The following is a 144,179-nucleotide window of genomic DNA, read 5'->3' on the forward strand; positions in this document are numbered from 1 at the left end:
TTTAAAGGCTTAACACGTAAGTTTTGAGCTGATTTCAGGTTTACAAGTGGGGACCTAAACAGTCTTTCAACCTTATATCTGGGGACATTTGTGTATAAATTATTAGATTTTGAATTACAATATTTGTAGAATCTCGAATAAAAAGAAAATGTTTGAATGACATGGGTTTCTAATAATTTTACGTAGGTTTAATATAATTAATATTTTAAGCCCACTTTAAAACCTTATCTTTTCACCATTTAAACAACTGCCTTATCTGGAAGTTCATATCTACATATAAATAACTATCTTGTTATAGATTTAAATGGTTTTCGAAACCCCACCAATTACGTCAATAGATCTAACACATTCTAACTAGATATATATATAAATTAGACATATTTAATTTGCTTAAAGCAGATGGACTGGCTTGATCTATTGAATTAAAGTGTTATAAAATTAGGGGATAAAATATATTTTAAGATTAAATTTAACATTGATTTAAAAAGGATATTTTCTCTGTGGAATTTAAAACAAAATAAAATACGCTAAAAGTACAATAAAATACACTAAAAGTACAATAAAACACTCTAAAACTACACTATACCACAATAAAATACACTTAAAGTACAATAAAACACTCTAAAACTACACTATACCACAATAAAATACACTTAAAGTACAATAAAATACACTAAGGTACAATAAAATACACTAAGGTACAATAAAACTACAATAAAACACAGTAAAACACAATAAAATACACTAAAAGGACAATAAAACCCTCTAAAACTACACTAAGGTACAATAAAACTACAATAAAACACAGTAAAACACTCTAAAACTTCACTATACCACAATATAATACACTAAGGTACAATAAAACTACAGTAAAACACAATAAAATACACTAAAAGGACAATAAAACACTCTAAAACTACACTAAAAGGACAATAAAACACTCTAAAACTACACTATACCACAATAAAACACACTGAAATACAATAAAACTACAATAAAACACTCTAAAAGTACAATAAAACACTCTAAACCTTCACTATACCACAATAAAATACACTAAAAGTACAATAAAACACTCTTAAACTACACTATACCACAATAAAATACACTAAGGTACAATAAAAAGATATGATGAAAAACTTAAAATACAACAAAATACACTGAAACTACAATAAAACACTCTAAAACTACACTAAGGTACAATAAAACTACAATAAAGCACAGTAAAACACAATAAAATACACTAAAAGTACAATAAAACACAGTAAAACACAATAAAATACACTAAAAGTACAATAACACAGTAAAACACAATAAAATACACTAAAAGTACAATAAAACACAGTAAAACACAATAAAATACGTTAAAAGTACAATAAAACACACTAAAAGTACAATAAAACACTCTAAAACTACACTATACCACAATAAAATACACTAAGGTACAATAAAAACTACAATAAAACACAGTAAAACACAATAAAATACACTAAAAGTACAATAAAACACACTAAAAGTACAATAAAACACACTAAAAGGACAATAAAACACACTAAAAGGACAAGAAAACACACTAAAAGGACAATAAAACACTCTAAAACTACACTAAGGTACAATAAAACTACAATAGAACACAGTAAAACACAATAAAACACTCTAAAACTACACTATACCACGATAAAATACACTAAAAGGACAATAAAACACTCTAAAATTACACTATACCATAATAAAGTACACTAAGGTGCAATAAAAAGTTATGATGAAAAACTTAAATTACAACAAAATACAATAAAATTACAGTAAAACACACTGAAATACAATAAAAATACAATAAAACACTCTAAAAGTACAATAAAACACTCTAAACCTTCACTATACCACAATAAAATACACTAAAAGTACAATAAAACACTCTAAAACTACACTATACCACAATAAAATACACTAAGGTACAATAAAACGCACCAAAGCACACTAAAACTGCAATAAAACAGTCTAAAATTTAATTAAATTACAACAAAACACACTAAACTACAGTAAAACATGTTAACAAATAGATCGCCATACACTACGCCCTTATTCACTATTTTTACGGAAACCATTTGTAAAGAAACATTTAAAAATATTTACCACGCCGTTATGCGTCCCCTAATATTCGATGAAACAGACGTTGAATTCAAAATCTTAAAATACCCTCGCTTGTAATATTACTTTTAATGTATAAATTTAAACTTAAACCCCCCCCCCCCCCCAAATTTCCCGTGTAATTTAAAAATTCTTTTTTGTAAATATTCCCTATATCACGTAATACGTAGTGTACATGTGTATTTTCACAAAGTTTCTGTAAGACTCAATATCATATCGAACATAATAATACGTGGAACAAAGTATTTAGTTTATTTAGTTTATTATTATTATTAGTTTATTTAGTTTATTATTATTAGTTAATTTATATATTGTGTATTTATAACATTAAAGTGAAACGAAATACATTTTCCTTACCTACATTCCCAATATCACTCCAATATTATTATGATATTTTCGTTTGAATCAACTTACCATTTCAACGAACATCTGTCACGACAAAACGGAAACAGTAGGTGTATGAATTAATCATTTTTGAACATTTTTCTCCCAATGTTAGTTCAATATAAACCAACTAGTTTTTTCTACCTTTGTCTGTATAGTGATAATTTATCTTTGCGTATGAATTTACGTTTGTATTTCTGTTGTTTGTACATTTTTTATTTAAATGAGCAATTATACAGATCATAAACAAATAACATTGAGATTACTTGAATATCAAGTATAGATTAACTTAGTTTTGAAGAAGTCAATTTTCGTTTATACTACAATTAAAAAGAAATGGCTCGTCAATTGGCTGGTTAGAACCAAAATCATTTCTATAATTTTCCAAAACTTTTTCATAATCAATTTTTTTCAAGGCTTTAATGAGGTTTTTTTGCACTCTTTCATTCCAATCACTTTCTTCTAATTCACATTGTACGTCGTGAGCAATCTGGTTTTGACAGGCCTCGTTTTGACAATATTTGGTTATTTCCAATAATATTTCAGTCAGATTCTTAAGAACAGCTTCTCTCATGGATTCCACGGCTCTCGTTTTCTCTACCAACTCATTGTCAAGCAGTCCTCTTATTTTTTTAAGTGTTCCCAACAAGCATTATTAAGGGAAATTCCCTCGCCAGTAGCGTACATGACGTTATATTTTTCACATTTTCCTCTAGTGTATTTTCTTATGTCCAATATACGTTTCTTTCCACGGGTAAAACATTCCAATTTCAAATTTGAAGTAGTAGGATATAACCAGACGGAAAAACGCGGCGAATTACCCTCGAAGAAGGTATCAATCTCGTTGGCATACTCAAAGATATTACACCATAGTTCCTTTTGTAAGCATAACTCTACACCCGTATCAGTCCTTTTCCAGTAAACCTCCAGGGATAAGACGTTACCGATCCAAAGCTCTACTTTATCCGCTACGCTATGAACTTGACACATCTTCATTTAACAATGATAAAACTTTACCGCCACCCCTTAATATACGTTACGCAATACAACAATTCTTTGAATGACGTCACAATTGTAGAAGATTTAGCCCTTGTCAATGTACGTTTAAAGCTATCCAATCATCTCTTATCAATGACGTCACAGATACAGTTGTAGAAGAGAGGAGTTTCTCAATAGACGGCGCACGGTGTTTTCCCGCCAATGACGTCACAGATACAGTTGTAGAAGAGACAGGACTGCCAGATTCACGCGCAGTGTTTTCCCACCAGGGGGCGCGCAAGTTTTCCCACCAGGGGACGCGCAAGTTTTCCCGCGAGGGGGCGTAGCCGCCAGGGGGCGCGCGGGTTTCCCCGCGAGGGGGCGCGCGGGTTTCCCCGCGAGGGGGCGCGCGGGAGGCGGCGTGGCATAAAAAAAAGTTCAGCTAGCTAATTGGACCAAGTCATCTTGCGACTTATTGCCACTTATCTAACGCCTTTACAATGCATAGAGGGGTGGTGGCTAGCCCCTATGCCACAGCTAACCGACAGCGCCCTATACTAACTATTACCGTTAACCTCTGCAAGTTTTGATGGAAAGGAGAAACCGGGTTAGACCGCGGAGGAAAACTCCTTTAACAAGCGGGGAGAGAACTTGCAAACTCTACGCAGAAGGATTTCTTCCCAGATTTTTCACCCGGTGCCACAGTCCGGGATCGAACCCGGGATCCTCTTGCTGCGAGGCGAAAGCGCTAACCGCTACGCCACCCCACCGTTATAGGTCATTGACACAGTGACCTTGACATTCTACACCTACATTCTACACCTACGGAGGTACGAAGTGTGGGTCTATACTACTTAAAATCAATAAAATGGTTATTGGACGCCAATTAGTCGCACTCGTTAAATCACCGTCCTTGGGTATTATCACAGTTCGACAGACTTTAAGACACGCCGTAAGGTCTTTGATATAAAAAATATGTTAAATAAAAACGCTATATATTATAGAACTATTGAATATATGAATGCTCTCAGGCTTCCGAACTTCCCCTCCGACTTCATATTATACCTAGTATTGAGCGACGATAAGTCAAGGTCAGGATTTAGGAGTAGCAAGCAGGGTGTCATTTTCAAGGAATGGTTTGGGCAGATAGTAAATAGGATAGCCTAGACTAAACGCGGACCATTGAGGGGAGGTATTTGGTGGTTGAAGGTAGAGAAATGTCACTTTAATCAAAAAAAAGCGACGCCAGCGAACCTATTAACGAAACTCCACCACTCATAATTAATATTATGATCATTTTCTTTACAAAAAAAAATAAAAACCTCCCGTAGTTTGTGGACATACTAAAAAAAAAGATTTAAAAACTTTATAATCTATAAATAAGGATACCGTAGTTAAGGAACTTGTGTATAAAAAAAATAAGAAAACGGTTGTTTGGAAACCCCCACACGAGGTTAAAAACCCTCCAGTCAAGGGATGAGTCTCAATAAATCGAAGTATGGTGGCTGCTCTATTAAGTACAACACCCCGATCGGTGCCTAGGTCGTCTACGGACGATTTGGTGCCACTACGTTTCTCCGAAGGTGAGAATCTAAAAGCCAAAGCTGCGAACTCTGCAAGCTTTGTAGCGCTTTCGTTAAGGAAGCTTTTTCTCCGAGACCGACGCGTAAAGCGCGTCTCGACTAGCGTAGTCAACAAACGCAAAAGGCACGAACGATATCGTTACAGCGACTAGACGGTATTATGACTTAGAGGCGTTCAGTCATAATCCCACGGATGGTAGCTTCGCACCGCTCGCCGCTCGACCAAGCACATGTAATGGCCCGGACCATCGCGAGACGAACTCGCCGAGAAAATGTTTTTACGCATTACTCGGAATCCGCTCTGGTTTTATGGTTTTAAAGGCATAGCACGAATCGAACGTGCAACAACGCCACGGCGAGTCGACGAACGAGACTAAACACGAGATTTAAACCGATCTCGATTCCCGAAAGGTAAACTTTCGCGAACCAAGAAACACGGTCACCTTAGAACCGACTAATCGTCTTCGAATGATCGAGTACGAAAAGCGGTCGCAGTGGTCCATAATCTGACCCTCTGACAGGCGAAACCTTGGGAAAGATCCGAGGTTGCAATGTGCGTTCGAAAGATAAGTGCTCAATGTGTCCTACAATTCACACCAAGTCTCGAAGCTGGCTGCGTTCTTCATCGACCCACGAAGCGAGTGATCCACCGCTCAGAGTCGTATATTTTTTTTAATTTTCAAAAATACAAACCCTTGATATAAAGCGCTTTCTGTTAAGAAAGTCGGACGCTTGGTAACGCCCTATGATAGAGGTTATACGGTTAGGGAAGCGGTTTCCGCAGGCCCTATTTCTAATGAAAAGCGTCTTCAATTAGAATCCCTATTACTAAAATTCCCTGAATTGTTTTCGGATAAATAGGAAGAACAGAACGAGACTCATACGGGTTCTAGCCCATAAAATCTCAACCTTATCGGGTTAACGATAAGAAGAAAAACAAGTTGGGAAAACCAAAATATTACCTCTCCGTGTCAAGAAGATTATATAAACTTAAAGTATCCAATGAAAACGTTATTATGTTTCTGAGTTGGGGTTTCCCATTTTTGTTGTTGTTTTGAAAAATATATCGCAATGCACGGGCCTTGATAGATATAGGAGGCAATGAATGAAATATATCACAATGCACGGGCCTTGATAGATATAAGAGGCAATGAAGGAAATATATCGCATGCACGGGCCTTGGTAGATATAGGAGGCAATGATAATCTCTCTCTTTGCACCAGAGGTTTATCTTTAATATTTAAATAAATATAATTATTTTTAATTATTTTAATCTTCAATAATTAACATTAATAATAGTTAAATCGTTTAAAATAAAGTTATACCTATTATCTTCTCAAACTTTGCTAATATTGACGTTTAAAGTTAAGGGTACCCCTCTTGCCCGCTTTTTTCAAATTTGGGGTATATATACGATTCGTTTCCATTATAATAGTAAGGAAAAAGCGCAATTGCGAAAACCTTTGGTGGCGATCCCACCTTAGGGAGGCTAGACGTTTCTCGTAACCCTAGCTGATCGCCGCGTATATCCTAAAACCAAACGATGATAATGGAGTAGAAGCCAATGATACAGATTGGTGTCTATGTGGAATAGACGGAAGACCAGTGGATGGTGGTGTTAGAAGCCAGTGTAAGTGCAGACTGGTGTCAATGTGGGATTGACAAAGAGCAGAAGATGGTGGTGATTAGAAGCCAGTAAGAACAGACTGGTGTCCGTGTGGGATGGACAAAGACCAGAAGATGGTGGTGTGAGAACTCAAGTAGAGGAGCCATTTCCGTGACTGTGAAAGCAGTTCGGAAATGGCGAACACGTTTGCTCCGATACGCAAACTGCGAACGCGGTCACGTGGGTGTAACAACGGACAGACAGACAGACACACAGACAGACACACACACAGACAGACACACACACAGACACGGCCGTTACAGAACCTCTCCTGGACTACGTCACACGGAGAGGTAAAAAATAACTGAACAACATGTTAGGGAAATGCTAAATGACGGGATCATTAGACCTTCCTTAGATCCTTGGGTCTCGCCCGTAGTTTTAGTTGATCAAACAAAACGGGGAAAACCCTATAGGTTTTGTATTGATTACAGAAAACTAAATAGTTTTACCATTAAGAACCCTTATCCCTTGACCAACATAGAGGATATGCAAGCTAGAGTGGAAAGACCTAAATATTTCACAACTCTTCACCTGATATCAGGGTATTGGCAGGTCGAAAAGCACCCAAAACGTAGACCTAAAACTGCTTTTGCGACTCAAGTGGGAAAGTACGAGTTTAACCTACTCCCCTAGCTCTTTCCAGGGGTTAATAGGCGAGATCTTTAGAGACACAGACTATTTCTACTTAATTGACTATTTAGACGATTTAATCTCCCTTGGTGAAGATTGGGATCAGCACTTACCGTGTTTGGAATATGTCCTAAATAGATTTATAAAAACTGTCTTTGTAGGCAAAGACGGGAAAGTGTAAAGGCTCGTTTACATGTGCGCGAGAAATGGAAAAAGTCGAAGCGTAAAGCTGAGAGATGAGGCGTATTGGGGTTTGCGTTCCCTAGGCATACCGTTTACAAACAAGCGAAAGCTTTTTAAGTCGCGCTTGTTGCTCATAGATGAAGCGGGTGTTCGGAATAAGCTCCGATCTGCCGCAGTAGAATCTTCAGCTCGTGTGATTTTCCAAGCCAATTTTCAAGGACCGAATATCGTTTGATATTTTGGCGTTTGTTTATCTCGCGAAATAGGCCTAGGCACCACCATTGAGAATGTCTTTAAAAGAACAAGATAAAATTTTTTAAATACGTGTAATCACATTGCCTCATCCTTTCAAGCTCGACAATTAAATCAAAATTTTTCTCAAGCTCAAGTAGAGAAAATATACGCATCTTGACAAATTATATCAAGTAACCTTCCAAAAGGCGAAAATAGCCTTCTTTGTTTCTATTTCTCCATATAGGATGTGCCCACCAACGACGTTCAGTTCTAATTTTCTGTTGTTTTTTGTTATAAATGTCGAATGTTTTTCAAAAGCAATAGTTTCCTTTTAAGCAGAAGTAAACTAACGACAGTCGACGCCATTTTAGTTGTTTACTTCCGACTGAAAGACAAGTCTGCAATCTAGGCTCATGCTACTGCCCAGCTCGTATGTAAACGAAGGAGCAGGTGGAGCAGCGGGAAAAAAAGCTTTTTTCAGACGCGATTTTTTTAGGCGCGAGAAAAAGATTCGACTTTCAACTTCTACTCTCCGCTTTAAGCTTAATTCTCGCTCACATGTAAACGAGCCTTAAAAGATAAGTGTAGAAAATTAACTGACTGAAGTAAAAGATTTTCAAATTTTCACTTTTGAAGAAATGATTAAAAAAACATCAATTATTTTTGATGATTACTTATGTTTTTTTAGGGAGGATTATCCCCCCACGAGTAAAAATACCGACTTCGGTAGATTAAAAAACTATTTCTTCGGGTTTATAACTAAGCTGCTATACCTAGTTTATTCAGTTCTCTCGTTTCCTACCTTCGAAATGAATTTTTCAAGTAGTACCGATGGCGACGAACTCCATCTGCACCTTAGTACTTCCGAAGAAGACGATGAGCCAACAAACGCGGTAAGTTAAAAGGAGGTTTAATGACATATTGCAATTTGGGACGTTAAGCATGACACAGAAAGGGTAGTCAAGGTATACAATTAATGCAACGCATTCTTGTTATAACTTTGAAACTATGTTCCATTTTACTACTACCCACTGTATAAAACTAATCATTCTAATATTTTCGAAGATGCAAAAGTATAATCTGAGATGCCGGGAAAATTTGAAAAACACTGTGTGATATGAAAAACTCTTGCGGGCGGTGAGCGGCGGCGGAACCGAGAACGGCACCGAGTAGTAGGCGGCAGAACCGAAAAGGGCGGTGGCTCGCCTAGGAAGGACAGGTTCACCGCTGAAAAAATATGCCGCGTCTGTTGTAATTAATGAATTCAAATACACAATCTTGAACCCGGAGATAAAAGAATGGTTCAAGCCCTTCGTGCCGGTAAGTGAATACTTAGTTAATAAAACTCTCCAGAATCTCTCTGGGCGTGGTTGCCGTAGATATAATTACCAATTCTCCAATTCTCATTTATATTTTTTCGTTCTTTAAACAGGTACTTAAAATTTAGAGAAGAAGGGACGTACCCTTATGCTGGGTGTTTTTGCGTCGAGAGAAAAATCGATGGCTGTCGTTGATGACTTAAACAAATGAAGGAATTGCAGGCCACAGGAGGAAGACGACCTTGTTTTCCCTTCTGTGAAACCTTTATTGAATTTTACCGGTTTTTCGTTTTATTTTAGTTAGTTTTTGAGTTTTTTTTTGTATTCCGGTTTTAATTTTCAATAAGATCTGTGCGATTAACTGTTTTTATTAATTTTACCGTTTTAATTTTGAAATAGTTTTTGATAATTTTACCGTTTTAAATTTCGATAAAATCTGTGAGATTAAAAGCTTTAAATAAATTGAGATTTTTGTTTAACTTATCAAAGATTCTAATTTATTTTTTAAAACACACAAATATTAAAAACAATTTCGACCAATTAAATGTGTTGTGTGATTACCAAATCTTAACCCTTATTGGACTTTTGACCTCAATAGGAACATTGGCCAAGAACAGAACATCCACGAAACCCGTAATTTAATAATTATTTTTACGATAATGTTATTAAGTTTTCGTTTTAAAAAGTCTTATTTATGAATTTCGATAGGTTGCAATGGAATGTCCATTCTTTGTTACTTCAAATGATGTTTAAGAACTTAAAATAACAGTTCAAATAAAGCGATTACTCAAAACAGAAAACACCTATTCCTATTTCAGAAAGGATTTCGAATTGATAAATCTACTTGTATCAAAGTTAATCCTTTACCATATTACATACATATTAGCTCCTAACTTTAAACCCTGGTTAAAACTGCGCATAAAAATTTAACTAATCTCGAATAGAGTTTAGTCACCCGAAATACAAATATCGATCGCTTTATTAAATCCATTGTCACGTGCCATTCAGTGTAAGATTTCGCGTATAAGGCTGGTCTTTGGCTCTCTCCCTCGCATTTTGTACGTCTTTTTCCAATGAACCTAATCCCTTATACATTTCTAAAAAAATTATCGAATTTAAGGTTGAAACTGAACATATTTTTTAAAGAAAACAAAAAGGCTTAGAGTTACACATCTACAATATTACTGTAGTAAAAGGTATGTAAAGTGTTTGGTCTGGGGGCCCACAGCATAGATTATACCCTCAAACTACTTATTAGTTTCTTTTTACAAAATTCCAATTGAGCGCAGCTCCCTTAAATAAGGCCTGATGACGGCTCTAATGTATAAGGAAGGTTTTTGGATTGGTTGTAACTTTTTTCGTACTAAGTCTATTGTTTTGAAATTTTTCAACTGAACCACAATCCTGGCCCTTAATATGTGGTAAAAATTTCAAGATGATCCATACAATACTTTATTTTATAAAGCATAAAGTTGCTAAGGGTGGTTTTCATTTCCATAAAATTAATCACAGATTTTGGCCCTAAACTAGAGAATCTCCATAGAAATAACATGGGTAATTTTCCAAACTTACCCATTTTGTAACTACCCTTACAAAAATAACTATCTGTTTGATAGATTTGAAAACGGTCTTAAATGAAAGCCCCATTTTTAAAGTAGGCGTCAATTTTTGTTTCATTAAGAAAAAGATAGTAAAAGTATTGTTTTTAATAGTTTTAAGTACCTGCTCTGAATTACGTGGTTTACCTTTAAACTGTGGAACTTAAGACTTTTTGTTTGGGTTAAGTAATAAAGAAAGTCATTCTAGGACTTACGTCGTTTTACTGCGGATATAGTGACTTAAGATAATCAAATTGGTAGGGCAATTAGGTAGCTTAATTGTCATTATAACTTTTGCGCGTCCAACTAATTTAGTTGCGAAGTACAGATTAAACCTTATTAAACAAATTAATCAATTAAAGATAATTAAACAAAATAAGCCATTAAAGATAATTACCAAATATAGGTAATTAAACTGGATTATTAATTATATGTAATTAATTTAGATTACCAATTAAAGGTAATTAAATTAGATTACCAATTAAAGATAATTATAATTGAATTGAGTTGAATTTTATTTCGTGCATGATAACATACATCAGTACTTTTCAGAATCATACACGAGTTTAATTAGGTCTTTAAACCTTAAATAAATAACAATTAATAATATATTTCAAATATAACGGTTCTATAAAAGTTTCAATATAATAAAGAAAAGAAAAAATAAATTAATAAATAAAACATGTTACTATTTTTACTTTCCCATTAGGGAAATCTTCAAATTTGAGTAAAATCGACCTTTTCTGTCTTCGAATAGGTCAGGACTGTTTTCTAATTCATCATATGTTTTTGTATTCTTAGTATTGGGTTCGTTTGATAATGTTTTAATATGTAAAAAGTTCTTTGCCCTTGTCACACCGTTTTGTAATTTGAAGTTTAATATACTTAAAAGACAAGGACAGTCTATATGTTTGTTTATAAGATTGTATAGATAACTAATTTCAGAAATTTTAGACAATTTCTAATTGTTAACAATTTTAGACATTTTAAGGTGTTGTCATAATGATATTTAGTTTTAAAAGGGTTTCGGAAACTCTTATAAAGTAGTTACACAAAGTTTCTCTGAATTCTTACAAATTTAGTTATGATATGTGCACTACAGCCCCCGAAAACTAATGACCCATATTCCAGTCGGACGCGAACCTGTTCAAATTATTAGTTAAGTTACCAATAGTGCATACACGAACGACAAACTGCTATTTTGTTAATTTAATAGAATGGAGTAAAATATATTTAGGTTCATAATACAAGGTTGAAAAAACTGGTTAAATATAATAGTCAATTAAATAATTAAGGGTTACACTTTTTCCTTGAAGCATCTTTACACCACGAGATCAAAATTAAGACTAATCAATTTTATCAAAACTATTAGCAGACAACAACGGGGCTTTCATTGTCACGTGATACATATCAAAGGAAAAATATATCCCCTTATGTTTGGCCTATTTATTTATCTTATCTTATATCCAACATGCTCCCCAATTTTTGTTTTGATATTTATCCAATGTTTTCTTTCTTTAGTGTCTTAAATAACAATACTAATGGTTATTACAATTCGTTAACTTTAAGTAACTTATATATCAATATTAATGGTTATTACAATTCGTTAACTTTCAGTAACTTATATATCAATATTAATGGTTATTAAAATTCGTTAACTTTTAGTAACTTATATTACGATATTAATGGTTATTAATAAAACAGTTTCATCATTTTACCAAAAACTCATTAAATTTTCTTGAGGCTATCGCCTTTGTAAACAAATCAGCAATTTTGTTTTTAGTACTTACAAATGCTACACTAATGAGTCCCTTTTCCACTCATTCTCTCACATAATGGTATTTAATATCGATATGTTTTGTGCGTCTATTTTCTTTGTTGTTTCGTGAAAACGATGTTGACGCTTGATTTTCACAAAATATATCAGGTGTGTTAACATTGCTTTCAAACTGAAGAGTTATTATCATTTCATTAGTAATCCTATGGAGCCAGACTACTTCTTTCGCGGTTTCTGCTATGGCTATATATTCCGCTTCTGTGCTAGACTGAGCTACGCAGTCTTGTTTTGCTGATCTCCGCATAACCGGATTATCACCGATCTTAATTACCGTCGTAGATTTTCCATCGTCGAGGTCCATGCCGTGAGAAGCATCGGTATAGGCTTCTATGGTAATGTAACTTAAGACATGATAGTTCAGTCCATAATCACTAGTATCAAACACGTATTTTAGAATTCGCATTAAATTACCACAGTGTATTTTAGCAGGGTTTAATGAATTTCTGTACAACTTGGTAACCGCTTACATAATATCAGGTCGAGTGCGTTGTGCTAAGTACATTAGTATACCGATTAGGTTCCGATAATAAAAATCTACTGGGTAATCATCTGGTGGGCATTGGTTTTTGCTGAATGTGATTCCCACTGGAATTGGTATTTTATTTACAGTCTGCGTGCCGATTGTCCATTCTCGTTTCAACTTATCTATATAACCACATTGACGGATATATGCACTCCCTTTTTTCGACAGATCAAATTCGATCCCCAAGAAATATTTTTAACGTATCGTTTATGTCAAATTTGGATCTTATTCGGGTCATTACGGTATCCATTATCCCATTATTTCTAGCTATAACTATGATGTCATCGACATAAACTAATATCACAGCATTCGTTTCATAAAGATATATGCAATTACATCCTTTTAGTTTTGTAAAGTTAAGTTCCTGGAGGACTTTGTCTAATTCTCGGTACCATCGCCTGCCACTCTGTTTCAATCCATATAGAGCCTTCTGTATTTGCCAGACATGATCTTCCTTGCCTAGTTCGACAAACCCTTTTGGTTGCTTGACATAGATGGTTTCATCCAAATTACCGTATAGGTAAGCCTTCTTTACGTCCAATTGTTTATGCGCCCATCCAAGACATACAATGAACAGTAAAACGCAAACTCTGACTAACGAGAAATTTAGCACGCACTGAGAGAAATTTGTTCTGTAAGAACTACATAAAATTTATGGCAGCACTGATGCCAGAACATATCAGTAAAAAATACAGTCAATACGGCCTTTCCGCTTCTCAGAACCATCCTGTAATATTAACAACTTTTTTGTATTTTTCAATAACAAATTTTTATGTAAACATTACAGTTCCAAACTGTGCCTAAATTCAGTGTTTTTTACAGATACAACTGTAAATTATACTGTTTTGATCTGTTTTGAAAAACTGTATTCTTTTCCGTAATGTCTGTAATTTATACTATCTGAATCCTTACCATGTACTGTCTGTATTTTTTACAGATCTGTCCGTAAATTATGCTGTTTTCATCGGTGTTTGAAATCTGAATTCTTTACGGATCTGTCCGTAAATTATGCTGTTTTTATCGGTGTTTGAAATCTGTATTCTTTACAGAACTGTCCGTAAATTATGCAGTTTTCATGTGTGTTCGGAATCTGTATTCTTTACAGATCTGTCCGTAAATTAGGCTGTTTGTATCTGTGTTTGAAAACGGTATTCTATACAGAACAATTTGTAAACTATACTGGTCATGCCTGAGATAAAAGTCTGTACTCTTTACAGAACCCTCTGTACATTATAATGATTATCTGTGATTTGAAAGTCTGTATTCTTTACAGACCTCCAATAAATTTCACAGAATTATTCCTATTTGGTATCCAAACCTATCATTATTATGCTTTTCAGATGTGTTGAAAAACCTCTATGTATTTTAACATTGTAGTGTGTTGAGTTGCATATTATACAATAACATTCCTACACCATTAACATGCTTATAATTGATTACTGCATGTAGAATATAAAATAGCGAGTTTTTAAGAGCGTGAATTTTGCTAATCTTTAAGCGGATGCTATTATACTCTGTTTCAGTTCGATTTTAGTGACAATACTTTCTTTCGTAAGAGATTTCCCCGTTCCCTATGACTGAAACCGAGTATATTTAGAGAATTTCTACACTTTAGTTTCCGAGGAAAATTATGCCTTTACAGCTATTTAGGATGATAATAACTGATACGTTTTCTATTGAAATTCTTTTATTTAATTAATTACAAACCGTCAAACTGGAAATTTTGTTAGTCAATAGTAATATTTTTACGTTAACTTCATCCTCTTCAGTTTCGGGATTTATCCTGGCTATGCATCTGAAAAAAAAAACATCATAATTATAAATTCATGAGGTATTTAATACCTCTGAAATATTTTGATTTAAAACGAAATGAAAAACTATTAAGAATCAGATGTAAATACCGTTGAATAAATTCCATAAAAACCGGAGTATTTTCGGGATATTCCAGGTTTAAAATATAAAAAGGCCAAAAAACATTAAGAATCCGGTTGTCAATTCAGATGGATGAATGTGGTCATTGACAATTTTTTTATCTACAGATAACAAATATTTGGAAGCTTTACCCAAGCTTTCACCTGTGCAACAATTAAGTGAATTGCAAATTAGTTTTAAGAAATAAACCGTGAAATACAATCTAATTAATACCTATTACTACAAGACATGGATGTGGAGGCAACCTTTTTTCAATGTCACTTAGATTTGTTCCATTCTAAATAGAAAAATGGCGTTTGAGTAAAGAGACGCTTGATAATTACTAAATTTAAGGAGTAATTCCTTACCTCAAAAATTGGAAAAATGTGTTTTGGATCCTCTCTGAAATGATCCATGAAAAGTGTGATTACTGCGGCTACAACAGCTTGGTTTTTGTCCTCGTGATGGTCTTCTTTAAGGGCTGCTAGGATAGCCTGCACGCTGGATTTTTTACTTCTCGAGAAATAAGTCAAAATCTGTCCACTCTTTTCAGTAAAAAATCGACTAAACATCGATAGCATATCTTTGCCTAAGAGCTGTTGTAAGTGCGTGACTATGCCAAAACTCTCAAAGAGGAATGGCCAATTCGATTTTAACTGATCTACGGCCATACATTCATTGACATTTGACCTTTGGAGATTATAGCTTTCGCTAAGCTTTTCTTGAACTGCTTTCGTATCGGGATCAATTGTCAAAAATATCAGTTTCATTTCTTCCATAAGGTTTTTACATTTCACCTCATTTGAACTACTTAGCTCAGGTGTGAAGGCATGATTTGACGGGAGTATTGCACGTGGTTTTTTTCTACTTGATGGCTTTTCTGTAGCTTTCATTTTTACAGGTGGCATGAGGTTTTTTTCACGCCTTGACATGTTGTCAAGTTTATTAAAGATTTGTTTTAAGAAGCTTCCAAATCCGGTTCCAGCTCTCTCTTCAAATATGCGGTCATCAATGGCTTCAGGATATTTTTTAACGAACATCTCTGTCACTTTCCTCTTGTTGCTTCGGCTTGGACGCGCGCATTTTTTCAAAATATCAATGAACAACGATTGAATTACTTGACGCTTAATGGCTTCGCTGAGTTTTTTCCCAGATTCCAAACTTTTTTGAACGTGTTTAGGGAAAATATTACCCGAGATACAATACGTTTCTAGCCATTTGTCAGACCTGACTGGACTAAAAATTTCAGCATCCTGCAAAAAATATTTATGATTAATTATGGTTGTCATATTCTAATAAAACAATTTACTATAATCTAGGTTTCATTAGCATATCACTTTCTATACTTTATAAAGCTAACATACATTAATGGCATTGATTACGTATTATTACCTGAGCCTTATAATTCTCATTTTGCTTCCTTGTATCTGCCTCTTCTGAACAGTGGCTATTTTCAACATGTACTAGTACTGGGCTTTGATTGATAACCCCCTTCTGGATATTGTCAGGGAAAATTATTATTAGTTTATTATTTAATTATTAACGCCAGCATTGCTATTTAAGCTGCGATGATAAAACTTAAGTTTGCAAATAAAATTCTCACTTGCCCTTTTTTAAAGAATTCCCAAACTGAAGCACTTTTCTAACGTGGATAGGCTTTAACAAATCAATGGACTTCAAATCATCTTCATTCAAAAATTGAATGTCCTCTACAGAATCCACGCCAAGGTCCTTTATTTTTAAAACAATGTTTTCCACTTTATCATTAGACAATGATTTAAAAAGATCAAAAATGCATTTTGTTGAAGCGGTGTTAGTGTCATTTCCATTAAGGGTTTCCCCATTAATTTACCGTATGACATTTGGATCGTCAGGGTCTTTTTCCTAGAATACATTAATTGTATAAATATTAAATATTATTATGAAAACAAAAAAACAGCTAGATGAATTTTAATTCATTTTACTTGGAATTTTTAACTATAACTGCACACGTAGAAAACAAAAATTATTTAGCTAATTTACTTTATTTAAAATCATAAGGACTTAATTCTTTATTATTAAATAGAAATAACTATTTTAAATGGGTTTATACCAACAAGCAACGAGACTGATTTCATCAGATTGACAAAGCATATAAATAAATTAACCTTTGTAAGTGAGACTAATATCTGATATTTTTGAGTTAACACCAAGAATTAATTTTTAACATTACACATGGTTCTGTATGTATCAAAACGTTAATGAAGGTAGCACAAAGGTCTTGCAATCATACTAAATTTCGCACTAACGGTAATAAACATCGTGCTCAAGTGTTATAATAGTTTTTCCAGAAATTTGATAACAAGAAAGTGGATAATAATCAACCACATCAGAGTTGAATACTATTTTACTTCGATTTAAATCAAATAGTTCGAAAGCATGTAATGTGGCCAAATATTTAGTTTAGAAAAGAGCAATTTAATGGTAAACTTCAGTGTCATCTTTCACAAAGTTAGTTACTATTTTCCCTAAAAGCATGTAATCATCGAACGATCGATAAATTAAAAATTTTCCCTTATCATAGGCTGTGCCTTTAAATTGTACCTTTGAAGTACATTTAGTGTTAACGCTACTAAACTTGAGATCTTGAGCTTCATTCTTTACACTTTCAAAATTGTCCAATTCAAAGCTGCTAGAGTTATTATATTCTACACAAGTAGGAAATGGCAAGCCGGCAGAGTAGTAAGCCTGCTGAAACTGATGTTTCTCTGCCAATTTCTCTGTAATATTTACGAAGTTTTTTTGTGTTATTTGCCATTTTCTTGTAAACCGTATGTTTGCTTTCAAATCGCAAGGTCCACAATCTTATTAGGGGCCCAAATTGCAACATTAACTCTGGATAGTGATTAATTAGATAGTGATGCTTGGCTTTCAAGTTATATCCTATAAATTCCTTTAAAAGCCCTCTTTTATATTTAGCTAGCATAAATATTAGAGCCTCGACACCATTTTTTGAGATTTTAGGAGATGTAACAATTTCCACAATGCCCTTTAGCAAGAGATACAGTTCCCACACCGGATCACTAAAATTTTGAACTTATCTTTAATAATTAGAGATAAAAACCGAAGAAGACACCAGATTTGTGAGGCATCGCCTGTGATTTTTTTATTTGATTGGCTTTGTTTCCAACATCTGAACCTTGAAATGTAAATTCCGAAGCAAGCCAATTAAAGTTATTCCACGACAGCCATTTTTTTAATCAATGAGAACTGGTAAATGTCATAGGCAACTACACCTTCAAACAAATCATGGGCGAGGCATGGTGCACGGAGAACAAAAGTGAAAGTTCAACAACTCATATAATGAGGCATTTGCTTGGATACCGTTAAAAGATTTCAAGTTGGGATTATCTCTAAGCATTATTATTGCATCGTTGTAATTTTCTACAGTCCTTCTCTCGAATATATCAGTTTCATTTAAATTTTCCTGTTTATCTAAACAAAATTTACAAATGTAGCCCTTAGAGAAATTTCGTTGGAAACCCCCAATCTCGTGGTTGTCAAGATTATCGCCAAGTAAGCTAATCAAATGAACCTTCACGTTTGTACCATTACTATGAGTAATCCCTTCTGTTTCAAGTCTCTTTAATTCGTCAATTATCATTTATAAACAGTTTTCAAGTCCATGATTTTTGAGGTGTTTGTTTTTGCATAATGATATAAGCTGAATGTGATTAATTGTTGATCGGTACTCGGCGAGTATGTTTACAAGTGGAAAATATATTCTCGATATTTTATGGGTGGATCCGAGTGGATCTTCAATTTCAAAAGCATCTTGAAATATCAGTAGTTGTAGGGATTTGTTTCCACCTTTAAGGTACTCTTGAAAAAATATTTTTCCATCTGATATGTCGCAAAGAACTTGATTGTCACCAAATCTATACGATGGTTTGAGATAAGTTAAGATCTTTTCCACTTCTTTGCTTGAGAGAGGGATCGGGGAATACGCGACGCTCTTGCTTGGTGTTGGAACATTCAATTTTCCCGCATTATAATATTTACTGAGATGGTAGAGCCATCTATGAAACCGAGCAGTAAAACATATATAAATACTTGTGTATGTATTATTATTCTTTTCTGAGTCTTTGTTAATAAACACAGTTTTTCTCTTCTCTGAACCTAATGGTTGTGATCTCCTATTGTTTCATGTTTTAATTACTATTAGCTTTGCAGCTTAAAACCCAATAGGTTATGGGCCCAGTTATGATTCCACTGCGTAATTAATAGTTATCTTAGATAGTTAATAAAATTAGTTAGGTTTGCTTCACGCCATCCGTAAAAAGTTAAACGTATACACCAAAGCAAAGGCCTAAGTGGAACAATGGCTGGAATGAGTTCGGGAGGTATGAATTTTGAGAAATTAGAAGGGAAATCCAACTACAATGAATGGAAATTCGCTATGGAACTATACCTCACTGAAAAGGATCTATGGGATTTTGTTGATGGAACAAAAACGGAAGCAGATGATGCGGTGAAGGCAAAGAAAGCGTACTCGACTATTGGTCTTGGCGTTCAGCCTCATATTTACACAGAAATTCGAGACCTAGCAACAAAGAATGGCAAGGCGGCATGGGATATACTAAAGAAACGCTTCGAAGACAAGGGATTTGCACGCAAGGCAACCCTCATCGCAGAATTAATCAACGTTCGATTTGAAGATTGCAAGGGTATGGCTGATTACCTAACTAAAAAGAAAACCCTCGCATTACAACTAAAGGCGATTTCTACTAATATCGAAGACGAGATTTTAGCGGGTATTATCCTAGCCAGCTTACCAGAAATGTATAATCCATTAGTTATAGCACTAGCAAATTGTGGACAAACTGTCACAACTGATTTAGTGGTAACGAAATTGTTGCAAGAAGCAGATAAATCAGCGCCAAAGCCGATTCAGTCAGCGCATATTTCCACGGGTAACGTTAACTCTAACTCGAAGAAGAAACGTTTCAAAGGGAAATGCAACAAATGCCAGAAAATAGGCCATAAAGCTGTGGATTGTTGGTCCAAGGATAAGGATTTAACAAAAGAAAAGGGTGACCACAAGAAGAAGGAAATGTCGGAAAGGGCGTACATCTATTATGAAGATGGTACAGCAAAAGGGAAAGGCAACTGGCTGATCGACTCAGGCGCTACATCACATATGACAGCGCAGGCAGTATGGGTTGAGGATTATCAACATGACACCTCAAAGAGAATCCATACCGGAGGAGGAACGTTACAATCCAGCGGGATTGGAAACGTCACGCTACCAGTAAAAGTCAGGGGTCAAGTGACCACTCTGCGCCTGAGCAAGGTTTTGGTCGTTCCGAACTTACGTGAGAATTTAATATCAGTCTCTAAGCTTCGGGAAGATGGTCTAGTCGTCGAATTTGATGAAAAGATTAGAATCAAATGTAAACAAACTGGACAAGTCCTTGCCTATGCCGTAGAAGATAATGGTCTTTATAGACTAGACGTTGCCTGGGAGAAGATCTACCACACGTCCGATACGTTAACGTTCACAATTTGGCATCAACGCCTAGGACACTTAAGCATTGGAGGAATGCGTCGCCTAAGAGGGATGGTAGATGGCATGGATTGCCCATTAATTCCTGATCAAACGATTTGCGTATCATGCATCATGGGGAAACAGCATAGGACTGCATTTCCAAAGAAGAAAGTGCAGCGGGCCCAAAATATACTAGAGCTACTACACTCAGATTTATGTGGACCCATGACGGAAAATTCGATTGGTGGGGCCAGATACATGTTCTGCATCATTGATGACGTATCACGAATGACTTTCGTCTATTTTCTGAAAGCGAAAAGCGAGGTACTTGAGGTTTTCAAAGCATTCAAGGTACAAGTTGAAAAAGAGACGGGGAAAGATGTCAAACGTTTAAGAACGGACAACGGAACCGAGTATGTGAATACGAAGATGAACCATTTCCTTCAAGAACATGGTATTACACATCAAACTACGGTACCATATTGTCCCGAGCAGAACGGAGTAGCCGAACGAAAGAATCGTACGTTGGTTGAAAGAGCGCGAGCAATGCTGGCTGACGCCAATCTGCCAAAACGATTTTGGGCCGAGGCAGTCAGTACGGCGTGTTACCTGAAGAACAGGTCACCGACCGTAGCCGTCAAGGACAAAACGCCATTAGAAGTATGGAGTGGCGAAAGGCCAAACTTGAAGAATCTAAAGGTTTTTGGTTGCAAGGCGTTTGCACACATTCCAAAAGAAAAGCGTACGAAATGGGATCAGAAAGCAATAGAACTAATGTTCATTGGATACAGTTCCACCCAAAAAGGATACCGCTTAATGAATCCAAAAACCTACGAGCTAACTGTTTCCAGAGATGTCACATTTATTGAAGGTCAAATGGCAAGATCAAATGACGCTAAAGAAGACACCGAACCGTTTGTCGTTGACGTTACACCGTTTCCAACTGCCTCAACAGAAGTCATTGCAGCGGCCCTTCCCGAGCCGCAACCGGCAGTTGAAAGACAGGTCGTGTACGACCCTGAAGCGGGTGCACTGGAAGAAGTCATCAATCGACCAGAAGAAGAAATTGATCGCGACCAAGTGAACATCCTTGAAGATCAAGAGCCAAGATATCCTGTACGCAACCGGCACCCCCCGGTTCGCTATGGACAAGACGAACTTTTCTTACCTTTAAATGGGCGAAACATGGACTCGACGCAATGCCGAAGACACCGAGCCAATTGATATGGAGTTTGAAAATAGGAGATGGAGTGGTTTTGACAGGGAAATAGAATAGTTTTTAAGGAGGCGGTTAGGGATGTCGTCGGAGCTGGACGCACTCTTTAGGTCAAGGTCTTTAATTAGCTCACCTAGGGTGGGAAGTAGTCAGGCCTTGGCGGATAGGCAGGGGGAGGTAAGTCTATGGTGGATTAGGGAGTCCCATTAAAATTAAGCACTAAGGTTTGGTTAACACAATAAGCCATGTCAAGGTCAGAGGGCGTACTAGTACCGTTTGCCAACGTAATGGTAAGACGAGAGGGAACAGTCCGTGCTTGAGATCAAAAAATCGATAGAAGGCCTTGGGGGGGGGGTTTTTTGAGGTTCTTAAAATTTCTTTCATGCATTATGGTTTTAGACTGGGCAATTAAGGATTTGACTAGATGAATTTGGTGCTTGTTGAGAGGTTGTAGGCGATGTACTCATGTGTGTTGGCACGTTGCGTGGCAAGGCGAAGTTAGTACCTTAGTTTCTCCTTTTTATGGACGGCCCTTTTGGTGGAGACAGAGATACAAGGACACGTAAGCTTTGGTGAAGCGTCATCGTATTGCGGTGCAAAATCATCAATACAGCAAAAGAGGACTGAATTAAAGTAGGTCCAGGCATCATCAATTGGCATATGAGAAATTGGCGTCCAGTCCGCATTTGATAGAGCAGCATTGAATACTTTTAATGCGCGCGGGAATAGTCATAGTTCTCCGAAAGGTAAATTGGATAGTTTGGTTAAGCAAGGTGGGAAGGGGTACAAGACAGAGAGTGCTAGATGGTCACTGTCCCCCAACGGTGGGAGGTCATCTAACGTTGGAAGTACCGTGGCCGAGGTTAAAATGAGGTCAAGACTACTGATGTTGCTGGTCTGATTGTAGTGGGTGGGAAAAGAGACGTGTTGGGGAAGGGGTGACGATCGTAGGTCTAGTAAAAAGCCATGCTCAATGGAGGCACCGGGTTTCAGCGTTAACGTCGCCCAGTCATTGAGAGAGAGATTTAGGTCACCGATAATAAATGGGAGAGAAGAACATTGTGACACACGCCGAATATTGTCATTTAGGTATAATGTTAGATCCTAGGGGGTGTTGGGGGCACGGTAGACACACCCGAGTGTGAGCCAGGTGGTAGAAAGTTCGGGTTTCATTTCAATCCAGACTGACTGGGCTAATTGATCAGGGAGAGAAAGTCCGTGAAATAGGAAATCTGACTATAGGAAATCTGACTTAAGCAGATTATGACACCACCTCCAGGGCGATGTGGAAGGTCAACGCGGATAAAAGTAAACCCTGGGAGATTGTAGTCGGTATCATTTTGGTGATGGCTTTGCCCAGGTTTCAGTGATACAGATACAATCTGCACCCCATGTTTAAGATTGAGTTTGGAGATCTTTGCGTTTACCGTAGAGAGTTTGAGCACAAAAATACAAGACTTTCAGAGTTTAAGCTAGTTGAGTAATTGCGGCTGGTGGGGGGAGGTTGAGACTGAGGTAGGGGGAAAAATTCGTGGCTGGCGAATGGGACATTCCGAGGGAGAGGGAAAAGTATTTAGTAGGTTTTTGGAATGGCGGTAGAGCTAGGGTCTATTAAATTAGTTGGATGGGTTATGTTCCTCTCAGGGGCAAAATTTTGCCAAGCCTAATAACTTGGTTAAATTCTCCATTGTCTCGCCGCCTCCGAAGATCTTCAACAAGTAAATTGTGGGAGCGGCTGTGCTCGGCAGAGCGATCAGGCGATATAGGGATACTCAAAAGAGTTCTGGTGCCGCCAGTCCTGGATAGCATGTGCGAAGTATCGGCCATAATAACTGAGGTTAATTAAAGCCGCAGTGGGCTGGGATGCCGCTGGCAGTAGTTGCCCACACGATCTATACGGAATTTCTAGCAATGAAAATAGGAGGTCTAAATCATGGAGAATCCGGTAAGCGAACTGGGAGTCATCACTAAAATTGTTAAAGTCCGGAACATGAAATAGTCGAGCATTATATTTCCTGGTATGAATATCAGTGGGGTCGACATTAAAGAACCTCGTAGGACCTCACCCCGTTTGGGGATGGGCGAGAGACACTAGTAGGCTAGGAGCATCACGCCAGGAGGAATGAGCCACAGGGGTAACAAATGAAGACACGGCGGTTTTGTGGCTGAAAGGCGGAAAATTATTCGTTTTGTCATCGTTGGGATTAAGAAGAGATACTGAAGGCGGCGGGAGCACAGAAAAGGCAGATAATTGTCTTTGTGGGAGGCGATAAGCTCGCCATTTTCCCAAGTTTGCGTTGTGAGAGAGGTGGTGGTAGTGTGTAAGGCAGCCGTTTCTGAGAGTAACAGTTGCAGCTGAGCAACTAACTGCTTAAGAAATACAAAACACCGTTTTTACACCAAAAATTCCCGGCGAAATTCAAATTTTCAATTTAGGGGCGTGGCTTAAAACTATTTCTGGCGCGTAAAAAAGCAAATGTTTCGCCCTCTCGAGAGCGCGAGCGCTCGCGATCGGCAGGCCGGGTCTTACCGTCTTACCGTCTTCGTCTTCGGTAGTATAGAGGTTTTAGGCGCGCCATAACCGTATGCACGGAGATTTATTTTATAAATTTCGCGGTTGTTACCGTTTCTTTTACAAACTAGCACTTTTCTTATCAAATCCGAACTGCAATGCCTAATACTAAGAATTGTGTTGTTGTGGGCTGTAATAGCATCAGTGAGAACAAAGATGGTACTTTCGGTTTTCACGCGTTTCCAGAGGATGAAGCCTTGCGCCAACAATGGATTTTAGCAACAAATAAGTCAGCTGGTTGGACACCTGGCAAAAATTCCCTAATTTGCTCAAAACATTTTCAAAGTAATGACTTTAGCAAGAAGGCAGAAAAACGATTCCGTTTGAATAAAAATGTGATTCCATGTAATGTTGGCGCCACTTCATCTTCAGATAGTGCAATCTCAGGGGAGCCTTTAGGGCTTGTAAAAAGGCCAAGAGTTGAGGTGAGAATTCTTACGTGGAAATTGTACATACAGTACAGTGTATGTATCACCTAATTAATGATAGCATGTCATAGGAGGCAACATGCGAAATTTCCCAAGTAGAATCATCACTCAATGATACTGTGCATGATAACGTTAGCAATGTTACCGAGGAACCACATATTGAAGGTAATATTAGCCAAGGTGTTCAGACTGAATTTGCCGTAAAAAATAAAGGTTGCCAAGTAAATTTAAAGCGAAAAGGCTGTCATGTAACAACACAAACATTAAAATATGGAGGATTGATGTTGAAAAGTAAAGGTGAGTAGTTTTACGCAAATGTGTAAGTTGGGACTCATTACGTCTACACCTATTATAGCATGTCAAACATTTATAATAAAAACTACAAGGGGACCGTCCATAAACTACGTCACGCAAAAAATGGCATTTTCTGACCCCCCGTCCCCCCTGATCACACTTGGTCACGTTTTCTAAGACCCCTCCCCTGAAAACCACGTCACATTTCTTTAACCCCCCCCCCTCAACGGACTATTATTTGTCTTTATTTCCCAATTTAATTTGATTTATTTAAAAGGAGATTCTTTCTTCTTTTCCACTCAGAAATGTTTTGCTCGACTTTAAAGTTCATTTCCGTTTTTAGCTTTTACGAATATGGTTTGCCTCTTATTTCGCTTTAATGTCTGGATGTGCTTTTTTATAACCATCCAAAATATTTCCGAAAAGCTTAGTTAAAGGGCACACTTAATAGATTTCGACATTGTCACTTGAAAACTTTAGGCTAATCGAGCTCGGGAATCAGATTTTAAAAATGTGCGAAAGAAACGAAACCATTTAAATCGGATGGAGGATCCGATTCATCCTTGCTAATGCTAGTAGTGACATTTGAGAGTTTAAGCTGACACTACATTTAGCAGTCCGTATGCGTACGTGTAGCTAGTTCTGCAGAGAACGGGTCTCTTTATTTTAAACACGCTGTTTAAATTGGCTACACGTACGAGCAGGAGTTCATAATAACCCCCCTTCGGGGGGAAGTACGAAACTTGCCATAGAGCTAATGGTAAAAATCGCGAACAACAAGATTTTGTCGTTGCGCATATAAAGGACTAGTCTGTTGATGGACATACAACTTTACAGTAGATTGTAGCAGTATCTATACTCCTTGGTTTTCGTTCCAAAACTTGGCTGGGAGCCTGGGATCTCCGTCGTTAAGAAAAATGGCGAGTTTGTGGACGTAGAAACACGATGGAATTCTTATATTAAAGATACTGGGTATCAATTTGTCCATACCATTTTAAAGGGATACTTTCTTTTAATTTCATTGCAATTAGAGGGCTGCAAAAAGAAAAAAGTCATTCCCAAAGCCTGCCAACTCCAATGGTAAAATTTTCACAAACGCCACTGCCACCCTAACGCCATTGTTATATTTTCAACTCTTCCCTAACGCCACACTAAAGTTGATTGCATTTTTGAATCCCTGCCAAAGCCAATTGTGAAGTTTCACACGAATTCCAATCCCTGCCAAAGCCGATTGACAGATTTAAAAATCTTTCCAATCCCCACCAAAGCCAATTGACAAATTCAATAATCTTTCCAATCCCTGCCGAAGCCAATGTGAAATTTGACAATTTTTCCAATCCCTGCCAAAGCCGATGAGAAATCCGACAAGTTTTCCCATCTCTGCCAAAGCCTATGAGAGCTCCAACAAACGTTCTTACTCCAAACACAAAAGCATTTAACCTAACCAATTTTCATTTATATTTACCCCAACGTTTCCCAGCCGGCCGTGTGGTATATTATGAACTTATATATTATGAAGGTTTTCCAACGTTTTCAATTATTTTTATTATAAACTCGAACATTGTTTATAATTGTAGTTTTCCTTTTTACGTTTAATCTAAGGCGACGGAAAAATTTATGACTCTCTAACTTAAAAAGAACAAATAGTTTTAGTTTCATTTTCTCTCGCACAGCAATGAATTTGATTTTTTTTTTTGCGGAGGGACGGCTGTACCAGCCGCGACCGTCATGTGCCGTCTGTGTGGGGTTGAACTTCATGCATCCCGCTTGCGCCAAAACAACCGCGTGGGAAATTCAAAGAGGAAAAATTGACTAATATCACTAATGCCACCCAACTCCGGTTGAATAAAATAAGGCTGGCTCTCAATGCCACCAACTCCATTTGGATACTAAAAATGCCAACGCCAGCCAAAGCCACCTGAATCCAACAATAATCCAGTCCCGACCGACTCCCGTATAAGTTTACGAAATATTTCCACTCCCTTCCGACTCCGTTCCATTTCAGATATAATATTCCCAAAGCCACCCAAAGCCAAATTATTTATTTTACCCAACTCCAACTCCGACCAAAAATGAGGGAGTCCCTTGGCTTTCTATGGAGTTGGAGTTTTCCCAAAGCCTTTGCAGTCCTCTAATTGCAATAAATCCCTATAAGGTTAATTTATTTCGATAGATAGACAAATAAGGATTCTGAAAATATATATGTTTTTTGTATTTTAGTTTAATTAATGATTTTTAAATTACGATTAAAAGATCCAAAATGCTATTGTTTTGCGATCATGAGGACACCTGGTGATACAGAGTCGAACCACCGAAAAACGTTACTAGTTTGTCTCTACCAATTTCGACTTCATAAGTATCTTAGGTTCCGTAGTGTTTTTCCTACTGGTAGGGGGATTCATTCTGTGAGCGCAGTATGATACAGATTGACGGGAGTGACAGAGGCTCGAAATGGTATGACTGCGCACCAAATCCTTCTACTTCAGAAGAACTACCCTCAGATTCGTTTATTATAAATTGTTCCGAATTTTCTGAATCCAAAGAATCAGAGTTCGAACTTTCATCCTCAGATTCAGGACCGGAATGATCAGAAATACTTTCTCGTCTGACATTCTTAAGCATATAAGCAGACGACGATTCACCAGGCAAGCTGACCTAGATTCTCGTTCCTACTACTTTTTACTCCTAAAACGACAGTTTTCATTCCAACTACTAGCAACCAATCAGAGGCCGAACTTTACCTACGTAGGTAATGGGTTGAAAATGGTGGCCGATTTTAAATCTGGCGTTCAAAATTTTAATTTTTATTCACGTTTATTTTAATTAATAAATGTTTCTCGCGATTTCTACTGACTCCCATGTTTTAATTTATAGAAAACCAATGTTAGTTTGACCAACTCAGATAAATCCGATTCTGTCCCTTTAATTTAACCACGGAATTCTCACACATATCACAAGAAAACATTAATGACTATCGTTTAAATGTTTTGTAGAAAACTACAAACCATCGCAAAGCCAACTTCTTAGCCAAGGCTTAATGTACACCGCGGCTGACCGCGCCGACAGACGCGACTCGCGAGCCATTTTCGCTCCCAAAGTCACAAGATAAAAATAGTGCTGGCCCGGAATATGGGAAATTAATGCGCGTGGGCGCTAAACATTGGGGTAACTATTTCTTTGGGAGTTAAGCGGTGTATAAATCCGCTGAGCTTTACGGCGAAACTTTGTTGTTACGGGCTTTTTAACTAGTTTCGTACTTCCCCCCCCGAAGGGGGGTTATTATGAACTCCTGGTACGAGTAAGAAGGTGATCATTGCTTACAGTTTCTACTATTTAGGCGATGATGGAATAAAAATTTTGTTTAATTATTGTAGAAGTCGTTCTCACGGTGGACTTTGAAACGTTGTTTTTTCTTCTATAACAAAAGGGTCAATCGACCTCTTACTGACTTCGTAATAAAATTAATTTCAAATGTGACGTCACACATCAAAGGACCCCTCCCTCCCCCCTCGTCACGGACCGTCACAAACTTACAAACCCCCTCCCCCCATAAGAGTGTGACGTAGTTTATGGACGGTCCCTAAGTGATGTGGCAACTCAAACAAATTTCGCACCCACTCACCAATCTACTCCATTTGAAAGTAAAGTAGATTCTGCTGAATCCCAACCAAATCCCAATTTCGATGCAGATTACATACCTTCTGAGATGAATCAAGACTCATTGAATGAGTATGTAATAATCATTAGGGTTTCAACCGTAGAATTAAGCGGGCGAAGTCATAAATAGTTATGCATATATGTTGGTCTTTACCCTTATTTTTTACTAATTCATTATGCTATATTTTTAGTGTTGAATTTAGTACGGAGTATCATCCAGCTAACGAAAGGAAATTCATAGTATTTGAATCTTGTCTGCTACAGTTGTTCAAGCTATGTTTTATATGCCTATCACCATGCTCGTTATTTGTTAGAGTGAAAGGTATCTAGTAAGGGTTACCGCTACTTGTATACGTTCTGACTGTGGGCATGTTTTTAAATGGACAAATGAAGATAGCTCAAACAAAATAATACTCGGAAATATATTATTATCAGCAGCCATACTCTTCACGGGATCTTGCAGTAGGAAAATTTTGAGGCTTTTATCGTTTGTTGGTATCACCTGGCACGTGGCTTAAGGTACAATATGATGAATTAACCAGTTCATATAAAAATCCTGTTCAAAATTTTCAGGTTTTGGAAATCAATTAAAAGAGCTTGGAAAAAGAAAAAAAATACGCTATTCTTAGAGAATGGATTGCTAGTATAAAAAACCATATATACTGGTGAAACAGAGCAAAGGGGATTTGAAATTAATGGAATTAACGAGGATCCCTTCAATGCTTGTTTGCATGGAGATCTAAGTGAAAAAAGACCAAGGAAATGGTTAGTTCAAGACAGACCGGCTTACGTAGAGTTGGAAAAAAAAGCTCGAAAACTTCTACCAGACATTCGCCAGTTATCACCTTACGAGCAGACTTCTTCCATAGAAGTATACCACAATAATGTGAATCATTTTGCTCCAAAATCAACACATTTCTCTCATCGAGGTATGAATAGCAGGTTGGTTTTGGCTGTTATGCACTACAACGAAAACAGTCAAAAACCACAAGCTGTGACAAAATCTGGAAATCTCCGATGGCAGGTTGTTTATCCAAAAGCAAAAGGTGGAGACCACTAAATTGAAAGCCATTAAAGTTGCTAGTACTTTTGAATTTGTAGAAACTCTCATGAAAGCAGTGTTTTCTGAAATGGAAACTGTATCTAGTTATCACGGTGCTGCTTCGAGGGTAAACTATGCGAAATTACCATTTCTCGCAGCTTCGTGCACCAGGGTGTCGAAAGAAGAGGCTGTGAATAGTTTCAGATCCCGATATGGAAACCGAGAGGATGAAATGTTAGATTTATCCAAAGCAAACTAACCCGATCAAATTTTATGTTTATAAAAGCACATTTCATGTTTTAAAAATTAATAACGGGGATATTTAAATCCACAATAAATTTAAGATGGAAATGTTGGCTTAATTTTTTTACTAAAACACAACTGAAGAGAGGTCTCCTGATATTTTTCCCAAGTTTATGCCATACCCAGCGAACAAATTGGCGATAAGCAACATAACGGTACTTTCACATTGACACCTTACATTTCATTTATTTATTCAGATAAATTCATATATTGTAACCCCCTCCGAACAAAATTCTTACCAATCACTGTTTCCTAAACGTTCGTTTTCTGGTCTCTCTACACTACTGTCATTACTAGAGCCTTGGCTAGAGTTTTCCGAATCAGAGCTTTCTAAGGGTTCAAATTGATCAGGCAAAATGCCTTTTATCCGATGGGCATCGCTAATATTCACATTTCTTTCCGTATCACTGTCAAAATCCTCATCTTCTTCCGATATATTCGAATTATTTTCCGACGTACTCGATGATTCGTAATACGAAACATTCGCCATTTTTTCGGAGGAAAAAAACGCTTCGCACCCCTTGACCCGTCAACGCCCTGTCGCCCTCTATAGTCACGCGCTCAAGGCAGTAATCGAGGGTCAAAACGAACTTGGCCCCTTTCTTGAGAAGGTATTTCACAATTTCTACTGTTGACAGGGCTATAATTGTCAAATTAAAATGAATTACATTAATTACAGGTTCAGGAGCTTTTCTTACAAACCTGTCATTCGTAGACCTTCAATAGTAGTTGCACTAAGTAGCATCCTACTCCTATCTGTTTTTGAAAAATCTCCCGGCCTACTCGCAACGTCTTTCTCCCAGTCATCTAAATACTTTATGAAATGTTCTTTAAGACACTAAAAGAAATAATTTACTATTATACTATTAAATAACGGTGAACTACCCTGAGTTTGTTTAATTACCTTCAAACGTTCAGCATCCTCGGTTTCGTAAAATTTCTTGTTAGGTTTTCTTATCCTGAACCCTTCAGTACAATTTTTGACGTTACACAAATCAAAAAATTTATCAAACGTCCTTAAAAACTTAAGTGTTTCATGATATCGATCATTCCCAAAGGGTGTTTCAATCGCGGAGGCTACAGTTTCACTCATGACTTGTGTGGCCAGATTAACTTTCATTTTGGAATATCCATTTAGAAATACATGAGAGTACGTCAGCTTCGATGCATTTTTAAATTGGCCTTTCATTCTTAGTTGAGAATTGTAAAGCCGTAGTATCACTTTCCAGGATATTTCTTCACCATTTCTCCACAGATCACGAGACAAAGAATGAGCGCCACTGTTGCTGAAGCAGTTCCGAACAGTTTTTATCAGATGTGGAGCATCTGATAGGAAAAAAATATTTCTTTCTTCATCGGCGGCATGCACATTACAAGTGACAAAGGGAACAGTCGCTTCGCCTTCATCATTGGCGCACATACGAAAAACCTTTCGATTGGTTGAGGCCCCATCTCCGACTACAGCTAAAATTCGAAAACCATGATTATCCAACAAACTGATGGCCTCCCAAATAATAGAATTAGTTCTCCACTTGTAGCACCTGTTGTTGGGAAATGGGCAAATGGTATTCTTATATTGCTTGTAATTCCACGGATCATAAGTTGAAGAATACTCGTTGCAAGTGGTGGTGTAGTTGTACCCTTCAACTCTTGCTCCTTGTCATTTAGAAAATTATGATAGTCGTCAATATCAGTAAAACCAGTCAGATACCCAGTGTCTTTGTGGCAGTATAAATCGAGGTTATTGGACATTTCATCTAAAAGAAGGACAAAGTATTTCTTGTGTTCTGGAAGGTTATCTATGTCAGTAACGTCTACTAGTTCATTGAAAACATCTTCATTGAATCCAGATTTGTTTTGTGTAGTATGATCATGGTTGTACAATGTTCTGATTGTAGGAAGTATAATTATTCCAGACTTCTTTAAGGCTTCGTACGCAGATTTTGATTTATTTTTCATGTTGGAACACCACTTCAAAAAAACACTGTCCCATCTCATGCCATATTTTGATCGTTCCAAAGCACGGAATTGTTGCTTAATGAAAATTGACATAAACGATCCTGGTTTCTCTTTCTTCATTCTTTCCTTAAACAGCCGTTTTAACCCTGAAAGTTCTTTTTTAACATTTTCTGATAATGGCAGCTGTTTCTTCAGCTTCTTATTAGGTTTGGATGACTTGGCATTCGCATAACAATGTTTTATGACAACTTTGGAACGCAAACGTAGGATTCGCAAAGTCGAACGATATAGTCGACACGAAACACACCTCTTCCCCAAAACCTCAATGAGACCTTCACATCTATTGCTATAAAAAGATTTTAAATTTTCAGAATAATTACTGTTAGTTTTATGATTGTTGGGTCGTCTCTCTCTGTAAAGTTTAACGAGATCTTCATCGTTATTCCCAGGACAGATTTTGAAATAATCCAAGGTTTTAGGTTGGAAATACCTGGGATTTGTAACTTGCTTTTTGGGGACTAAGCATATCAGAGATTTGAAATCTGGTTTTTGGGGAAACGGAATATTTTGGATTTGAAACCTGGGAAACTGAATATTAGGGATTTGAAACGTTGTTTTTTAGGAAACTGAATATTATTGATTTGAAACGTCGTTTTTTTCGGAAACTGGGATTTGTAACCTGTTTTAGAGACTGGGCAGGTCAGGAATTGGAAACATAGATTTTTGGGAAACTGAATATCAGGGATTGGAAACATAGATTTTTGGGAAACTGAATATCAGGGATTGGAAACATAGATTTTTGGAAAACTTGATATCAGGGATTTGAAACGTGGTTACTTTTTCGGAAACTGGGATTTGTTACCTGTTTTAGAGACTGGACATGTCAAGGATTGGAAACATAGATTTTTGGGAAACTGAATATCAGGGATTTGAAACGTGGTTTCTTTTTCGGAATCTTATAATATCTGGTATTTGAAACGTGATTTTGGAGACAGGGATATTAGAGATATGAAATCTGGTTTTGCACAGGGTTCGCTTAGTGTGTGCCAGGTGTTGGTTAAAGGAGTCGAGATCGCATTTGAAATAGTTCAGTTTAGGTTGAAAATGATTGGGCACTGGTGTTAAGTTTATCTTGAACAATAGGAGCTGTTTGTTGGATATCTTGCACAAGGTTAGGTTCGGAACTAAAAATTAATTAGACTACACTGTCATCTGTGCTGAGACCACCACTTCGGGCATTGATAGTAAGGAATTGTGTTCAATCGTTTGTAGGAACGAGTACGTATGTGGAGTTGCTCCTTTGAGTAGAGATAGATGATCCCTGGAGATTTTGGGGTAATTGAAGTCACTAAGTAGTAATAGAACCAAATTGTTCTTAGTGCAGTGGCTTGCAAGTGCTGTGATGTAGCCGCTTGTAGCGAATGGTGTCAAGATGGTTTTCGTAGGAAGGTGTGCGGTAGACTAAACCGACTAAGAGTTTTTCATTTGGGAGAGTTAGCAATACAGTAAGGTATTCGAGGCCAACGTATGGAGTGTCTGTGAGATGGTTTAATTCGGTGGGATTCAGCATCCTTGACGGATATGTGTCTTGGAGATAGAGGGCTACACCGCCTCCTGAAGTTAATGGGCGGTGGTTGCGATATAGGACATAGTCTGGCACATTGTACTCACTGGAGGACTGGTCGCATGACCACCAATTTTCGGTGATGGCAATAAGTAAGGGGCAATGTAACTTGGAGGTAAGGGAGAGGTCTGACAATTTGCGAGAGCCTTTGAGGCTACGGGAATTAGCTAGAATTGCTAGATGTGAGGTAGGGGAATGGTGGGTGGCTGCGGTTGGGGAGGTAAAGAGGTTAGTAGGAGTAAATTGGAAGAGTGTGGGGGGAAATAAGGAAGGCTTAAGGATTGAGTTGTTGGTAAAAGTGTATAGTGGGTTACCATTCAGTGAGGATAGGGTTAGTAGTTTGTTTGGTAGGGTTAGTTAGTGTGGGGAAGGGGGAGTTAAACGGAACGGGACAAGGAGAGGGGAAGGACTGATTGCGTGGGGGAAACGCTGCGAAATGAAATTGATTGGTGGAATTATTGTGAATAGGTGGTGGACACGGGAGGGGAAGAAGAGCGATGGATGGAGAAGAAACGAAGGAGGTGGAGACAGTCTTGAGGATTGTTGGAGATGAGTCTGGGAGCTAGGAGGAGTTATCGGAGGCTTGGACTATTTTCCCTTGTTTTATAAATATATTGTGTTCACCAGCCAACTTGCGCCGTTCTAGTTCTTGAACAAGTGCGCTGTGGGATTGTCTCTGTGATGGGGAACGGTCAGGGATTAATGGATAATTATAGGGATGGACGTGTTGACGACGGAGGTCATTAGCTCCTTTTGCAAAATTTTGGCGGTAAGAAACTGATTGGAACCGCAAGCGCAATGGCCTAGGGGTTAGGCTCCCCGGTTTAATGGCACCTATGCGTTCAATAGTAATTTTGGCACAATCAGAGTAAGAGAAATCAAGGGTTTGGGGCGTATCGTAGACAAAGGCACGATCATGGTCAACTCGCTGGTCATCGTAGACATTAAAAAGTATGGCGTTATACTTGCGAACGGCTATGCTGGAGGTATCTTCGAGTCGTCGTTGTGAAGGGGTTATAGCGGACAATGGGGAGGTATCTGTGTGATCGGAATCTTGATTTAAGTTAGAGCATGAATTTATTCATTAACATGAATATATATGTGTATCATTAGCCTTTCTATCATGTTATTCAGGGATGGGAGGGACCTTTCTATTACACACGCGTTTAACGTCATCGCGGTAGCCAATCAAAATCAAGACACCTGGAAGTTCGAACAGCAGACGACAAGTTTATCACCATTGTCTGAGCGGACTGAGCCTCATAACAATTTTCGGTTATTTTTACCAAACTGCATCAATTTAATCTTAAAAATGATCGCCGATGCGTAAAAAAATATCTCAGAACGATGTCCGAAGTTGATATTAATCTTTTAAAAGAAATTATAGCAAGCGCGTGCAATGTTTTTCCAAATCTGAAACTGAAAACTGTTGGTGAAGTGATAAGCCTTGGCCATAAAGTAAACGAGAGATTTGAAAATAAACTTCTAGCATTTGAAATCGTGAGGATTGATAATGCTGGTTTTTCCCCGCTGTTGGTGGTAAAATTAACGCTGTAGTTGAGCAATTTGCAAGCATAAATATCCTTTCACATGACAAGAGCTTTAGAGTTGAAAGAGAAGAAAATGTGGTATCAGATCCCGTGAAAGTAGTTGTTTCTTCTCATACGTGGTCTGCCCACTTGGTTGTTTTTGGAAGAACCGTGCAAAACCTGAGAAAATTGGCAACATTGGTTAATGAAGTATGGGAAATTGACAAGGAATTTATTGAATTATTGCGTAAAGTCTCCTCTTTTGGATCACTTGAACTGGGTGGAGTGAAAGTTTGTTGCGGAATAACAGTTGATGAATTTGATGCTTTGAATATAAAAGGAATTGAACATTCTGATTGCAAGATTAAGCGGTGGTATCCAGGTGGAGCGTACGTTTACGAAGCACCAAACTGCTCACTTATAATTAATATAAACCAAAAATTTCGATTGCCAGCATACCCATTTCATCGATGTCTGAATTGCCAGGCCTTTTTATCGCGACGAGTTAAAAGAAAATCGGAAAGTCTTTCCCTGCCACAAGCTAAACGGGTCTGTGTTACAAATACTGAGCAAGAAAAAGCAACTATTATTCGTAAAGGATTTGGGGAACTTTCTACCATGAGTTCTCCAGTAAGAAGTGCCAGAACTGTGCCAGAAATTAATCGAACCCCCACAAATACTTTGTCAAGAATACCAATTCGTTTTTTGACACCTACAACTCGGAGGAAGCGGCTCTTCAATTTAAGGAAGAAGAGAGTCTTGCAAAATAATGAAATTGCCATGCTTAGGAAACGATTATCGAAATTCGAAGTGAAGCTATCGGAGAAGCAATCAAAAGAATTAGAAGATATTGTATCACGAATAGACGCAGAATTCAAAGATGATCTTAATGAGGTCTTAGATGAAAATCCAAAAACAAAAGCCCAACTGAGGCAAATATGGAAGAAAGATAAAATGAATAGACATTCCCAAGATACTCTCGCTTTTAAACATGATCAGAAGAAATACGGTAAGTTTAAATAAGTGATGGTTATATCATGGATTAAGCTTATTTTAATGTTTATTTTTTGTAATTCAAAGTTACGGGAAATAGAGGTAACAAGTGGTCCCTCATCACCTACAGAATTGCACTGTCAGTGTATATCAGAAGCCCAGCAGCCTACGCCGCGCTTAAAAGTTTCCATATCCTAAATCTGCCAAGTGAGTCTACGTTGAAACATTTTACAAGGCACCACCTTGATAAACCGGGAATATCAAATACCTACCTCGAATCTCAACGGGACCTTTATGAGAAGCTAAAAATTGAGCAGGGAAAAAAGGGCCTTAAAGTCCCTCTTGGTGAAGGAATCATGATTTTTGATGAAGTGCGAGTAATACGCGCCGCGGATTGAGAGGTTAACTAACACGCAGCGCCTCTAGCGGACTGAATTTAAAACTCTTGGCGGGAAGTTCGCGAATGGTAGATTGGCAGTTTAAAAATGGGGAACGCTAAAATTATAAAATACGTCGCATTTTTAGCATTAGAAGGTTTACAAAATTATTTTAGGGATTCTAATCGTCGAAAAGTCTAAAATCTAACGTAAGAGATGTTTGTAAACCAAACGAAGTTAATACCGAAGGCTCAGGGAAACTCCTGTAACTAAGCAAGTTTATGATATTACCATCTATGTAAGTGTTCAAATTAAATAAATATGTTTATATTGCAAGTTAATTAAATTAAGTGCTTCCATTTATGAGGTTAACTGTACCTATTTACATCTCGTAGGCGTTGTGTACATTTAATTTGTTTGTTGGGATTACATAAAATAATGGCTAAAAACTTACTTTTTCTCTTTAAGCGCGTTAATTCATTCTTTTCTTTTAATACAATGAATTCTAGAACTTCGAAAATGGGTAAAATTTCAACCCTTCTGGGGAATTTCAGTAATAATTTCCACAAGTAACTACATAACAACCCTATGCTTCATTTAAAGACGCGGTCATTTTCCCGCCAATTTGTTCTTCTAAATTCCGCTAGGTGGCGAACGCGGCGCCTCGCTCGGCGCGTATAGGGAAAATAATGTGGAATTCAAAAAACCATGAGATAACTGGATATGCAATGAGCGAACATGACTTCACAATGCTAGGAGATATTTATCAACAAATTGCGGGTGCCATGGAAAACGAAACCACCTATATTCTTCAATTCTTATGGAGAGACCTTTCTCATAACTTCGATGTTCTTGGGCCATATTTCACCTTCGCTGGATCCGTTAATCGGAAACATTTGTACACCTGCTTAATGAATACGATACGTGTTTTTGAGTTCAATGACTTTCATGTTCGAGCCTGTGTGTGTGATGGTGCTAGCACAAATTTAAGCGTAATTAAATTCACGATGGGACACCCCAAGACGTCATTTGGGAAAAAAGATGGCTCTCACGTGAATGATCCTTCTTTTGAAAATCGTTTTTGGCCAGGCCGCAGAATTCATTGGATAATTTGCCCCACTCACGAAGTAATGAATTAAAATTAATTTGTTGACACAGAGGGGCTTATACAGTTGCCAATTTATGGTAACATATTTTTATTTTTGGACCTAGCTGAAAAGTTTGATCAATCAACTGCACGCCTCCCAAAATCCAGACGGTGCTAGAAAGTTTAGAAGTTCATCAGGGGTTCGTTTTGGATGGTCAGTGATTGAAAAGCACTACGAAAGGGAAGTAGTCAGGATGAAACAAAACCTTCCAAAACTTGTAAAAAACTTGCAGAAGAGTTATATTGAGAGGGACTCTTGGACAAAATTAAATGTCAAACCCGCAAAAATAATGCAGGCAAGAATTCTTAAATTTCGCCATTTTCATGAATTGCACATCAAATTATTAATGGTTTGAATGAACTTACTTTAAATAGCAAGAACAGATGTTGATGGCATTGCTACACTATGCCAAACCACCAGCAATTTCTTCCTGTATTTCTAGCTCTTAATCGGCAGAAGAAACTCTAGAAGTGACAGAAGTTCCAGCTGATGCCCCCGAAGTATTAGCTGTGTACGATTACTTAAAAGCCTGTAACTACAATTTTGAGAGAGGAATTCTCCAGCAATTTTCTCTCTGGAGACTGGATCATCCCGTATTGAAAAGGATTGATGAGGGGTTTAATTTTTTCGCTTCCTGGATTGACTCAATTGAAAGTAAAAATATCTTACTAATGCAACATTTTATTTGTAATATTTAAAAGCTTATTTTTAAATCGAAATATAATTTCAGAAGAACCTGATTTTGAACAAGCCCATTTTCTTTCCTGGCAAGTAAGTTTTTTCTGTAATTTGCGTGATTAGTTATGGACTCTTATTCTCAGTATATTTTAGACGTGGGATTTGCTGCGAATCATGTATTACGGATTTAGAAATCTCTCTGATGACTATTTGAAAGCCAACCCTGGCTATTTCTTGTCACCCGGCAAAATTAATGGTAGCGCGGTTGAAACCCTCTTCAGTCAATTTAAATTTAGCGCGGCCGGAAAATTATCAGGGATAAACTATGCTACAGCGAGAAGAGCTTTCTTGTTAAAAAGAGACATTCATGGCATGCACTTTTCTCATGGTGATTATAAAAGTGCACCACTGGCCGTAGCTGATATGGAATTGAAGAAAAGTAAATCCAAAATTCTACCAATGGTTTAAACAAGAAATAAATGTAAAATAAGCATTTAATTAAAAGAATGAATGTAAAATATTACAGATCTAAAATTTTTCTTGGCTTTATAATTCGTTTTGAACGTGGAAAGAGTGACGTAGATGTTTGAGGGTTAATTTCTTTTGTACTATTAAGATCACATTCTGTTTGGGTTTTGGTCTTATAATTTAAATAGGAACTATTTTTGATGCCAGAAGACGATGGCTGCGCATTATCACATTTAGTTTTCGCAGTAATTTCTTGATAATCAGGACTAGCGAGGGGTGCTTCTGTGACATTTTCCCCTCGTTTAGGTTTGCGCAATTTTTTCTTATCACAGTCTTTAGGAAAAGGTTTCAACTTCTTTCCAATCACAGTTTTCTTTTTCTTCTTTTTATTTGTGGCGAATCCATACAGATCATCGCGCAGCATAGAGCCTCCTTTTGACATTCCCTTTCTTGCGTCGACCTATATTAAATTAATTATTCAATATAATAAGGCTTAAGCATACTTGCAATTTGAAAACGATATTAGTTGACCTTTAACTGATTGTACGAACTGAAGAAAGCTCCGACTCTAGCATGGACTAATTTTCTCGCAAATATTTCGAAAAACGTTTCCCTATTTTTGAGGTCAAACAAACGATGGTCTTCCTCTTCCATATTGCTAACAGCTTTTTCAAATTCTTCTTGTAAAATTATGGCATTTTTCATATGAGAACAAATCACCTAACCATTAAAGATTTCAAGGTCTTATTTTCTTTTTCAAAATCGAATTAGATTAAAGAACCACCATATTACCTTGATTGCGTTTGCTCCATACAATTTCATGGTTTCTTTATTGGCAACTTTATTCAACTCTCTTTCAAATATTAAAAGGAAATGGTTCAGTTCCTTTCGGGGAAATAATAAACCACCCCTATCTCGGTCTTTCAAGGACACCTCCAGAGTATTTTTCTCTTTTTCGCTCATCGTTATCGACGTTATGAAATTTACATATTCAATGTTTGGTTGGCCTTTCTTATTCCTGGCTTCCTTGTGAAGGCTCATCATTTGACCCAGGCACCCTCCAGCTAGTGTAATTAATCTTAATTGCTGATCACCATCAATGAATCTAAAAACATATTTAATTAGCAGGGGAATAGTAAATACATGTAGCATATCACATACTCTAGTTTATTGTTGTTCAGGTCAATGTTAGCGTTTGATCTTGGTGTGTTGATTGTGTCTTCTCCGAGGCTAACTTTCATTAAAATTTCAAAGGTAGAATGTGCGACGGCATGAAAAACTGAGACTATGTCACTCAGACTATGACTTTCCGAGTAATTTTTTAAAATACTGATTAAAATATCACATTCTTTAGAAAAAGGCACAGATGATTCTTCCAAATTGTTGTCAAGAGCCTTGCAAATTAATCCCAAAGTAGAATACCATTGCCTTTCCATTTCCATTTGCTTGTCCTCATTTTTGACTTTGTTTTCTTGCGCAATGTTTTCATAAAGATTCAGAAATGTACTTCTCAGTTCGTACACTAGATCTACTTTAGATGAGTTTGTTGATGTTGCCGAATCAGATTGTCTAAATCCTATGTTTTGTATCAGTTTCATTTTGGAAGCTTTGCAACCTTCAACATTTGCTATTAAGTTGTTTTCCACGTTTAACACCAAATCTTCTTGATGAACATTTTTAATTCGAGACGATATTATATCAACATCCCTTTGTTTTCGAGTCTCCAACCTCTTTTTGGTGATTTTACCAGAATTACTCTTTGGCTTCGGCACTTTCTTTGTCCTAGGCTTAGGATCACTTCGATGATTAGCCATCTCTTTATGCTATTTTATTCTATAGATCAGTGGAAATATCTTGGATGAGCATTATATCGAAAGTCCTGAAATGTATATTAGATTCATTTGTTTTAAAACCATACCTTAATACTTCTCAATCCCTGTCTCTTGAGACTCATGCCAAACGCAACGCGTTCCCGGACTCCGGAGTGAACAGCTCTAGAAGCATTAAGCGTCGTCTGCTTTAGAAACAAACCGCCGGAAAATCTCTGACGTCACGCATACTAAGCCCCTCCCATCCCTGAATATGTAGTTTAACTAGTCAATGCACATATATATTCATGTTAATGAATAAATTCATGGTTAGAGGGAGAACTGCCAGAGGCAGACAGGAAAGATGTTAAGGTTTCTAAGCTGGATAGTTTCATGTTTATACTGTCGCGAAAGGACGAGAGATCATTCACTTTTTCCGTTAGGGTGGTGACGGCTTCGAGGAGCTTGGGGTCCTTGAGTAGACTAAATTGAGCTTCAGGGGTATCTTGACTAGATGGTTCCATGGTTTGAATGGACTCGAGAGCAGCGAGCCTAGAATCAATGAGATTAAGGCGAGATTTGTTTTCGCGAAGTCCTTTGGCAGTGTCGTCTTGTGAACTAGTGAGGGAGTTTAATTGAACCTGAAGTTGGGAAATTTTCATGAGCGCAGATGAGACTGCAGATAGGAGTTTCGGCTCAGATGATACAAATGATGGGCAAAGGAATGCAAAACAATTGGACGGGTATGCTAAGTGGGCACTATAGAGGGAGTCTGCGATTTGTAGGCAGTTAGTATGACACCAAGTGTTACATATATCTCATATTAAGGCCTTTTGGTTCCGTCGAACTGTACGGCTGCAAGAGTTGCATACACGCGATTCCGGTTAAGTGCTTGACTGACTAGTGGTAGCTGTGGTGTGGGATATATTTAGGTCAAGACTTGGTGTGGAGGTTGCAACAGAGTCATTTTCAGCGAGGTTCTTATTATTCATAGTATTAGCAGGCTTTAGAGGGGATGTAGATTCCAAGTTAGTAGAAAGATCAAAAGTACGAGGCGGCGTAGAAGCTTGTATATTAAGAATCCGAGTTTTGAGAGCAGTGATGTCAGTAATAATGTTATTGTGAGGGTCTTGACTTGTGAATGGAGGCTGAGGTTGAGATAGGTGACTATCGCCATAGGCAGGTGGACTTCAAGCCACAAACATAGCTCTGGGTAGCGTGGTTAGTTCATAAGTTTCGTAACAAAAACCCGAATTAGAATGCAATGAAATCCAATTAAAATTGTCACATAACCACACTTAAACTGAGCATTCAATATACATTTTTGAAGTGATATATATTCATTAGTTCGTCGTTGTATGGACGACCATAGTTCTTGTCGAGAACCAAGGCTTAACCTCGCGACCGTCATTATTCAGTCCGATCTGACCAAGTTTTCGCGAACTGGCCTTTATTTTCTACGTTTCTCGTACAAAATATACTTGACAACACTTAGTTGGGTTAACGACATCCCATATTTGGTGCCATCAACGCTTTTAGGTTCTCTTGTCGTTTATCCTTGACTCTAACCTTTGTTGTTCCCAATTATCGACAGGTTAACTTGCACCAGTCTTTGACCTTAAAGTGCAATGGACACGTAGAGTGCTGGGACGGTAGCGACGAAGTTCACTGTACCACTTTTCGGAGTAATTAATATTATTGAAGGCAATTTCTTTTTAACATATAACTTACAAACGCGAAAAATATTTTCTCTAACCGCATTGACACAATCTACTTGCAAAATTCAAGTTGATGAAATTAAATTGAAGTGAAAGTATGAAGTTCCGAGAAAAGTGCGGAGTTCTCTGAGAAGCCTTTGAAACGATTCGAAATAGTTTCAGACTAAACTTAACTGAGGTTGGCGAATTAAAATTAACAACACTAAACTTCGATATAAATTTAAGAAGAAAAACAACTTTATTGAAGTGAAAAACACGTCCTTTCGGCTTTACAAATAGTTTGCAACTACCCTCTCTATAGAAAGGGTACAGAATCTTAAAAAAAAGAGGGGCCTCTCTCGTACCAAGAACGGGTGAATCACCAAATTTTCCACTAGTGTCCACGCTGCTTACAATAGGCGTTTTTTCGCTAGGTAAATAAGGGTAGGCCAAAGGCCGCTTATCGAGGCGAACTATCTTCTTTTTACGTTTTTGGTACGAAAGGGGTTTGGGGTTTTTTCGCGACATTTTTCTCGGGCTCTATCATGAGCAAATAAAACTTAGGACGGTTAACTATAAAAAATATAAGGTTTTCGTTACACTCTTTGAATCCTTATTTTTACAAATATATTTTTTTTTAAACTTAATGACATAAAAAACTACTTTCAAACTTCTAATGGATACAAAAGTTGTACTGGACGCTTTATAATGGATGAACTTTTCTTAATTGAAACAGACCGACATATTCCATCTCGTCCTAGATGGAGTTCCAATACTTTTCCTAATTTGCAAAGATGTCTTGGCAACTTATCATCCTTTATTAAAACTATGTCGTCTACTTTAATCTGACCTGACCATTTAGTTCCATTTTTAACTATCTGAGCTGTTCTGAGCTCTAGCAGGTATTCTTTCCGCCACCTAACCCAAATTCTGTTTACTAACTCTTGACGGTGTTTCCATCTACTTGTTAGATCATGTCTTCTGTGTTCTAATTCCGACAATTTAAATTTCCGTGGGGGAAGAGCGTCAAGTCTCTTTCCAATGAGGAAATGGGATGGAGTAAGGGGTGAAGGCTCGTTATGGTCACTAGCGGTAAAGGTTATAGGGCGAGAATTAACTACCGATTCAACTTCTATCAAAACTGTTTCGAACTCTTCGTAAGATAATAGAGCTGTGCCTAAAACCTTCTTCAAACAGTCCTTCACTGTCCTTACCATCCTTTCCCATATTCCTCCCCACCATGGGGCATAATCTACAATAAATTTCCACTCAATTTTATTTTCTCCGAAATATTGTTTAGTTTCTGGTGTGAGGACCGAGTTCCAAAGTTTTGACAATTCCTTTTCTGTTCTTTTAAATGTTTTTGAATTGTCCGACAAGAAAAGTCTACATACGCCTCGACGACCGACAAACCGTTTGAGAGCCACTATAAAATTTTCAGCGCTCAAATCCGAAACTAATTCGAGATGCACTGCCCGAGTTATTGCGCAAGTGAAAAGCGCGATGTAACTTTTAGTTTTCGATTGAATGAACTTTCCTTCCTTTTCGTCATAACATCTAACATAGACCGGACCTGCAAAGTCTACTCCTGTTGTTTCGAAAGCCGGACTCGCGTTGACGCGTTCTGGAGGTAACGGCGCGGTTTCGCGAACGAACGGACGCGATTTCATTCTTTTGCATGTTACACAACCGGCCAATTGTTTCTTCACGATCTGCCTTCCTCGCGGAATCCAGTACCTTCCTCTAAGACTCGAAAGAGTTGCGGTGACGCTCATGTGCATTACATTTCTGTGTTGCTTCTGGATTAGAAGGTAGGTATAATGATGTTCGGTTGGCAGGATAATTGGATGTCTTTCATCAAAGGTCATGTTCGCGAAGCCAAGTCTACCTCCCATTCTACATAAACCGTCTTGGTCTAAGAAGGGCTTTAATTCTGACAGTACTGAACCTTGATGAATCTCTCGTTTTTCCTTGAGAGCCTTTATTTCTCTTGGATAGGTTTCCTGTTGCGCCAATTTAACCCAATAAATTTCGCTTTGGTCGATTTCTTCTGTGCTTAATTCTCCTTTAATTTTCTTGGTCGGATTCTTACTGTTGAAAATAAACCTTCTTATCCACGCGGTTGTCCTTACGACTCTCGAATGACGGCTGTAGTTCTCTAGTTTTAATACAGGTTCAATCCTTTTGGTTGACATTTCGCTCGCGTATAAGACAATGGATGGTCTGTACTTAGGCCTTTTTTCTGTTTCAGCTTCATCTGATTTGATATATCTGGCGGGTTGAACAGGCCATTCTGATTCAGACTTCTTTAAAAATTCTGGTCCTGTCCACCAGGTATCGTTTGCTTTAAGTCCATCTATTGTTAGGCCACGCGTGAGAAAGTCTGCTGGATTCTGTTTGGTTGGAACGTATTTCCATTGTACAGGTTCCGTTAGTTCCTGGATTTCGCAGACGCGGTTCTCTACGAAAGGCTTCCACTCTGTGGCGTTACTCTTGATCCAGGAAATGACTGATTGGTTGTCGCACCAAAAATGTAAACTGGGTTTCTCCTTTTCGAAATTCGATTTAATTGTTTTCATCAATCTGGATCCAATTATAGCTCCCATAAGCTCCAGTTTAGGAACTGTCAGTTTCTTCAAAGGCGAAACACGACTCTTAGACGCCACTAATAGTACTTTGGGAGTGCCATTTTCTTCTATTGAGCGAACATAGACAACGGCTCCGAATGCCCTCTCGCTGGCATCAGTGAAGCAATGTAGCTGAAGTTTTCCAAAGTTAGAACCGTAATGTCTTGGAATTTCTAATTCAGACATGTGCTGCAATTCCAGGCACCATTTGTTCCAATTTTCAGTTAAATCTTGGTCTATTTCTTGGTCCCAATCAGTGCCACGTTTCCATAATTCTTGATAGAGGCATTTGATTCTAACTGTGAATGGCGATATCAACCCAATTGGATCAAAAATACGTGAGGATGCTTGCAAAATAAATCGCTTCGTATTTCTTTTGTCTTTGATAAACGTTAGAAGGTTCGAGACATCAAAACAAAATACGTCCGCTTCTGGTTTCCAAGAGATACCCAATACTTTCATGAGGGTGCTTTCTGGTTTACTGGTAATTTCCTTTGATTCTTGATTACTTTGTTCTTCTGACGGTTGGTCTTTTAGCCATGTCGAGTTTGACTGGAATTTGCGTAAAGGCATTGCCGCGGTGCTTAAGATGCCTTTAGCTTCTTTAGCTAGATCCAGCGCTTTCTGTTCTTCTTGAGCTCCTCCCACGAGGTCATCAACATATAGAAAGTCTCTTAACAGTTCGTAGGCTTCCGGTAATTCTTCCTTGTACTTTTCGATATGGAATCGAATGGTTGCCGCAAGTAAATAAGGGCTTGACGTCAGTCCAAATAAAACTCGGGTCATTCTGAGTACTTCGAATTCTAGTTTTTCCGGGTTTAATTCTCTGTTTTTAATCCATAAGAATCTCGTCACATCTCGATCGCTTTCGGACAGTCCAACTTGGAGAAACGCTTTTTCTATGTCCGCGGTGAAGGCGATTTTATTCTTTCTGAATTTGACGAGAAGACCTAATAGATCAACATTCAAAGCTGGTCCTGAGTGGAGACAGTCGTTAATTGACGGAAAGTTTGGAGAGTGAGAAGAGCCATCGAAAACCACTCTGAGCTTGGTTGTGCTTCTTTCTTCCTTGATGACTTCTCTGTGTGGAAGGTAAAATGTCTTGTTGGTTTCACCTTCGCCTTCTACTTTCTCAACGATTCCATTTTCTATGTACAGACTGTTAAAAAAGTCTTTGCGCGTTGCGTTTTTCGCACATATTTTACTATATTTCAAAAACTATTCAAGCTAGCGCTCTGGAATAAAGTGCGTTATAAAAGTTTTGCATTCCTCTTTCATATTTTACCCGTTCCAAAGTTGTCCTTTGCATACTTATACCGGAAACCGGAAATGTCAAAATTATCAACTTTGAAAATATTGGATTCTCGAGGATATAAATGCGATTTTCGGATTCCTTGGGGTCGATTCATATTTGAAAAGTGTTCACCAAATTCAATTCGGATGAATAGGTCACGAGTAATCAGCCTTTATTCAAATTCTGGCAAACTTGGTTAGAGTGGCGATAATTCATAATCGAGTATCGAATCTTTGTCGTAATAATGCTTGTTAGATGTTATGACACTTTATGCATATATATATGATTGGTCTTGTGGCGCAATACTTTGAAACAAATCAGACGTTCATTAAAGGGATGGTGAAGTGGAAAATAAAGTAATAAATAAAATAAAGGCACGGCGTTACGGGATTGGTCGGAGTTAATTTTTTGAAATTATTCTTAAAATCTTAACCTAATTTGAATATTAAAATTAATGGGAGGTATTTCCTGAATTTTTCATTGTGCATACTGGTCTCATGATTAGTAGAAGAATCAATAAAAAAATCGCTTTATTTTCCACTTCCCACTCCCTTTAAGAGAAAACTCGCGTCTTTTGAAGAGGAGAAGCGGTTTGAAAATATTGTTATTTTGGCCATGAGCCCGTGATATCATAATATTTAGAACTCATATTAATTACGTCTAGGTCTTAAGCCCGATTCATTGCAGCCTAGAGAATATCTCATTCATGATGGCATATGCGCTTCACGAGATCCCTTCAAATTGACATATTCGACTATTCCATATAAGAAACAACTTCAGAGGAGAGGAGGTTGACTATAGCCTCCCGCGTTTAGCGCAAATGTGAGGCCAGGGATATATTTAATTTTAGAAGTGGGAATAGAGATTAGAGTAATCTATGAGCGCGTCAAATTCCCGGACCCCCTTCCACGGAAAGGAGGGGAATGAAAGAAGAGGCGTGTCAAAGCGACAAAGGTAAAAAGGAATAACGTATTTTTTGCCGATCCCGTCAGTAACGTCAGCAAAACGTAGTTTAATTGAGCAATACGAAAATTTAAACTTTTCATCACGCGTTAGAGGGAGGGCTCTATACTGGGCAATGAGTCGGACTGAATTAAACACTAACCCTTCTCCAATCCTGCTTCTAAAATTAAATCTATCTCTATTGAGGCTTAATAATAAAGCCGACCACAACCAAAGCATGGGCAAAGGCGTATTTCACAACTGACGTTCAAAGCTACCGATGGAAAAACCTAAAAATTAAATGAAAAAAAAATGAATGCCGGTAACAATGATCACTAGTAGCTGGTCTGCTACTCCTTTCGTTTATTTTCTATGGCAAAAATACTAACTTTGGGAGGTATTGGGATATTAGGCCGTTTTGTGTTTTAAGACTTTTATTGTGTAGGAAAGATAACTAGCCTTTTAAAAGAAATTTTGGATAACTATTAATATCATTATTGATAACTAGTTAAAAGTTGAAAAATATTTAAAAAATTTGGACGACAATTTTCAAATAACAAGACTTCCTTCGAGTTTCAAATTGAAGAATGCTCGTGTGGTTTATTGAACTATTTTATACAAACAAGACAGTCACTTTCAGCTTGAATTGTTGCTTGATATTTTATTGGACATCCTCTAGCCCTTAAAGGGAGAATGAAGAGGACAATAAAGTGATTTTTTTATCGATTCTTCTTCTAATTATAAGACCATTTTGCATAGTGAAACATCCAGGAAATACCGTCTTCGTTCTTGAACTATCTATTACAAACAAGACTGTTATTTTCAGTTTCAATTTAAGCTTAATATTTGGCTTAACCTCCCTCAGCACTTAAACACAGTTTTAATCTTTTATTAAATGACAGACATAAACGCTAAATCGGGTTCAAGTCGGGCCAATCCAAAGCTTCAATTCCTTCGTTCTCCAGAAATCTTGCAACGAGTCGGGACGTATGGGTTGGGCAATTGTCCTGCTGAGCCTGAAACCATAGACTAAAACAATGTTTTAAGTTAGTCAAGAATAATTATCAGGTTATTAATATTAATACCGGTCACGACTTGGGCTGGTTACTCATACGGAGAAAAAAATAGCAGCGAACAGGGCGGATCTCTATTTTTAATATTACAATGCTTTAACTCCTAATTTCATTAGAGTTTATGTCTGTCTTTTAGAATACGATTGAGAATGTGTTTAATGGGAGGGTGAAATAAAAATCAAATAATTTTTTATCGATTCTTCTACTAATTATAAGATCATTCTGCATAGTGAAACATACAGGAAATATCTCAGAATGATTTTGAAATTCCAATTAGGTTCAGATTTTATGGATACTTTGAAATAATGACCTCCGACCCATCGCGTAACACACTGCCTTCCTATTGACAAAATTCTCGTGCACGCTCCATGCCGAATGAAATTTATCGCGAGATTTAATAAAAGTTGCTTGCGATGTGGTTATCGTGGCGCGAGATATAGAGCGTGCAAGGAAGGCAGGGCGTTAAGCTATTAGTCAGTGGTGCTTATTTCAAATTATCTTTAAAATCTGAACCTAATTTGAATTTTAAAATCATTCGGAGACTGTATTTCCTGAATGTTTCACTGTGCATATAATGGTCTTATAATAAGAAAAATCGATCAAAAAATCACTTTATTTTCCTCTTCATCCTTCCTTTAACGGCTAGGGGATGTCCAATAAAGTATCAAGCAACAATTGAAACTGAAAGTGACTGTCTTTTTTGTAAAAAATAGTTCAATAAAGCACACGAGCATTCTTCAACTTGAAACTCAAAGGAAGTCTTGTTATTTAACAATTTTCGTCCAAATTTTATAAATAAATTTCAACTTTAAATTAAATATTAAAACTTATCCAAAGTTTCGTTAAACAGGGTCGTTTTCTTTCCTACACAATAAAAGTCTTAAAACACAAAATGGCCTAATATCCCAATATCTCCCAAAGCTAGTAATTTTGCCATAGAAAATAAACGAAAGGAGTTGCAGACCAGGAGCGCAGAGAGACCAACTTCAAGTGTTTACCGTTCGGGTTCGTTTTAGCTGTTAGCTGTTATTTTCAGTTGTGATCATTCTTTCCGGCATTCTTTTTTTTTTCATTTAATTTTTAGGCTTTTCCATTTGAACGTCAGTTGTGAAATATGCCTTTGCCCATGCTTTGGTTGCGGTCGGCTTTATTATTAAGCCTCAACAGAGATAGATTTAATTTTAGAGGTAGGAATAGAGAACGGTTAGCGTTTAATTCAGTCCAACTCATAGCCCAGTATAGAGCCCCTCCTTCCAACACGTAATAAAAAATTGAAAATTTCAGATTGGCTCATTTAAAATAGGTTTTTATGACGTTGCTTACTGGGACATAATAAAGGAAATAAGTAATTCCTTTTTACTTTTGTCGCTATGACTAGCCTCTTCTTTCATATCCCACCGTCCCGAGGAAGGGGTCCGGGACTTTGACGCGCGCCCAGATTACTCTGCTCCCTATTTCTGCTTTCAAAATAAAAATCTTTCAATGGCATCACATTTGCGCTAAACGCGGGAGGCTATGGACAACCCCAGGCTCCGTTTAGCGAAGCTCAATCGCGTAGCGAACGCTCCTAGCATAGAAGCCATCTCCTCTGAAGTTGTTTCTTAAATGGAATAGTCGAATATGTCTATTTGAAGGGATCTCGTGAAGCGCATATCCCATCATGAATGAGATTTTCACTAGGCTGCAATGAATCGGGCTGAATTTTTGATAAAAAGGCAGGGCGCTACGCGATTGGTTGGAGGTCCTTATTTAAAATTATTCATGAGATTTCAAACTAATCGTAGTTTAAAAATCGTTCGGTGTGATTTCTTGGTTGTTTCACTGTCTTGTGGAAAAATAAAAAAAATTACTTTATTTTCCACTTCACCATCCCTTTAATGAACGTCTGATTTGTTTCAAAGTATTGCGCCACAAGACCAATCATATATATACGCATGAGGTGCCATAAAATCTAACAAGCATTATTACGACAAAGATTCGATACTCGATTCTGAATTATCGCCATTTAAATCGAAGTTGCCAGATTTTGAATAAAGGCTGATTACTCGTGACCTATTCATCCGAATTGAATTTGGTGAAAACTTTTCAATATGAATCGACCCCAAGGAATTCGAAAATCGCATTTATATCCTCGAGAATACAATATTTTTAAAGTTGATAATTTTGACATTTCCGGTTTCTGGTATAAGTATGCAAAGGTCAACTGTGGAACGGGTAAAATATGAAAGAGAAATGCAAAACTTTTATAACGCACTTTATTCCAGAGCGCTAGCTCTATTAGTTTTGAAATATAGTAAAATATGTGCGAAAAACACAACGCGCAAAGACTTCTTTAACAGTCTGTACACGCCCCCTGAAGGTCTCGCCATCAAGCGTTAAAAATCGGTAGTTTACTCAACGGTTTTTCATGTTTTTTTGCTTTAGGTGAAAATAATACAATATCCTAAGGTATAGTATAACGCACTAAAAATTGCGTCAAACTTTAGATATCCACCTAAACACTCGGTTTTCACTGGGCGTTTTTCGTGCGTTTTTGCAAAATTTTGCGTAAATGTAAAAAAATTTACCATTTTTTTTGCGAACTACGCGTTTTGCCGTCGAAGAATCTATTTCTATTTTTCATTTTTTCTTCCTTTGCGTTTTTTCTCACGCACTAACCGACCAATCATAGGCTTTCTTGGTTTGACGTCATTGAACATACGGGTAAAGGTTTTGATTTGTGTCGCCAATTTATAATCTACACTCGCTGAGCGTATGTGCTAAGCCTTGGTTGGTACTTGATTGTGATTTAGAAATTATACAAATTAACCAAGTGGCTTTGTGATATTTATGTGCCGAAATTCAATACGAAATTACTATATGGAAAAATTATGAAGTATCCATATCTTTTGGGATAAAATATAACAGAATAACTTCAATCGCCGCAATGTTCGCATACTTTGTGGGTTTATTTTCTCGTTTTTTACTCAGTGAAAACCGACACGCGTCCATAAAAACCACTGCCGCGATTTTTACGTTTTCGCGTTATTTTGCGATATTTTTGAGCAACGAAAAACGCCCAGTGAAAACCCAGTGTCATAATTTAAATTTGCAATACATCCCATTTTGTGTCTAAATTTGACTTACTACATCCGCTATGAGAACCCTTTTTCTAGCTCTTTCATTATTTTTCTTATGAATCAATAATGTCAAACTTCCTAAGAATTTTAATATATACATTTTTAATTGAAATTCTATAATATACAATACAAAATATAAATAGTGTCCAAGGCGATGCGTCAAAAATTCCACCTCGTCTCCTTCTCTCCCGCGATCCTCTTCACTTTCCTCTTTAAGCTGGGTTTCCTTGTCTAATTGACGTTCCTATCTCGACCTTACCAGCCTGTTTCTTATTATCCACACCAATGGTCATAAATATTTTTCAAGTGCCCCATCGAACTAAGCCACCCGAGGTCATTCCTTCAGGCTTTTTCTCCCACCCTCCCATAAGGGCCCCTTGAAGCACTCGTTTTTTCGAAGGTCCATTCACCTCTGGAACTATCTACCCTCTGCTGTTGTCTCTCTAACGTCCCTACCCCAATTCAAACTAGGCCTCAAAAAATACCTGCTCACACCCTCTTTCATCTAGTCCCTCAATTCCTCCCTATGAAGCTGTAAGGCTTCTCAAGCCCTAGCTCTTCACCCCCAAACGGAACAAAAATACAAAAGTGTCTAATTTTGGATTTTTACAGCCTTTATGGTAACCCTTGACCAACGGTTATTCAGGGTTTTTGATTTAGGTGTAAATAATATATTTTTAAAGATATCGTGTAAAGCACTAAAAAATAGCATCGTTTTTATGATATCAACCTGTTTCATTGCAATTTTCATATATCCCATTCTCTCTTTCAATTTCACTTACTACATTCACTGTGGGGACCATTTTTCAAAGGCTTTTTCATTACTTTTCTTATGGATCAATGTCAAACTTCCTAAGGTATCTTATCTGAAAATAGCGTTGAGTTTTTGATATCAAACTGTTTCAATGGAATTTTAATACGTCCCATCATGAATAAAAACATGGTCCTATTTTAATTTAAATTTTAGTTACTTCATCCGCTATGGGGACCCTTTTCTAACTGTTTTTCATTATTTTTCTTATAAATGAATAATGGCATACTTCGTAAGGTATAACGCACTAAAATAACCCAAAAATGTTTTATATACCTTTTAAATCGTTTACTATTATTCAACAATAAGAATAATGATGAAAAAGCGATAGAATAAGGGTTTCCACAAAGAATGTAAAAATCCAAAATTAGACACAAAATGGTGTATATTATAAATTTCAATTATAAGGATATATATCAAAAACTTTGGCTACGACGCGTTACGTAATTTACAATTATTCATGAAAAACGAATAAAAAAGGGTACCCATAGCTGATGTAGAAAGTGAAATTTAAACACAAAATAGTCTGTATTTCAAATTTGAATGAAACAGGTTGATATCAAAAATTAGTCTCTATTTTTACTGCGTTATACGATACGTTAAGAAATTGTTTTTTTAAGTAAAACAAAAAACATGAAAAAGCGTTGGGCCAAGGGTCCCGATAAAGGATGGAAAAATCAAAAATTGGACACAAATTGGTGTATATTATACATTTCAATAAAAAAGTATATATCAAAGCTAACAGCCCATAGGATTTTGGGCGACGTGATGTTTAAAATAAAATGTTCGTTATCGTGATGTTTCTAATTGAATATTCAATCTGGCTTGGGTCGTCATTATTTAATATTAAAAAAGGCCAATAATATCCAAACTCTAAGAGTTGTGGACAGTTAATGATTCGCTCCATAATATAAGAGATAGGCAAAAATGTTGGATTGAACATTGGAATAGACTGTCATACACCACCTGTAATGAGGTGAACCTTGGAACATACCTAGATTTGAGTAGAATGGGTTTCTCCTGCTCTTATGAAGAAGTACAGCGGTTTGAAAAATGCGCTGCTAAGCAGTCTCAAACAGAAATAGAGGATGCTTCTTTTGGTCCCTTTGTGCAATATATGGCAGATAATGTTGACCATAACATCTGCACGTTAGATGGTTACGGAACCTTCCATGGTATGGGTATCATTTCCACTTTTACCCCTGCTGTAAAGAAGACGGCTGTTATTGAACGTGCAGTGGTTTCCGAAGATGATATTCGGAATGCAGGCGGAATTAAGATGAATTTTCCTCCTTCTCAAAAGGCAAGCGGTCTCTCCTTAATCAAGTATTTATCTATACCGGAAGAAACCTGCAAATTTTCATCAAATGACAACATAGAAACGATATGGAAAATCTCACGTGTATTGGCCAAGCTGGAGTGGATTTATGGAACTTGCTATACATGGAACTCATCCCGGAAAAGCGTCAATTTGCTATTTGCCAATGATAGACATGGACCCTACCAACGATGTCTGTATTTATTCAACGCTATGTTTTGTTGCTAAAAATGCTTTGAAGTACGATGCTGTTCCAATTTTAACCTTTGACCAACCACTATTCCTAAAGGCCACAATTTTAATTGAAAATGAACCCAGCACTAGCTGTTTGAAGAAAATTTTACTTAGACTTGGAGTGCTGCATACAGAAATGAGTTTTCTTGGTTCGATCGGTTATATTATGGCTGGATCCGGAATAAAGGAAATACTTGAGTTAATATATGCCAAAAATACGGTTTCTCATATGCTTTCGGGAGCGGCTATATCACGAGCAGTGCGTGGTCACCTGTTATTAGAAGGAGCATTATGGACAATCATAGCAAGGAAATGTTTACCAGACTTTAAAACAAATAAATATGTTTTAGAAGCTGCTGACATGTTAGATAACATTTTAAGCTCGAACATTGATACTGAAGAAATTAGACAATCAGATTCTCTAAAAAGAATAAACGAAACCATTGAAACAACCCTGAAGAGCTTAAGTTTTTGGTTGCTGTCCAGACCCGTTTGTACAGAAATGGCAAATGCCATGGAGGAGGTCACGGGAAAACACATGCATGGTCGTGATCAACACGTAGATTTGGCTCCACCGTGTCGAAATCGCGATGAAAATGACACTGAAACTCTGGAAAACTTTTTGGAAAACAGTAATCTTTTCGAAAATCAGAACTCCTTAAGAAATATCGCCACTGGGATTGTCGCAGACCAACATGTTAATGTGGTATCTGCTCATAAAATTGGCTTGGGTATACTTCATGATATGAAAGGAAAATGCGTTACAGAATACACTTTCAAGAAGAACTGACAAGCTATAAATATGGACTCCAAGCATTCGGTAGTAATAGCCAATGAGAAGGCTATTAATATCAGCTCAAGCAAATGAGGACGGTCTCTCTGATTTATTCAATTTTGAACTATGCACTCAAGTAGTGATAGCTATACAAATAGCCACGGATCCAAGATGGCCGCCACCCCAAGATGGCCGCCCTCTCCCCATCCACCAAACTCAAACCAAACTTTTCAGCCAAGTCTGGACTAGCCCGAGCTCCTGCCTGTTAGTTTCAACCCCCATGACATCATCTTCTTAACTTAAACTAAAACTAAAACAAACTTTTCACCCAAAGATTAAGCTAAATTCCTACCTGACCAACCCTACCTTCCAGCATGCTATGACTCTTTAGAGGGGTTTTACCCATTTTTTCCCCCAAAACAAGCTCGGCTTAACCCTCGGAGGCTGTAGTTCTTTTAATAAACCAGTCCAGTTATTTTGTAAGATTCTCGTTTGAATTTCCCGCCATAAAAAATAACCTTTTTAAATATGTCTGAGAAACAAAGACAAATACACAAATAAAGATTTTTAAATAACAAGTACCAAATAGTATATACATTAAAATAATACAGATTAACAAGAATATAGATATAACAAAAAAATTGGACAATACTTCTTTTCTTTGAGGGCTTGTTTGTCTCACAACACAAAACACATGTTACATGCTGAATCCTAAATTATTTACCGATACTTCCGGGGTAGACAAAACAGGTTGTTTTTGGCACTTCTTGATCCCGAACCGTAGGTTTTATGCGCACGACCTTGTGAATGTTGTCGACCACCATCAGTAAACTTTGTTCGTGCATTCTGGTGGCCGACGTCAAGGGGCGCAGCGCGGAATAAACACTGCCGGATTAATTTTGATGAAAGACAGGCCGGGTAGTCGAGGATTGTTAGAAATAACCTTTTAAGTGAAATCCTCCATTGGTTTTCGAAGATCGTGGATCTTTCGGCTGGTTGTTTTCGCCACTTTTTGTTCCCGAAATGTATCTATCGTTGAAGGATGGGCCACGTTAATGTCGTGAAATTGTTGAGCCTCACTGAAGAGAACATGCTCCAACTGGTGCAGGGTACGCAGAACCTTATGCAGTGGCAGGGCTTGTGGGCTTGTACAGGCCATGTCCTATAAAATTCTTCGTTGACCCTTTACCTCCCCAAGGAAGTTACATCCGAGCCACTGTGGGGCTTGTTCTTCTTGTTCTGGTCTGGTTGTTTGCGCCAGAACTTCTCCTTCATTGCAGTGTCATGATGCTTGTAGTACCGGTGCAACCACAGCCATCCAAAATAACTCCACCACCACCACCACCACCCAAAATAACGCTTCCGAAACAGACCTTCCCAGAGGCTGATCCGCTAAAACCCTACTATCCAGCATTTCCGAAAACCGACCCACCTAAAACGACCACTTCGCCATCTACTAGCCCAACCCTTCCAAATTCGACTAAACCGATACCTCCAAGTTCAAATAAACCAATACCTCCAAATACGGATAAACTAATACCTCCAAGCTCGACTAATTCAGCCCCTACCACAACGGCTAAGCCAACATCTACCACAACAACTAGCCTAACATCTACCACAACAACTAGCCCAACATCTACTACAACAACAACAACAACTAGGCCAACCCCGTCTACTTCAGATCCTTCAAAGATTTTGACTACAGAGCCACCAAAAGTTGAACAACCAAAGCCAAAGCCGGAGACAACAAAGTCCGAAGTACCAAAAGTTGAACAACCAAAGCCAAAGCCGGAGGCAACGAAGTCCGAAGTACCAAAAGTTGAACAACCAAAGCCAAAGCCGGAGACAACAAAGTCCGAAGTACCACAAGTTGAACAACCAAAGCCAAAGCCGGAGGCAACGAAGTCCGAAGTACCAAAAGTTGAACAACCAAAGCCAAAGCCGGAGACAACAAAGTCCGAAGTACCAAAAGTTGAACAACCAAAGCCAAAGCCGGAGTCAGATCCCCTGAAACTTCCAGATGACCCGAAAACTCCAACACCAGACCCATTAAAGCCTGACTTACCGAAACTCGATCTATCAAAACCCTCTATTTCTGAACCACTTACGCCTACCCCCTCGCCAACAGAGGTTGAGGAAATATATATATTTCCAGACGCATCAGAACCTGACTTACCGAAACCTGACCTATCAAAACCCGACCCGTCAAAGCCTGACCTCTCAAAATCTCCAAACTCTACAACATCTTCTACTTTTGAGCTACCCATATTACCGAACCCCTCCCCACAACCGGTTGATAAAAACCCTCGTTTCCGCAACCGGTTGATCCCCCAGCAAAAAAGCCCGAGCCAATAAAACCCGAAGAGCCAAAACCAATTAACCCTGAAGATTATGATAACTATAAAATATTGTTCTTACCGCAAACTTTTAGAGCCAGTAAAACGCCAGAGAAAAACGTTGAAGGGCTTTATCGAGCTGTAACGCGTACTTTAGAAAGTTTAGTATTTAAAAAAATTGAAGTAACATATCACACAATAGATAATCGGGGTGATGCTATCATGTATAATTTCAAAACACCGAAATGGGTAGAAATTAAATTTTCTCCCCAACTAGCTAAATTGCTCGATCTTGACCCCAATAAATACTACACAGGACTCAATCAATCTGGTCCTTTGAGGATGACGTTACAAGAATATACCATAAATGAGAACAATGCGTATCTAGAATATCGAGTCAATAGAACCATAAAGCACTATACAGCTTGGGAAGAACCCTGGCTTTATTTCTTTTTTAGAGTGCCAGGTGAGTTTAGATCGACAGATGATTATAAGATTTATGAAGAAATTGCCGAAAACCTCCAAATAACTGCGCGCAATTTTGACCCTTTAAGAATGCAACAGGCCGAATTTAGCGTTATTAAACAAGGAGCGGAACGTTATTTTAGAGTCCATTGTCCGGAAAAAATTGAAATGCTATTCCCAAAGGATTTGCGGGATATATTAAATTTAGAAGCTGAATACGTTGGTGGGACGTTTCTATCCACTAAACCTTTAGAGCGTAATTTTACGCATTTCAAAACAACTAGTGACACATTTGTAAATTATCGCGTTCATGACTCGCTAATGTATCTATTTACTAAGACTAATTTCACAAAAATCAAAATACCCGCGGGCGAATATACCTGCGATTTGACGGCGACCGGGGCCGTAATTCCCTTCTCTTTATATTTAAAAATTATAAACCAGTTATTGGGGGTTCAAAAATATATGCCTCGCCAGTATTTTAAAATGTACATTCTCAAAACGGCTTTGGAAAATAGATACTATGTTCGTCTCGAAATAGAGCCAGGTGTTCGCGTATCGGTAGCTGGACCAATGGCCCAGTTATTTAACATTCCCGAAGAGGGAGAATTTTTCAACACAGTCACTCGGGAGTAGCTCTGGTAAATCCCCGATTAAGATCAATAACTCTGACAGCGGCTAATAATTTTTGGACTAGCGAATACGATGTTGATAGATTTCCAGAAGACCCAGACTACGCTGACCAGCCGTAATTACCCGGGTCCCAAGGCAGACAAGTTAACAATTACGCGTGCGAGATTCCTCCCGGGGTATATTATCATATTAGCGATGTTTTAAATGCCATGAGTGACGCCATGCTACCAGCGCATAGAAAAAGTCTACAATTTTGGCAGAATGTAGACGGAACCGTCACGGTTTCAAAACTGAACGATACGGTTTCAATTTTGTTTCCCAAAACAACACCCGGACGAGGCCTGGGGCGATTGTTAGGCTTTAGTAGTAATCAATTGGATCGGTATATCAACAGCGAGACGTCGGAGTATCCCGCGGATATCATGAGAGGCGTCGATGCCATGTTTGTTTATACCAATATTATCCGTCAACAAGTAGTGGGTGGTGGTCAAGCCCCTCTGCTACGTTTCATAAAAATGCCGGCTTTTTCGCTGCTAGACGAGGAGAACCAGGAAATATTTAATAATATCGACTTTTATCCAATTTCAACTAGCGATATACAAGAAATTGAAATTGAATTGAAATCCGATTACGGGGAAAATATCCCGTTTAATGTGGGTAAAGTATATATTAAACTGTTTTTTAGGCGTCGACGTCAATAGAACTTGAGCAATGGTACCCAATAGATATACTCTGTATTTCCAAAGAGGATCGTCTCTTCCGGCTTTATACGCAAACGTTTTCCAATCGGGGGGTCGTTTTAGTGTCGGCGGTATCTTCAATTCTTTATTGCGCAAAATAACACCCTTTATTAGGCCTGCCATTAGTACTTTAGCGTCCGAAGCTGTTTGGTTAACGAGTAGAGTAATTAGCGATGCCCCAAACCCCGGAATATCACCTCGAGAATCAATTAAACGAAATGTCAAGCAATCTATAAATTCCCTACTACATAAAGGCGTGGACCGGTTTGTCAACACTCAGAGCGGGACGGGCCGAAAACGAAAGAGGACTGCTAAAACAAGCCGGAGCAAACGTGTTAAGCGACGCACTAAACGCGATTTTCTAGACTAAACATGTCGACCTACGAAAGTGTTCTATCCGATTTTGAAGTATTTGAAAAGCCAGTGGTGAATAATACACTGAGAGAAAAAACAATGGTTGAAATTACAGGAAGTTCATGGAAACTGGTGATTCCATGAACCTTATGAAAAATTAACATGAACCTCCGTAATTGCAAACTACATTCCCCGTTCTGATAAAAAAAACGGGTTTTAAACCTAATAAATTAACAGTAGTATTTATGTTGTAAAAACAAGAATTGCATTTTAATAACACGGGTATACATCCTGTAAATATAGACGGGAGCAAGTACAAAATACAAGTTTTCAAGTAACATTAACCAGTTCTACTTTAGTTATATTTACAGGAATAACTGAGTAATTTTTACATTATTTCATGTAAAACTAACTAGTTCTACTTCCATTATATTTGCAGGAAGTACTGAGAAATTTTTACATAGTTTTTTGTAATATATCCATGAGCTCTCCCGGTAGAATTTACAGGACGTCCCCTCTGCCTTACAATATGCTTCTGTGATATATGCATCACTGCTTACCGTGTAACTTATAGTAAATTGTGTGCAAAATACGAAAAATCAAGTTAAAGTAACCAAATCTACTTCTGCTATATTTGCAGGAACTAGTTAGTAAATTTTACATTGTTTCTTGTAATTTGTCCATGAGCTCTCCCGGTAGAATTTACAGGTCGTCCCCTCTGCCTTACAATATGCTTCTGTAAAATATGCATCACTGCTTACCGTGTAATTTACAGTAAATTGTGTGCAAAATATGGAATTTCAAGTTAAAGTAACCAAATCTACTTCTGCTATATTTACAGGAACTAGTCAGTAAATTTTACATTGCTTCTTGTAATTTGTCCATGAGCTATCCCTGTACAATTTACAGGTCGGCCCCTCTGCCTTACAATATGCTTCTGTGAAATATGCATCAATGCTTACCGTGTAATTTACAGTAAATTGTGTGCAAAATATGGAATTTCAAGTTAAAGTAACCAAATCTACTTCTGCTATATTTACAGGAACTAGCGAGTAATTTTTGCAATGTTTCTTGTAATATATCCATGCGCTATCCCTATAGAATTTACAGGTCGTCCCCTCTACCTCACAATATGCTTTTGTGAAATATGCATCAAGTTTCATGTAAAATATTCGTGAACTACCTCGGAAGATTTAACAGGTCGTACCGTATGCTTTTCAATATGCTTCTGTGAAATATGCACCTCTGCTTATTGCGTAATTTGCAGCAATTGTTCTGACAAATGTAATACAGAGGATGTGCAAAATACTACATAATGCTGTGCATATTTAATAATTACTATATAAGCAACTTAAATATCAAAAGCGAAATTTATTATTTATAAGCACCATGGCTTTGAATTAAATAAGGCCCGTAAAGGTTAATGAAATTAAAAGGGTAAAATTAAAATTTTACATATTTCAACATTAATCCACTCATCTGCTAGAACTGAAATTCACGCCTATAGTTGGCTAAATGTAATCGAGAAGTAATTTATGTCAAACACACTTGAATGAAATCACCTTAAACCTAAATTTATAACTCTTGAGGGAAATTTACTTTCAAGTTTTAATAATTGTTAGGGACCATATATTATAATAATAGTAATAAATATTCATATCAAACCAAAAAAATTTATTACATAGAAAATAGGTACACATTTTGTACTCAAGATTGGTACAAGAGGTATAAAAATTTCCGTCAAGTGAAAACACTAGTTTTCATTCCATCCAATCAACGTTGGCAACTTTGCTCATCAAACCAGTTAGTTTGGAATTTATTTTAGTTTTTATCTTCGTATTGGTCGTACTTATTTTAGCCAAATACCTAAAACATATTGCGTTTTCAGTATAGTGCATGGTAATAATAAGAACTTTTGGTCTATACCTTTGAAAAAACAAAATAGTTGCGATACATGATGGTGGATATTGAAGGTTCAAAATGTAAAAAACAGCAAAAAAATATCCTAAAGCTGAAATAAATTCGTTCCCCTACAAATGATCATTTACGATCTGCATGTCTACGCTCACCATGAATTGTGAAGCATGGCCAGTACCTAGAGTCGGACCTAAATTGAAAATGACGGGCCCATTAATTATAGAACCTTTAATTATTATGGATTAACCAATAGGTGAAGGATATTAGAGAGTTAATTCAAAAATATTTTACCAAAAATAATAAGAGCTGGATGAGACGGAAGTTTTTTCTCGATTTCCCTTTTTTCGGTTCCAGCCTGTAAAATTAAGGAATTAAATTTCGGCGTCTCATGTTTTGCCTTATATCTTACCTCAAATGTCAAAAATATCTTGGTCTCGTCTTCGTTGAAATGCGCCATGATAAGTCGAATTACCGCCCCTGCCACTATATCAATGCTCTTTTCCTTGCTCTCCTTTAGTTTGGACAAAATATCCACACAGATAGATTTTTTGCTTTTAGCAAAATAGTTGCAGAAATTATTATTTCGTCTCTCGAAAAAATAGCGGAAGTTTTCCAATATGTCTTTTCCTACTAGCTCTTGCACATGCGCCATAGCGCCTCGCAATTCGAAAAGATAGGGCCATTTCACTTGTAATTCATCCAAACTCATACCGCTGTTAATGTGCATTCTTTGCAAAGCGTAAGTTTTCTTAATTAGATTAATCAAAGTATCAACTGATTTATCGTCCTCCATAGACATTTTCAAAAGCTCAATCCTTAGCTTCTCACAAGACACTTTGTCAGCTTCTATGATTTCAGGTTTGAATTTATATTCGTCACTGTGATCCAAACTCAAACGGCCCTTTTTAGCGGGATCCACATCTCTAACGCGAGGCATGATTTTCTCATTAGCCCTGGATAAGTTTTCTAATCTGTGATATAACTGGATCACTAAACTTCCATAGCCATCATGCCCATTTTTATCTTTAATTATTTCGCCGTCGACTTCATCCAAAATTCTTCCTGGAAAACTTTTCACAAAACTGGCTGCCAAATTCCTCATATCCTTCCTCGACGGTCTTAAACATTTTTTCAAAGCAGCTTCAACAAGTTGACGGACCACCGAATGTCTTATAGTTTCGTTCAGTCTGGTACCTTTTTCTAAGTAATTTTGCACTTGTCTCGAAAAAAGGCCCATGGTGACCTTGAATGTATCAGACCATGATGCTGTAATACCTCCATACTAGAAGTTAAATATATCCAGTTCTAATACCACTTTAATCTTTGGCTTGACCTTTTAAAGGGATACTTCAAAACCACCAATCATATTTTAGCGACCACATATTTTTAACACTTAGGGGTTGATAGGAAAGTTTATAAGCAAACCTACAGTATTTAATTAAAAATCATGAATAAAAGCTAAAAGAATTAAAAATAAACGTTAGGATATTGTTCTCAAACTGCTTGTATATTCCGATTCAAAGATTTTAGGTAGAGGTCTAGACTCTTATTGTTTTAATAGAATAATTGTTAGAATGTTGAGTATCCCTTTAAGTCAAAGAAATTATATAAAAACAATAGTAAATTAACCGGTTCGAGAGACTTTCGCTGGTTGCACAATGAAGTACTTTCTGGATTTGGGTCCAAACTACTACTACACAAGTTTTCATCACATCCGGCATCAGCTGGATTAGCTGGTTCAGCATCTGTATCGATATTCAAACTATCTAATATATAAAACCCTGTTCTTCCTCACGACGGCCCGCCCGCCGTATTCACTTTTTTCACATGACCTTATTTCATGTTATAATAGCGCACGAAATTTTAAAATTAAAAGAAGGGTTAACAAACAATTTTGAAGAGCGCGTGGCATTCCTCCACACTATATTTAATTAACGCGCGGGTGTTAATTAAAAAGATTCAAAAAAGGCTTAACGTAAATTGTATTTTCAATCAGTGACAAGGCTAAGTTTAGGTTTAGATAGGGTTATATAGAGTAGGTTTTGGTTTAGATAGGGTTATATAGGGTAGGTTTTGGTTTAGATAGGGTTATATAGGGTAGGTTTTGGTTTAGATAGGGTTATATAGGGTAGGTTTTGGTTTAGATGGGATTATATAGGCTTTGGTTTAGATAAAGTTATATAGGTTGAGACGTTGGGTTTGGTTTCCATTTAGTTAGGACTCTTAATATCAGGGTCGACCCAAGTCCAATAGGAAAGAATTGAAGAATCATTACGCTAGCGCCCGTTGTATTAATCGCAACGGGCTTTTTACTTAACTTAAGCAAATGGTATCACGTAATGCACAGTATGATGAAGTCCTTTTTTATGCTTAAGGTTTTGCAAAACTAACCCTTCAAAATAGTATTAAGATCACATCTCTGGATGGTCAAACAAATCTTAAATGTAGCAGGTACAAAGCCAGGCTACCTCTACAGTTTTGCACGTGTAGCCCATTTCAAAGTGATAATCTTGCAAAATCTTGTTTCTTAAAACGGTTGCCAGTTGAATCGAAATTCAAGTTTAAGCGTTACCTTTCTTTGCGTTATTATTTTCCACTGCTGTTTTCGCATGTGCAATAAGTCGTCGGATTTGAAGCGGCATCAAAGTTGAGGATTTCAAATCATTTTCAGTTAGAAATTGCAAGTCAAACACATTATGTCCTCCTATGGTTTTCACTAGTGCTGAAATTTCTCTCACTTCATCAAACGTCAAGTTGGGTAGAGCTTCTTTGATGAACTCATCAAGCTCATTTAATTCGCTATTTTTGATTTCGATTACATCCATCTAACAAGTCAAGAAATTTTATCTTAGCGTTTTGGTACGTGTATTATTCTTTCACTTTATGCCGTGTTTTAAATGTGTGGATTAAATTAGTTTCCGATGATAAAAGACACTTAATTTTTTTAGTTCAGTTCAGTCATAGTATAAATATATATATTTGTCTTGAAAATGTTTTAAATGTGTGGATTAACTTAGTTTCCGATGATAAAAGACAATTAAATTTTTTAGTTCAGTTCAGTCATAGTATAAATATATTATTTGTCTTGAAAAAAAGGGGGGTTTTCTAATGCAGTGGGTGAAAAACAGAGTGTTTCAGAGAAATTGTCTTTCGCCCATGGATTTCATAGCAGGATAACGGATAATAGTCAGAAAGGTCCTCAATTGATATTATTATATTTTTTCTCATTTCTCTTAACTCATAAACATGCAAGTGTTGCACGTATACCGATGAGTATAAGGAGAGTTGCCCCAATACAGCTGTATTATTGTGAACAATCATGGTGACAATTTCTCCAAAAACTATTATGTCTTCTTTGGATTCAAAAACCGTAAAATTCCCTTTCTCATATAGTGTGCCTTAACTTATCCGTTAGCACAGTATTTTTGGAATTAAATTTCCACTTTTCAATTTCACTGCGAAATTCGTCACCAAAAGAATAGGATTGTAATTCCTTGACACCGGATGTAAGCTGGACAATTGGGGGAAATGGTGATCCTGACAGAAAGTATGCCTGTTGAAGTTGATGCTTTTCTGACAAAGTTTTGGTGATGTTCAAAAAGTTTTTAGTGTTGTGGGCATATTTTTTGTACACAGAATGTTTGCTTTCAAAGCGAAGGGTCCATAGTCGAATTAGTGGTCCAAAATGCAAAATTAGGGACGGATAATGGTTTATCACATAATGATGCTTAGCCTTTAATGTATATTGAGGAAACTGCTCTAGTAAGTCATGTTTATATTCTAGAAGCATATGCTTTAGTGCAATTACTTCTATTTAGGAAATTTTAGGAGCCGTTATAATTTCAACAATATTTTTAAGTTTCAAATATAACTCCCAAACAGGATCTGAGTAATTCAGAATTTTATCTTTCAAAATTAATGATAAAAGCCTTAAAAGGCACCAAATCTGTGAAGCGTCTCCTATCAATTTCTTTGTATTGCCTTTTTTAACACATAGTTTGTTTCCCACATCCTTCCCCAAATAAGAAAATTTCAAAATTTGCCAATTGTAAAAGTTCCAAGAAAACCATTTTTTGTTTCCAATGAAGTAGGACAAAAACAAATACAAATCATACGCCACGACACCTTCGAAGAGGTCATGGGCTAAGCATGGTGCAAGACCTGGATTACACACGTGGAAGTTTTCAAGTTCATTAAAAACGGAATCAAATTTAATTCCTCGACTAGAAGCTAGTTCTTTGTTTGTTTTTAAATTTTTAAGGTCCGTTTTGTAGGAATCAACTGTTCTCTGAGGAAATAGTTTTACTTTTGGAATATCCTCCGCTTTTATATGACAGTAACGGCAAATATACCCCTTCGAGAAATTCCTTTGAAAACCTCCAATTTCGTGGTTACCTAAATTATCTCCTAGTAGACTAGTAACACTAACTTTATAGATTTCCCCCTGATAGAACAAACCGTCTCTCTCTAATATCTTGAGATCCATGACGAATCTCCTAAAGCAACGATTAAATCCAAAAACCTTGAAATTTGTGTCTTTACACAAAAGAAGTAGTTGCATATGATCTACAGTAGATCGAAATTCAGGCGGTATATTTACTAACGTAAAGTAAACTCCCACTATTTTGTGCAATGTCTTGGCAGAGCCCAGTGGATTGACAGTTTCGAAGGCATCTTGGAATATTAGTAAGTGTAGAGTTTTACCTTCATTTTTAAAGGAGTTTTTAAAAACCTTTCCGTCTACAACATCTTCTAAAATTTGATTTTTGCCCTGAGTATATGTAGGTTTGGGAAATTTTAAAAGCTTGAAAACCTCTTCATTTGATATAAGAGCAGTTAAAGTTTCACTTATTGAAACATAGTGATATGAGCATTTTTCACCTTTATCGTACCCTATTAATATCTGAACCGGATCTACATAATTCATTTTAGTTTTGTAAAATTTTTTCCTCAAATGAATACTTTTCATACTTTCGTTTGTTTTCTCTAAAAATGAACTGTCCAAATAAACCTCAAGAACCTTAGCTATTACATCACTCGGTACATTATTTTTTTGTAAGTCACTCTCAAACCTTTTCACCATACAGGATTTCTCCAACTAATTTAAGCTAGATATTTCATCTGCTACAAACTGAATCGTCGAATTTGGCAAAAACATTTTTGCCTGAAGTTTTAAATAAAACAAACCGAGGTTTGTAGCAAATAGTTCAATCGAATCAGGTTCAGAATTATAAAATAGTTCGGAAGTTGACTCTGTAAGCTCCGTGCCTTGATCATGTTGAATATCCTCGTTATTTTGATCAGTTGAAAAGGGCACACTACTATAATCTTCATCAGTATAACCATCAGTTCCATTTTCAGAGAAAATCGACTTCGATTTATATTCCGTTTTGTGTTTACGATTAAAATGACACCTAAGTGACGTTAAACTTCCATATTCTCGAAGGCTACACCCAACCAGCGGGCAACAGAATGTAACACCTTTATCTCCATCATGTTTTTTCAAATGAAGGGAAAGGCTCCTTAATAAACCGCATCGGAAATGGCAAATATTGCAGCGAAATTCTTGTGAACTTGATGAAACTTCATGACTTTTTTCTGCCGCTAATTTTGGTGAGCAGTTTTTGTTTAATAGTGACTTATGGGAGCGATACGAGTGAGTTTTGAAAGTGTTAAATTTATGAAAGCTTTTGTCACACAACGCGCAAAAATATGTAACTGATGGGAGATGCTTGTGATAAGAGCAATGTTTAAAGTAGATCCAAAACTATTCGTTTCGAATGAGGCACAGCTACTAAGAGGGCATCTGAACGACATCTGAAAATTATAATGGATTGAATTAAATATACCAATCCATTATTGCCATAGGGGAAGGCAACACACAAGGCCAGGGGCGAGCCCTCCACGTGAGGTGTTTGGCCTCACGCCATGAATCGCCGCTAGAGGTAATGCTCGCCTCCCTCGTGTAGTGAGCTACGCCTCAGCCTAGCGGTGCTTCTTGGCGTGAGGCCAAACACTTAATGTGGAGGGCTCGCCCGCTTTGCGTTGGTTTTGCTGTAATCAATTAATGGATTGGTATATAACTGGGAGCGTATGAGATCTCTATTTAACAAATATTATAAGAATGGCCAATTCCCTAAAAAGGTATTGTTTTCCTAAAAATTACATTGTGACTAAATATATAGAGTAAATAATGATTAAAAACATAACCTAACATGGATTAACGAGTCAACACTACATGAGTTCATTTTTAACGTTTTTAATATACAGGGTGTTTCATCTCTGCTTTTTCCCTCGGTAAAATATTCTTTCCGCGGGAGGAAAGAACCCCCTTCGTACCTGCTTTTACCCCCGGCAACATGAATATTTGATATAAAGGCCTATTCGCACACTGAGTCACTGACTTACGAGGAGAGAACGCGTGAGCCGTTCCTTTTGATCAAAGAGGGGGTTCCCGGGCTTGCACTCTTCCTTTTGTATCGAACCCGGGTCGAATCCCAAGGGGGTTGGTCACAGCCTTCTCTTTGTCCGAACGCTCTCAGGTTCTCTCTCGCTTTTGCTATAGAGAATAGAGGTCACTAGACTCTGTGCCCTTGGACAACTTTTTACCCCTCCAAATTCACCGAAAACAAAAAAAATGAATGTTTTGAAAAGAAAGCCAATTGAGAAACCTTCAAGTTTTAACTTTTTAATTGAGAAACCGCAGGGCCCCCCCAGCCGAATTTCGAAAATATTTATAGGAATTATAGGATTTTTTTCATGAAAATATAGGATTTTATAGGACAGTTTTCCAGAATTATAGGATTATATAGGACGCTAAAATATTAATTTTTATTTTTTTAAAGAACCAGTACTGCAAACAGGGGCCGAGCAATTAAGCAAAATGTTCAAAAACATACCCACCAATTTTCGAGGCTCATAACTCTGGTTCTACACTTCTATACTAGAGATACGGGGATGCCCTTTGAGTATGTTATAGTACTATTTGCCCCCCATCCAACCATACTAAAAACTTAGGGCTACGACAAAAACGGTTTCCAGAATTATAGGATTATATAGGACAGTAAAATATTAATTTTCCTTTTTTTTTTTTGAAGAAGCAGTACCGCCTTTTTTGATCTAGCAAATGACAACCAATAGAGCTATTTCAGAGAGGGTAATGGCTACGTCACCAATGCCATTTGCCCATAGAGAAAACCCTCACAAAATGGCCGCCCCTACACTCAAAGGCAGGCCCAATTTTCGTAGCAGACGAAATTTTTCCCCCACTGAAATAGCTCTATAGACTCCCTATTAGCTGCCCACACGCAAAACTCACCATGGTGGTGCACACTGAACGTTCAGTTATCAGAATTATAATATACCGAGCTATTATTAACTACTTAAGCTACAATATTAGGGAAGCCATCCCCATTTTATGATATTTTTTAGACCCGAGTCCCGGTTTAACCGATAAGTTGCTTAAAATTCGCCCAAATTTCAAAATTATAGGATTTTTGGCGATTTTAGCCAAAATTATAGGATTTTATAGGACAGTTTTAAAAATATAGGATTTTATAGGAATTAGGACCTCTGGGGGCCCTGGAAACCGGTAGCGGAAAAATACGGAAAATTTTCCGGAAAAATATAGCTCGGTCATTTTCCGAGCGGAAAATTTTCCGACTTACAACCCTAGGTTTTTCTTTTGCAGTTCCCCAGTGTTGAGTCAGGCCTTTGGTGAGTCTAGAAATTGCACATAAAAAGGCTAGCAGTTCAGATCAATTTGGCTCACAGAGGGCCTGACAACACTGCACTGAAATGGAAGCTGAGAGTAAGGGGTGGAATTTTCTCAAGCCCCTTTAGTGGAAACTACCTATACAAAATTTACAACTAAATTATTATTAACACCCATAATTTTACGAAAGTGCAAATAAAAAAAAAATACATTGATCAGTTTCAGTGAGATTTATAAGGAAGCTAACAAATGAGGGTCATGAAATATGAAATATTTGTCATATGACAGTTTATAGATTTGAGACAAAGACAAACCTCAAGCGAAATAATGTAGCCTGGGCTTACTTATTGGTAATTTCATCAACATTCTTAATACAACTTAAAAATAAGAGTAATTTACGGGTTGGACAAAATTAAAAGCAAGCGAAACAAATATTAAATGAAAACTTACTTTAGATTAGCACTTGAATGTCCTTCCTATGAAATATGATGATAAAATCACAACATGAATTGAGGCTTGGCCTAACACAGTCGCTCCGCTCCCGCGACCTTAGAGTACGATACTGAAACACCGTCCGAACTTAGTACCTGCGGCTCCAGTTATCTGCATTTAGAATTTTTTTTTCTAGCCCTAACACTCATGAGGCAAAGACACGGTGAAGCGGATAGTCGATGACAAAGCTTACAGGTTGGGAATTTCGCGTTTTTGGCGGGAAAAAGGATGACACGTTTGACGTAGATTGGAAAGCGGATTTTTTGTAAAATGTGTTGAAATTTAATGTATACCAGTACACGTGTAACTTCCTCTCCCTCTAGAAGCGTTGTATACCTTGTTTATTGTAACCTGGCCGATCGAGCGGTGGTGGAAATTCCATACTTATTATCTGTAAAAGAGGCAAGGTATTGCACCACGAAAAGTAAACGCGTTTTGGGGGTAAACAAGGGAAGGGGTTATTGAAAACCCCAAGAGAGAGAGAGGGGGTATGGTTCTATCGTGAAATTCTAAGAAGGAAGACGTGTACGGTCTAAACGAAATAGTTTATTAATTTTTTGGATTAAAGTTTATGATTTTTGTTTGTTTACGACGGAGTTATTTGGTTACACTCTAAGACAATTAATCTGCGACAACGTTAATGGCTGATTCTAATAGATGGGGAAAAGGAGATAGTTTAAAATGCAGAAAAGGAGAAAGTTAAAAATGCATAAATGGATAATGTTAAAATGCATAATAGCTAATTAACGGTTATGTAATTAATGAAAATTAAATAAAGAACATTAGTTTTAGAAAAATATTAAGTAAAATTCTTAAAGAAATCGAATTGCGTATCAATAAATTGCTTTGGCTAAAATTAATTATGTTAGTTAACTGGAAATAAGAAAATAAATTAATTATGGCTCTTATTTTTAAGCTAATAAGTATCCGGTTGATTTAATTAGTAAGGTTAGGTCTATTGATCTATTCGATGTGGAAAACCATAAAAGGAGGCTTCCTTTACACTTATAGGAACGTTTTGATCCATTTTCATGGTGGAAATCTTTAGTTGTCAAAATGTTAAGGTAATCCATAGCACCGTAACCTTATAGCGAAACGACTTTCGATTATGGTGGTAGAAATCTATAGCTATCTACAAAACATTTTCTTGGATGTATATATCGAAAAAGAAGTTTGGTCCCATCCATCACAAAACAATCTAAATCTTAAACTACCGGAAGTTAATTTTTAGCTTCCTGACGTATAGCAGCGGAAAAATAATGATCGGATCATTCATTATAAGAACTAATGAGGCCTAAATTAAGGCTCAAAAACAGGCACAATCGTTGCTAAGCCTAGTTTTGAAACTTTAAATAAAAAGCAAGCATAAACTTTTGGTTTTAGAACGTGTATTAGCTCGTGAGAACCAATTATGACGTAGGAACGGAAAGGAAATAAACCATCCTAAGAATTACCACCGTTTTGGCAGCCATAGAACCCATTATGCAATTTTTAGCCACATCGTGGTATACGATAGGCTCTTAGTTTGACCCGAGCCGTAGTAGTATTGGCCGGGGTTTTTGCTTTCGTTATCGTCAGATTTTAGCTTAAATGGAACCAATAGTGGTAGCTGAGCTCAGTTTAGAGATTTTATTTTAATTAAAAAAAATTTCACACCACACCCGGGAATTGAACCACTGTGGGGTTGGACACGTCTGATTTTTTGTTTAGGGTCTTTGAATTTTTTTTCCTTTTATTATGTGCTAATTAAATAGATAACGATATGGCTACTATTAAGTTCCAGCCCTTGGTCCATCTTGTTTATATTAAGTTCTTATAATAACTTTAAAATAGTTTGCCCAGGTTTAGCCCCCCCCCCCAAATTTCAAACCCTAGCGACGCTACTGCGCCTCATAGAGCTAGCGTTCGTTACACGCGGCAGGCTAGTCTACTCACACTGCCGCTTGCGGTGCTTCTTAGCGCGAGGGAACTAGCCTAATATGGCGGCCCGGCCCCTGTTCTGTTTACTTTACCTATTTCATTACAGAAATGGTCTATGGAAGCGGTTAACTTGATATACATTTTAGTTTGGAAATGCTTGGTAAATGGATAGAACCAGATCTTATTTTCTATGGCAGCTCCTAAAATTCCAAAAAGAAAGAGTTTTACTATAGACTAATGACAACTCTCTGCCATTAGCTGTATTAGACTATATATGGTAATATAATGTAGGTGCCACTACTACTCATTTATGTATTTTAGCACATGGGATTCACAGCTATTATAGCTGTCAATCAGTCCATTGTAATGGGGTTTTTCGCATTTTTTAAAGTAAATAAAACCTAGCTGGGCCCTGTAGCTATTATATTCAGTTCCCTGCTTTAAGGTAAATTTTCTAAGCCAAAGCTCGCACCATATACAGAGTTCTTAACTTCTTTTACACACGGGAAGTGACAGAAGCGATAAGATCGGGGGCGTTATGAAACTAGCAACCAATCCATTGAAAGTTTTCCCGCCAAATTCCGAGATAAACTTGGCGCTCAGCCAACATAAGGGCATTAGCATAAGTGGATAATATTAATAAGTGGGACACAACAAACTATATCCGTAAAACATTCGTAATGAATGTCTGTTTTAAGACGGACAACACAGAAACGAACTGATCTAGGACTATCTACCTTCGTCAAGTATACATCGGACTCCCCGGATCAAAAAAAAATGTTCCCTAGGCCTTGGTCTAAAGCATGTTGTTAGTAGGTACTCTCGGCGGGCTGGGGTGTTATCTACTGTCTTTAACAGCTATAGGCGCAAAGAAATCAGGTTATTCAACGTTAAATTTTTAGCAGTCAAGACAGTGAAGACCTTGTGCTTATCTATGGTAAAATTGCTTTAAGGTCAATCAAAAGCCAACCTGGGAAGAGGGAGGGTGGGGGTATTTTCATATGACTTAAGTTTTTACTAATTTTGAGCGCTTGTGTTTGAAACTGAAAATTATAAATTCGGTTGACAATATAAACCGAAAGATAACATTTCAAACCCTACCAAAATAGACCAATTTGGAAATTCCATAGGATAAGCCAGCACTAGAGATGTGAAATTATCGTAATTTTTAAAAATGGTAATTTACCGTTTGAAAATTTCGGGGAATCAAACATAACCATTGAGATGGTAATTTGTGGTAATTAAAGCAGCAAAATTTTAAATATTGTTGGTAATTTACCAGGGTAATTAATTATCGCGTAAATTACCATTGTAAAATTAATTCATGGACGGTAAATTACCTACTCACATCTCTAGCCAGCACTCAAGGGGTGAGGCCGCCATCGAGGTAAACTCGTCATGCCAAGAAGTACTGCTAAAAGCAGTGTGAGCTGGCTATAGCCTCCCCCGTGGTGTGAGCTCGTAAACCCATCTGGCCGTGCTTCTTGGCGTGAGGCTACTGATGCAGTTAACCCCGATGGCGGCCTCGCCGCTGTGTGCTGGTTTCTCTGTATGTAATTTCCGAATTGGTCTATTGCTGAAAGAAAACTTATTTTTAAACTATGAAGTACAAATGACATAAATACATTATTAATTATTATTAACTTTAACCAAAATCACCCGGCGTTGCCCGTCAGCCGGTCGGGACCTTTTCTGTTATTTTTTCGCCGCCATTTTAAAACGTGTTGGCAACTTTCACCCTTCGCAGGAGTATAGAACATTGAGAACCCGAAAACTAAATTTAAGTGAAATCAGTCGAAGCCCGTGGGAGTTATTCTATAAAGAAGATTTTTCACATTTTTGTCCGCCATTTTTCAAGATGGCTGCAGATTGTAAAATCCTTTCCTAATGAACTGGGCTGTACCTCATGATTATCTGTCAGTCAGGACGCTTACTTGTACATGTATAGATAAAGAAGAGTGTAAAAACTTATGTTATGAATGTTATAGCAGATGATACATTTCCACACTACGTTAAATCTCGTAGGAACAGCCGTAGATCCTATATAGTTCCACACTACGTTAAATCTCGTAGGATTAGCCGTACATCCTATAGTTTCACACTACTTTAAATTTCATAGGATTAACCGTAGATCCTACATTCGATTAACCGTAGATCCTACATTCGATTACCCGTGGATCCTACATTCGATTACCCGTGGATCCTACATTCAATTAACCGTAGATCCTACATAAGATTAACCGTAGATCCTACATACGATTAACCGTAGATCATACATACGATTAACCGTGGATCCTACATACGATTAACCGTGGATCCTACTTAAGATTAACCGTAGATCCTACTTAAGATTAACCGTAGATCCTACATACGATTAACCGTAGATCCTACTTAAGATTAACCGTAGATCCTACATACGATTAACCGTAGATCCTACATACGATTAACCGTATATCCTACATACGATTAACAGTAGATCCTTCAGTTTCGTAACACGTTAAATCTGGTAGTATTTTATTGCATTTGACGTGAAATCCTGTAAAATCTACAAATATGAGAGCAACGAAAGCTGCCTGTAATTTTGCTTTGTAACTCATAAAATGCACAGATAAACACAATGTAGAAATTACTAGTATTAAATGAAACTTTATCATGCATTCTCCGTTGTAACTTGTAAACGGGATGTCATGTAAATATCTCAAGAATACCATCTGTTAGAATTACGGATGGTTATATTGTATATACAGATTTTTCTTGTAGAATATATCCTACCATTAGTCTTGTTACAATTACAGAATGTTGGTTCGTGGAATATACCGAATTCCTACTGTGAATTGGTGACTACAGTAGTCACCGTAAAATGAACACTACATGATCATGTTAAAACTATGGTTTTTTCTCTCAGTGTAATATTGTTGGGACTAAAACGACTGCTCATTATCCAACTACCCCACTAACTAATGCTAAATATGTAGAATTTATCATTCCTCCCTCTAACAATTATCATGATCTGACTAAAACTCTTTTGAGATTAAAATTTCGCGTTTTACACGAGGACGGCACGGCCGTTCCAGATGCGGAAAAGAAAGTCTCTGTAACAAATTTAATAATTGCCTCGCTATTTTGTCAAGTAGAATTATTTCTTAATGGCGTTGCCGTCCAGCAACCTAATAATATGTACCCATATATGGCCTATTTTAAAATACTTTTAAATTATGGACAAACGGCGGCCAATTCCTGGTTAACTTCTATGTTATATTATTTGGATACCATTATCGATCCGGCAAAGGCTTTAGAAGATGCCAATATTAACAAAGATGATAATGGTATTGGTCGTCGCGCTAAACGCGTGGCAAAATCAAAGACGTGCGATGTAATTGGCGAATTATTTTTGGATATGTTCAAAACGCCCAAATTCTTACTAGATAATATCGAGGTGCGAATTAGACTTCATCGAAGCTCCACGGATTTCGCTATTATTCACAATGAAGCGGGCAAAAAGTATAAGATTGATTTAACGGAATGCACCTTGTTTACGCGCGAAATTGAGGTTAATCCCGAACTACAACTAGCTCACGCTCAGATGTTAAATTCGGGAATAAACGCTCGCTACGAAGTAAACTCTATTGTTATGAAAAATTTCTTAATAACCACCGGAACGCAAGATTTTATTAGGGACAGCTTGTTTACGGGGCAATTACCCTCGCGAACTGTCGTGGCTTTCGTTACTAATAAAAAATTTGTAGGGCAAGCAACTTCTAACCCCCTGGATCTCCAACACTTCAAACTCGATTTCATGCAATTCTCTTTAAATTCACAAAATTATCCCGATATCCCGTTTACGCCTAATTTTGACGACGATCAATACGTTAGATGTTACAATTCTTTATTCGTGGGGCTCGAAATATTAGGTCTTGACCGAGAAAATATAATTTCTTACGATTTATATAAAAAAGGCTTTTTTGTCGTTGTTTTTGATTTGAGTAGAGAACATCTCGCTTCGTTAGGTCTAAATTCCATGCCCCAGACTGGTAACTTGCGATTATCGTTAAGATTTAGTTCTCCGCTAACCGAAAACGTCACGTGCATTGTCATGGCCGAATTTCCAAACAACCAATTAATAATATCTAAAAACAGAGAAATTATTTATAATCACCCCAACGTATAAAAGACTAAAACTTTATAAATACAATATCAGTCGCTCACCAATATGCACCAAGTACACACCGTCACGCCAAAGCTCGACATTTGCGTCATTGAGTCAATTGAACCTAAAATTTTAATTCGTCAACTCGAAAGATGAACGTCTAATCGATCTTCGATACTATGAACGAGGCAGCGGCAGTCGTTATTTCCTCAACTTATGCACCAGCGAAGGATTCAGCCTGAACAAAACAGGATGGCTGACATTGATCGATTTAAAGCCGTTGATTGACGAGGCTCTCAAGGCTAAAGGGATAGCTGTCTGTCGCATTCGCGAATTAATTTTAAACGAGCTCACTACCACTTTGTTTGACGTCAATTCCACTTGCGCCAACATCGAGTGTCGAAAACAAATATGCCACTCTCAAAGCTGCTCGGAATTTGACACAAATTTCAGTGATCGAGTCGAACGTAATTTGCACGAAGCGCTGCCTCAGTTGGATCGAGAGAAAATTTTGCATCAATTTGAGACCGACCATGGATGGATCGAGGATCAAGAGGATATTTACGCTTATTTTGTCAACAGTTTTGCCGATTTAAAGAATGCCTTGATTTTTGGCTATTAAAATAAATGTACTGATATATCGTATTTGTTTAACTGATATTGTTTTTATAAAATACCTTTGTGTGTATTAAATAAAGTTGTTTATTGGGAAACTATTTAGTCGTTATTTATACTTGTTAAGACATGGACGCTAAAATTAGAAAAATTTATTACGACGTGGCTAATTCGGCCGCTTATGGATCGCTAGCGAGATTACAAAAGGCCTTACCGCACGTGCCAAAAGCAAAATTATTCGCCTTTCTCGAGAAACAACCCGCCTACACGAAACACCGATTTCGACGTTTCCGATTCAAAACCAATCAGGTGTACGCCTCGACTATCGATGACGTTTTTCAAGCTGATTTGTTGGATCTACCGAAATTAAAACGTTTTAATAAAAATATTCGCTATGTTTTGTGCGTCATTGACGTCTTAAGCCGCTACGGATGGACAGTACCTCTTAGAAACAAAACATCTGGCGAGGTTATCGAAGCTTTTAAAAAAATATTTCGAGAGAGGATCCCTTAAAAAATATACACCGATTACGGGGGCGAATTTATTTCGCGCAACTTTGATTCCTTTTTGAAACGTCACAATGTGCAAATACATTTTGCCCGGAGTCAGTATAAGGCCAGTCTAGCGGAACGCTTTATTAGAACAATTAAGGAACAAATTGCCCGGGTTATTACGGCCACAGGGAATAAAAATTACGTTAAATATTTACCTTTAATTACTCAAGCCTATAATGAACGGGTTCATTCAACTACTGGAATTGCACCGGCTCATGTTAATATAGATAACGAATCAATCATTTGGAATAAACTGTACGGGAAATCAAACGGAATTAATCGATACGCACCGAGGCTTAAAGTTGGCGACTACGTGCGTCTCTCTATAGCTAGTCGAGTATTTAGAAAAACTAGCTCGGGAGGCACGTTTACTGACGAAATATTCCGCGTTGTTGACGTCATACCCAGGTCACCACCCGTCTATCGCGTAGCGGATTTAAAGGGGGAGCTGATTTTAGGTGTTTTCTACGGCGCCGAATTACAAAAAGTCTCGTTACCCGAGACGGGAGTTGTCAAGACTAAATTATGAACACTTCGCAAATAAACGCTCTTTTAACTTGCGACAAAAGAACGCGACCCTACTATTTAGGATGCTTCCCAATAGATAAACTGCCAGAGCATCCTAGGAGACCCAAATTTTGCTTCATATTCAATAACGAAGCAGCTGGAGAGGCCGGAGAACATTGGATAGGAATCTTTGTTAATAACAATACCGTAGAAATGTTTTGCACGTACGGAAATTCACCGCGATACTATAAAGTTAATTTAAAACGATACGGGAAACGAGTTGTTTACAATAAACAACAAATTCAACATCCATTCTTTCAACTGTGCGGCATCCATTGTTGTCTATACCTAGCATTAAGGTCCGATGGAATTTCAAGGAAGACAATATTAGACGCCATCTATGACCAGAATCTTAAACTTAACGATTATGTTGGCTTATTATATTTATCTTTACATTTAAAAAACATGTACACAGATATTGTTTGCAATAAAGCAATTTTTTATTTGTCTTAATTTTACATTTTATTATTTAATATCACGCCATTTATGATGTCGACCTCTTCGTTCGTTAGATGGAACTACTGGGCCGAGATTTTGAAGTTCGTCTTTCTTTTTCCGGGGTTTTTTCTGTTTTTTCTTTTACTTTTGTTTAGCGGAGGCCGTCTCAAACAGGTTTTCCAAGTCCGTTAAATTGTCCGCTTCCCCTTCCGCTAGATTCTCTTGTTCATCGACAATTTCTTCTTGAAAAGCGTCGTCGGGATTTGCATAGCCAACAGCCCCTTCTTCTAGCTCCCTTTTTGGCGTAAAAAATGTGTTTTGCAAACGATTTGCCAGAACTTCGGCTTGCCGTTTCACCAGGTCGCCAACATAGGTCGGTCCAAATTGTTGGTAAAAATCTTCTCGTGTTGGTGTCCCCGCAGCCGTTTCGCTTTTAAAAACCTTTTGCCGAGGCTCGGTTTTATAACGGCTAGGTGTAGTGAACGAGCTGTCAGGCGTGCTTGTGGTAGCTGATGACGTGGCATAGCTCGGCCATGACAATTGTTTTTTTCGCGGCGGCGTTTTAGGGGTGACCGGTAATGACAACGCGGTGGCCGTTGCTATTGAGGGGCTCACAATTTCAAATTTAGGTAAAGAAATTTGTTTCTCGATACTTATTTTCTTAAAAGCGTCTAAATATTTATATAATTTATCGTAAGCATTCAATGGCGATTTTAAAATATCCTCATTCTCACGGTCCAAGGCCGAATGTTCTTGGGCAGCTGTTGAAGTCACGGCGGTGGCCGGTACAAGCACCATTTGTTTCATTGTTTAGCAGCTATGGCTTGGACAATTGAAGGCAAAATTGCGGCAAGTAACGTCGTAAGAAAGCCACCTGATTGCTGCAACAACAGCTTTTTTTGCTTTTCTGCGACAAGGTACTTGATCCGAGTTGTCTAATAATTTTCTTGTACTTTGCTAACCTTTTCTTACGGTCTTTACTCAAATAAATGCCCCCGCCCTTTAAATTCTTACAAATTGTCTGAATGCTCTTTAATTGGGGCGCGCTACTATTGTTTAAGAGGGTTCGCCGTTGTTTACAGCTAGTTTGACGCAAACTTTGTAAATAAGGGACAAATTTGGCAAAATTTGTCGAGGGACGGGCTACGACGAGTCGGGAGCGTTTTCCTGATCGACGTTTAACGCGTGGGGCCATTATTCAAATGACAATTAAATTTAATCGACATACACATACATAGGTGATTCGTGAGGTAGAACACGCGACCTTAATCGTAAATTTTCCGGAGTTTCTTGTTTTAAATCAGTTAACAAATAGCTATAATGTTCTCTAGTGACTAGTCTGTACGCTTCCGTAATACGCTTCGGGTTATCTGGACTTATTTGTTGCGCTAAATATCTAATAGAGGCGACATCTCGAGGATTTTTCATTATTATAAAATAGGAAGAGTTTTGAGAAATTATCCGCGATTGGCTACCCTTGGGAAACAGTTGTTGAGTAATAATAATGACCGTATACCCTAAGTGATGCGACGTCACGCACACTAAATCGGCAATATGAGCTTGCTTAAATAATTGACTAGCTAAATCGTCTAGTATCAAGTAGGAGTCGCGATTCATTTCCCAAAAGTACGGATCGGCCGTTGGCAAGCCTTGAATAAATTGAATTCCCGGAATCAATTGTTTCAATTTTTCGTAGTTTGGTTGCCAGGCGGCGTAGTAATAAATAACCTTTTTATGCGGTGGGTCAAACATAAGCTGATGATTTTGCAATAAGTTACTTAAAAGAAAACTCTTCCCCGCTTGCGTTGGCCCCACGATTAGAAACTGAGCGGGTGTGTGGAACTTTAAAGAATGCGAGACTGACTCGGTTGGATTCATTTTAAATAATAAACATTTTATTATTGTTCACATGTTATTTATATTAAAAACATAGATATATATTTAAAAAACATTAATAATCAAAAAATTAAAACACTATAAACCCAAAAACCCCAAAAACCCTTACATATTTAAACAGCATTAAAAAACAATATAAACAAAACCCTTTTACCCAAAAAAAATCCCTATTAATTAATTGTTTTTTAAAAATTTTTTTCAAAGTCCGTAATCCGTTGTCGAAAGCGTTGGTCGTTGATGAGGTCAAAGTTCACGCGAGACTCGAAGGGTAGTTGGTAAACACGCACTACAGTAGAAAACACGACGGATTGATGCGCACGCGCACTTTTTCGTTTCCCGACCGCTCGTTGTTGGGGGCTGGGCATGTTTGGATCAGAGGCTCGCAAACATCCGTGCCCTCGCTGGTCGGGAAGTCGGGAAACCCCTGACGCAGTGGTTTGTTGTTGCACGGCTTTTTGGAAACCATCGGACACGATGGACTGTGCTTCCGATGTTCCCTCGATGGATGGTCCGTGCAACGCCACTGGTACAGGGCAATGCCGCAAAAGGCGCAGCGCGTCGTCTGTGTTTCTACATCTGCAAGATAGAAACCGTCTTTGGCCAGGGCTTCGATAGGAACGCAAGATTCCCACAAGCCCTCAAAAGTATGTCTTCGCCTAGCCTCGTAATTCATGCGAAAGAGATGTTGAAGCGGGTGTTGCCTCTTTGAAACCGTAAGGTCGACTGGTTGTCAAATCGGCGTTCAACAATCTCTTATTCGAGGTTTGGCGAAATCTTTTGGTGATTTTAACGGCCTCTAATTGCAGCTTGTATTTGTCCTGTTTAAAATTAAAAGGCACATTGACTGTAACTTCGTTTTCCGGATTCATCGCCACACTTTCAAAGGTTTCAAAGTCAAGTTTTTCCAGATTTTCTCGATTTAACGTCAACCCTTTAATTTTCTTGACTTCTTTTCCTTTGCTAGTGCGAAACGAGTAACTTTTGGCACCGGTACTACAAAAGGAAGTTATATAATCACCGACGAGTTCGTCCGCCCAGCAACCAATATGATTGCCAGTTGGAATGTCAAACTTTCCCGGTAGATGGCGGTAGATTATAGAGTCGGTGTCACAATACAAAGCTGCGCAGTCTAATTGAAGCAGCATCTTGTTCAATTCGAGTCGCCCGTAGCAAGAAACGAAGCTCCCCACGATGGCCGACCCCAGTTTGTAGTCTAGAATGTAATCGCTTTTGGCTTTGTACGATAAGAGAGCGATCGACTCCGTGATTGGCCGTAAGTCGATTGGCGAGTGTAATCGCTCGCGTATCGTATCAATTCGTAATAATTGTTGATAAAGATGCTGCGAATCTTGCCCGTATTCAACGCCATGCGACCCCAAAGAGAATTTAAATTAATTTTTGCGATATTACGCAGGGAAGGATTTGATTGAATATCCGCTACGGTCAGAGAAAGCTTTTCATTCTTGTTTATATCGGCGATATACGCCTCTTTTTGCAGAGGCGTTTGCGCGTGAGCGGGAAATCCGGAATTCTTCACTTTCAAGGCGATAATATCAGTCATGTACTGGGCGAAGAAATATTACGTTTTTGGATAATGGTAAACCTCGAATATATCGAGGAGTTTATAACCATGCTCCATAGCGGCATAGACTTCGACCGTTGGCCAGACTGATTCGAAAGCCCGTTCATCGACAGTGTGATCGCAGACTTCCGCTCGCAATTCTAGACACGTGCGACAGAGGGCGTAGGCTAATTTACCACCGCTACGAAAGGGAATTAAGGGGATGTGGAGATCCTGAGGGGCCAGCAGACGACAACTCATAACGCCAAAATACCACCCTGGCGATTTGTCAAAATCTCTGTTATAGATTATGGGGTGGCCGCTAGGGTACGGACAATCGCGACAAACTTTCGGGTACAAAGAAATAATATCCTTGTAGAAAATTTTCTCCTCACCTTGCACGTGGCAGTTAAGAACAAAATTTTCCGTTCGTCCCCCATAGAGAGCGCTACGGGCTGATATTTGAGGTCGAAAAGTTAAACTTTTGCAGAAAGCCTTAGCTTCGGCGTTTTCTTTTAAAAGCTTAGCAAATTGACACTCAAAGATGGAAGTGTATTCATACCCGACCATCTTCTCTTTAATAAACAGCTCTCTATCTAGAGTCCGCTCGTACAAAAATCTGTTGCTGGCTTTGAGTTGGGTATTGTAGGCCTTAAGTTTTTGGCATGGACAACCGTGAAAGTAGCAACCGTGGAAATCGTAGATTTTGGGCGGAGTTTCACTGTAACCGTCTACTAAATAGCGACCCACGCGATATTCACCGCCATAGCTTAAAACCGTTCGCAATTTTATACCCTCTGTTTTCTCCACCCAAGCGAGATATTTTAAGCTAATCTGACTGTGATTGAATTTTGCGTTATAGCCGTTAGAAGGAACAATACCCAAGCTGTAAGGTTCATAGTAATTGTTAAGATAGATAGTGGTTAAAGCACCCGCCAAAGTAATATTTTTTAAGCAAAAAGGGTCTAATTTTGTTAGATCTACGTAAATTTTTCTAAAAGCTTCAACGCCTTGTCTTAGGACTTTGACGTCTTGAATGCAATATTTAATAAGCTCCTCTTTGATGTTATAAATAGATCCTTCCATTGACGCGTACCAAGTTTGAAAATCTCGATAATCATTGGCTTTCATTTGAGCTACGTTAAAGTACGAAGCTTCAGGGATGACGCCAATGTAATTAAGATTTTCTTCGGTATGAAAATCAAATGGAAAGAATCCTTTCGCTACATCGCCAAGGCTAAACATGCTGGTGAAATTACGCAAAGGCTGACTAATGTAATTAAAGCTATCGAGAAATCTAATTTGAGGTCCCTCGAGATGGATCATTAAAATTTTACTGCCGTCAAAGATAACGGCAGGGGTGACGTGTCTATGAACTAGAGCGTTAAGAATTAAAAAGTTATCGAAAGCTTTCGCGTAATGAGCTACGACTTGCGTGTTAGTAAAGCGCGGTTGGTACGTTTTACGTTTTTGTCCAGTCAAAACTACCTGCTCTACGCTAAATAAATAATTTAAAAATTGCTCGACGCAATTGGCGCCGTAAAAAACTTTAGTTTCAAAGCCAGCTTCAGTTTCTACGTCGCAAACTAATAAAATGGGGACGTGGATATTATTTCTCAGAATAGTCTCAATGTCGTAATAAATAAACCGCGAGGCTTTCATTTTTGTTTCCAAAGGCATAACAAAATGCTCGCCTGGCGGATGAACTATTTTACATTGAGAGCATTCGGGATTGCAGTCGTGATCCTCGCCCATAAGCCGCCCGCATTCTAAACATCGTTTTTGACTCGCGCAGGTGCCATTAAGTAAATGAGTTTCGTAGCAGGGGCCAGGGAAAAAATAGCGGTGGCATTCGTCGCAACGTTTTAAAACGTCCTCGTTGGTTAAATGAAAAGCTTCTCCTTGGCACCGAAAACATATATAGGGTTTTGTATCCTCGGGGCATTTATGCTCTTTTAACAATTCGTATTTGTAAAAGGATTTTAAGCATAAATCGCAAGATATACAACCACCCATCATGCCGTGCCAAGTTTTCGCGGGGTGGATATGGTCGCCAATTTTTTAGAGATAGATAAATTTAGGAGCTTGGGGTCCTTTGAAAAATATGGTAAAATTATTTGCAGCATCAACTATCACGATCCTATAATGGGGAGCTAAATAATTTTGAAATTTTTGAATGTCTTCTAGAGTAAGGAAACCCTCGGGGACGCCGGCTTTTCTGTGCAAGATTTTTGCAATATTACCCACAAGGGTGCTATCGCGTTTCAGTTTTTTGAAATTGTTCTGGTTAAAGGGCGGACCTTTGCTTTTTTTGTCGATAAAAATTGCGATCGGCCAACTCTTTACCCAGAACTAAACTCCGAGCAAAACAGAGGTTATCATTGTTTTCCATAAAAATAAATTGGTTATTTTGTTTTACGAAATAATCCAAATTAACCAAAGTTCTATTTTTAATGGACTTATAATAAACTCCTATATTTGCGTCGAGGTCTAGAAAAATAATGTCAAACTGAAAATCTTCCCCATTAAAGACAAAGTCCCGACTAGATTGCGTCACTCTATAGATGGTGCGCATAATTCGCTTACTGGTGAATTTGTCAATTTTTATAAATTTAATATTTACAGGGGTCGTCAATCCGGGGGAGCTTAAAACAAATCGAACCCGATTATACCCGGGATTCTCGGTTACTAATTTGCGTAACCGTCGAGAATTTTTCGAAAAATTCGAAAAAAATCTCTTGTTGGGATGTTATCCAAATTTTTAAAAGCTATACGCAAATCGATTTGTTTACAATGCCACTTGCGACTCGTTTTGTCAATCTGCCGCTCAATTGTGTAGTACTGGTTTACCTGCGCATGTTCTTCTCCCTCACTACCCTCCGAGTCACTCCCGCTGCTACTGCTGTCACTCATTTTTTAAATCTCTATCAGAAATAAACAAAAATTAGAAAAAAACTTGGTCTACGGATCCATTGTTAAATAGATACGTACTTTGCTGGGAGGCTGCTGCTTAGCTTCCTCGTCCTGTTGTACGACCTCCACCAGCTTATGGAAGGCGTTAAGTAACTTAACGCCTTCACTATTGTTTTTTTTAGGACTGTCTTTAGCCTCTTGTGGTCACACTCCCAGACCTTATCGGGCTGGGAGTTTTTGATGTCCGAGAATTTGTAGATTGCAAGATCCACGTAGAAATCCCCCTGGCGTGGGGGGACTTTGGTCTCGTAGTATTGACCGTCTTTTCGAAGGCGAAAAGAAACTTCGATCCCGCTGGATCCGACAATATTTTTTTGGAGTACCTCCTGCACAAAGCTATCGTCGTCGGAGTCGATAAGAACTTCCGGCGGCGGCGGTCTTACAAATTGATTTATTGCGCGGCGACCGCTGCTAGGTCCTGGTCGGCTTCCGGGAGACGATGGCGGTGAATCAAATAAACTTTGAGATTCTTGGTATTGGCTCATGGTTGGACCCTTCGCTAAAGGGTTTTTTTTATATAACACGATTTTGTTTGAATTATTTAAAACACGCCTAGACAACTTTTTTGCATACGAAAAAAAACTTAGACCTCGGAGAGATTTTGTAATTTTTTGCCTATATATCTAATTAACTTTTTGCTATTTATTGAATTTTAAGAATCTTGAAAGTATTGGCTAGACACTATTAGATTTGACCTCGCTAATTTTGTATATAAGCCCCGTGTTTCAAAATGCAAGTTATCAGTTGTTTAACTTCTGTTTCTGAAACACCAGTCCCAACCACTTTAAGATGTCTTTTTCCACCGCTCCTCGTTTGCCCTGCCTGCCTGTTATCAAAATCCATCCGGCAGCGCTTACTCCCCGTCGTGCCACTCCCCAGTCGGCCGGACTGGACTTATATTGTCCAGTGGATACCATAATCGACCCTCACGGTATCAAAATTGTGTCGACTGGGTTAGGCGTTATGCTGCCGGCGGACAGCTACGGCCGCATTGTTGGCCGTAGCAGCTTAACGGCCCAAGGGCTGTTTGTTGCCGAGGGGACGATAGGTATGTTTATTAGTTATTTTATAATGCGTAAAAGTATAATAATTCTTAACAATAATAGACGCCGACTATCGGGGACCCCTAAAAGTCGTCATCGCCAACGTCGGGGACACCTTATAATTAATAAAAATTAAATAAAAAACACTATCCGGCGGGGCAATAGAGTTGCCCAATTGATAGTTACCCCGGTTATATTGCTAAGACCGGTGGAAACGGCGGTAAATATTTTCAAGTTTTTTAATTTAGAATTCAACTTGTAACATGTTTTTATGTTATCTCTAGACTTTGACCCCTACGTCACGCGGCAATGGGGGGTTTGGGTCGACCGGCGTCTAGTAATTTTTTATTGGTGGTGGGTTTTTTTATGTAAATATTTTAGTTTTATATATTTTTGATATTTTGTTTTAATGTTATTGTATAATATCTGTTATTGTATAATATCTGTTATTAAAATCTTTATTTGCATATTTGTATATTCTTTCCAGACTTATAATTATAGGCTTATTTTTTAGCTCCGCCTTAATTAACCTATCCAATGAAATTTATCTCTTTACTTACACCCCGCCTAATAAGCTAAGTAGGAACCAATCAACAATATCGCTTTCCTTGCTATTATATTACATATATATCACGTACTAGCTATTTAAATATCATTTGCTTTTGTAACCCGCCCAATATGCTATGCCTCATTTTCTTTTTTGTTTACGGGTTAATAGTCAACATTTTGTTAACTCTTTACGAAATCGAGCGGCGAAGCAGAAAACAATTAGAAAATAAACCCAAACGGCCCTCCGCCGATTGCACTTCCGAGTCAAATAACGATACGGGGTCAATGTGAAAAATGACCTCGTTAAAACATGTTTGTTTATCCTTGCTGGTTGTTGATTATTTTGTACTATATATTTTGTATTTATTTATTACGCATATCTGTACATCTTATAAAAAGTAAATATTTGATGTCTTAAAATCTGTGTTTTTATTAACTTTAGGCTTACAGAGAGAAAAGCTGGAGTGGTTAAAGGGTAACACCCAATGTAAGCAAGCCAGGGATGACGTCAAGGTTGACTATAGCTTTTAGTTTTAGTTTAAGTTAAGAAGATGATGTCATGGGGGTTGAAACTAACAGGCAGGAGCTCGGGCTAGTCCAGACTTGGCTGAAAAGTTGGGTTTGAGTTTGGTAGATGGGGAGAGGGCGGCCATCTTGGGGTGGCGGCCATCTTGGATCCGTGGCTATTTGTATAGCTATCACTACTCACTCAACCATCTTCAATATTTGATGAACATGGACAAATGCGTGAAGCTTCAAAAAGCTTGCTGGCCGATGCCTTGTGGGAATTTAATAAGATATATAGTTCACCCAATTCAGTGGAAAGTCATTTCGTTTTAGATGGTGGAAGTTTGCTACAAAAACTGCCATGGGCAAGAGGTGCTACTTATTTGGACATTATTTTGATGTATGCAGAAAACGTGAAGAAAAAGTATGCATCATGCACCATAGTTTTTGATGGTTATAGTTCCGGCCCAACGACTAAAGATTACGTTCATCAAAGGCGGAGTAAAAAGGTTAAAGGAGTTAAAGTCTCGTTTGATTTGGATATGAAAGTGGTCGTTACGAAAGACCAGTTTCTTAATAATGATGAAAATAAACAAGGATTTATAAATCATCTAGCTAATTACCTCAGAATTCCGGAAATATAGTTTTACATGCAACAGCTGATGCAGATTACGATATCGTAATGGCAACCATTCAAGAAGCTCGCAAGAATGTTACAGAAGTTATTGGAGAGGATACGGACCTGATAGTACTACTCTTGAAGCATTCGAAAGCTGACTGCCATGAAATATTTTTCAGAGGGGAACCAAAATCCAACGCAAAAAGAAACAAAGTATACGACATAAAGAAATTGCAAACATCGTTGGGTGATTTCGCCAGCGAACACATGTTGTTTACGCACGCCTTTTTAGGATGCGATACCACTTCAAGATTTTTTGGTATTGGTAAAGCAGCTGGATTAAAACTCATAAAAAATAATAAAACTTTTCAAGCCAGAGTACCTTTTAAAAATAATTCGTTGTGGATGCAAGACAGGTTGCGAAAACAATCGATGTTCTTGTTAAAAACAAATATGGAATGTACTGTCGCATGCAGTAATTGCAAAGGCATTTGCCAAAACACTTTAGTTATTGATATGTAAGTTAGTGTACTTCATTGAAATTAAAATATAACTATAAAAATCGGTTTTATCATTTAATTCTTCGTGCAAATTTCAATCACTTAGATTTTTGTTTCGGGGGTGTTACTCAACCCTGAATATCTAAATAACTGATGCTTTTTCGTAAAACAATGTCTGCACATGTTTTGTAGAGGAGAATAAGAGCTACAATTCTGTTGTCGTAAAATGGTAATAGGATAATTAGAACAGAAGTTATTAATTAATTAGTCATTTTTACCCCCAAAAGAGGGTAAGAGTGGGGGAAAGAAGCGAGTTACACCGAGAAAAACTTTTTTTTTAAAATCAGCGCATTTTTTTCATTAAGAATCAAAAAAGAACAATTCTCTTGCAATTTGTTTGAGGTCAAACTGTATCTCAACTGTACTAGAGGGTAGGCCTGCGGGTCTCTCACTAGGTACTGGCTCTATATCCGCCCTAGGTAGGCCAAAGTCTGCCATTTTATGCGTAAATCCAGATTTAGATGTTATTACGCTTACGTTAACGGAACTTTATGTAGCGATCAATTTAAAATTCCAGGGAAAGGAATTTGTCTCTTTATGTTCTCCCCTCACAGGATATTCTTCCTACCTTGACATATTTAAATTCATACTTATTTTCGTTAATTCACCCTAATGTTTAAATCTGTGGGGATTTTAATGCGAAACACTCTCTCTGGGGTTCACCTCGAACAGACGATAGGGTAACGCAGTTGTTGACTTTTGTAACACTCTGGGAATGCATTTCAGCAATAATAGCGATTCTTTAGCTTCTTTCTCGACCTCCAATGGCGAAAGTTGGATAGATATTAGCATGATTTCTGATGCGCTTCTGGGTATCCTTCAGGACTGGGAAATCCTGGATAAAGTATCCTGTAGCGTCCATAGGTATATCAGTTTTCACCTAATCCTTGTAAAAAATAGTAACCCTACTCCTTTTAAATATGCTACCAAAAATGCCGACTGGCCTCTCTTTATAAATACAATTAGAGGACGTTTCGAAGGTCTAAATGTGATTGTCCCCGAAAAACTAGAATTAGAAGTAGTTGTTGACGAATTTAAGCTTAAACTCTCTGCTGCATGCTCAGACTCTTTCAGATTTAAAAAATTTGTTAAATATCGGGCCGTACCATGGTGGAGCCCGAAAATTGAAATTACGTGGAAAAGAAGCAGGGCTCTTCGCCGCTTAATGCAAACAACTAGAAACCTAGTACCGAAGGAAAGCATTTTATAATAAGGAACACGCTAAATATAAGAAATTAATTAATAAGTCAAAACAGAACAGTTGGGAGGAGCTTTGTTCTGGAGTTACGGCGAAGGATCCCTTTGACACACCATATAAGGTAGCTATGGGTAGCTACTTTTAAGCCAACTGTGATCCAGGCAATTCGAAAATAGGTCGGCACAACTACATCCTCCTTTGAGGAAACCATCCATGTTTTATTGGATGGTTTCTTTCCGAGGGATAATTTTGTTGAGGATGAATTAGTTCGGGAGCGTATTGTGACTGATTGGGTGCTTTCATGCTGGTTATAAATAATGCCCTTTTGATTAAAGGCTAGTTATCATCAATATACCCAGGAGCAGATGACAAAGGAGTCTCGGACGCTTGATTCCACAATGTAGAGGGCAATGGCACTCGCGTACGTCACAGCTCTGCCGAAAATGTAGTGGTATCGTTTGCCATAGAGGCGCTATCAAACAGAATAGCAGACGATGCTTTTGGTTGATTATATCTGGAACCAAAGGCTGCAGGGAAATTTTTTTGTAATAACGGACTAACGGTAGCTACTGAGGTTCGTCTTATCCATTCGCGACATAAATACACACAATATAATTACTTCATTCAAACAACTGTAACCGTTGGTGTTAAGATAAAAGATAACACTACATTTTGTGACTTTAAACCTACTTAATAGTCAAAGTACGTCCAAACTATTAGTGAAACACATCAAAAGCCAGGTAAGCCAAGGCTTAATTAAAACTTTGTGTCCACTGGGGTGATTGGATTTGGTTATTCTAAAGATAAAAGCAACGTTTTAAAAGATGCTGAAACACAATGCTATATATGTGTTTTAGGGCCAAAATGTTCGGCTTTTCTTTTGAATTAATTGACTGCTACAAGACGTTGGAAAACGAAATCTCTATTTCTTACTTTTTGGGTTTTAAAAGATGGTGAGTGATTTGTTTCCCAACCTCTTGTAGCTATCAATTAATTCAACACGAAATTTAGAAAAATTTGCCTTTGAAACACATTTTAGTTTTTAAAAAATTTACATACGTTACTCGCTGGGCTTTTCATTATCAGTTTTAGTCCCAAAAAAAAGACTAAAACGCCGTAGAAATCCATTTCTGAACTCTAATACTCGTTAAGCCTAGGCTAATTATAAGCAGACGATACGTATTTTTAAAGAGAGGCTCCGGACGCGATTTCCCAGATCTCGTTTCGAGACTTTGTAGCCACGCTATTGGTTGGAAAATAAAGCTCAAATTTCCTACGAGAGGTGGCACTGGCGTAAAGATATTTGTTAATAACCGTGACGTTCGCGGATCCCAGTGCCCTCTACATTATGGAAGCTAGCGTCCGAGACTCCTTTGTCATCTGCTCTTGGCCACATCGTAGTATTCGATGAGGCTCTTAGTTTGACCCGAGCCGTAAAAGTAGTAGTAGTTGTGGCCGGAGTTTTTGCTTTCGTTGTCGTTATATTTTAGCTTAAAAGGAACTCTATATTACCACAACCCACGCATAGGGGTAACTGGGCTCGGTTAGAGATTTAATTTTAATTAATATAATTTTCAGATCGCAGCCGGGAATCGAACCCGGGTCGCTCACGAAGTAGAAAAACATTCTACCACAGAGACTTGATAGAAACCCCGAGTTTTTATCGTTTAGTTTTATCTCTAAAATGTCGTGGTGATGTGGGTTGGGGTACCTCTTAATCTGTGGGGTCGGATACTTCTGGATTTGTATGTTTGAAGTTTTTAGCCACATCGTATCTTTGGGGTCGTATACTCCACCTGACTTCATTAATTAAATGAAAGTGGCGAATTTAATTCTTAAAATAACCATTAATAATCCCTAAATATTTTCGCCGGAATATTACAATTACAGCATAAGGGAATTTATACAAGTAATAATTTTATCGAGGGGCTATTCACTCTTATTTTATGCACGGCAAATCATTTCAGCATCGCACTCATTAGGGTACGGTATAGAGGGGTTATCCACTCAATTGGGTAGGGTATAGAGGGGCTATTCACTCGTACGATGTGGCTACTATTTCGAGCCCTTGGGTCGTCTTGTTTTGGTTGTAACCTGGGCGAAAAACTGAATGGAGGTGCTCCCTTGTATAATTATAGCAGATCATGCGATGATCCGATAGAGTATCACCGGGGAAATGGCGCCAATAGGATACGTTGGGCCAAAAGTAGGATCGTTCAGAGTGTCAAAATAATGCGCGTTTGTAAAGTCGAAGGTGAGTAATCCCCTGTTAACAGTATTGGAGAAACCCCACACCTGATACTTTGCATTAAAGTGTTCAACTAGTAACATCAAGTGGTGATCAACGTTACCGAAGACAGTGGTAAGATTTTCCAGGAAAAGATCGAAGCTAGATTGGGGAGGTTTGTAGACGCATGTAATTCTTAATGCATAACCTTCAGAACGAGTCTCAATACAAATGATGTCGGAACTTCTGTAGAGTAGGAGCACGTCTAGACTTTTATTTAGTACAATAATTGCATATTTGGGGCCAAGGGGATGGGAGAAAACACAGGAGGTGACAGGATACCCAACCACCTGGCCGTGGTGTTAATGTTAAAGCCCACCTCGAGAATATCATTGAGGAGTTCGTCCATAACGGCGTTAAACAAAACTGGAGACTTGATTCCATTGGTCTTCAAACCTGCGCAAGATATGACGGTAGAGCACCCTTTATAGCTGGTGAAGATGTATTGTACCATCTTTTCTTCAATACCAGCGACTCGCAGAAAACGGATAATAGAGCTATGCGACACACAATCGAAGGCCTTTTAGACATCAATAGATGCCACAAAGAGGTTTTTCTACCGACGTTATGCCTGCTTTTCAGGGTGGAGGTCGATAGCCTTTTGTAGGCGTCGACCCAGGATGCCGTGAAACATTCTGATCAAAATCGGTGCGATGGTGATAGGTCTCCAGTTAGTTGCCTTCGACAAGTCCCCTTTTTTAGGCAAGAGAACTATACGAGATTCTTTCATACAGGATGGCAAGTCCTGTCTGAAAAGAAATATGTTAAGTATGAGGGCCAACAAAAAGGCATCAATTTGCATCAGATCAAGTAGGGTCACGCCATCTAGACCCGGCGACGAGGAACTGCTAAACCGTAAGGCTGTTTTAAGCTCGTCAACAGAGATAGGGTAGTATGTGTTGCACAATCGATCCCGCGCCTTAAACAAAGCGTTATCGATCTTCGATGGTTTAGAGAAGAGGTCCGTAAACGTTCCGTTTATATCTTCCAGGGTGGGCTTCACCTGGATCTCATCGAAGTTTGAGAAAATCTCTGACGATGGCTTTTTACGATTGCTCTTAAATAGTTCCTGGTATCTCTTATATTGTGCTCGTCGAGCATCACGTTGCTTTGGTCTTTAACGACTCGGATCCATGACAAACCCATCGCTTCTTTATTAGCCCTCAAGACGGTTAACAGGTACTGGCCTTTTTGGGCGGAAAATTGCACCGTTCGTTATATTTGGCGTTTATCTTCCTGCAACATCGAAGCAGCAAGCGCGCAAACACGCTTGGAGCCGGTTGCGGTAGCTTTTCTAAAAGTGTCCAAAAACAGTTCATTTAATTTGCCACTGGAGCCTAATGAACTAAACGCGCTTTGAGAGCTTCAATCGCTACCCAAGAGATCCTCGCGGCCGGAAAAGGGACCCACTCGAGAGGGAGCTGCCGGTCTTAGGCTGCATTTCTCCTGCGAGTTTGCCTCTCATTGCATAATTAATCGGCCCGAGACTTCAACATTTTGCAGCATTTCAGTTACTTTTCGTAGAGGTTCCCGATCTTAAGTTCTGCTGAAGCCAGGATATAATCGTCCCCATTATACCATTGCGTTTTATTAAAGGTGGATAGAAATTACGCATCCCGCTCAGGGTTTGACTTTTCATGACGCAAACGAGCGGTCGCAAAAGCGACACGGGAAATTACCTCGTTCTTGATTAAGTCCTGTAGATTAAGGGGCGAATATTTAATGACCGTTACATCTAGATGAATAATTTCACATTCAGTAATTCATAATACGTCACTTTTTATTGATGATGCGAAACTTTCTTTGATTTCTTTATTACAATTATGTATTAAGTCCAAAACGGTTTCGCTTTTCTATGGGAAAAATTGCCAAGGCAGTTGAATCAGAAATAGATTGAAACGGACTAAACCAACCTTAAACACATTGAATTTAGGAATATTTTCTATACCGATGAACATTTGAGAAAGAACACTTAACGCCCAAGTAATGGCCCCTGACATCGGATCTTAACAAAAACGCCAGTACAAAGTTTTAACTCACGAAGCAGGAAGAGCTTGAAATTAGAATTGAACATCGTCCTTGAGGAAAACATGTAGACTAAAGGGGCGAATATTTAGTGACCGTTACACTTTGACATAGCTGATTAATTTTAAAGTTAAATTCCAAAATTAATTCATTATAATCTTATTCAATCTTAGTTAAAAATGTGTCAAAATTACCCAAAAGTACTTTGAAATAAAGATTTTGGAATAGTTTCTGCTCGAATATTAAATTTTATAGAAAATAAATCATATCACAACAGATTATAAAAAAACGTCTTGGTTTAGACCAAGGCCGAAAAAACAAACGATATGTGTGAGGTTTATCATTTGACTGATGTTCAGATATTGTAATTGTTTTAGTTATTTTTATCCATTTAATTTTTAATCAATATTAAATTTAATCAACTGATTTTACTGTTAATCGATCCATTCCCTCTAAATTAATTGTAAAAGTTACATATCTACGCTTTTTCAAGAACCATTACATTTTCCGAAAACATTTTATCATGAAATTAATTATTTTGAAGGGAGTACGTGTTGAGATGTCAATATTGAGTATTTGAAATATTCTACTGACTTTCAAAAAAGAGCAGGTGACCTTCGACATAATTCAAAGGGAAATGTAAATATTTAATAGTGGATGCCAAACAAGGGTGTTGCACGAATTTATACATTTAATTTCGTTAATCGACATGCTAGTGCTACATTTCTATTGTCGCCTCTACGAGCTGCAATTTCCCTCTTTGTGCTTTAGAACTTCTTGGTCATAATTCAGTCATCATTTGAAACGTCACCACCCCTTTCTACATTGTTGGCGCTACTTGTACACCGGTTACGTATTACGTGTAATCATTTTAGTACGTATAAAGACCATTTCGGAAAACACACAGGGGCGAGGCCTCCATTGGGGTATTCTCCCTCACGGCTCTCGAAGTTGGGGACGCAAGCTAGATGGGGTGTTCTCTCTTTCCCCCCCCTTGCTTTGGCTTCCCGCTCGCGTTCTTAACTCTACACACGCTAGCTTGGGTCCCCATCAATGCGTAGTATCACACCTCCTCGGTGGTGAGAGCTGGTAACCACTACGTTGTGTTGGGCTAAGCGGATACGCGTCCTTCTCAAGCCAAGGTGTTGAGGCATCGTGCCGAGGGCTGCATGGTACCGGGGAAGTAAAACTACGGTATCGCTAACGATCCCCTCGGGGCCCCAGACGACACCCCGTTGTATCTAGCCTTCCACCCGGGTGGGGGACTACCGGGTGGTGACCGTTTACTTGCCCCCTTACTCGTGGGATTCTTATGGATAACACATCAAACAACAACTCTAAAACTACAACACCTACGGTGCAGGGGTCTGCTCAGGGCAGAACCCACACTGATACCACTACGCTAGGGCCTGTGTCCAGCGATACTCGTGCCGATTTATCGGTGCGTGTGACTGGTCAGGCTTCGAAACGTACCGTGCGACGTCGCCGTAAACGACAGATTGCTCGGGAAAAGGCCAAATCGGGGTCTGAAACGGTCTCCACCCCCGCTGGGGGTGCTGCGGCACGTGGCACCCAATTAAAGAGGCCTAGAACGGAGGACTTGACTCCCTCGACCAGCACCTCGCAGGCGGCGGCAAAAAAGGCTTAGTCCTATAGTGACGCCGCCAGCGCAGAAAAGATGGCCATTGTTAAAAAAGGCTATCCGAAGGCGGTCATCACGGAGGAAGACGTGGGCCCAATCCAGAAGGCGATTCTAGGGGCGCTGGATGGGATACCTTCGGGGAGCCGTCTACCGCGCCTTGCGAATATTAGCCTGACGGCCGGGGCCCTGGTATACTCCTGTGAGGAAACGTTCACTGGTCAATGGCTGAAGGAGAACATAGCCTACTCGGTGGTGGGGGATGCGGTGCTCTCAGTAATGAGAGCTAGCGAACTCCCTAAGCCGTTTAAGGTAATGTTCCGCACCAGGGACCAGATCACCAAAGAGCCGGCGGTGCTGTTCCGGCGTCTAAAGGCCCTCAACGATGGCTTTGCAACCGAATATTAGAAATGCATTCGGACATACGTGGACAGGGCCGTGCGGTACTGGGTACTGTCCATCGAAGGCTCCTCGCTGGACACCATTAAGAATGCTGGTTTCGTGGGCTTCACTGGAGTGGACAAGGGTTCATTCAAACTCCTACAGCACACGGAAACCACGAAAACCACTGCAGCCGAGTCTACGGCAGGGGGTGGGACTAGCGAGATGATGGATCTCGCTGTGGAGCTCGCTGGTGTCGCTCTAGGCACAGAGGGGGAGGGAGTGGCTCATTCGGAAGCTTTTTCTTCCATGGATGAGTCCACCCTACTGGAAGAATCGGATGGGACCCTTCGGGATCCAGCCGATGTGCGTTCTAGTGGTCCTGATGAAGGGGAGGATCTTGGGACTGGGAGCTTGCCTGTCGGGGGAGGAGGTGCCACTAGCCCTCTCGGGACCGATGAGTTGTAGCTAGGTCCCTTCTGAACCCCTCTCTTAAGGACCATGGGGACGCTACGTGCAATTTAAATCAATCTGCACCATAGTAAGGCGGCCTCTGCGGTACTCTGCAGGAGGTTTGCTATAGAAGGTCTTGATCTGGCCCTTATTCAAGAAACGTGGATTTGCCATGGCAAAATCCTCGGTCTTGACGCGGCGGGGTCACTATTTTATGACCATGCTGCTGCTAGACCTAGGGCGTGTATTCTGGTTCGGAGGGATCTTTGTTGTATCTCTCTACCGCTGTACACGTCCCAGGACACGGCGGGCGAGAAGCTAGTCCTGGCCACTGGGCATGCCAAGTTGACTATACGGCTGCCTCTGCATACTTTGCCCACGACGCGGACTCTCTCCCGACAATTGAGGTGATCAATTTGGTCAATCAATGTGAAAAGAGAGGGGACAAACTACCCCAGTAGCAAAAACTTGTCGGGCCGACACCAAACCTGGTCAATCGGCCCGATAAAGTTATAGGACTGTCGGTCCACAATACTTCATGTCCGAGCTATTGAGTAGTCAAGGCGTACTCGGATAAGAATAACCGGTCTTCCAGCCGACTCAAAACTAACTTGTGTAGAGACAGTTGGAATATTGTATTCGCGTCACTGAACCGACTCAAAACTAACTTGTGGAGAGACAATTGGAATATTTTATTCGCGTCACTAAACCGACTAATAATATTAAGTCGGTTTAGTGACGCTCAGCTCCATTTCAAACTGCTGCTCGACTAGTAAGTTCTGAGTTGGTTGAGTGACGCTAATACAATATTCCGACTATAACTTGACAAGTCAGATTTTGGTCAGCTTTTAGGTCGCTGGATTCTTCTACGAGGAAACATTGACTACTCAATGGCTTGGACTTGAAGTATTGTGGACCGGCAGTCAGATCCACTGGGCCCATTGATCAGATTAATTGTCGGCCCGACTCGATTGGTTTCTGATGCTGGGTATGGTTACAAGAAACATCACATCTCCATATGGCGGGTTCCCTCCATAGCTACCTTTCATTCTCTAAGCCATGATTCGAAACCGATTTATACTCCCGATTTTTGTGAAGCAAAACAAGTGACATACGCAGCACTTCAAGTCTCAATTTTAGAGAAGTGTCTCGAAAATGTTCAATTGTTTTTCTTTAAAACGGTGTAACGCACAATGATGTGAATAACTAACGAAGAAAATGTATAATATTAACTTAATATTTAATATAATCTTGATTTTCGTCTCAACATTAATAGAGAAAGAGTAATAGACCCTTTGGATATAATTAAGATGGAAATTCAAGGCACTAAAATTTTGCTTTCCGTATCACTTTTTGACGCCGGCGCTATAACCCTTTTAAATCATGAGAATGCTCAGAGACGGCAGCGTATCAACCCCTAGGATGTCCCAGTACAGAGGGTTGTCTACATCGAAAAGGTTTCAAGTCGGTGTAGTGACGCGCCCCATAAATACCATGCAGAAAATACATTTAGTTTGTTTAGTCCACAGAACGATCGTATAAAAAAGCCTTAAGCTGCTGATAATTTGCTCTTACTTATTTAAGAGATTTTATTCTAACTACCCATCTGTAAAAAAAACAAATTGAAAAATTTCATGAAATGTGTATTTTTAATATTAAAAACATACTCACAGTTTTGGCTTTCTCTCTGCCATAACTCCCGTGAGATTCCGGGTGGGTAGGCCTCCCCACCATACCCACAGCATCCGCCGGCCCTGATAACACCGACTAAAAAATGTTAATTCCGCACTTTTGATTTTATTTCTAAGTTTTCTGACGAAGTTTGTGTCGACAAGAAGTTATATTTTTCTTCTAAGTTTAAAATTTTAATAACGACTAAGTTTTTGCTGTGAAAAAGTTCTATTTTATTTTTCGTTGTCCCTTCTAAATGGGTCCCTTCTTAGTGGGCTACTCGATACAGGTTTTTTTACAAGTATAGTGATATAAACAATGGTTTTCTCTAGTTATACAAATTTATCGACTAGAAATCGGATTTATTTTGAGCAAATTAGGAGTCTGGGATGGAGGAACCAGAACCTATAGTTTGTGTCAATGGCGCCGCAGGTTTATGGGTTTTTGGTGCTCTTGTCCTTTCATCCTTCCCAGAACTCCTCCGTGACCGTTGCGATTTCTTTTGAGCGGTAATATCCTATTGGATAGAATCCCGTTGGATCGAATTCAAATTTCTAAAATTGTAGCCAAATTTAAAACAATTTATAGCCCAAAGAGCGATTTTCTACTGAATGGGAATATTTAAATGGAAGAGCTTTCGACTGAATGGGATGGGTTTACACATATAAAATCATAGCGTTTTCCTTGAGTTGCCGGGCTCCAGTAGCGCAATGGATAAAGTTATTTGGATGATCGAAGAAGTTAAGCAGCATCGAGCGCCGTCAGTACTTGGGAGGGAGATCTCTTAATGGTAAGGTTAGATTACGTTAGGTATGGTTAGGTTCAATGGTTAGACAATTTCCAAAAATGGAAGTTATTTTCTGAAATTTATTGAAGAATGTTATTGGTGAACACATATTATTTGCTGCAGTATCAAGAAGTTTAATAAGAAAATCAATTTTATTTTTAGGTTAGGTTAGGTTAGGTTAGGTTAGGTTTGGTCAGGTTAGGTTAAGTTAGGTTAGGTTAGGTTAGGTTTGGTTTGGTTAGGTTTGGTTTGGTTTGGTTTGGTTAGGTTTGGTTAGGTTTGGTTAGGTTAGGTTAGGTTAGGTTAGGTTACGTCAGGTTAGGTTAGGTTAGTAGTATTTTATAAATCATTTAACAATGTTACGCCTTTTCCAAAATATTGATGTTTAGCTTCATTGACTTCTCAAATAATATGCCTTTTCCAAAACATTACTTCTATGTTAGGTTAGGTTTGGTTAAATTAGGTTAGTAATAATTTATAAATCATTTAACAATGTTACGCCTTTTCCAAAATATTGAAGTTTAGCTTCATTGACTTCTCCAAAAATATGCCTTTTCCAAAACATTACTGTTATATTAGGTTACGTTTGGTTTAGTATTTTCTGCAATAACAAGAAGTTTAATAGGAAAATCAATAGAAAAATAGGATTGAAAGGAAAATTCATGATTGGAAAACCGCCCAAATTGCGGTATTCGGTCTAATGGGATTCGGGCTTTTGGGTAACTTTTCCTTGTCGCTTCCGATTACAAAATAGGTCAAAGCCGTTCATGCTTTACAATTATAATGTATTTTATAGTTTAGTTAAATCGAAATGAATGCTTTTAATATGATTACATTTTGAATAGTCAGCAATTATGTGTTATATTTAAATGGTGTTAAGATTTTTCATTTTATTCTAGTTTATTTTTACAGTTTTAATAATTAATTACACACTTTGATTTTTTACGCTAAATAATTCTACACCATCCAGCATTGAACTTCGGTATTCTCAGGGATTTGTACTAGTTACTGACTCGAATAGGAACGAAATAAATAAAAACATGTCGGACCGCGGACGGTCCTTCCAAGTACGCGTGGTCGAAAATGACGTCACGACTCTAGCTTATTGCTGATTCGCTCGCGCAAAGCGTTAACGTTGAACGCGGCCGAAAAAATATAAAGCGAATATCGTCATACTCAACGTAATTTCTGTCCAGCTTAACTATGTTTTTATTTTTCGGTTGTCGCTTGACGTCGGGCGAAAAGTCCTGATTTACGCCAAGTCAGAACCATCCTTTATCAAACTACTATTTCGCGTTATATACATGAGCAAACGAAAGAAAAGACATTTTGGGAAGTACACACAAGTATGATTTCACTGGGGCTTATTTCTTAGTGTAAATAAACTGTGTCAAAGTGCCCAAACTCTATGGCGAAACCAAGACGTTTCATGTTTAAAAGCTTGTCGCAAATTTCCTACTGAAGGGAATTTAATATAGTACATACTTTTATTGAAGGCATTTGGCATTTTTTCACTCTTTTGCGGTGATTTTTTTGTGGAATGTTCAGTAAATCAAACACCGTTGACCACAGGCGTGCTTGGATCGACGCCTTCCAATTGAGTGGCACTTGATGAACAACTATAATCTGTATCTTTCGGTTAATTATTTATTCTATTTGGTCAAATTTTTCTAAACTACTGAAAATTCGCCCCTTCCCCCAAACAATTAACGGACAAAAACTTTATTAGGTTCAAAATTGTAATTTAGCGATAGCAGAAGTGCATTAAATTAGCCTAGGGAGTAACCAAAAGCGGGGTTTGGGACTAACCTCTCTTGTGCAGCAATACTGAAGGACAGGCTCGTAGCCACGGGGGGCACCAGGGGGCAATGCCCCCACAAAAAATATATCCTGCCCCCTCAAATAATATTTCGGTTTGCCCCTAAATGCCCCCTTATCAAATTAACTTCCCCTCTAAAGAATATTTTCATTTTGGTACACAAATATTAAATTTATTTAGAATGTATATTAACATATTTTAGACTATTGTCTTTACCTGATACACTTTGATTTTTTAACTTGATATGTCCCTGATTCACTTGTATGTTTTAACTTCACTTTTGATATGTATCCCTGACACACTGGAATTTTTAGCTTTATGACGTTGTCCTTGATATATATCGCTGGTTTTGTCATTCAGGACCAAAATATTATAATGTCGGGGTACAGACTAACATTTTGAGCCTGAACAGCGACTTACGAAGTTGCGGGGCAAGCTTTTCCTGCCTTACTCGCGTATTTTCACTTTAACGACGAGCTATGTCACATGAAAGAAAGTGAAACTTAACTTCGCTAGCCTACGAAAAAGATCTGACCAGAAATTTAGATTTAGAATTGTTTATTAACAATGTATTTTTTTTAAACTTTTTAGAAAAGTTTCAATTTCAAATGTTAAATGTGTCAATAATGAAATACCTGCGTAAATATTTATTGTTTGACAACTTTGATATTTATATTATTCTATAAAAGATTGTATTTGCCATGCCCCCTCACAGAAAGATACTGCCCCCTCTGCGTAACCTTTCTGGCTACGGACCTGCTGAAGGAGGGCGACACATTCGCCACCTCGTGAAAACTATTCTTAGCAAAAGCGCATAGATCAGAAAGTGCAGATCATTAAACCTTTCCAGCCTTTAGCAACGGTATGCGAGTAAAATGAGAAGCAAGAAGGGACACAAATGGGTGGTTGGTGAGCCTCGTTTTCAACTACCAATCGAATCAGAGATATATTAGGTCTTCGTTAATGTCACGTGACAAGCGGAAAGTAGTTTGCGATGGTAGCGACTCCTGGCGATAGTGGGAAATACTATTGAGAAATCGGCTGCTTAACTAGGCTTAACGGACCGGTTGTTCTTTAGCGCTCTTTCGGCTCAATCGTCGTGGAATTTTCAAGTTTCGTTAAGTTGAATTTTGATATTGTTTCCGAGACATTGTTTTTGCTTTTATTATTGAAATGCCTCGAAAGAAAACACCAGAACATTTAGCGCTTTTAGCGCAAGAGCCGGCAAAAACTTTTAGGCTCATTTCAATATCAGTTTCTCTAGAAACCCTAGCTTTGGCGTCTAGAACTTTCCAGGCAAACCAATGGATTACCTTGGAAAGTTCTGATTTAAATTCTTCGTGGCACACAATAACTGGGTGAGGTTTATCATTTTGGAACAATATATTATGTACCCAGTTGTTCCAAGCGAACAAAAAGCGAGGAATACCAACATTGTTCTTTTTTATATTTTGATTTCAACAAATCATACTGGCTACACATAGCTTCGAATATTTCTTTTAAACTGTCATTGTTTTTCATGCATTCTATTGCACCTTTAAGTTTCCCGTCTTTATCAATCAGGAAAAAGTCATCCTATTCGTAGCTTTCTAAAGTGTTTGCTAAATTCCAATCTGACATTTTGACATCTGTGCCGATTCCTGACTACCTAAATGACTTGATTATATTAAGCCTTGGAATTAAACTATAGCAGACGACATGAAGATAAGGAAATAAGTGAACTATGTTTTCGAGCCAACTTACGCATGTACCTTGTGTAAAACTACGCGAAAGTAACTCTCCGCCGCGGCATAAGACCAACTCTTCCCGTCGCTTTGTAAGGGGGACGGAAATCTTGAATCGACTATGGGGGAACTCATTTTTCACGTTGCGGTTCAGGCTTCTCGTTCTTCTTTTTCTGGTTATCTATGCGCTTTTGTTCTTAGTTCTCCGGTTTAGGTGCGACTCGTACCCCAAAATTTGCCCTATTGGTAGAGGAATAGATATTGGCTGAAAACAGAGTTGTTTGATTTAAATCGGTTTGATTTAAATCACTGATTTAAATCATGACTTAAATCAAGCGATTTTTTAAAAAAAAATCATTTGATAAAAATGTTATCGGATGATCCGTTAAAGGACAAAAAAAATTTAAAAAACAATTCATAACAAGTGGGTACCCAGAACACATTGTTAATCAAATTTTTCAAAACCATGATGTAAAGTACAATAACCCAAATGAAAAACCAGAACATATAATTTCATTACCATATATCAAAGGAATATCAGAGAAAACGAACAGACAATTCAAAAAATATAATTTAACTTTAGTTTGTAAGATAACGAATACAATAAAATCAGAACTAATTAGAAACAAACCAAAAATAGATAAAATGAAAAAAACTGGAGTGGTATACGAAATTGAATGTAATTGCAAAAAGAAATACGTAGGACAAACAAAACGTCAATTGAGGAAACGACAGACAGAACACAAATATTGTGTTAAAACGTTTAATGAAAATAATGGGTTAGCGGTACATGTAAAACAAAATAACGACCATCAAATTGATTGGGATTCAGCAGAAATTTTATGTCAGGAGACGAATTGGTATAAACGTTGTTTCAAGGAAGCTGTTTATATTAAGGATAGAGCCAATTTAAATTTAGACCAAGGATCAATAAATATAAATGGGTGGGGAGGTTTTCACTTTAAAAAGAATATATAAAAAAAATTAAGAGTAAGACGATATGGGGTAGTATTGTTAAAAAACATATGTGAAAAAACTGTTAGTTCTCCTTCGTATAATTTTATCACATTCATTGTCAAAGTTGCAGCTGAAGAGGGACCGCGGTCCGAAAGCTCCTGCTTATATTTTAAATTAATAAATAAATATTTAAAATCTCCATGAAGTATCAGACTCATTTTATTTAAATTCAAATAAAATCAAGTATTTATTTTTATTTTTAAAAAACGTTTTCTGAGATTCCAAGTAGTAGTTTAAGAAACTCGAGAAGAAACTTAACTAGGAAAGACCTAAAATTAAAAATAATCATGTTTTTGGTATATTTCAGTTTAAGGTTTTCCCAGAACTCCAGTTTGTCTTGCTGGAAAGGCTAGGAAATGAAATAGTGGTCAAGCTAGTCTTTCTATATAAGCATTTGAATAGTAACAATTTCCCATAGCTGCTTAAATGTCATGATTATTTTGCTTTTGATTAATTTTGACTCAAAAGTTTTCATGTTGGTAATTTACTATCTAGTAGTTCAATAAAAATCAAAAAATCAAATAAATCAATTAAAAGAAAAAAAATCAACAACCCTGGCTGAAAATGAACGCTGTATCTCTAAAGGGAGCGGAAAACGCCCTATTCAAGTGCAAAACCAAAACCGAACGCTCTCTAGCATAGCATCAGGGGAAGGGATGAGGGCTGTGAATTTGAGAACAGTCAAGACAATTCAGCTTTATTATGATTCTTCATAAAGCTATTAAAAAACATTTAACGAGAGTGGCCGTTCCTTTTTTATTATTTAAAAAGCAAACGTGCTATATTGAGGGGTCTTCCCCGTTTTCTGGTCCATTTAGAGATCCAGCGTTCATGGGCTGAAGAAGTCGCGCCCCGCTCTCGTGAAGAAAGACTTCCAAGAGAGGAGCTCGAGATTTCTAACAGGGCTGGGAAAAGGGGGAAAAACTAACACCCCATCCATGGAGTTTAAAGAAGTTCTTACCCCAGCAGAGACGTACGCTATACCAGCTATTGTAATTGTTATTTCCTACGATAATTTAATGGACTTCCGCGATTAATTAATTTTAAGTCATGCCAACGCAAACTCGTAGATATTTTAGCAACTGTTTAAAGCTTTATATTGCCATCATTATATTTAGCAATGGGTAAATACTTCTATTATATCCCTTTGGATATGAAGGGAAAGTATATAAATTCGAATTCCATTTAGTTCAGCTCACGCATCAGGAGTTACTTTGGAATGCTTTAAACGAAAAAAATCCCTAGGTCTGAGTTTGTATTTCTGTTTGTATGTTTCTTCCGGGCCTGTAGTTGGATTCATTATCTTTACGTCACGTTCGACCAAGAGAGCAATCACACTCAACATGTACAGAACAATTAGACTGGCGAAAGCCGGAGCCAAAGTTTTCAGGTTAGAGGTCAAATTCTTCATGATGTGATCTTTGTTGCTTTCATTCTCAAGACAAAAATTGGTCAACCATACGAAATCGCTACGAATATCATGACCAGTTTCCAGAAAAGTTTGCAATCTGTCAGTAATTATTTAACTATTTTAAGAGCTAATGAGTTAATTAGATTTTCATCAATTAGGGTATGTCTTAGTTATATTTTATGTAACCATAAGGGTCTTGTTTTGGTACCTTTGAACGAATATTTCTCTTCCTTCAAAGGATGCGTTTTGCGAAAATAGATAGGAGAAGGGTTGTTCCATGAAAATCTCCCCGTAGTTGACTCCCTCTAGGTGTTTGTACCAGAAACAGTGACGTCGCATTACCGTAGAATAGGCTATAAACGCTATATTTTCGTTCGCTTTGAATACTTCCTTTTCATTAAACCCAGACTCTTTCAGTTTCATAACCCTTTCCAGATAATTGTCGTAAAAATCATGGAAATATTTCTGGAAATGCATAATATTTATGATTCGACCTTTTCAAAAGGAAAGTGTCAAAAGTGATCGGTGATCTGCATCGTAATTATTATTGTTATTTGCCTGTCTTAAGAATTTTTAGTGGGATTAAAACGTCTGAAAAGAAGAGATCATGTAGAAAGGGAAAACATAATAGTAGAGAGATGCTATAATATTGTGATTTAACAGCGGAATTAATATTTCTTCAAAGACATAGTGACATACTTTCATGTAGCGTTTAATGTGAAAATCATCTTGGACGAAGACCTTCATGTTGGGCTCCTTCATTAAGTCGTCGAGAGTATAGATTTTTGGTGATGATTGGTAAACGTGGTACGAAAACACATTGGCTTTTGTTATTGACACAAATAACACGATGGCGATCCCCAGAGAACCTACGTGTTTCAATGTGAAATGACTTTCGTATTAATAAGAATATATTCAAGCCTAACATTATTCAAAAACGTTTAGGTAAAATGCAAACTCTTGCCTATTTGCTTTTTCCCAAGGGTTGTTCCCAATTGTGCTAGTTTCCAATACAAAATTTTGACAAGTAGAGCCCACAAGAGTAAAATGAGCAAAGCCTGATAAATATTTTCGGGTTTAATTTTAAGGGTCAGGTTCATTATCAAAATTTTATACCCCATAAGCGGTACTGTTAAACATTCTGGTGACTTTAACAACTTCCGGTCGAAAGTATTTGACCAAAAACGTGTAATATGTGAATTGGATGGGTGTTCCCAGTTGATAACTAGTAATGTATGCTTTATTATTATGGATATCCCACCAATAGTTAGTTAAATCATATCTCAAGTCGGTATTCTGAAAAGAGTAAACGCCAAGAGTTTAATCAGTCGGAAATGTGCCGAAGATTATTCAATATTCAAAAATAATATTTTTTTGTCCATACTTCGTTAAAAACTCGTAAACTCTTTAATTTCTCTTCTTACAAAGAAATGAAATTAAAATTCGAATTTTACTTACGAGATTTCCAGCGTCAGGAATTAATTGAAGCTTATTACTGTAATTAATCGAAATTAAAATCAGGAAGCTTATTTAATTACTGCATGCATTTACGTTTTGAAATTGGTTAAAAATTCCACTACAACAGAATAATATTTAGAAACAGCTTTGAAATTGAATTCGCCCGTATTTTCCATGACGAATGCCTGAAAAAAGAAATTTTATCATTGGAATATAAATGTCGTTATATAAATAGCTTTCTCTAGTGTCTTGGAAGCGATTAATTTTTGCAAATGATAATTTTGAAACCTTACCTTATCCAGGGCCATTCTCAAGGTTACATTGGAAAATAACATATTGAATATAGTTGATTACGTTACCCGATAACGCCAAATTATTTGAGTAATATTGATATAATATATTACGTTATTTGATGTTCCCAGACAATTTGTTATTTAGCTTCGAAATTTGGCGAAAATTTGCGAGTTGTCATTTTCCACGGAGACGAGATCTGAAAATTTAATGTCATGGGAGTCTGTTTGTTTCGCGAAATGACGATGTCGATCGTTACTTGATTTTAAGGTGTGTCTACATTTGCCAACTTTTGGCCAAGTGTATACTCTACAGTATGCTGTAGCGTATTGAGGCACAATGTCAAAAAGATTATGGTGTCGGGTGGTGATACTTCCTCTCTGTTTCCAATCCTGTTTTGTACGACGTTGACAGTCCATGATGATTTTTGCTGGTTTGTTCCATGATCCCGAGATTTGGCCTCTCTAATGTGTGCCACTTGACCTGAATTTCCCGGTCGGTCCCGGATCTGGCAAACGTCTACGTCGTATTTGGCGAAATGGTGAATCTGAACTGGCTCATCATGGTTTCCCGTCTGAACAAAGTTAGCTTGATGCGATTTCCTTGGATTGTCCCTCGTTACCGGTTTATCCGGTGGATGTAAACACGCCCGGGCCAGGTGTCCGATCCGATCACATTTCGAGCATTTTGCATTGGCGTAAGGACAGTTCCGGGTGTAGTGGTCAGGACTCTCGTATTTTATACACTTGCTGAGATCAGGAGATGGTCTGGTGTCCCACCGCTTCTTGTTATCGGTCTTCTTTGCTGACAGTCGATTGCCTTTTTGATCTTTGTGGGAATGCCAATCCCTTATTGGTCGTGCCCCTTTTTTGGTATGGATGACGTTAATCTGGGATGCGTTAGCCGTGTCCTCGGATCTTTGTGGGAATGCCAATCCCTTAAAGGTCGTGCCCCTTTTTTGGTATGGATGACGTTAATCTGGGATGCGTTAGCCGTGTCCTCAGATCTCATTTCGCCAATGCTCCGTTTCGAGTTCTCCATTGCCAATAATAGTGTGGTAGCGCGTGCCAGGGTAATTGTCTTCTTCTCTTCTTCTTCAGCTATGAGACGTTGTTGCATTGGATCGTTTCCGATCCCAAAAAATGATTTGGTCGACAATCATTTCGTCCCTTTTGTCAAATTTGCAGTGCTCTGTGAGCTTCTGGAGTTTGGCGATGTACGCTTCCACTGACTCATCGACTTTACGGTATCTTCGATGGAATCGTAGCCGGGCAATGCACCGCAAAGGTGTCGGAATAAAATTTTTATGTAAAACGCCTACCAGCTCGTCGTAGGTCTTGTCCTGTACCGTCGCAGGCCGTATCCGGTCCCGTAAAAGCTTATACGTGTCGGGACTAAGTATCGTCTGGAGAACGGCTTTCCTTGTTCCGACGTCTTCTATAGCGTTTGCAGCGAAGTACGCGGTCAGGCGTTCAGCGTATTGCTCCCAGGATTCATTGTGACTGTCGAAGATATTTAAACGTCCGATTGCTGCCATCGCGGAACGGAGTTTGACACGAGTGCGGGTTTTCTTGACTAACTAACTTCACACGGTAAGGTTGTACGCGTTCAAAGTCCTCAAGATCTCGCCTCCGTCGCCATTCTGTTGTGTTCTCGAATAATGTAATTAACTGCCGGTTGATACACTTAATGTTTATTCGATACAACTGATTAAAATCTAATTACAAATTATGGTAAAACTTTATCGTTCGCGTCGGCTCTCCGAATCCCCCTTATCGCCTTTCGTCTACAGTATTTATAGTTCGCTGATACATTGGTTTTTTACTATATACATTCTAGTTTTTTCCTACTCTATACAGTGATAGTTTTTTATGTGGAGTAGACGTAATAGCGGGTTTCCTACTAATTTATTGACAATCAATCGCCTTATATACTCTAAATTTTTAAAAGTTGTAATAGAGGTATACGCTTGAATTCAAACGTCAACATTAGCTATGTTTAAAATGATTTAGGGAATAAAATTTGTCAAAACGATTTAACTAGATATAAAATAACGAATATCAATTATATATATTTAATTATTTAAGAAAAACCCCTTAATTGCGTCTCGTCTTGGAGAGGTTTATTTTGGTTTCCCAACTTGTTCTAGTCGTGTCGATCGAATATGTATCAACGCTAATTGTCTTGTATTTTGTTGAACTATGCGTGTCATTCGACGGGAAATGGAGTCAGATAACAGCACGGATCATTGCCATTATTTTAGTTAATTCGACACTACGGTTACGAAGTGGTGGTGGTAGCTCAGTGGTAGAGCATTCGACTGCAGATCGAGAGGTCAATGGTTCAACTCTAGTTGTCCTTTTAACAGCACGGATCATTGCCTTTATTTTAGTTAATTAGACATTATGGTTATGAAGCAGGGGGGATAACTCAGTGGTAGAGCATTCGACTGCAGATCGAGAGGTCCTTGGTTCAAACCCAAGTTCCCCCTGTAACAGCACGGATCATTGCCTATATTTTAGTTAATTCGACACTACGGTTACAAAGTGGTGGTGGTAGCTCAGTGGTAGAGCATTCGACAGCAGATCGAGAGGTCCTTGGTTCAAACCCGAGTTCCCCCTGTAACAGCACGGATCATTGCCTATATTTTATTTAATTAGACATTACGGTTATGAGTAAGGGGGAATAGGTCAGTGGTAGAGCATTCGACTGCAGATCGAGAGGTCCACGGTTCAAACCCAAGTAGCCCGTGTAACAGCACGGACCATTGCCATTATTTTAGTTAATTCGACATTACGGTTACGAACTGGTGGTGGTAGCTCAGTGGTAGAGCATTCGACTGCAGATCGAGAGGTCCATGGTTCAACTGTAGTTGTCCTTTTAACAGCACGGATCATTGCCTTTATTTTATTTAATTAGACATCACGGTTATGAGTAAAAGGGAATAGGTCAGTGGTGGAGCATTAGACTGCAGATCGAGAGGTCCTTGGTCCAAACCCGAGTTCCCTCTGTAACAGCACGGATCATTGCCATTATTTTAGTTAATTCGACATTACGGTTACGAACTGGGGGTAGTAGCTCAGTGGTAGAGCATTCCACTGCAGATCGAGAGGTGCATGGTTCAAACCCGAGTTCCCTCTGTAACAGCACGGATCATTGAAATTATTTTAGTTAATTCGACATTCCGGTTACGAACTGGTGGTGGTAGCTCAGTGGTAGAGCATTCGACTGCAGATCGAGAGGTCAATGGTTCAACTCTAGTTGTCCTTTTAACAGCACGGATCATTGCCTTTATTTTAGTTAATTAGACATTACGGTTATGAAGAAGGGGGGATAACTCAATGGTAGAGCATTCGACTGCAGATCGAGAGGTCCTTGGTCCAAACCCGAGTTCCCTCTGTAACAGCACGGATCATTGCCATTATTTTAGTTAATTCGACATTACGGTTACGAACTGGTGGTGGTAGCTCAGTGGTAGAGCATTCGACTGCAGATCGAGAGGTCCATGGTTCAACTGTAGTTGTCCTTTTAACAGCACGGATCATTGCCTTTATTTTATTTAATTAGACATCACGGTTATGAGTAAAAGGGAATAGGTCAGTGGTGGAGCATTAGACTGCAGATCGAGAGGTCCTTGGTCCAAACCCGAGTTCCCTCTGTAACAGCACGGATCATTGCCATTATTTTAGTTAATTCGACATTACGGTTACGAACTGGGGGTAGTAGCTCAGTGGTAGAGCATTCCACTGCAGATCGAGAGGTGCATGGTTCAAACCCGAGTTCCCTCTGTAACAGCACGGATCATTGCCTTTATTTTAGTTAATTAGACATTACGGTTACGAACTGGTGGTGGTAGCTCAGTGGTAGAGCATTCGACTGCAGATCGAGAGGTCCATGGTTCAACTCTAGTTGTCCTTTTAACAGCACGGATCATTGCCTTTATTTTAGTTAATTAGACATTACGGTTATGAAGAAGGGGGGATAACTCAGTGGTAGAGCATTCGACTGCAGATCGAGAGGTCCATGGTTCAACTCTAGTTGTCCTTTTAACAGCGCGGATCATTGCCTTTATTTTAGTTAATTAGACATTACGGTTATGAGTAAGGGGAATAGGTCAGTGGTAGAGCATTCGACTGCAGATCGAGAGGTCCACGGTTCAAACCCAAGTAGCCCGTGTAACAGCACGGACCATTGCCATTATTTTAGTTAATTCGACATTACGCTTACGAAATGGTGGTGGTAGCTCAGTGGTAGAGCATTCCACTGCAGATCGAGATGACCATGGTTCAAACCCTAGTAGCCCCTGTAACAGCACGGACCATTGCCATTATTTTAGTTAATTCGACATTACAGTTACGAACAAGGGGGAATAGCTCAGTGGTAGAGCATTCGACTGCAGATCGAAAGGTCCTTGGTTCAAACCCGAGTTCCCCCTGTAACAGCACGGATCATTGCCATTATTTTAGTTAATTCGACATTACGGTTACGAACTGGGGGTAGTAGCTCAGTGGTAGAGCATTCCACTGCAGATCGAGAGGTCCATGGTTCAAACCCGAGTTCCCTCTGTAACAGCACGGATCATTGAAATTATTTTAGTTAATTCGACATTCCGGTTACGAACTGGTGGTGGTAGCTCAGTGGTAGAGAATTCGACTGCAGATCGAGAGGTCCATGGTTCAACTCTAGTTGTCCTTTTAACAGCACGGATCATTGCCTTTATTTTAGTTAATTAGACATTACGGTTATGAAGCATGGGGGATAACTCAGTGGTAGAGCATTCGACTACAGATCGAGAGGTCCTTGGTCCAAACCCGAGTTCCCTCTGTAACAGCACGGATCATTGCCATTATTTTAGTTAATTCGACACTACGGTTACGAAGTGGTGGTGGTAGCTCAGTGGTAGAGCATTCGACTGCAGATCGAGAGGTCCATGGTTCAACTGTAGTTGTCCTTTTAACAGCAAGGATCATTGCCTTTATTTTATTTAATTAGACATTACGGTTATGAGTAAGGGGGAATAGGTCAGTGGTGGAGCATTAGACTGCAGATCGAGAGGTCCTTGGTCCAAACCCGAGTTCCCTCTGTAACAGCACGGATCATTGCCATTATTTTAGTTAATTCGACATTACGGTTACGAACTGGGGGTAGTAGCTCAGTGGTAGAGCATTCCACTGCAGATCGAGAGGTCCATGGTTCAAACCCGAGTTCCCTCTGTAACAGCACGGATCATTGAAATTATTTTAGTTAATTCGACATTCCGGTTACGAACTGGTGGTGGTAGCTCAGTGGTAGAGCATTCGACTGCAGATCGAGAGGTCAATGGTTCAACTCTAGTTGTCCTTTTAACAGCACGGATCATTGCCTTTATTTTAGTTAATTAGACATTACGGTTATGAAGCAGGGGGGATAACTCAGTGGTAGAGCATTCGACTACAGATCGAGAGGTCCTTGGTCCAAACCCGAGTTCCCTCTGTAACAGCACGGATCATTGCCATTATTTTAGTTAATTCGACACTACGGTTACGAAGTGGTGGTGGTAGCTCAGTGGTAGAGCATTCGACTGCAGATCGAGAGGTCCATGGTTCAACTCTAGTTGTCCTTTTAACAGCACGGATCATTGCCTTTATTTTAGTTAATTAGACATTACGGTTATGAAGAAGGGGGGATAACTCAATGGTAGAGCATTCGACTGCAGATCGAGAGGTCCTTGGTCCAAACCCGAGTTACCTCTGTAACAGCACGGATCATTGCCATTATTTTAGTTAATTCGACATTACGGTTACGATCTGGTGGTGGTAGCTCAGTGGTAGAGCATTCGACTGCAGATCGTGAAGTCCATGGTTCAACTCTAGTTGTCCTTTTAACAACGCGGATCATTGCCTTTATTATAGTTAATTAGACATTACGGTTATGAAGAAGGGGGAAAAGCGCAGTGGTAGAGCATTCGACTGCAGATCGAGAGGTCCATGGTTCAACTCTAGTTGTCCTTTTAACAGCGCGGATCATTGCCTTTATTTTAGTTAATTAGACATTACGGTTATGAAGAAGGGGGAAAAGCTCAGTGGTAGAGCATTCGACTGCAGATCGAGAGGTCCTTGGTTCAAACCCGAGTTCCCCCTGTAACAGCACGGATCATTGCCTATATTTTAGTTAATTAGACATTAAGGTTATGAAGAAGGGGGAATAGCTCAGTGGTAGAGCATTCGACTACAGATCGAGATGTCCATGGTTCAAACCCTAGTAGCCCCTGTAACAGCACGGACCATTGCCATTATTTTAGTTAATTCGACATTACGATTACGAACTGGTGGTAGTAGCTCAGTGGTAGAGCATTCGACTGAAGATCGAGAGGTTCATGGTTCAACTCTAGTTGTCCTTTTAACAGCACGGATCATTGCCTTTATTTTAGTTAATTAGACATTACGGTTATGAAGAAGGGGGGATAACTCAATGGTAGAGCATTCGACTGCAGATCGAGAGGTCCTTGGTCCAAACCCGAGTTACCTCTGTAACAGCACGGATCATTGCCATTATTTTAGTTAATTCGACATTACGGTTACGAACTGGTGGTGGTAGCTCAGTGGTAGAGCATTCGACTGCAGATCGTGAGGTCCATGGTTCAACTCTAGTTGTCCTTTTAACAGCGCGGATCATTGCCTTTATTTTAGTTAATTAGACATTACGGTTATGAGTAAGGGGAATAGGTCAGTGGTAGAGCATTCGACTGCAGATCGAGAGGTCCACGGTTCAAACCCAAGTAGCCCGTGTAACAGCACGGACCATTGCCATTATTTTAGTTAATTCGACATTACGCTTACGAACTGGTGGTGGTAGCTCAGTGGTAGAGCATTCCACTGCAGATCGAGATGACCATGGTTCAAACCCTAGTAGCCCCTGTAACAGCACGGACCATTGCCATTATTTTAGTTAATTCGACATTACAGTTACGAACAAGGGGGAATAGCTCAGTGGTAGAGCATTCGACTGCAGATCGAGAGGTCCTTGGTTCAAACCCGAGTTCCCCCTGTAACAGCACGGATCATTGCCATTATTTTAGTTAATTCGACATTACGGTTACGAACTGGGGGTAGTAGCTCAGTGGTAGAGCATTCCACTGCAGATCGAGAGGTCCATGGTTCAAACCCGAGTTCCCTCTGTAACAGCACGGATCATTGAAATTATTTTAGTTAATTCGACATTCCGGTTACGAACTGGTGGTGGTAGCTCAGTGGTAGAGAATTCGACTGCAGATCGAGAGGTCCATGGTTCAACTCTAGTTGTCCTTTTAACAGCACGGATCATTGCCTTTATTTTAGTTAATTAGACATTACGGTTATGAAGCATGGGGGATAACTCAGTGGTAGAGCATTCGACTACAGATCGAGAGGTCCTTGGTCCAAACCCGAGTTCCCTCTGTAACAGCACGGATCATTGCCATTATTTTAGTTAATTCGACACTACGGTTACGAAGTGGTGGTGGTAGCTCAGTGGTAGAGCATTCGACTGCAGATCGAGAGGTCCATGGTTCAACTGTAGTTGTCCTTTTAACAGCACGGATCATTGCCTTTATTTTATTTAATTAGACATTACGGTTATGAGTAAGGGGGAATAGGTCAGTGGTGGAGCATTAGACTGCAGATCGAGAGGTCCTTGGTCCAAACCCGAGTTCCCTCTGTAACAGCACGGATCATTGCCATTATTTTAGTTAATTCGACATTACGGTTACGAACTGGGGGTAGTAGCTCAGTGGTAGAGCATTCCACTGCAGATCGACAGGTCCATGGTTCAAACCCGAGTTCCCTCTGTAACAGCACGGATCATTGAAATTATTTTAGTTAATTCGACATTCCGGTTACGAACTGGTGGTGGTAGCTCAGTGGTAGAGCATTCGACTGCAGATCGAGAGGTCAATGGTTCAACTCTAGTTGTCCTTTTAACAGCACGGATCATTGCCTTTATTTTAGTTAATTAGACATTACGGTTATGAAGCAGGGGGGATAACTCAGTGGTAGAGCATTCGACTACAGATCGAGAGGTCCTTGGTCCAAACCCGAGTTCCCTCTGTAACAGCACGGATCATTGCCATTATTTTAGTTAATTCGACACTACGGTTACGAAGTGGTGGTGGTAGCTCAGTGGTAGAGCATTCGACTGCAGATCGTGAGGTCCATGGTTCAACTCTAGTTGTCCTTTTAACAGCGCGGATCATTGCCTTTATTTTAGTTAATTAGACATTACGGTTATGAGTAAGGGGAATAGGTCAGTGGTAGAGCATTCGACTGCAGATCGAGAGGTCCATGGTTCAACTCTAGTTGTCCTTTTAACAGCGCGGATCATTGCCTTTATTTTAGTTAATTAGACATTACGGTTATGAAGAAGGGGGAAAAGCTCAGTGGTAGAGCATTCGACTGCAGATCGAGAGGTCCTTGGTTCAAACCCGAGTTCCCCCTGTAACAGCACGGATCATTGCCTATATTTTAGTTAATTAGACATTAAGGTTATGAAGAAGGGGGAATAGCTCAGTGGTAGAGCATTCGACTACAGATCGAGATGTCCATGGTTCAAACCCTAGTAGCCCCTGTAACAGCACGGACCATTGCCATTATTTTAGTTAATTCGACATTACGATTACGAACTGGTGGTAGTAGCTCAGTGGTAGAGCATTCGACTGAAGATCGAGAGGTTCATGGTTCAACTCTAGTTGTCCTTTTAACAGCACGGATCATTGCCTTTATTTTAGTTAATTAGACATTACGGTTATGAAGAAGGGGGGATAACTCAATGGTAGAGCATTCGACTGCAGATCGAGAGGTCCTTGGTCCAAACCCGAGTTACCTCTGTAACAGCACGGATCATTGCCATTATTTTAGTTAATTCGACATTACGGTTACGAACTGGTGGTGGTAGCTCAGTGGTAGAGCATTCGACTGCAGATCGTGAGGTCCATGGTTCAACTCTAGTTGTCCTTTTAACAGCGCGGATCATTGCCTTTATTTTAGTTAATTAGACATTACGGTTATGAGTAAGGGGAATAGGTCAGTGGTAGAGCATTCGACTGCAGATCGAGAGGTCCACGGTTCAAACCCAAGTAGCCCGTGTAACAGCACGGACCATTGCCATTATTTTAGTTAATTCGACATTACGCTTACGAACTGGTGGTGGTAGCTCAGTGGTAGAGCATTCCACTGCAGATCGAGATGACCATGGTTCAAACCCTAGTAGCCCCTGTAACAGCACGGACCATTGCCATTATTTTAGTTAATTCGACATTACAGTTACGAACAAGGGGGAATAGCTCAGTGGTAGAGCATTCGACTGCAGATCGAGAGGTCCTTGGTTCAAACCCGAGTTCCCCCTGTAACAGCACGGATCATTGCCATTATTTTAGTTAATTCGACATTACGGTTACGAACTGGGGGTAGTAGCTCAGTGGTAGAGCATTCCACTGCAGATCGAGAGGTCCATGGTTCAAACCCGAGTTCCCTCTGTAACAGCACGGATCATTGAAATTATTTTAGTTAATTCGACATTCCGGTTACGAACTGGTGGTGGTAGCTCAGTGGTAGAGAATTCGACTGCAGATCGAGAGGTCCATGGTTCAACTCTAGTTGTCCTTTTAACAGCACGGATCATTGCCTTTATTTTAGTTAATTAGACATTACGGTTATGAAGCATGGGGGATAACTCAGTGGTAGAGCATTCGACTACAGATCGAGAGGTCCTTGGTCCAAACCCGAGTTCCCTCTGTAACAGCACGGATCATTGCCATTATTTTAGTTAATTCGACACTACGGTTACGAAGTGGTGGTGGTAGCTCAGTGGTAGAGCATTCGACTGCAGATCGAGAGGTCCATGGTTCAACTGTAGTTGTCCTTTTAACAGCACGGATCATTGCCTTTATTTTATTTAATTAGACATTACGGTTATGAGTAAGGGGGAATAGGTCAGTGGTGGAGCATTAGACTGCAGATCGAGAGGTCCTTGGTCCAAACCCGAGTTCCCTCTGTAACAGCACGGATCATTGCCATTATTTTAGTTAATTCGACATTACGGTTACGAACTGGGGGTAGTAGCTCAGTGGTAGAGCATTCCACTGCAGATCGACAGGTCCATGGTTCAAACCCGAGTTCCCTCTGTAACAGCACGGATCATTGAAATTATTTTAGTTAATTCGACATTCCGGTTACGAACTGGTGGTGGTAGCTCAGTGGTAGAGCATTCGACTGCAGATCGAGAGGTCAATGGTTCAACTCTAGTTGTCCTTTTAACAGCACGGATCATTGCCTTTATTTTAGTTAATTAGACATTACGGTTATGAAGCAGGGGGGATAACTCAGTGGTAGAGCATTCGACTACAGATCGAGAGGTCCTTGGTCCAAACCCGAGTTCCCTCTGTAACAGCACGGATCATTGCCATTATTTTAGTTAATTCGACACTACGGTTACGAAGTGGTGGTGGTAGCTCAGTGGTAGAGCATTCGACTGCAGATCGAGAGGTCCATGGTTCAACTCTAGTTGTCCTTTTAACAGCACGGATCATTGCCTTTATTTTAGTTAATTAGACATTACGGTTATGAAGAAGGGGGGATAACTCAATGGTAGAGCATTCGACTGCAGATCGAGAGGTCCTTGGTCCAAACCCGAGTTACCTCTGTAACAGCACGGATCATTGCCATTATTTTAGTTAATTCGACATTACGGTTACGATCTGGTGGTGGTAGCTCAGTGGTAGAGCATTCGACTGCAGATCGTGAGGTCCATGGTTCAACTCTAGTTGTCCTTTTAACAACGCGGATCATTGCCTTTATTTTAGTTAATTAGACATTACGGTTATGAAGAAGGGGGAAAAGCGCAGTGGTAGAGCATTCGACTGCAGATCGAGAGGTCCATGGTTCAACTCTAGTTGTCCTTTTAACAGCGCGGATCATTGCCTTTATTTTAGTTAATTAGACATTACGGTTATGAAGAAGGGGGAAAGCTCAGTGGTAGAGCATTCGACTGCAGATCGAGAGGTCCTTGGTTCAAACCCGAGTTCCCCCTGTAACAGCACGGATCATTGCCTATATTTTAGTTAATTAGACATTAAGGTTATGAAGAAGGGGGAATAGCTCAGTGGTAGAGCATTCGACTACAGATCGAGATGTCCATGGTTCAAACCCTAGTAGCCCCTGTAACAGCACGGACCATTGCCATTATTTTAGTTAATTCGACATTACGGTTACGAACTGGTGGTAGTAGCTCAGTGGTAGAGCATTCGACTGAAGATCGAGAGGTTCATGGTTCAACTCTAGTTGTCCTTTTAACAGCACGGATCATTGCCTTTATTTTAGTTAATTAGACATTACGGTTATGAAGAAGGGGGTATGGCTCAAAGGTAGAGCATTCCACTGCAGATCGAGAGGTCCATGGTTCAAACCCAAGTAGCCCCTGTAACAGCCGGGACCATTGCGTTAATTTTGGTTAATTCGACATTACTTTCCAAAGCGCCATCAACCCTGAAATAACTGCCACCCCCCGGTTGGTTGCAGTGACCACATCACGCTCCATACACAATATCCGCTTGCAACTTCACGGTCCCTCGAGGCTTCAAGCGTGATTATGACTATTGCCAGGGTGACTACGTTCTGCTAAACACCCTTCTCTCCAACATTGACTGGTCCCCTCTCTCTCGCTCTACCACGGAGGATGCATGGACTTTCTTCAAATCAACCCTTTTTGATTGTATATCTAAATCAATGCCGCTTTATGATCCGGCTACTAAACGGCCATCGCGGTTGTGGATTCCCGTCGCGACGAAACGTGCAATCCGTACAAAAGAACGTCTCTGGAGAAAGCTTAAACTTGCCAACCGTACTAGTGATCAGTCGCTCTATGATCACTACCAGCCCCTCTACAAGGCCCAGGTGAAACTCCTGAAGACGCTCCTATCCGATGCCAATGCTAAGGCCCGTGCTCGCAAGCTACGCTCCGTTAAAACAAATCCTTGAGCATTCTATCGTTTTGTAAGAAAGCAGATACGTAGTCTACCTACTCGACTAAATATCAAGTTACCGGATGGAACAAAAACTGACTCTACTCATGGCGAACTGTTTAAATACAAACCTTGTTAAAAACTTTAACTAATCCCCTGCTGACCTAACAAGTTTTCCTTAACCCCAAGTGCCTGTAATGTTGGATTTCTTTCCCACTATTCGTGATATTCACTTAATTCTAAATTACTTAGATATTAAAAGCGCCTCTGGTCCTGATGACATTCCCAACAGACTCCTAAGGAATTGTGCTTCAACCCTTTCCCGCCCACTGCACATTCTATTTACAACCTCTCTTACTGAAGGTGCTCTTCCCTCTGATTGGCGTATGGCTCACGTTACTCCTATCTACAAGGGTAAGGGTAATAAAAGTGATGCCTAAAATTATCGACCCATCGGCGATATGTAAGGTCTTAGAAAAATGTATCCATTCCGCCCTTTTATTACTCGTGAATCCTAACTTTAGTCCAGTTCAACATGGCTTCTTAACCAATAGATCAGTAGAAACCAATCTTTTGTCCGCTTTTTCCACCTGGCTAGAAGCCTTTGATCGCGGTTGTCGGGTGGATGTTATTTATCTTGTCATAAATGTTAAACTTCTGATCCATGGTTCTATTAATTATTTAAATTTAAATAAAATGAGTCTGATACTTCATGGAGATTTTTAAAATTATTTATTAATTTAAATATACGCAGGAGCTTTGTATCAGACTCATTTTATTTAAATTTAAATAGTTATTTATCTTGACCTAGCCAAGGCGTTCGACTCTGTTTCCCCACCATCGCCTCTTGGCCAAGTTGCGCGCTTTTGGAATAGACAATAACATCTACCATTGGATCGAGTCCTACCTTCTCCACCGTACCCAGGCGGTTAGGGTGGAGGATTCACTAAGTGATTTTCTTCCTGTTGTCAGTGAGGTTCCTCAAGGGAGTGTCCTGGGTCCGTTGTTATTTCTACTTCACATTAATGATCTACCTGATGTACTCTCCTCTCAGCTGTGTTTGTTTGCTGATGATCTTAAGATCTTTCGTCTGATTCGATCCTATGATGATGTTCTTTGTCTTCAATCAGATCTTAAAAAGCTTGCGACTTGGTCAGAACTAAATGGTTTATCATTTAATGAACAAAAATCTATGGTTTTAACAATTCAGAAAAGTAAATCTGACCCCCAATCTCCGTTCCCGTACTATCTTTCAGGACATAGCATTCAACGTGTAAATGAGTGCCGGGACCTCGGCATTCAAGTTTCACATGACCTTAAATTTCATTCACATCAAAAAAAGATGCGTTAGTGCAAATGGCCTACTGGCTACTATTAAAGCCAACTTTCCGAAAATTTCTAGCACCCTCCTCTCTCGCCTCTTTGCGTGTTATGTCCGTCCCATACTAGAATTTGGTAGTCAGATTTGGAATCCCTACATGGCCCAAGATATACATCTCCTTGACAATGTCCAAGGTCGTGCTTCGCGCATCCCATCAACCTTGCAACACCTCTCGCATCAGGCAAGAGTAGGTAATAAATGAGAGAACTATCCCACCTTTTACATGATTCCCTATGAGAAGTTGTGAATTCTACGGGGGAGTACACTCATGAGAAAGGACGTAAATCGAATTTCTTACAGTAAAAGAGAGACTATATTCGGCGAGCGGTTTTGAAGATGTTTCGGAGATTGATAAGATAACATTTAGGCGGTGAATCATGTGGAGTTTGTACCGGTTAATTAGAACGGAGAGTAAGCTGTCCCATATTACACATGACTCTGAAATGTACGGTTGGGAATACACTCATGAAAAAGGACGTAAAATAATTTCTTGCCGTAGAAAACCGATTAATTAGAACAGAGTGTAACCCATCCCATAGGAATTTGCTGACAAAGAGCTTTAATGAGTATACGTCTCGGTAAAAGAGGTAAAATAATTTCTTACCGTAAAGTGAGACTAAATTCGACCAGCGGTTTTGAAGATGTTTAGTTATATATTTAATGAAATAACAAATAGTAGGTACTATATAAGGCAACTCATGAGCCAACGAAGTCTTATTCTAATATCCGAAGTCAAACCAAAAACGTAAGCGCTAAATAATTAATAGTCAAGATGTGATTTTTGTACTTAAATTTTTCTAAATTAATATATAGGAATAAAGGAATGACGTGCATCGTAGAGGCTGTATTCTCAGAGCGAACAGTAAATTTATTTTGAAAGAAATATGTTACTACGTTGTAGAAACGGGAGAGAACGAGATTTTCACTCTTGAACCACCACACCCTTGGGAGCAACTATCATATGCTGATAAGCGGTTATGCTCTTGGATTTTTAGCAATATCAGCCAATTGAAGTGGGGTGACGGGGAGTTGGAATACTCGAAGCTAAACGATGTGTCTGTGATGATATCAGGGAATGGAAAAACCTTCTACACTAAAGGGTTGCAGAAAGCTAATTTTTTAACGGATTTTTTGGGTGTTCAGGTGATATATCTTGAAGACTTAGGATGTCCCAAATTAACAGAATTAACAAACTCAATCTCCACGACTTGTAAATATCATACTGACAAAGCTATCTGCCCACTTTTTAAGGCATACAAACTCTCTCTCTTTGTGAAAAATGGATTCAAGTGGTTTTAAATAAAAAAATTAAAATTAATCCTTATTCTCGAGTGAATTATTAACTTTCCCTACTATATAAACCGAAGTTTCTTTTTGAATATTATTACCAACTGAGAAGTTCAGAGAAGTATTTGCGGTTCCGAGTTAGGAAGAACCACAGTTGGCAGACTGGGTTCTTCGAAGATGAGGAAAATGGTAGTATAACCGTCCACTTACCCTACCACCCGAACATCGTCAATTGTAAAAACGGACTAGGTTTCGCAGGTGACTACATCACGGTATGTATTTAGTTTTTACCTCTCCGAGTGACGTATGTCACGGAGAGGTTCTAATTTTAACGTGTCTGTGTGTCTGTCTGTTGTTACACCCACGTGACCGCGTTCGCAGTTTGCAAATCGGAGCAAACGTGTTCTCAATTTCCGGAAATTTTGAAAATTGTATTAAGGCTCGCTTACATGTGCGCGAGAAATGGAAAAAGTCTAAGCGTAAAGCTGAGAGATGAGGCGTATTGGGGTTTGCGTTCCCTAGGCATACCGTTTACAAACAAGCGAAAGCTTTTTAAGTCGCGCTTGTTGCTCATAGATGAAGCGGGTGTTCGGAATAAGCTCCGATCTGCCGCAGTAGAATCTTCAGCTCGTGTTTGCTTCTCGCAGAGAGTCACGTGATTTTCCAAGCCAATAATATCCAAGGACCGAATATCGTTTGATATTTTGGCGTTTGTTTATCTCGCGAAATAGGCCTAGGCACCACCATTGAGAATGTCTTTAAAAGAACAAGATAAAATTTTTTAAATACGTGTAATCACATTGCCTCATCCTTTCAAGCTCGACAATTAAATCAAAATTTTTCTCAAGCTCAAGTAGAGAAAATATACGCATCTTGACAAATTATATCAAGTAACCTTCCAAAAGGCGAAAATAGCCTTCTTTGTTTCTATTTCTCCATATAGGATGTGCCCACCAACGACGTTCAGTTCTAATTTTCTGTTGTTTTTTGTTATAAATGTCGAATGTTTTTCAAAAGCAATAGTTTCCTTTTAAGCAGAAGTAAACTAACGACAGTCGACGCCATTTTAGTTGTTTACTTCCGACTGAAAGACAACTCTGCAATCTAGGCTCATGCTACTGCCCAGCTCGTATGTAAACGAAGGAGCAGGTGGAGCAGCGGGAAAAAAGCTTTTTTCAGACGCGATTTTTTTAGGCGCGAGAAAAAGATTCGACTTTCAACTTCTACTCTCCGCTTTAAGCTTAATTCTCGCTCACATGTAAACGAGCCTTTACACTTACAGGCTATTACTCCATTGCCTGTCTAACATCACCAGCCTCTGGTCTTTGTCCATCCCACATGGACACCAGTCTGTACACACTGGCTTCTAATCACAATCATCTGCTGCTCTTTGTCCATCCCACATGGACACCAGTCTGTACAAACTGGCTACTAATCACCACCGTCATCTGCTCTTTGTCCATCCCACATGGACACCAGTCTGTACACCTGGCTTCTAACACCACCATCTTCTGGTCTTTGTTTTTGTCCATCCCACATGGACACCAGTCTGTACACCTGGCTTCTACTCCATCATCATCATCATCGTTAAGGTTAAGACATACGCGGCGATCGGCCAGGGTTACGAGAAACGTCTGGCTTTCCAATGGCGGGGCTTCCACCAAAGGTTCACGCAATTGCGCTGTTCTTATCCATAGCTGCGATTCGACACCGTTATATACTACCTATTTGAGTAAGGCGACGCAACCGGCGTATGCTTCATTTCAAACGCCAATATAAGTCAAGTCTCTCAAGAATGTTTAATTATTCTTTTTCAAAACGATGTAACGCTCAATAAGGCGAACAACTATCGAAGAAAATATTTAATATTAATTATATTTATTTTAATATTTAAGATAATCATGTCTCTAAACTCAAAATTAATACGGAAAGGGTAAAACAGCAGTCTATGTGTTTGTCTATATGTGTCCGTCCGTTGTTACACTAGTGCGCTACATTAGAAGTTCGTTTTTGTTCTGATGTGTAAAGAAATCCTTCAGAACCTTAAAATTCCCGTTTTCCATAATATAAAATGAATATGTGGAAATATTTTTCGTAATTATGATGCATTTAGTACTTTTGTAGCTTTAAAGCTCTATTTCATTTTGATATTCCAAAGATTTTTTTAATATTATTATTTAAAATGGGTGTTTATATTTTACTTAAGCTATACTACAGCTGTTTATAGCATAATCCTTCCCATAGTGAATACAAGCGCAACGCTACAATGTTGGTCAAATGAACTGTTATTTGTCAATAGGCCTAGTGAACCAAAAAGTAAACGCTTGGTTTTCGTTTCTGTAATGCAAAGACATTAACGGTTCAGAGTGGGCTGAAAGTTAAATACACTTTTATATAATCAGGCTTAGATTTTATAATAGAAGAAAGCATAATGGTGGAAATCTGGGCCGCGTTCAGCAGAGCTCAGCGCTGTTAGCAGTGTCCTACAGAACGGGGTTTTGGTTTTGAATTTTGACGTCACGGTGCTTGGCGCTGAAAGAAAATAGTCGGGTTTTTGGATAACGCGTCGATAAAGGCGTAGTTCTCAGCTTGGCGAGAAAAACATGGAGGAACTAATACGATATAATTTAATTGGCGCAAAGAGAGTAAAGGGGGGAGTGGAAACTCCCCCGCTCCACCTACGCAAATAATGATGTTGCTCCTAAATTGGTACATGAGAGCTTCCGGCCCGTTTGATTTTGCTTAGCGGAAGTCGCCCTGTACCGGGAAAAAGGAGCAACAAGTTGAGGCATTCCTTCCACCCCTTCCCTATACTCTCTTTGATTGGCGTGAAACCAGTTGATCACGCGAAAACTTTAAGAGACTTGTTAGTTTCTAATTTTAATTATAAAAGTTGTTCTTATCTATCTCTACAAATATGTTATCATACAATTTTTGTTAAGCCTTGGTACCTTGCACGCTTTATAGAGGTAGCGTCATTTTTAAAACACCGATGACCGTTAAAAAGCTATTACGACAGAGCTCACCGGTAAACGTTTTCCAAAATCCGCTGTCTTTATTGGTGAGCTCTGCTGAACGCAGCCCAGATCAGTGAAAGGTCTGATCGTAATCGGATTATAGCTTCGTGTTTTCATGCTTTTAATGTTGCGCATTTACTTTCAGTGTGTGTAGCCACAAATAAGCTTTGGTGTTTTGTAACGCTAACAGCCATGTTGACAAACTTAGAAAATCGTTGAGGTGAAACGAGAGGATAGTGTTTACATGGCAACCCTGTTGTGAATATGTCTTTGAACATAGAAGGTATACAGTTGAAGAGTAGCAAATTGCGCCTTTACAAACACGTAAAGGTAATGTCCCTCCAAAGTTTTATCTCTTCATTTCCCGTTTTTCCCCATCGGATGATTTTAATGTGTACAAGTACATCCTTATTGGATGTTAAATGTCGTCTGATTGACAGTTTATTCGCTATGCTTTGTATACTGCTTTAATATTTCATAAATTTTAACTTCAGTATTTGTTCATAAAAAAAGAAACATTTCCATATCTGGGTAAATTAGTTTGAAAGTAGTTCTCCTCTTGTCTCGGAGAGGTAATATTTTGGTTTTCCCAACTTGTTCCAATTGACTTTGTTATTTCAATAGCTTTTGGGTGGGAGCTTGAAATCTTGCCGACTCTGTTATAGGTCTCCATTAAGGTTGGCTGTGTGGTTTTAGGCTTTTTTTCATTTTCATTTAGTACTTTGAACAGTTTCTCATGCTTGTAGGATTCCCACTTTTATATTTTAATTTTGTATGACATGTCTTGCAAATTGACTCCTCCCCAGATTCAAGAAAATAGTTCCAAATTTTACTTGTTTTGAGTCTTTTAATAGTGTTATACAGATTTTTCTGGGTAGAGCTAGCCTCAGATTCTGATTCACTAGAAGCATGTTCTTCACCATCTGAAGATGAGAGATCTTCGTTCTGAACTACTTTTCTTTTACTCATTATTTTATGTTCTCCGTTGGTTAATTTAGAACACTATTATTACAATCCTCAAACGCTACTGCCTAAGCTCTTTTCAATTTCTTTCACTAACTTTAACTTTCAGCTTCGTTTTCTCCTTAGTCTTATTTCAACGCATAGTACTCGTAATGGGATGATATAGGTGAAGAAGAGTGTCGCGATGCGTGCTGATTCTAGTCTGTCTCAGAGAGAAACTACTACAGAACGCGTACCTCTTGTCAACTAAACTTCACAATGGACACGGCTAGCTTAGACTTCCACCTAAGCGAGGATCTAAGTTGGCCGTGCCACATTTCGTCATTCTAAAAAATTCCGAGTCTTTCCAAACTGAAAAGTGGGTGGCCCCCTTACACCTCTGGTTCCTATTTTTTCTACCCGCGATTAACCCGAAAACCGGTTTCAGCTTGACACGGGTAATGGGGGGGGGGGGTTGAGTATTTTTTACTACCCGAGTAGTTTCGAATAGTTGAAAAAGTCATTTTCGGGTATCGGGTACCCGCACACCACCTAAATTTTATACTTCTCAAATGATGCGTTCAATATAAAAACTCTTATGATTTACAAAAACTTAACATCCACTAGTGTTAAATGTTTGAAATTAGTAAGCTGTATTTTCCCAACGTTCGACACTTTGGTCAATTTAATACCACTAAAATTAAGATAACATATTTCTCCAAATTAATATATATCACTAAGTTTAAATCTAGAGTTTTCAAAAATTCAATATCACTAAAATTAGGTCAAGAGTTTTCAAAAATTAAATATCACTAAAATTAGGTCTAGAGTTTTCAAAAATTAAATATAACTAAATTTAAATCAAGAAATTTCAAAAATTAAATATCACTAAATTTAAGCTCTTTGACCAATTAAATATGCTCCTGGCCCATTCGACCGAAACCCCTTCGACCGAAATGTAGCCGAATTTGGCGGTAAATTATTGCAGTAATTTGGTCTAAAAAGCCTCTTCTTATAAAAATGATTTAGCCAATTAATGTTTTTATATTTTGTACGTAAATATATGAAAAATTGAAGGTCATATTGCACTAATAACTTTTTGGGTACTAATTAAGGTAATAATGTTTATTTTCCAATATATAAATTGGAGGCCAACAAGAAAAGGTGTAACTCCCAGTACAAAGCTTGTTGACCCAGACAAATACCAAAAAGAAAAAAAATACATAAATTAAATTAAAACAAAGAAAATTATAAAAACCAATAGTCATATTAAACCATAGTTATATAGATAAAATCGATGAGGCATTAAAAATAATTATAATATGCAATCGTCATTTAAAAATTTTTGATACAATTTGAATTTAAAACAGGCTAGCGTATCACTACACCTTATGTCAATTGGGAGAGAATTCCAATCCCTAACGACACGAAAAAAATGAATGAAAAAGTGCATCACATCTATCTTTACCAATGGCAAATGTCAAAACTTCGTGCCTTTCATTAATAATGACATAATCTAGTAAAGGAAAGGTATAATGACCGTAGATTACCCGGTATAAAAAGACGAGACTAGAAAACTGTCTAAGTGCATACATAGGTAAAAAATTCAGTGTTTTTAAACGATCACCATATTGTATTCTATTGCAATTTTGCACATTATTGAACCATGACTGGTTCAATTGATAAAAAGTAAAACGTCTCAAGACCCGTTCAACACTGTCAATATCCTTTCGAAAATGAGGAGACCACACCACAGACCCATATTCCAAAACAGGAATTACCAGAGACTTAAACGCTATAACAGCTGCTTTTGAACGATCAAAAGTTCTATTAATTAAACCAGTCAAGCGCCTGGCTTTAGAGGTAATGTATAAGACATGATCAGCCCATTTTAAATCACTTGAAATAAAAATCCCAAGTAACTTGCATTTAAAGACCCGAGGCAAGATTTGATTAGAGACACAATATTCAACATTAAATACATTGCGACGTCTAGTTAAAATGATATATGAACATTTCGATACATTTAGAGACAAAAGATTTCTAATTCCCCAGTCAACAATTATATTTATATCTCTCTGAAGTAACACAGTGTCCGACATAGAGCGCACAGCTCGAGAGAGAAAGGAATCATCAGCGTATTGCCAAAGATTAGTATCAGGGGAAATACCAAGGTGAAGATCATGGGCGTACAGAATGAACAGTAAAGGACCCAATATTGATCCCTGAGGTACGCCAGTGGTAACAGGTTGATAACCCGAAAATTCACCTTGAAAGACAACTCTCTGTTCACGATTCCTTAAGAAATCAGCAACCCAAGCTAGAATAGGACCGCGAATACCAACACCATAAAGCTTAAAAATGAGGCGATCATGAGGAACAGAGTCAAAGGCTTTTTTCCAGTCAAAAATTATGACATGTACATTGGATGGTACACGTAAGTCTAACAAAGAAGCCCAGGAATGGAAAGCCTGGACTAACTGCGTTACGCAACTGAAGTCCTTTCTAAAACCAAACTGCTTTTCAGGGAGCACGCCGGGCTTAATACATTTACAATTAATGAAATCAGATACAATTGATTCCATAATTTTACAGAACACAGAGGATAAGGATATGGGACGGTAGGACGCCATATCAGATCTGTCTAAGGAAGAACCCTTATATAGAGGAACAACATTAACCTTTTTCCAAGCAGCCGGAAGTCTGCCTACCTTCAACGAGTAATTTAAAATGTCCGACAGAGGATACGACACATTATCACGAGAAAGCTGTAACATTTCTCGGGTTACACCATCTGGACCAGGGGAAGAGTTACATTTCAGGGAAGAGTTACATTTCAGGTTATTGATAGCGGTGATAACCAAAGATGGAGAAAACAACAAGTTTAGCTCATCATCGACTGGTAGCGGAAGATTATACAAAATGTCAGCTGGGTTAGGAATTGGGCCAGATTTACAGAAACAAGAACAAAAGTACTCATTGAATTTAGTAGCAATGATAGCACAATCACTAATGCTATCCCCATTGTTCTTCATAAAGTTTGGAATTGCGAGTTTCGATTTGAGGGCCACAAATTTCCAAAACTTTTTAGGCTCAGAGCGTAAATTATTCGAGAGTTGCCTAACATGATTCGCATTAGAAGTACGAGGTAAGTCCTTGATCTTATTTGTCAGACGACTGAATCTAGCTCTATTAAACTCGGTGAAATTGGATTTGAGATTTTTAAATAGTGTTTTTTTGACATTGGCTAAATGAATTATCGGACCCGTTATACAAGGATTAGATTTTCGCTTAGGGCGAGAAGTAATCTTAGGAATACTATCATCAAGACAAGCAGGAAACATTGATAACCAATTGTCCCAGGCCTCGTCAACGTCATTTTCTAAGTTTAAAACCATGTCCCAAGGAGCGTGACTTATAAGTCCATTTAGCGAGACAATATCAGCATTGCGAAAATCAAAACTTAAGCGCTACACCACCTTATTCTGAGATACTTTACAAATTAATTCACCAGTCACATCATTATGATCACAACCAGGTAAATTATCCACAGAGACTACATTCTTAATAAATCTTTTCTCATTAATATACACAAGGTCAAGAGTATTATTATTCCTCATCTTGTCAGAGACAACTTGATGCAAACCAAGATTTGAGACACATTCGAACATGTCAAGTGATGAGAGGCAATCGGGGGTTGGTTTCGGAAGACCAAGATTAGCCATATTAAAGTCTCCGATTAAGATGAAAATATCATGGTTGTTAATCTCATCAATGATACTATTAAGTAAGGCACAAACCCGTATTACATAATCATGGATACACGGCGGAGGGACATAAAGACAACCAATCAAGATTGACCTTTCATCCGCCTTAGCAGAAGCAAACACAGCTTCAATTTCAATGCCACCAGGAGAGACACGAACTGCAGGGTGAATATCCAGCAAAACCGGAGATAAACTTAGGTTTATGGCTAGCAAGACTCCACCACCCCTAGTAGCACGATCACGTCGAAACACTATGTAATTACTTTCGAAGAGTTCAGTATAGCAAATATCAGGACCAAGCCAGGTTTCAGTTAACAAAAAAATATCCGGATTCATAATGCGAGCTACCACGTCGAGATCACGCAATTTTTGTCTAATACTACGAACGTTAGACAAATAGAAGGATATGGTTTCCAGCTTTTTTCGTCGCTTAATTTTAGTTTTTTTGACACCCTGCATCTTAGGAATTTTTATCCCATTAAGAGAATTTTCCTCGAGAGACATACTTGAATTAACAAAAAACGAATCGTCGATTTTCGGCATCCCGCAGTCAAAACAAATACATTTTGAATCGCACGATAATTTGAAATTTTTTAAATTGTTAGAATAGACACAATCTGCGTGAAAATCGATTTCACACTCATGATAGCGCGCGTGCCACATGTTTTAGATTAACTTTATATTGTGAATTTTATAGAAATGCAGTTATGCGCGCTTGTTTGTGTATCTAACCTAGGAGGATCTATGAAATAAGATATTTTCCAGGGTTAGTTTGATATTTATTTCAGGAATACGTTTATCACTGATGTATAATCGATTTCTGATTGTGTTTACTTAAGCCTAACAAACGTATTCATACACCCAAACACTTTTGAACATAATTTTGAAAAAATGAGTTTTTCAGTATTTAGACGGACTACACCTTCGTTGTCGAATTAAACTTAAATTGTGCTGAATTTGTAATAGTTAAGGTGGACGCGATAAACCTATTTGTACACCTTGATATGTCTGTAGGTGAAACCCATCCGCGGAAGGATACTATGTACTTAATCCCGTACGGATGAAAGGTATCGGTGACGAGTGAAGGAAGAATTGATAAGTCTCAAATGAAATCAATGAAAATTGCCAACTGTCAGTTGGAGTTAGCGTTTATTTGAATTGAGGCATAACTAAATAGTTGCTGAGTTTTAATAAAGTACAATGCATTTTATTATATGAAGAAACCTTTTTGTTAATTTCCAACCATTTATTTGCAATCTAATGGAATATAATTAAAACATAATCTTACCTTGTTCATACCATTTCCCATGGCTTCTTTTGGTTATGGTATCCGATTGACTTTACAAGGGACAGAATCTTATTGAACGGATGCAGTTATCTATGTATTTCTTTTTAGTTTCTACGAAGTTGTATACATAGTTTACAGGCGTAGAGGATTCCTACCATTAACACCAGGAGACCAAGCGACTTAGAGTGTAAAATCGTCTGCTATTTCACACTCTAAGTTGCCAGGTCTCCTTGTGCAAATGGTATGAATCCTCCACGCCTGTAAACTATGTATTTTGAGTAAAATGGTTTCTTGTATTTTAGTTTGTTTGTTTTTAATCTTTTTGCTGGTTTTCTGAATTACTTAGCGGCTCGGAGTACTTATTTAAAACTTGAGGGAAATTCTCATCTAAAATAGCTTTTTTTCTTCTATACGTCTAAATTTATGTAACGGTTCTTTGAATATTCTTAGTTGTTCTTATTTTATTTTAATCCGCAGTCCGATTTTTAATTATAATAATTACGTTTTTCCTTAGTTAAAAAATTATAAATTATGATGATGGCTCACTTTGGTTTTGGGATATATCACATAATTTTTAAAATACATCTCTCATTAAATCTAAACGTATTTTAAATTAAAATTAAACTTTTACGTCACAAACGAACACGAAACCGAAATTTATATTAAAACAAATTTATACAAAAAAATTAAGGTAGATTTTCCGAATGCCTCGGCATTTTTAAACACAATCCAATATCGCCGGTTAAACGGATTTAGTCCAATTTCGGACAACTCTCGCTTCTTCCACGCATTTTAATTAGGTTTTAAATTATGGTTGAAAGTTCTAGATTTTTACCTCTCCGAGTGACGTATGTCACGGAGAGGTATTACACCGGCCGTGTCTGTGTGTGTGTGTGTCTGTCTGTCTGTCAGACCCCACGTGAATGCGTTCGCAGTTTGCGTATCGGAGCAAACGTGTTCCCAATTTCCGGACTGCATTGACAGTTCACGGAAATTTGGGTTTGTCTCCTCTGGCTATTCTGCTGGAGTTCCAACACCACCAGCTTTGGTTTTCGTCCACTCCACATGGACACTAGTCTGTACTTGCAAGCTTCCAAGCACAACCATCTTCTATTCTTCGTCAATTTCACCTTGACACCAGCTTCTATGCACCACCATCTTCTGTTCTTCGTCAATTCCACATTGACACCAGCTTCTATGCACCACCATCTTCAGGTCTTTGTCCATTCCACATGGACGCCAGTCAGTCCATTCTGGCTTCTTTTCCTTCGTCATCGTTTGGTTTCAAGATATACGCGGCGATCGGCTAGGGTTACGAGAAACGTCTAGCCTCCCAATGGCAGGGCTTCCACCATCGGTTCACGCGAATGCGTTTTTATCTATTATTATATTGGAAACGAATCGTATATATACCCCAAAATTTAAAGAAAGCGGGCAAGAGGGGTACCCTTCACTTTAAACGTCAATATTAGCAAAGTTTCGAAATATAATAGGAACAACTTTATTTTAAACGATTTAACTATTTTTAAAGTTATTTACTGGCGATTAAAATAATTAATATCATTTATATTTAATTAATTATTTAAGATAAACTTATTTCTATGTACTGACACAAGTGAGAGTTAATATAGAACGAGTAATGAAGATTGCATCTGAATCGAAACACTACACGCATATCAAAGTTAATATAAAACGAGTAGGATGAAAAGATCTCTTACAAAACGATAACATTTTCTTTTTGCAGAATATTAAATGGAAATTATTAAATATTTTTCGGCATTACGATTCTTTTATTAGTTGTGTAGCTATAAAGCTCTGTTTCATCTCAATATTCCAAGAACATCTTTTGATATTAACATTTAAAATTTGGTGTTTACTTTTTAATTCATCTTTACTACATTTATATATAGTGGAAACGTAACTTTTAGCTTCATTAAATAATAAGGATGTTAATACTTCATCTCTCCATACGTGTTGAAACGACTGGGTCTATGAGATAAGATAACCTAGATCTTAACCATAATTGACCTTGTTTCATGTCCTCTTATAGGAGGTCTTAACGGTTCAGAGTGAGCCGAAAGTTAAATACACATTTAAGTGATAGATATTACGTCCTCATTAGGATTATTGAGGATACGCAGGAATTTACTAAACGCTTTAAACTTTACAAATGATCATGGCAATATCTCGCCGATTCGAACTATGTATATCCGGTTTGTCTCATTGGCTGGTGGTTCTGTGTTTGGAAAGTAAATTCGTCTCGGCTCGGAGAGGTTTATTTTGGTTTCCCAATTTGTTTTAAAATTAAGGTAAACTAGCTAGGCCCCTATTATTTGAAATTAAGTTATAATAGCGACGTTAACGTGGACGTTTCACGGGCTAGCATGATCACGCGCCAGCACGTGCGACTTTAAAGTTTAAATACAATTCTCGCGCTTAATTTGAGCATTTCGATTGTCCAAGTAAGTTGTGGTTTTTTTAGGGCCTATTTTTTATTGACTTTCTAAGCAATTAACGTTCTAATTATTATTTTCAGCTATAGACCTTTTCACGGGTAGAGCGGTGGTGAAAAGGGGGGGGGGAAATTTCGAGAGGTGAGCATGCGTAGAAAGAATGTTGGGGGCAGTGCAGTACTTTTAACCATTCCTTTTGCCTTATAGTAAATCCTTACTAAGTTTCGTTGCCGATTTTATTTTAATTTAAATTTTGTTTGGTTTGGGAGAGCTTTATTTAAGGCATAGACTACCGACTGAAAAATAGCCCATGAACTTACATTAGTATATCGGAGAGAGACTGGAGATCCTTCCGTAGTAAAAGAAAGTGAAGAAGTGATTTATTTTTTACAAAAATTTCAAGGTGTGTACAGTTGACGATTTTGGGGTTAGAAAAGGGTGGGGATTTTCCACGACAGGGTTCGAACAGTAGGATTATCGATTGAGTTGAAAACATGTTATCCTACTGCTCACCCTGGGGCTTTACCCTTTTCTTTACAAAGTTTTCCATTTTAACATTCTTAGAATTTATATTTTTTCTTTTTTGTACTGATATTTTTTAGGGTTTTTTTGCAATTTCTATTATATACAACAACTTTTTAGTAACAATTTAAGTAGCAATTTTAATAAGTAGGAAATTAAGTAACAAATTTTATAAGTAAGAAATTAATTAACAAATTTTATAAGTAAGAAATTAAGTAACAAAATCAATTTAGTTAAGAAAATAATTAACACACCCCGCGTAATATTGACTAATATTACTAAATAACATTTTATTTTCTCCTTTTTTTTAATTTATCTCTAAGTTATACAACAATTGTATAGGACGTCTAATTGTATTTCCATTACTTGTGCGAAGTTCGCAAGATCTGATTTTATTATCTCTGCCTAATTTAATTTCCGTTACAACACCTAGTTTCCATACGTGTTTTGGCACTTTATCTTGGTGAATCAACATTATGCCTCAGTTTATTCGCCCCTATTATTTGTGAGGATGAATCAAATCCCCCTGCGGATTGAAATGGTTTCGATTCTTTGGCAAATTTTCTAAATCTCAAGCTCGATTAGTCTGTTTTCGGTGACAGTGTCAAAACCTAAAATTGTGCCCCTTTAACTAAGCTTTATGGAACTTTTTTGAAGCTTATAAAAAGCACATCCAGACATTAAAATTCTAAAGGTCAATCAGAGGGAAAAAGCTTAAAACGGAAGAGAACTTGAATTTTCAGCCGAGCAAAATATTTCTGAGAGGGCGGCATATCACTCAAGAAATTAATCAAATTAAATTTGTAAATTAAGACAAATCATAGTGCGGAGGGGGGGATTAAAGAAATGTGACGTGGTTTTTAGGGGAGGGGTCTGAGAAAAGCGTGACGAAGCGTGATCTGGGGGGACGGGGGGTCATGAAATGCTTTTTTTCGCGTGACGTAGCTTATGGACGGTCCCTAAACAAATATTAATAAATTAATGTTGTTTATTAATAAAACACTGAACAGAGTTTAAGTATAAATACGATTACATTTATTGAAGTGCAAGAAAAGACTGAACCAAACGGTTTTCAATAATGTTAAAAGTAAACTCTTATCAAGATAAAAAAATATGTCGTCAATAATAAAAAAACCCGTTTTTTATGTACAGTTAACACTTTAGTCTAAAACAAGGATGTTTATTTTTTGCCAATTCCAACAGTCCCTCTCAAAAAAAAACTTTATTTTCAGACTAAGTAGTTTCGTTAACAGGTAAGATCCCAAGTGCTATGGTGCAAGATTTATGTTTAGGTCCAAACAATCCCTTAGTTAACACGTCTGCTGGCATTTGATCAGTCGGCAAGTATTTCGGCTCGATAGTGCCGCTTTCGTATATGTCTCGGATGAAATGGTGCCGAATGTCTATATGCTTTGTTCTCGAATGGAAGATCGGGTTCCTAACTAGCTTTTGCGCTCCTTGGTTGTCGTTGAAGATTTCTATTTTGTCCAGAGGAAGTCCAATTTCATTTAGAAATGCTTTCAGGTATATCGCTTCCTTGGTGGCTTCGGCCATAGCCATATATTCGGCCTCAGTACTGGATAAGGCTACGGTTCTTTGTTTTCGTGCTTCCCAGGATACTAATGAGCTTGCGAGCGTGAATACGTATCCCGTATAGGATCGTCTCTCATTGATGCAACCGCCCCAATCGGCGTCTACGAAACATTTTGGTCCTTCGCCGTTTTTCTTGTAGATTAGCCTGTTTCAAATGGTTCCTTTTAAATAGCGCAGAACCCTTTTTCCAGCCATCCAATGCTCGTCGTTGAAGTTCGAATTAAATTGGCTTAAGGCGCTGACCGCATAAGTGATATCAGGTCGCGTGTAGACAGCCAGATACATTAACGATCCAATCAAGTTTTGGTAGGGAATGCTTTCCATTTTCTCTGGATCGAAGTGTTCAGGACTTTTCAATTTACTGTTCGCGTCTAAAGGCGTTGAGGTCGGTCTTGAATTCTGCATCCCGAAACGTTCAAGAATGGCTTCCGTGTATTTTCTTTGTGACATCGAGATAGATCCCGTTGTTTGGTTCTGGTTGAATTCTATCCCGAGGCAGTAGTGGATTTGACCCAGGTCCTTCATTTCGAAAGCCGCTTTGAGCTCCCTCTTGATCTTGTTCATCCAACTCAAGTTTGCGGATGCGATTATAATATCGTCGACATAAATGGCTATGATCATCATATCTTTTCCGTCTCTCTTGGTATAAATGCATGGGTCGACTTTTGATGGCTTCAATTCCATCTCTAGGAGTCTCTTATCCAACTTTTTATACCACTGCCTGCCAGATTGACGTAATCCGTAAAGTGATTTCTTTATTAAGCACGCCTTATTTCCGCCTTTCAGGTTGTTTAACCATTCTAATGAGGTCTGCGTGATATCTTCGCTCATGTTATCTGCTTTTGCGATGTCAACTAGAGCTTCTTCTAGTCCCTCTGGTACGTCCATATATATTTCTTCATCAACTTCTCCATTTAGATACGCCGTTACGACGTCCATTTGGTGGACTGTCATGTCAAGCTCTGCTGCTAGTGCCATTACAACTCTGATTGACTTTGCTCTCACTACTGGAGCGAAGGTCTCTTGAAAGTCGATTCCTTGTTGTTGGGCGTATCCCTTTGCAACGAGTCTGACTTTTCTTCTTTCTATGAGTCCATCCGCGTTGTACTTGGACCGAAATATCAGTCGGTTACCGATGACTTTGTGTTTTTCAGGACGATCAACGATTTTCCAGGTTTTACATTTGATTTGTGATTTGTATTCGCTTAGCATGGCTTCCTTCCATTTTTCGGCATCTGCAGTGGCCAACGCTTCTTACATATTGTTAGGATCTGGTAAACTGATTAGATTCGCAGTTTCATCTAGGTTTTTGACCATGTCGCTTTCGCCTTCAATGTTGGCTTCAGTTGGAATCATATTGTAGAGTTTTCTTGGTCTCCCTGGGTTTCCCGACTTGATTAGCTTTGGTCTGCCAGGTCGTATCTTCATTTCTGGTGGTTCAATGGGGATTTTCGTATCTTCTGGATATTCTTCGGATTTGGTTTCCAAAGTAATTTTGCGTTGTTCGGTTTTCAATCCGTATTTTGTGTAGACTTCGGTACTTATGAAGTCCTCATAATTTGGATTTGGCTCGAATTTGTTAAGACATTTCACGTTTGTACTCCTAACAATCTTCCTGTCCTTTGGCAGCCAAATTCGATATGCCTTCGATTCATCCGAGTAACCAATAAATATGCATTCTTGGCTTCGAGGTTCGAATTTTCCTTTGTGTTGACTTTGTTCAAGCATCAGCGCTTTCTGACCGAAGATTCTGAGATAGTTTAGGGTTGGTCGTTTTTTCGTCCATCTTGTAAACGGGATTTCTCCTTGTATACTTCTGGAAGGACATCGATTTCGGAAGTGGTTTGCAGTTGTTATTGCTTCAGCCCAAAATGAGGGTGGAAGTTTCGCATGTATCATCATGCACCTGGCCATCTCAACTAAAGTCCGGTTTTTTCGTTCCGAAATTCCGTTCTGTTCCGGTGTGTAAGGTACCGTTAGTCTTCGTTTAATGCCGTTGTCTCGTAAGAAATCGTCAAATTCTGTATTGCAGAATTCTGTACCGTTGTCTGATTGTAGATTTTTAATTTTCTTTCCAGTTTGTGTTTCAACTCGTTTCTTGTAGTGCTTAAAGGCTTCCAAGACTTCGTTTTTCTTTTTCAGGAATGCAACTTCACTCCATCTGGTCTTGTCGTCGGTGAAGACAGCGAAGTATTTGGCTCCACCCATCGAGGCTGCTCGCATTGGGCCGCAGACGTCGGTGTGTACGATTTCCAACAGGTTCGAAGTTCTTTCAGGTCTCGACTTTGGCAAAGGTGTACGGGTCTGTTTTCCCATTACACAAGTTTCGCATACGCCGAGAGTTCCGTCTTTGTCCAAATTTATTCCAATGACTAAATCGTTTCGATACATGTCTTTTACGCTTTTTTCATTAAGGTGTCCCAACCGGAAGTGCCAATCTTCGAGGTTCGATTTTGCTGGGAATTCTGGTTCCGCGATGTTAGCTTCTTCCTTGTTCTTTCGTAAGAAGTAGAGGTCTCCAATGCGGTCTGCTACCGCTATTACTTCACCGTTGTCTTTCATTATAAACGCGTTGGTTTTCTTGAACAGGACATCGTGATTTTTATCCGTGATCTTGGAAACTGACATCAAATTTGTGCGGAGATCAGGTACGTGTAGGGCATTTTCTAGTTTTAAGACTTTGCCGGTTTTTCCGTTTGTCGCTGAAATTTTAATTTCACCAATTCCAATGACTTTTGTCGATTCCTCATTTGCCAAATTTAGTGACTTGTCCGTCTTTTCCAAGTCCACGAAATTTTCCCTTTTTGATGTCATATGTGATGTTGCACCGCTATCAATGCACCAGGTATCAGTGCTTCTTTGAATGTGGAACGCATACTCGTCGGAACTAGCTTCCGATTCGGTAACTATATGTGCCTTCTCTTCAGCAACGTTTGCAGAATTTTGAATCTTTGTTCGACATTCACTTGCCTTGTGGCCAGGTTTTCGACACCGATGACATTTGAATCTGAATTCCGATTTCTCGTAAGGTTTTTCATGACTCTTCCAGTGGCTGTCTTTGCGACTTTCCGTTTTCTTCCGTGTATTTGAGCTGCAAGCCACCATCGCGTTTGGCACCGTGTCTTCTTCTTTCGACTTTCTGGCATCGGACTCTTCCAAGATTTTGATCTTCAAGGCTTCTGGATCTGGTAGAGAATCCCTGGATTCAATGGCGCATCTGAAGTTTTCAAAACTTTCGGGTAGGCTGTACAGGAGCATAATTGCCAGTAGGTCTTTGTTTATCTCCAGTTCCATCTCCTCCAATTTGTCCACTGCGTCAAAGAATTGGTCGACGTGTTCCCGAACGTTGTCGCCTTCTCTCATCTTATTCATAGTGAGTCTCTTAAGCAGTGTGGCTTTTCGTGCTGGCCCCTTGGATTGGTAGATGGACTCTAATTTTTTCCAGACTTCATGCGAAGTTACGCAACTTTTAACTTGCTTCAATTCAGATGGACTGATTGCCAGGATTAAATCGGATTTCGCCTTCTTGTCCGTTCTGTCCCATTTTGCTACTTCTTGAGAGTTTCCTCCGGTTCCAGTGATTAGTATTGGTCTTGGTTTGCTTCCATCGACGTATTCCCAATAGTCGTTTTTAACCAGTAGTGCTTCTACTTGCAATTTCCAAGTGTCATAGTTTTCTTTCGTCAAGGTTTCAATCCGCACGTTGTGATTTGATGCCATGATTCTTGCGATCTCTTCTTCGATATTTTCTTTCCGTAGCGGTCTTAACGAACTTAACTATTTACACTATACAAGCGCAGTAAAACGAGCTGTGCCCATAACCTGTTGTTTATTAATAAAAACACTGAACAGAGTTTAAGTATAAATACGACTACATTTATTGAAGTGCAAGAAAAGACTGAACCAAACGGTTTTCAATAATGTTAAAAGTAAACTCTTATCAAGATAAAAAAATATGTCGTCAATAATAAAAACCCCGTTTTTTATGTACAGTTAACACTTTAGTCTAAAACAAGGATGTTTATTTTTTGCCAATTCCAACAATTAAACTATTTCTTTATCAAATTGCGTTAAACAATTTCTTTATCAAATTGCGTTAAAAAATTTCTTTATCAAATTGCGTTAAACAATTTCTTTATCAAATTGCGTTAAACAATTTCTTTATCAAATTGCGTTAAACAATTTCTTTATCAAATTGCGTTAAACAATTTCTTTATCAACCTGCGGTAAACAATTTCTTTATCAACCTGCGGTAAACAATTTCTTTATCAACTTGCGTTAAACAATTTCTTTATCAACTTGCGTTAAACAATTTCTTTATCAACTTGCGTTAATCAATTTTTTCATAACTCAATCAAATTTCGTCGAATTTTAAAGTAAATAAATGTTGTGGTTTCGATTAAACAAGCCCCACAAGATGCTCCCAGAGTCGAAAAGGTGTACCTAACTGGCTTGCTAAGCTCAGTTAAATTATTTCCTAAATTATCATGTTTTTTGTAAAAGATCCAAAACTTATAATTTCCTGATTTTAAAGTAAATATCTGCCTTTCTAAATTTCTAAACCCCTCAAAACATTAGACAATACGCTTAGGGGAAGGGGCCAAAATAGTTATTCCACCCATTCATCTCTTTATCTCAATTCGTAGATTAATAATGAAAAACCTCACATTGCTATCTATAACTCTTTCTAAAATCATAACTTCCCATTTTGAAATTCTTTCCTTCTTGAATTAATAGCTGTCCCCAGGATTTACTAGTATAGAGTCCGTTATAGGGAGTGGGCAAAGGGATGAAAATATCCCCCATTAAACGTCATGCTTCCACTTAGCCAATCATATGCATTCCTCCACAAGCCTTCCATTCTGGAAAGTTTGCCGCCATTTTGGTAGATAAAATTTACCATGACGGGGTTCAAGAGCAGTCTGGGAAATAAGGATATTTTTTAAACTAGTCCTTGGGATCATTGACCCCATAGTGTCCAAAATAATAAACTGGTCTCCGGACTGGTCCCTGCCTTTGTTCTGCTATAGATTTACAATTAATAAACTGGTCCTGAGGACCAGTAACCCCCACTTTTTGAATTAAAAAACCAGTCCTTAATAAACTGGTCCTGAGGACCAGTAACCCCCACTTTTTGAATTAAAAAAACTAGTCCAAGTAATTAATAAAGTGATTTTGGACCAGAGGAAGTGTGCTATTTCTCAGACTGTTCTCGAGGCTTGTCTAATTTTCCGAGGATAATACACAGCTTCCGCACACTTTTTTTCGTCAATATTAGACAATATACTAATTTGCATTACCGAAGGCGGAGTAGGACATCCATGGACACTTTTCTAATGTTATTTGTTACTTATGGTTTCTTTTCTAGCTTAATTATTTAGGTAATTAATTCGAAATTAGTAATTGTAATTAGTTTGAAATATAAATGTCTAATTTCTAATTGAATTTAATTAGCCTCTATGCCTAATTACTAATTAAGTCATAATTATCCAATTGCTAATTCCAATTCAATTAGTTGCCAGTTAATTAGCAGAGCTCTGGTTTGTTTGGTGCCAGGGATTTGTCATCGTGTGATTTAATCAATCATTTATTCCACCAGCAATTTAAGAAACAATTTATCTTCATAGCAGTTATCATTGGTCCCAGGTGAGAATTAAACGAGCCCTTACCCTACATGGCCAATTGGTCTTCTAACTACAACAACCAGCTGACACTGACACCTGTCTTGAACTTTTCACCGATACTCACTAAAATCAAAGAATTTATAAATTATCGGCTAAAACCTAACTTTAAATTCTTTTGAAATAAATTATAATTAAGTTTTACTTACGAAAAAAATAAAATTAGACCTAACTAGCCCCTTCTTTTATATGAAAAGGGAGAAAAATTTCCCTTAACGCTTAGACTCGAACAGAGGCAGAGCGGACGACGTATTTTCTAAACAAAAAATGACTATAGCTGTAAATATCTCCTACCTACCGTACTACCTACAGCCCAAAACTACTATTGCTAAGTCCAAGGCTTAGTAATCAATAAATGAAATTTAATTCATAAATTATTGACTAAATCAAACCATTTAATTTTTTGTATTGAATCAAAATAAAGTATTACTTACGAAAAATATTAAAATCAGATCTTTTAAAGCTTAACAACGTTCTCAAAGTTCAAAAATAATCTTTAAGGTAACAAAACGCGTCGGCCATTGCCAAAAAGATTTAGTTTCTCCCTCTATACAAAGGTTCCAAACCTACGTCATAATAAATGACGTAGCCACAACAACGTCCGCATGAAATTTAGCACTTAAACTTAATTTTTCTCAAAAACCTTAAAAATGGTCCTAGAAAAAGGTTTATATTTTGATATAAAACCGTTCCCAAACGTAACAAACGTATATTTCATTGCAAAGGGTTTGCGAAAAAATAGGTAAAATGGAGAAAAACTCCTATGTTATTTCTATGGGAAAATTTGAACGTTTGCACCAAAAACACTGACTAATTTTATGCAAATGAAAACCACCCTTAGCAACTTTATTTTTTATACAATAAACTAATGGGTGGATCTTTCTGAAATTTTAACCACATAGTGAGGACCGGAATTGTAGTTCTGTGGAAGTTTTTCGAAACAATTAATACAATACAAAAAAAACTACATCCAAACAAAAAACCCTCCTTATACATTAAGAGCAGTATGAAGTCTTATCTAAGAGAGCTACCGCTCTCCTAGAATGAAAAAGCCTAATTGTCTACGCCTCTAGTGTTAAACATATATATCGATAGCTACATTCAAAACTGGTTTGCAGTATAAACACTATTGTCTCGTTTCACCTCAACGATATTTTTAGTTTGCCAACATGAGTGTTAACGTTAAATTATCACCAAAGCTGTCTTGTGGTTAGACGCACTGAAAGTCAATGCGCTCCATAACAAGAAAAAACTTCAAAGCTATAACCCGATTATGATTAGTCCTTTTATTGATCTAATTGCTACCATGATGCTTTCTTCTATTATAAAATTTAAACCTGATTATTTAAACGTGTATTTAACTTTCGGCTCACTCTGAACCGTTAATGTCCTTCATTACAGACACGAACATCAAAACCCCAAGTTTACTACACCTTGGGCTTCAATTATTTACTCTTTGGTTCACTACGCCTATAGCGAATAAAACTTGATTTACCCGACAGAATCCAGACCTTAGCCTTCTTCATGAAATCACTAGATCAAGGATTATTCTAAATACAGATGTAGTATAGCTTAAGCAATATATAAACAGCCATTTCAAATAATAATATTAAAAACTATCCTTGGAATATCAATTCTATTCAATTCAATTTTTATAGCGTGTCTATAACGCCCGAGGGCTTTTAACAGTGGGTCATGAGGTCTTAAATTAAAAATACACTTTCATTGTGTAACTAAATAAAATAAAATACATTAACTCGAAGTTATTTTTTTTTCTTAAAATTGTTGTCATTATGATTTTTAAAATTTATTTTTATGATTGTTTTTATCAATTATGCCTCTGCCAGATTAAGTACTGTAAATTACTACTTTAACTATTTAAAAACCATTTAAAAACGAAATATTAAATTAACTAAGTTACCAATTTTTTAAAATAATTTTTAATGTATGATATTCCATAAAAGAATAAATCGAGATCCTTGTTAGAGTTAGCCGTTATTTGTAGCCTTGATATAGGATTACGATCTTGAGGCTTTTTACAGTAAAAATTAGAATTCTGGCGTGTTTTCTGCTTTGGAACATTAAGATAGACTCTAGACAGTAAATAGGGATAATCCAACTGACACATTAGTAATTTTTTTAGGAAACATATTTCAAGCATATTTCTCCTAATTCTTAATGATTGTAGTCCAAGATATTCTATTACGAGACAGTATTTGTAGATAGTTTCGCATTTAAAATTGAAATAATAATACTCTATAAATTTTCTTTGGGTTCGTTCTATTTTTTGAAGACTTGACTCAGCACATCCTCCATAAATTAAAATATTATTCTCCAAAATACTTCTTATAAGAGATATATACACACTGTCAAAAATAACCGTTTCTTCCTGTTGAATTACCGTAAAATTTCAACAAGTAACATCCAATACCAGATATTACTGTGGGATTAACAGGATATTTATTATAAACAAAGTAAAAAATGTAATAATTTTATTAACAGTACATTTAGCAGTAAATGTTCAATAAATAACAAGAAGGTTACTGTTATCTTAATATACCATACCATCAACAATAAAGTAATAGTAAAAATACTGTCGATTAAAAATACTGTAAAATCAAAACTAAGTAGTAGTAGAAACATTGTCGTTTAGAAATATCGTAACATGAACAATAAATTATCAGCGATCAACTGTGAGGATGCTGTTAGGTTAGGAATAATATATCAACAATGGTATTCTTTGCATTGGGTTTCGTACTACCCCAAATGAAATAAATTCAAATAAGTTCACCTTTTTTCTCTGTTAAGATATTATTTACTATTATTTATTTATTATTACAATTTACGACATTGGACAATAACTAAGCGTATCAAATCGGATTAACCAGCATTCTTCCGCGTAATTCAGTGATGCCAGGTTGAGGGAAATTTCTCATATCTGGGGAAATTTATTTTACTGTTATTGGATTTATTTCACATAAATTAATTGAAGTAAAAAAATTACTTATCTCAGATTTTTCAACAACAATTTCATTTTCCTAAAACATTTTATCTAGAAATTTATTTTTACCTCTCCGAGTGACGATGACGTCACGGAGAGGTATTATACTGGACGTGTCTGTGCGTCCGTCTGTCTTTCACCGCGTTAGCAGTTGGCAAATCGGAGCAAACGTGTTCGCAATTTCCGGACCGCATTCGAAGTACACAGAAATTCGGAAAACTTTACTTCATCGCTATATTTATCTTACTTAACGTTAATCGTTAACTAGCTGTTATAACTTCATCTGATGGCGAACTCATTCACCCAATACCAATAAATATTTATTGGGTTCTAGCAACAACACCATGCACTATTCGTCTATACCACTTAGACACCAATCTGCAACATTAGCTTCTACTGCATCTACGTCGTTAGGTTTAAGATGTACGCAGCGAGCGGCTAGGGTTACGAGAAATGTCTAGCCTCACAATGGCAGGGCTTCCACCATGGGTTCACGCATATTCTCATTTTCTTATACCTCACTGTGAATCGATCACCTTTTATACCCTAAATTCACGAAAATTCTAAAAAAGGTGTTCGCTAGAAGTCAAACGTTAACAATAGCTATGTTTAAAATAGTTTTAGGAATGATGTTTCTTGCATCGACTTAACTTTAATGAATCTAAAATACAGACGATTAAAATAATTAATATAAGATATATTTATTTAATCATTTAAGATAAACTTCTTTCTTCGGAACGACACGATTGAAAGTTTATATAGAACGAGTAATGAAGATTGCATCTGAATCGAAACACTATACGCGTATCAAAATTAATATAAAGCGAGTAGGATTAAAAGATCTCTTACAAAACCATCAATATTTTCTATTTGAAGAATATTAAATGAAAATCTATTAAATATGTTTCGACATTACGATTCTTTTAGTAGTTGTGTAACTATAAAGCTCTGTTTCATTTCAATATTCCAAGAACATCTCTTGATATTAATATTTCAAATTTTGTGTTTACTTTTTATTTCAGCTTTACTACATTTATATATAGGGTAAACGTAAAATTTAACTTTCATATTTTCACTGGATGTTAACGCTTATTATTTAGTAACTGTTGTTCGAAGTGGATTCATGAATTAAGAATTCCTTGGGCTAAAGCAAAATTAGCCGTGATTCATCTTCTCCTTGAGGAGGTCCTAACGGTTCAGAGTGAGCCGAAAGTTAAATACACATTTAAATGATATATATTAGACCTTTAATAGAAATAATGAGGATATATAGTAAAGGATTAGACATTTTAGCCTTTACAAATGAACTAGGCAAGATCTCGCCAGATTTGGGCTTTTTATTTCCTGTTATCTCATTGGCTGATTGACCTTTGTTGGAGAAGTATAATTCTTGATAGGATATATTAGCTTTCGACTCGGAGATGTTTTTTATTTTAGTTTCCCAACTTATTTTGAGGGATGCTGTTACCATCTAGTTAGACTTCAAAATTATAATTGAAAACCTTGAAAATAAACCGTAAAACACATAAAATTTGCTGTAGTTACGATGGGCTGCCGTCATTTAATTTTGAAATAATGGGATGCTACCAGTAGTTACTACGGTTACCTGTAATTTTATTTGAAAAAAATAGTAGGAAGGACGGCAGAATTTCACGTTGGCACTAACCTTACGACACTTCTGCATGGAGCAAGTTCTTAATTGCAAGATTTACGTGAAAAATAACGTTGTGGTTTTTTTACCGTCATTTTATTTTAAAATAACAGTAGAAATCAGGTACAATTTACTGTTGACACCAGAGTAACGTTTCGGTTAAACTAACTATACTATAATTGTACATATATCAGGTTTTTAATTGCAAGTTTCACGATAAAATTAAAGTTGACGTTAACGGTAAAAAAATCCTTTAATTTAACGGTAACTTTCCTGGTAATTTTCTGCCAGTAAAATTGCCGTAATTTCGACAGTAATTTTTTACAGTGCAGTATCTTAAAAACGTTTCCGGAA

General features: G+C 38.2%; 4 protein-coding genes, 3 long non-coding RNA genes and 7 other non-coding genes across 14 annotated transcripts; 7 read left to right on the forward strand and 7 right to left on the reverse strand.

Moving 5' to 3' along the window:
- Positions 1-5,600: 5,600 nt before the first annotated feature.
- On the reverse strand, positions 5,601-5,754 carry LOC149659331 (5.8S ribosomal RNA). Its single transcript, XR_016369841.1, has one exon. It is a non-coding gene; the product is annotated as a 5.8S ribosomal RNA (ribosomal RNA).
- An 18,932-nt stretch (positions 5,755-24,686) lies between these two features.
- Positions 24,687-25,121, forward strand: LOC149659332 (uncharacterized). Its single transcript, XR_016369835.1, has 3 exons — positions 24,687-24,737; positions 24,812-25,037; positions 25,096-25,121. It is a non-coding gene; the product is annotated as an uncharacterized LOC149659332 (long non-coding RNA).
- Positions 25,122-39,390: 14,269 nt separating this feature from the next.
- LOC149659333 (uncharacterized) lies at positions 39,391-40,626 on the reverse strand. The gene is made up of 3 exons (XM_089844075.1): positions 39,974-40,626; positions 39,605-39,917; positions 39,391-39,489 (listed from the first exon to the last, which is right to left on the reverse strand). Exons 1-3 carry the CDS (start codon positions 40,624-40,626, stop codon positions 39,391-39,393), a joined length of 1,065 nt encoding a protein of 354 aa, XP_089700201.1.
- Positions 40,627-42,982: 2,356 nt separating this feature from the next.
- LOC149659334 (uncharacterized) lies at positions 42,983-50,876 on the reverse strand. The gene is made up of 2 exons (XM_089844076.1): positions 50,821-50,876; positions 42,983-46,103 (listed from the first exon to the last, which is right to left on the reverse strand). Exons 1-2 carry the CDS (start codon positions 50,874-50,876, stop codon positions 42,983-42,985), a joined length of 3,177 nt encoding a protein of 1,058 aa, XP_089700202.1.
- Positions 50,877-56,209: 5,333 nt separating this feature from the next.
- On the reverse strand, positions 56,210-64,276 carry LOC149659335 (uncharacterized). The gene is made up of 8 exons (XM_089844077.1): positions 64,223-64,276; positions 63,528-63,780; positions 62,585-62,700; positions 61,365-62,237; positions 61,247-61,310; positions 61,087-61,145; positions 59,152-59,235; positions 56,210-56,599 (listed from the first exon to the last, which is right to left on the reverse strand). Exons 1-8 carry the CDS (start codon positions 64,274-64,276, stop codon positions 56,210-56,212), a joined length of 1,893 nt encoding a protein of 630 aa, XP_089700203.1.
- Positions 64,277-64,769: 493 nt separating this feature from the next.
- Positions 64,770-83,772, reverse strand: LOC149659336 (uncharacterized). The gene is made up of 5 exons (XM_089844078.1): positions 83,710-83,772; positions 67,295-67,358; positions 66,088-66,559; positions 65,927-66,027; positions 64,770-65,869 (listed from the first exon to the last, which is right to left on the reverse strand). Exons 1-5 carry the CDS (start codon positions 83,770-83,772, stop codon positions 64,770-64,772), a joined length of 1,800 nt encoding a protein of 599 aa, XP_089700204.1.
- A 25,862-nt stretch (positions 83,773-109,634) lies between these two features.
- Positions 109,635-109,706, forward strand: TRNAC-GCA (transfer RNA cysteine (anticodon GCA)). Its single transcript has one exon. It is a non-coding gene; the product is annotated as a tRNA-Cys (tRNA).
- A 965-nt stretch (positions 109,707-110,671) lies between these two features.
- Positions 110,672-110,743, forward strand: TRNAC-ACA (transfer RNA cysteine (anticodon ACA)). The gene has a single exon. It is a non-coding gene; the product is annotated as a tRNA-Cys (tRNA).
- A 1,482-nt stretch (positions 110,744-112,225) lies between these two features.
- On the forward strand, positions 112,226-112,297 carry TRNAC-GCA (transfer RNA cysteine (anticodon GCA)). The gene has a single exon. It is a non-coding gene; the product is annotated as a tRNA-Cys (tRNA).
- Positions 112,298-113,262: 965 nt separating this feature from the next.
- TRNAC-ACA (transfer RNA cysteine (anticodon ACA)) lies at positions 113,263-113,334 on the forward strand. The gene has a single exon. It is a non-coding gene; the product is annotated as a tRNA-Cys (tRNA).
- A 1,222-nt stretch (positions 113,335-114,556) lies between these two features.
- Positions 114,557-114,628, forward strand: TRNAC-GCA (transfer RNA cysteine (anticodon GCA)). Its single transcript has one exon. It is a non-coding gene; the product is annotated as a tRNA-Cys (tRNA).
- A 965-nt stretch (positions 114,629-115,593) lies between these two features.
- On the forward strand, positions 115,594-115,665 carry TRNAC-ACA (transfer RNA cysteine (anticodon ACA)). Its single transcript has one exon. It is a non-coding gene; the product is annotated as a tRNA-Cys (tRNA).
- A 2,355-nt stretch (positions 115,666-118,020) lies between these two features.
- On the reverse strand, positions 118,021-119,359 carry LOC149659343 (uncharacterized). The gene is made up of 3 exons (XR_016369836.1): positions 119,228-119,359; positions 118,468-119,061; positions 118,021-118,401 (listed from the first exon to the last, which is right to left on the reverse strand). It is a non-coding gene; the product is annotated as an uncharacterized LOC149659343 (long non-coding RNA).
- Positions 119,360-137,389: 18,030 nt separating this feature from the next.
- Positions 137,390-139,695, reverse strand: LOC149659344 (uncharacterized). The gene is made up of 3 exons (XR_016369823.1): positions 139,608-139,695; positions 139,323-139,429; positions 137,390-139,239 (listed from the first exon to the last, which is right to left on the reverse strand). It is a non-coding gene; the product is annotated as an uncharacterized LOC149659344 (long non-coding RNA).
- Between the last annotated feature and the right edge of the window lie 4,484 nt (positions 139,696-144,179).

Source organism: Phalangium opilio, unplaced genomic scaffold, assembly GCF_054372755.1.
Source record: "Phalangium opilio isolate 3A_F unplaced genomic scaffold, DU_Popi_V2 ptg000073l_1, whole genome shotgun sequence".
NCBI lineage: Eukaryota > Metazoa > Arthropoda > Arachnida > Opiliones > Phalangiidae > Phalangium > Phalangium opilio.

Coding starts and splice junctions, on each gene's coding strand:
- LOC149659334 (XM_089844076.1), bottom strand. CDS start 50,876: ATGAAAAATAGAAATAGATTCTTCGACGGCAAAACGCGTAGTTCGCAA. Junction 46,104..50,820: donor CGTAGTTCGCAAAAAAAATG/GTAAATTTTTTT, acceptor CTTTTTTAACAG/TCTGTACATAGAAAATGGAA.
- LOC149659335 (XM_089844077.1), bottom strand. CDS start 64,276: ATGATTGTTCACAATAATACAGCTGTATTGGGGCAACTCTCCTTATAC. Junction 62,701..63,527: donor AAATAATAACGCAAAGAAAG/GTAACGCTTAAA, acceptor ATATCGATACAG/ATGCTGAACCAGCTAATCCA. Junction 61,311..61,364: donor AGATATTTTTGACATTTGAG/GTAAGATATAAG, acceptor TTAATTTTACAG/GCTGGAACCGAAAAAAGGGA.
- LOC149659333 (XM_089844075.1), bottom strand. CDS start 40,626: ATGGCTAATCATCGAAGTGATCCTAAGCCTAGGACAAAGAAAGTGCCG. Junction 39,918..39,973: donor CTGAACAACAATAAACTAGA/GTATGTGATATG, acceptor ATATGTTTTTAG/ATTCATTGATGGTGATCAGC. Junction 39,490..39,604: donor ATGGAGCAAACGCAATCAAG/GTAATATGGTGG, acceptor TTTTACAAGAAG/AATTTGAAAAAGCTGTTAGC.
- LOC149659336 (XM_089844078.1), bottom strand. CDS start 83,772: ATGAGTGACAGCAGTAGCAGCGGGAGTGACTCGGAGGGTAGTGAGGGA. Junction 66,560..67,294: donor GTTGCCGGGGGTAAAAGCAG/GTACGAAGGGGG, acceptor CACCAAAATTAG/CGGCAGAAAAAAGTCATGAA. Junction 65,870..65,926: donor TTTAGAGAAAACAAACGAAA/GTATGAAAAGTA, acceptor TGAATTATGTAG/ATCCGGTTCAGATATTAATA.